Raw genomic sequence first — 144,179 nt, 5'->3', positions numbered from 1 at the left:
GAGCAGATTTCCCAGGAAAAAGAACATCCCGTCAAAGAGCCAATTAAGAACTACAAATTTGGACGTTCCTAGTCAAATTTTTTAATTACTAATGCATTTAAGAAAAGGTAAAAAAGAAAAGTTACTGTTTCAGTTCCTCAAGCATAACAGTTAAAAAATTAAAAGTAATTTTTTTATCAATTAATGCTCATTTTTCACAATTTAAACTAATATAATGTTTTCTCTCGATGTTATTTCCATTAAAATGTTCTTGTTATCGGTTATTCACAAACCATTAAAATCCCCTAAAAAAAGACAAAGCTAAAGATAAACGTCTCTTATTAGTGACTTTGTGTGCTGTTACTCATTAATATTTAACAAGTGGATAATAACTTCTTGACTTAATTGGTTTTTAAGTTCAAATAAAGAAATATATAACAATATATAATTATTTATTTTCAAAATTATTGTTATGTATAATTTTTGTGTAATCCCTCCGTTCCAATCTTATTTTTTTAATCTCTTGCGTTAACTAAATAAAAAATAAAAATATATTTTAGAGAATTTATTTGTTTTTGTAAAATGATAATTGTAATATTTAGTAATGATTAAAATTTGGATAATAATGTGTTTTTGAAAGTATTCTCTTAATGATATGCAAAAGATTGACATGGAAATAGATAAGGTGGGAAGATTCACACTTATAAGGAGTTTCTAGGAACATGGTGAAGTCTGTGTCTTCCTCTTTGCTTGTCAAAGACCTTGCTTTTTCCACCAATGGCCATTGCCCTATTCTGATTAATTTGAGACCATTTTGTTTTGTGGATTGGTCCATTGACCATAAAATTAATTAAACCAAACCATGAAAGAGACATAGATAAATCAAAACTGATCTTGTTAGTTCACACACAAAACTTTCCCAAGACAATTGACTGGTTCGAACTAATATTCTATTATATATACATTAGAATCATTACACATTATAATTAATACTTAATCATAATCTCTATAACATTCTTTCTTCTTCTTTTAATTATCATTTTGGTTACTATAACACGTTTTCTTAACGCTCAATTTGTGTTAGTTTTTTTTCTTTTAATTATAATTACTACATAGAAGTGTATAGTAAGTTATACATTAGATATATGACATTATGGATTAATATTTAATATATCATGTAATGTTCTTTATCAACGTGTTTTCTTGGGAAAGAGGGTTTAAGAAAACAATATTGAATTTGCTAGTGAGTCATTCAACGAAGAATTTGAACGTCAATGCCCATCTTTCACGTCATGGAAAACACAAGTATAATTTTCTTCTTATGAAATCAACTACCCACAATTTTTTTTTTATTTTAAAATTATTATTGTCATTAAAATTATCAATCTTCTAAAAGTATTCTAATTAAATTCACCGTCCAAATATAGTTTTCCCTCTCTGGCAATATTTTGCTAGTATTATTTAATGATTACTTTTAAGTTTTTTAAAAAGTATATATATATATATATATATATATATATATATATTAACATCTCAAACATTTCACATTTATCTAGAGTTTAATTTTAGCGGTGCTATTTTCTCTATTATTAAAGTATTATATCTAAAATTTATAAAAACAGCGTCTAAACTAAAAACAAACAAGATTATTTAAAAAAGGTAGATCTGAACTTAAAAAAAAAGTTTTGAACACACAGTTTTACCAAAAAAAATTTTAAAAAAATATTTGGACAACCATACAATTTTTTCTCGTTTTTTATATTAGTAACGTTTTTACGTATTGTTTTAAAAGATGAAAATCAGGAAAAAAAAATAGAAGCTTTTCATCAATCAGATAGAAAATAATAACAGTTCATCATTTTAGAATAAAGGAAATTAGATTGTTTGTTAATTTTGATAAATTTGAATGAATAGAAAGAGACGGAAAGTTAACTTAACTATGGAGCTAGCTGGCCTATACCACACGCAGTCCTACACGGCTATACATATTATTCGATGTGGGGACTGAGGATGTGTACTTTCCTTCTTTCCTGATTAATCATCAATATTTGATTCTGACATTCCAATTATCTTTCATCAAATTATGAGTTCCTTATACCCTCTAAATGCCCTTTACCCCTACGCTGTTCTGCAATTTCTGGCTGCTGTTTCGGACCACATCGGAAATGCCTCCTTTCTTCCCTTCATTAGGCTTCAATTCTTTCTCGCACGATGAACAAATGCTCAAGGTTGTGGCCTTCGACAGTTGAATGTACAATGGTTTTGGTCCAATCTTTTGTGCACGCAGCTCTTGCAATTCCTTCTTCAGTCTCAGATTCTCATCCGTTAGTTTCTCACAACATTTCTTCAGGAACTCGCAATCCACCTCTGTTTGCTTCAACTTGGTCCTGAAAAGTCAATAAAACAAAGTTTAATGCACAGTCAAGTCAACAAGAAAAGGTTTAAAAAAATCCCATGGTAAACTTGACAGAGAAGAGAGAAATGTTAAGGCTACAATGAGATAAAACCAAAACTCCAGAGATTGAAACTCATTTTTAAGGATCATAAAAGCCATATATGATCTATACACCATACCTTGCTCTTCTGTTCTGAAACCAAACTTCAACCTGTCTATGCTTTAAATTCAATTGATCAGCAAGTGCTTGCTTTTGTGCCTACATGTGAAACCAAAACCAACCCATAAATAATTCCCCTTTGATTAATGATCTCCTGTGAAAGATTCTAATAAAAACCAACAATACAATCTATTGTGTGATAATTCAACATGCAGTTTAATTAGCTTCCATGAAATAAAAAGAAAAAACAGAAAGAATACTGCTAACAAGATAGTTTGGTGAAAGGGAGAGAAATGAATACGGGGTTAAGAGTGTTATGCAGCTTGAAAATATCCTCAAGGGTGGCTGACTGCTCCTTGGTAAGCTTCAGTTTCTTTCTGCTGCCGTTACTGCTGTTGTTGCTGCTATCAGGGCTGCTATTTTCAGTGGGGTGCTTCAAACATAACAACCTTTTTGCCTTATCATCATGATGAAGAAGATGTTGTTGTCGTTGTTGTTTATCCACGTGAATGGTTTGCTCCCCCTTTGGACAAATCTGAAACGTTAGGTCCAAAGAAGGGAGTTTCTGCTTCTCCTTCTTTGTGACATGGCTCCCCATTCCTAGTCCAAGGCTAAGACTGGTGATGCATGCCTCATCATCTTCCATGGCAGAGAAAGAAGGGAAAGAGAAAGAGAGACAGAAGGGGTCAAATATTGGGAAAGTTATTAGGGAGTTGTGAAAGAGGTGATATCAACACTTTTATTATTGGGGTTTGGTCTTGGTATTGAATTTTGTTGTATCAGTTATTGTTTGCAACACTTTTGTTTTAGAATAAAGAAAGAAAGAAATGGTGCATGGAGAGTAATATTGGTAGTACTAAGGAGGACTTGGGCATTAAAAGCAATAATAAAATGGGGGCAATAGGAGTAAAAGCATGCGTTAGAATTCTGACTCCTTTGAGGAAACCAAAACTTTCTTAATTACATAAAATGTTTGACTTTTCCATTTTTTTAATTCCAACCCTGTTTGAGTCAGTCACCAGGTCCTATCTTTCTCAACACTTTCCTATGATACTTCTGTGTCTGGTCAGATGCTTTGCTTCCATAACCCCAACTCTCAATCTTCTTCCTTTTCCGTTCATATTATTCTAATCACGTCTTTATAAGCTTCTCCTGTGATATTTCATTCCGGGCTATCTTGAAATATTAAAAAAATTGCATTTTGAAATGTTAAAAAAACACTTTCTGTTTTGCATTTTCGGTTCCAGTAGCTTCTAAAGACTGAGTAAAAATTATAATAATTAGACATCATTGCTCTTTACACTGCTTCAACAAAACTTGTCACCAAAAGCTAAACTGAAAGTAATAAAGAATAGAAACATACAGCCTTAATAATACTATTTATGGCTGGGGCAGAATATATTAGTTTTTGATATCACAGTTTTCATTTCTAAGTAATTAAGAATAAGTTGAAATATATGTAAAGTTAAATGAATCAAGGGTTAATCCTTGATATTTATGGTTTGTACATACAAAAAGAAACAGAAATAGATATGGAAATAACACTGTAGCCTTACTCTTTAATATTTACATTAATTATATTTCTATTTTTAATCTGATTATTTAATTATATACCATAATATTTTTCTCTTATCATTCAGCAATAATAAAATATGATGAGATTATTATTTTTTTATTGTAATTATTTTAATAATTGGAAAATATATGTAAAGTCATTTTATTATGTTGAAATTATTATACATAAATTTTAAATAATACTTTGCATAACTTAAAAGATTGATTGGAATTATATAATACTAAATGTACACTTTTAGTATTTCATTTGTTTATTTATTATTTAGCTTTGCTCTCTTGAACTTTTACTAACTTTTCAACTTTGATATACTGTAAAATGTTTGTTTTTCATTAAACTAATTTATTAGTCTTGTCATTATAATATTGTTAATTTTGTTGACATGAGAAAGGGTGATTTGTATGGTATGTTTTGTATTTTTGTTTCATCTAACCAAGAATAATCAAGTTAATGTAATAACCTAACAAAAAGCAAACTAAGTATATTTAAAAACTTCAAGAAATTAAAATGAAACTTTTGAGCTTAATATAAACTAGATTTTAAACCAAACAATAAAAAAGAGAAACTAAAAGTGCATTTTAGTCTTTGGGAAAGTATTATTAACGCACTCTTATCTTTTAACACAGGTTGAATTATTAACTAATAATTAAAAATAAATCATTAAATGAATGAAACTCACAAGAGTTTATGATTTTCAGTTGAAACTCACAATAGTGTATGATTTTCAGTGAATAGATGTTAAATAATATGTTAAAAGTAAGTTACGAAATTATAATCATTGTACCTGATATTCTTATCGTTATATTTTTTCACCTTTATAATTGTCGTTTTTTAATAAAAAAATATTTTTATCTTTACTTTTAAAATTTTAATTACGATGATATATTTTATTTAAATATATATTTCATTTTATATTAAAAAGTATCTGAACTTTAAACAGAGAATAAATTAAAATTATCTTAAAAATAAAATAATTAAAATTTTATCTTAATTTTCGTAAAAAAAACCATAAAAAAATATTATATTGAAACGGATTAAATATTAAAATCTAGCTAAAATAAATAATCAAATTCTTTACTGAAAACTCGTCAATCAATATATCAAAATTCATATAAAAGTACTCTTTTTTTTTCTGCTTCAAATATGTGCATCTCAAATCTTATAAAGCCCTCTAAAAAAATCACTACTAATCATCCTAAGACTTCCCATTTAAAATCATTTTGTATTTAAAACTCATCACAAACTATTAAACTTTAATATAAAGCAATATTTTTTGTGAATTTTTGAAGTAAAAATTAAAGTAAGAAAACTAAAAAAAGTATTCATTTTTAAAAATAAAAATCTTAATCCACTGAAACAAACCCTAAAATTTAAGATGACAACAGAGTCTAAAAAATAGGAGCCAAAATTCCACAAAGTGGTCCCATTTTCAATGATAAAATTCCCAACATGTGATGGAATAGTTCTTAGTGTAATTTGATGGAAAATGGGGGGCATTTTAGTTAAATGCAATAAATTGTCATTAACTTTAAGTTATTGGAGTAGCAAACTGATTAGTTGACATAAACCCCATCCATTAATATGATTTTGGTTAAGATAAACACTGTTTCAGTATTAATGTTACTTGACTTTAGGGAGTTAATTATTTATTCCCTCTCATGTCTCACTTATTGCTTCTGAATTTGTTTCAAAAAAATCTCTGATAATTTTTCCTGATTGAAGTTACATTTTCTTAGTATCTTACCTAATATTTAAACAAACTCACAAGTGTATTTTATTTTTATAATATAATACTTTTGATAAAACAATTTCTTTGTCATGATAATTTCTGTATCTAATAATTATTTTATATATATAATATTTTATTAAAAGATAAATAATATGATTTTATTTTTGAATCGTAAGTGAGGTTGGACCACACTGTGACTAGCTTTTGCCTATTGAATTGATGAATAATGAACAAGAAACGGCTAAAGAGTGATGATAGGATTACCCGGGGCAAAGGCAAATGCTGTCATTGGAAGATGTGTACTTGATATTTGTTTCTTTCTATTTATTAACTTTAAAAGAAAAAAATAAATTATCTTTTACATGTTTAAGTTTAAGATGATAATTAAGGAAATTTCTACTAATTATCATTATGCTATTTTTAAAAGACAATTCATGAACACTCTCTTTAGTTTGTAAAGAAACATTCATGTCTCTTTGCATAGCATTAAATGTTGTAGCTGTAAAATTTGTGTGTTCCTTTTCTTAAAAATAAGAAAAACACAATGAAAGGAAACATAAAAAATGAATGAATAAACACTTTATAACAATGAATGGTGCACATTATAGTTGGAAAATTGGAAAAGAAATCATGTGAGTGTATTTCATTGTTAAATTAAGATTTGTTATTTTTATGTGTGTGTTGAGATTTTAGTTATTTCTAATAAAAAAACAATGTTAGCAATTTCAGTAATATGTTTTGGATATTAGAGGTTGAGATTTGAAAAAAGTTTATTTAAAAAAAAAACAATGTTATTTTTATCAATCTCGACTTTTCTAATTTATAATTTTTTTTAATGTTTTTTCTCTTCTTAATCTTAGTTGTTATTTTTATCCAAAATTTATTATTGTGAGATGCAAATGAATAAATTTATCTAAATAAAAATCAATTTAAGAACAATCCAACTTAATATAAATATTATGGTATATATAAGAAAAAAATCACCTAAAAGACTCTAGGTCATAACATTTTGATATTTATTTACTATAAAGTAGATAAAATTGTTTCCATATCACTAAAGAATTTTTTGAATTAAGAAACAAAATATTTTTTTGAATTAAGAAACAAGAAAGGATGAAAGTTTGAAAATTACTATATCACATTAAAACGATGATGGATATCTCCTAATTCAAAATATGATAGTAATAATAGCAACTTTACCTATACACTAACACTAGACTATGATATCTAGTGAATTGATAACATGATTCTCTATTTTATTGAACTGACAATTTTTATTTTATTTGTTGAAGTTTGTATGTGAAGATCATATATATATCAAATAATGATGCTATTAGTTGGAGTTTGTATATCAATTGGTGTTGTTTGTGTTTGTTGATTTAGTTTATAATAATTTTAATTTAGTAAGATGTATTTTTTTTTTATCTTGAGATAATGTAAGAAGAGAAGACTATTTGAATTATGTGCCATTATATATCAAAAACATTTTAATTAATAAATTCAATTTTTTTATTATATTTTATTCTCACTATATTAATAAAACATGTTTATTTTATTTCATGTCTTAAAATAATCTTATTATTAAATGAAGGTGGGCTAAATGTATAAATAAAGACCATATTTTACACATGGTATCGAATTGGCTAGAAAAATATTACATATAGTCATATTTTTTAAGTAATAGTTTTATTATATATTTACAATTATTTATTACTCACGACAATCTAAATCATGACGAGGAATTCATGGTCTAAAGTTAGACATGTTGATAATTAGCGTTATTATGTTTATTTATTTTTATTAGTATTTTATTTATTATTAGATAATTAAGGTTTTATTTAGATATTTTGAAAAGATAAATGTGTTGTTTTTATTTATGAAATATTATACATATAAATAGAAATCTGAATAGATTTAAGAGAGTTATTAACATAATTAAAGTATTAATAGAATTGGTAATTTTAATTACAAATTCGAGTAGAAATTTCATATTCATTTTATTTTGGACCACTCGTTCAATGAATTGTCCATTTTAAAAGTTTCTAAAAAAGTTTTCACATATTTAAAAATTAACCCACTTTTGGGAAATAAGGGACTAATCCTAAAAGAGAAACGATAGAGACACATTTTGGAGGTATTCATCGTTATTCTTTTCTAGTATGTATAATGTACAAGAGTAACTAACTCACATATTCATGGGATTTGATTTAATGTATCTTTAACGTTTTGTGATTTATGTTTTTCAATATTTTCTATTTTTAGTTTTAATTACATGATAATTAATTGATTGCATATTTATAGATATCTAATTATTGGACATGATGTTCAAACCTAAACTATGATAGAACAACAAATAGATTTAACTCTAAACATGGAGATAACATCAAGATTTAGTTATTGATCATTCTAAACATCCAAACTTAATGAAATTCTTTAATAAAAAGATCTAAAACATTAAGATTTTTATTAATAACTTTAAACTTGTCACTAGAACATTAAAACTTGTTAACTTGTCGTGTGAATGTTATAGTAAAAATTATAGATATATTGTTTAATGTTCTTACAGTAAATTGGAACATGAATTTCAACCTCAAATGAACTCTTTACCATGGATTTCATTTAATCAATTTAATTGTTTTTTATGAATTAGATTTATTTTATGCAAAAAAAAAAGAAAAATGAATAGTTTCATTATTTCAAAGTTGTTTGTTTAAATCAATAGAGAATCATAATTTCACTCAATCAACCTTAGTTTCTTGAAAAATGATATCTAAAATTTTCATTTTATTACTTTATAATTTGGTAATTTGTCAATATTATAATAATTATGATTTTTCCGTGTTATCTAAAGTCATTCTGGTGTTAAATATTTTTGAATTAATTAGAATGAAAGGAAACAACAAATAATATATGCATATGATATGCGATTCATTCTTCTAATTACAAGTGTTTTGTAAAAGTTTATCTTTTAAAACACATGAAGTGAAAATATTTTTTGTAATCATTTCCAAAACTTGTTATTATTAAATAAAGTTTCGCATTGAATGACATAGAAAAGAAAAAAGAAAAAGCATTAAAAAATAAATATTTGAATGGACAGTTTTATTACAATCAATAATTTTTTTGTAATGTATAAAAAACTTATATAGGTGTTTGTAAAGAAAAATGGAGGAGAGAAACTGTAGTTTTGTTTAAAAAAATTATAAAAGTTTTTATATTTTTTTAAAAAAAATATAAAAGTTTCTATTTTTTTTAAAAAAAATTTATGTTGAGTAATAACAATTTTGTTGAATATTAAGTTTGAGGTGTAGAATCACAATAATTTCATTGTATGCATTTATTTATAATTTTATTTGAGAACGTGCTTTCATTAAAAAATATATTTTCTTTTGTGCAATTTCCAAGGAAAACTTAATTCTAGCAAAAAGATTTATTATTACATATCTCTGAAATTGTTTTTTATTTTTTTATTTTAAAGAACTTTTATTTCATAGTCCGGAAAAACACTGTATATTTAAACATTATATACTCGATATTTATCTTAAATAAATATCATCCCAAAAATATAACTTAAAACTATATACAGATATCAACAAATAATAATATATAGAACAATTACTGCATTAATAAAGTTAAACTTACAGTTATTACAAAATAACCATAAAATTTTAAAACTTTACAAAAGCTTCCTATACTACTCCAAAAACTACACAAATAACCGAATGATTATATTTTCAGAACGAAACTGGTGACCGAACGGTTCACCCAAAATTATCCACACTATTATGACCGAACGGTCATGACCTATTCAGTAGGAGTCTCGCCGCCCAGCTCCTGTTCCAGTGTAAACTCTTCCCCTTCTGCTCACATTCAAAAAGGATGATCATTGCAAGAGAAAACCGAACGGTAACATGGACAAAACAGGAAATAAGGGTAAGCTACTACAATTTAATTGGACATGCATACATACAATTCATTCAATTACAAACCATACAAAGCCGAACATTATAGCATACCAAAATCAAAGCAAATAGACATATACAAATTTAACCCTATAATACATGCACAAACCGAACACCTGATTTGACCATCCGGATTGTATGAATATGTAGCTTGAGGTCGTTCATGTACTCAGGTGGTGTAGTAACTGGAAAACCATCAGCTTCCACCCGAGGTTAGTCCGTTATAACTCACCCAAGAACCTATGGGTTAGGACCTCCTGTCATTCTCACACAATGCATTACCCATCTCTACTTGAGAATTAGTAATAATCAGAATATCAGGATGAACTCCGTGAATTTCACTATCCATATTCATACTTTACTACATCAATACACATTTCACTGAGACATTCCTCCTTGGAATTCTCTTTCACATTACATGAAACAAATACCTTACTTCCATATAATTATCTCAAATAATCAGAGTCACACTTTGAAAATATTATTTAAATATAAAATAATCATTCATAGAAGGAGACCGAACGATAACAATACAACCCCTGAATATGACCAAACGAAAACTCACTAACTATTACAAAACCGAACACTAGAGCTTATACCGAACACTTATGATTTAACTGAACCCTTGGTGTAAGACCGAACGGTATTTAGCTATTCACAAATCAGGACCGAACGATATTCAACTATCCATAAAACAAGACCGAACGATATTTCACTAAGTAAGAATGAGAAATATCTGACTACTAGAACCAACTAAGATACTACCACGAAACCAAACGGTATAACCTAAGATGAATAATTACAACTTAATCCGAACACTTATGATTACTTCTACAAACTATTCCTCAAACCTAATACTTTTAAGGAAACCGAACGTTAAAACATTACGACTGAATTATACACAAAAACTTGTATCTGATTATAAACCAACGTATTTTAAGCCTAGTACAAACACTAATATAGGAACTATCACTAACAAGAGTACCCAATCAGGTAAGACTGATCATTAATACATAATCATAAACGCTTAAGATACCAATCACTCACCTAAAAACCGAGCGGTCATGCACTGGTAAGGCTAAAATGCTAACTCTATTGATAAATTATTAACTGACCATGACCGAACGGTCGAGACCGAACACACAGCTTTTCTGCATAACTCTTATAGACTCAAACAAAACCACCAAAACCCAGAAACATACATTTCCTACCGTCATATATAAATCATGAAATCAATTCATTCCATACATACACAGAATCATCACACACACAACTAAATTAAATAGCTTCCCTTACCTCTTAACAGAAGAAACGTTCACCGCACAGAAATTTGCCCAACACCAAAACTCTCAAAAGCTAAGATTCACTGTTTTGAAGAAAACAGACCGACCACAAAGCCAGAAACGTGATCAGAATCTTAGAAGAAGAAGAAAATAAACACATGCAAACAGAAACTGAGTTTGCATGTGTTCTAAACTAAACTTTCTTAGAAGTAGAAAGACCTACCAGCTCAAACCACCACTTGACCGATTGAAAAGAGAACCTTTGCCACTAGCCAACTTCAAACACAATCTGATGAATGATCAGCTGAAGGAAACGTGAGAATCAGTGGAGGAAAAGATGATAGTTTAGAGAGAAGTTAGAGAGAAGGAGGAGAAAATGAGAGTTCAGAAAGTTGGGGAAGAAAATGCATGCAGAAAGTGACACCAGATTTAAAACTTTTACTTAAATACTACCGTCAAAATCGATCGGTCCACCTGCTGCTCTCACCTGTCTTCCACTTTCTGAATTTCTAAATTCTCACCCTTCCCCTGTCTTCCACTTTCTCTACAGAATTTAAGGGTTATGAGAGATAGTTAGTAAGAACACTTAAAATTATTTATTAATTAATAAAATCCTTTTTAATTGAAAAAGAAAAACTAACTTTTATAGACTCGTTTGAAAAGCCATTAAATAACTTCTCATAAAGTCTAATGAAACTTAATGGTAAAGGTTTTGAAAGCAATTTTTTAATTGTATTCAGAGCTCCTTATACTTGATATTTTTTTCGTTATAAATATGAAGCAATTATTATTAAAAGGTCAATATAGATCAATTGTCACTAAAGAACACCATCATCTGTGTATAATTTTATTAAGAAAATTTAGATTAAGCCTGTAAATCAGTCAAAGTTAAAACGTATAGAGCTATTTTTCCTTATTATAGCTTAAAGTCATTTAAAATATATATAGAATATACTTAATAATAAAAGAATGTTGAAATGGAAATTATAATTACTATTAGAAATTCATTAAATAATAATTAATTTAGAGACTAAAAATACTTAGTCATTATTGACTTAGACATTATTTTATAAATTAAAAGTTATTAATATCTAAAATAGTTTCTATAATTAATAATAAATTAATTAATCTTCAACATTATTTCCTAACTTTTAATTACTTACTACTATTAGATTTTAAATAACAACTAATTTAGAGACAAAATAATAATTAGTCATTACATTAATTTAGACATTTTTTACAAATTATAAGTTATTAATATCTAAAATAATTTCTGTTATTAATAATAAATAACAATAGTAAATAGATAAGATTTTGATGGCTAATGTTTGATATTAATTTAGAATTTGATTCGCTAACTAATTATAATATATTATTAATAATAGAGATTATTTTATATATGAATAATCTTTAATTTACCAAATAGTGTTTAATTTAGTCAATATAATGACTAGTTATTTTTTATTTATTTTTTGTTTCTAAGTTAATTTTTATTTAATAATTTTTTTTTGTAGTGAATTGATGAAAATTTGAATTGAAATGTCATAACGTGGAAGAAAAATTTTCATTCTTAATGATAAACCTTGTACTGATTATAATAAAGAATGATTTTATCATTAAAAATTGAAAAAAAATTATTTTGCTTAAATGTCCATAAAAGAATAACATATGATTTCCTGCTAAGAAAAAAATTGTTTGTTTTAAATTGAATTAATTTTAAAAATTATGAATATTTTATTTCTAGTATTTAAAATTTTTATATTTCACTTTATTGATATTTTTTGTACGTAAAATTAAAATATTTTGTACATAATATATAAGTTATTGTTGATAAAAAAATATTCCATTTCTATGTCACGAGATTGAAAAATTGAACTAAATAAAAAATTCAATAACAAGTTGGATTAATTTAAGAAATAGCATTTATCTTCTTTCATTTCAATCAAAAGATAAATATTAGAGTACGTTTGTAACCTCATAGATTCTTTTGATTTATTGAAATAATGTTCCTCCGTAACACTTGCAGTATTTCAATGTCCTCAAATTTAGATGCTATAAATTTTAAATAATCAAGTTCAAGATGTTATTAAAGGGAGAAGATAGAAGAGTAAACTATCAACACTGAAGATCAATAAAATTCATGCATAAGAATTATTTATACTCGAAATATTAGATTTAATATCTTATAATAAAGTTTGAAACTTGTGAACACAATTAAAATTCCAACTCACAGAAACATTTGCAAAAAATCAATTTATTACAATATTTTAACCATTTCAATTTAGATTTTTACAATTTATTTTCTTTTTTTCAATATTCTATAATCTATTTTCTTTAATAATTTACTTTTAGACACTTCATTTTTTTTCTTTTACCTTTTTATAGTTGATTTGTTCAATCATTTTATATTTAACATAATTTACTTTAAGTATATTTTGTATTTCTTGTAATACTTCTTGCATTTTCTTTCTATACAATCTCTAACAAATTATTCCAAATAATAAACATATAAAACTCATGATAAAAAGTGAAGATACAATGTACCAACGTTTGCAACTACGTGAGAAACGACACCATGAGAGATGTCATTTCTTTGATGAGAGCTACGTTGGAAAAGAAAATGAAGAAACATTTACGAAATTTAGCAATACAATTAATGATAACACGTTATAGAATTGACATTTAAAAGAGGTTGAGTTTTTGGTTTTGATGTTGATGCATTTCAAGAGAATCTATGTATTTTCATTATTCTTTTCGCACTTGCATGCTCATGCATTCACAATCACAACAATACACGAGTAGAACATTTTTTCAAAACAAATTTTTCATCTGAAAATCATAATCATATTCATACATACGCGTTTTATCTTTCTAGAATTAAAGTCTAAATTATTAAATATCGAGTCAAATCAAATTAACATAAATAGTCAAGGATTTCAAAGAAAAAACACTCACAAGTTTAGGTTTGACTCTCCTACTAAAATCCTGTTTGATGATACTAATTTCTCTTGAGAAATTTCTTAACGTTTTGAAATTATTTAATTGAAAATAATTATGATTAAATATTTTGTTTTGTTGTTATTAATACACTATTCGATGACTTAGTTTGGATGTAACATTTTTAGTAAATTAGATAACTTAGAGAAAAAAATTACTACTCGTTATTTAATGGCGATTAAGTTTTACTAACTGTAACAAATTCATTTTAATTGGGAGGTTAACTAGAGCCCACTACAAAATCTCAATGAGATGATTAATTTTTCTGTTTTATGAAAATTTAAAAATACCATATAGTTTACTTCTTTTTTCACATATGAAGTTTATATACGTATAATTATAAACTTTTACCTTTCATCTAAAGTAATACTTTAAACTTTAACAATCATATGTCATATCATGGGTTTTTGGAAATTATTTTGAAAGTTAAATATATAAAATATACTAAAATTTTAAAAAAAATTATATGCAAAAAAAAAAACGGTGGGTCTCATCCAACACCAAACTCAACCCTAATAACATGAAAATATGCACCAAAGAAAAAGAAATAACAATTATAAAAACATAGAGATCGAACCAAACTTATGCTCAACAACATATAACCAAACTTATATACAAAACACAAAAATCTAGGAGTTGATACTTATTATAAAAGAAGTCGTGACTTATAAAAGAAGGAAAAATACTATATTAAGTAAAGTCCAATCTATTACCGATCACAAAGTTAGCAAAATTATCCGCACATCGATTCCTTTTACAAATGAGACACCTCAAAGTTCATATTGTTATAATCATGTATTTTGTCCATCTTTATCTAATAATGCAAGGAATAGACAAAGGACAAGATAAGAGTTGACAAATTTAGAAAAATCACATTCCAACCACAAATGTATATTACTATGAATTATAGCATTTTCAAAAGTCAAGATAAGAGCAATAAGCCCCACATAAAAAAAACGTGTACATTATACTAGTAAGAAAATTTATGAGTAAATTTCATGTCTTAAACTAATTAAAAATTAAATAAATATAATTTAAAATAATCATTTATAAAAAGATTTAATTAAGTTTTAATTTACTTATAAATTTTGGTATTTTCAGTTGAGTTTCTATTATTTTTTTATTTATTGGGTGTAAAATCCTTTTAAAATTTAAAATAGTTTTCTTTATAAGAACTAAAGCCTCAGTTGCTTTAGAAAAACTAGAATGTGTATTTTCTCTTTTCCAACTCTTTCTCATTATAGTTTTATTCTTTTGTCTCAGTTTTCTCATTTAAAATTCCATCTTCTTCGTGATTTGAGGTTGTGTTTATTGCGGAAAACTCTTTAAGTTTAAACAAAATCTTCATTTCGGATAAAGTTGAAATTTTCATTCTTCATTGATACTCAATCTGTTTTTTGACTTTGCAAGTGGTCCTTATTGGGTTGGATGTGCTCTTATAATTTATATTTTCGCTTTTCGCTGATTGATGGTCATTTTGGTTTCAATCCACTTGTTTTTATGTTGTCTCTAAGTTGAGTTTGAGGTTTCGTGAGTTGAAAGACATGTGGATGTCGTCGATATGTTTTGAGGCTAATGTTAGGGAAACTAACTTAACTAATTTCTTTTGAAATTTCGTTTTGACGTGTTAAAATGAGTAATGAGTTGTATTATGAATTGTGAAATTGCATGTTTAGTTTAGTTGAAGGGTTGATTTTCACTTAAATTAGGTTCAATGCGAAATCTGTTAAATTAGGTTGAATTATTTAAAATCTATTTTCACTTAAATTATTTGTGAATCTATGCAAAACCATGGTTATTGTGTATTAAGTTTGTGAAAAGCTTAAAATTGATTGATGAGTTCTTGAGAATGTCTTTGTGATATTTGAATTGGGTAATGTGGCCCTAGTTGATCTAAGGAACACAAAACTTATGATCATTGAAATGTTTAAACACTAAGAATTGACTTAAAGAGTGCCAAATTACTTAAAATGCGAAGTTTGAGTTTTCTGATATCGTTAGGCATTGTTGAATTGTTGCAGGGCTCCACTTAGATAGTGGCCACTGATTTTGGAGACATTGGACGCCACATCAAGAGCTCTTAAATTAGTGGGTTTCAGGGGGGTTGTAGTGTCGAGTGCTAATTTTCCAAAACCGAGCGCTACCCTGTTTTTCTAGTCTACGTCATCTTGGAAAAATGGGATTTCCACTTCGTTAACCTTCAGATCAAATTCAAATTTTGAAAACAAGTCCTAGATACATAAAATGTTACTTTGACCGTTAGGATCTTTGATTAAAGATATGTAGATAGAAAAATTAGTCTCTCATTTTTGTCATATTTTAAGTTTCTTTTTGTGAAAAAACATTTCTTCTTTATGGTTTTTGTTTGATCTTGGAATAAGAGAAGGTGTATGGTTATTAATAGAATTGTTGATAGATTCATTGATGAATATGCATGTGTATAATGATGTATGAAATTGTGATAATGATGGACTTGTTAATGGATATGGACATGTATGGAAATATATGATGATTGTAATTGATCATGAACATGATATTACTTAGTATGGATAACTACATATATAGGTAATTGTTTAGTATTTGGAATTTGATTTGGAATCATGTTTGTGGATGAAAGTATAAGTTTGGCGAAATTCCAAGATTCTTGTAGGGAAATTCTATGATGACGTTCCTTTAGTGTATGCATTGATGTAAGAAGTCAGTGCTAAAGGTTTATCATGATACTCTAATACCCATTCAAGACTCATGTAGAGTAGAATGAGTTATGTAGTGAGAGGGACATGAGGTCTGTCATTAAGAACGACTCCAAGATTCTTATGACGGTTAAAAGGATTAACATTGTGTGTAATAGGATGAAACTCATTGTCAATGACTCTATAGAGCAGTAGAGGCCACCGCAAGTGCAAAAATCACCAAGATTCCTACATCAATGTCTAGATTCAAATAATTGAGTTTGAAGAGTCTTGTACATTTAATTTCTATATGACTTTTTCTTTTATAAACTAGTTTACCCTTTCTTATGTTCATGCTTCTTGTGTTTATTGTTCTTTTTTTGTAACGATTTCCTTTACGGTTTTTAGTTCTTTAAGGTAGGTTGATGTAAAATCTGTTATATACTAGTATAGTTATCTAATGTAGTTATGTACATGTCTCTACCTGTTCATGAATTATCAATTATGTGAAGTTTTATTTAGTAGTATTGTATTTTTAAATGAGATGTTACATTGGATACTCAAACCTTTTATATTTCTCAATTGAGTCTTTGTAATTTAATTTTTTTTCGTTAATCAAATCTTGAAATGGTTATTTTGTCTCATCATTTTGTTTTCTCGTCTCCACATATTAGAAAATGTGAGATTTTGAAATTAATATAAAATAACATTATGTTTTAAATTAACTAATAAAAAATTAATTACAAATACATAAAGTACAAGCTAAAGGTATTTTTTTTTCTACATTAAGTGATATTGTACATGCTTTATAATTTTATTTTTTAGTTAATTATATAATCATATTAAATCTTGTGATGTTATTATAAATAATAATATATTAAACATATAATAGAAAATGAGCAATTTAGTCGATATCCTTAAGTATGTATTAATTTGTTAATAATTACTTATTTACAAAATATGTAAATTATATTTGAAGTATATTGTCGTATACATGTAGGAACTCAAATATTTCAAGCTTGAAATCTGAACGGAAAGCAGTTTGTGTAAATGGATGATCTATTACAATGGATAGTTTTGAGACGAATAAAAATAGCTTTGAATAGCTTTTGAGTGACTTGAAGTAACTTAACACCACACTAATTATTCCCATCATCCATAATATCATTATTTTCATCACTGTGAAACACGGTTTCATGATTAGATTGAATTCCTTTAATAGTGTTTAATATAGTGAAATTTACAATCCATACCACCTTTTTCAAAAGTTTCAAAAACATATTTTCAAAGTCATATCGATGTAACTAAAACTTTTTATTGTTACTCGAATCACACTCCCCTGTTTACTCTTTATTGGCAAAAACATTAAAAATTCAAATATCATGTTGAGTATATATCAACCATAAAAGATAAAATAGACATAGATGACAGCAGAGTTAAAGAGTTGGAAAAGATGTTGGTCGAATTAAAGAACAAAAACATGTTGAACTCCGACTAAGTGATCATCAACGAGGAATTTCAACAAAGTAGGTTAGATGTCTTGTACTCCAGTTGAAAAAGGAATCCTAAGCTAGGTTTAATTTTGATCACACAAATTGGGAAGAGCAGAAAAGGAAGAGTAAAGAAAGGAGAGAAGATGAAACATTCCAGTGATAATTGAAAAACTATCCATCACATACAAAAATGAAAACTTTAGTTGTGCCAAAATGTAATATCACTGTGCCTTTATAAGCAAAGATTTTTCGAAGTCAAAGAATTGCTGCTACGAGACAAAGTTTTCCCTAATTATCAACCTGATTCACAGATCATCATGACCCTCTGACTTAATTCCTAGAAGTTTATGCAGATGTCCACTTTCGTAAGATGCAGCGGTATCTGCAAATTCAACAATCAACAATGAGATTTTGGAGAAATATTTGAGATAATTGCTAGGAGAATTATATTTTGTGTGAACATGGAAAAGGCTATTTTTGTTCTTGCTAAGAAAAAACTAACCATCTGAGCCTCCAAGGTGCTGTCCATTAACGAAAACTTGTGGCACAGTACGCCTCCCAACAATATTAATCAAGACATCCTGAATCTTTGAACCATCCTCTGCGAGAAAGAAGTCTCACTATCTCAGTAACAGAAATGAGCCAATGAACCTTTAACATAGACACAGAATTAACATTTTATCAAAACAAGTTTAAGTGTAAACTCTTTCTTCAGCTTTCTCTCCCTTTCTCGCTACACTATGCAATTCCTGAAAGAAAGAAACTGTTTCGGACACAACTTATACTGCTTTAATTTTTAATCCCACAGAGCTTTCAGTCCAAGAACCGGGATGCTAACCCATCCCCGATTTTCAAAAATGCCAATTATAAAGTTGTCATTTGATTAATTTCATCAGAACTAGAACCATACCGATTCCAGTAAAATTATATATGCTAAAAAGACAAAATGTAAGCTGATCAATTCCTGGTTCAACAATACCTCTCTCATCAAGCTCAACAACATGTGGAACCTGTTTCAACTCTTTGAATAATGCTTTCGCTCTCTTGCAGTACCTAAACAATTCCAAATAAATCAATAAAAACAAAAGAGGTCAGCGAATACCCCAAGCTTCATTCATCAAAGGCATTTTCTTTTCTTTTTCAATGGTAGAGTTTGACCTTCATATATTTTAGTGTTTATTTACCGAGAGTTTGTTTGCATATTGAATTTGTGCATGTGGCAATATTTTCATGTCAACGAGGTGAAAAAACTCAGAAGCTATTATTTGTGGCATTTCCCGTAATGCCGATCCCATATAACAAAAATGTAAAACCGAAATTGCACTAAGTGTCTTACAAGACACCGATCAGAGAACAGACAACAATCATTAGGCAATGAGCAAATTCAAACATAAAACACCTAATGGTTTCCTATAATCTTACGCTTGTTTTTGCTTATCACCTGATCATTACCTCATTGTTGCATTTGCATCACAAAAAGGAACCTGGTATAGTAGTGTTTTCACTTTATCTTTTTATTTTCTACTTTAACAAATGTTTATGAAGAAATTCCCAATTATCATGTGTAAAGTACTCTTGAATACACAAGCAATTCAAATACAATAAGACACAATCCCATTTTTTTAACATATATCCAAACACGGAAGACAGTGAAGCTTGCACGATACCACGAACATTTGCACATATTACGTGCCCAAAACCAACATTGCAGACCACAATTCACAAATTATGTACCAGAAAGCAGCTCAATTTTCAAATCTCACGCGAATATTGTCATGGAAGTTCAGATCTCGAAATTCCTTCGTTGCTATATGTAAAAAATAATTTTTTTAAGAAATCCAAAACACTCAAAGACAATTCCAACAAAATGGGATCCAACACCACCACCCAGAAAGAAAAGATTTGGAATTCGAAACTCCGCTTCATTCCCATTATACAAAACGGAATCAAATCAACGCATCAAACAAGAACAAAGTGAGAGAGAGGGTGTGTATACGCACGGGCAATAGGTCTTGGAGAAAATGACGATCTTGTGGGAATTGATGGTTTCGTCAACGAATTTACCCACAGATGAAGCTGAAACTGAAGATTGCGGAAAGGTTGGTGTCAAAGCTATCAGAACCAACGCTGCTACAGTAAGTCTTGCATACGATGCAGCCATGGCTAGATTGGAGTGAGAAAGTGTTGGAGAAGAAGACTTCAGACTCTAACTTTTCAATGCTTTTTGTTTTTGTTTTTGTTTAATAATACGACGAAGCCTCACCATTGATTGCACGTGTTAGAAGCCACTCTGGACCGTACGATGTTAGCATCTAAAATCCAAACAACCAACTTGAAATCGGGTTTTTCACCCGGGTTGGTTTCAAAAAATAGTGTTAGAAATATTTCATGTGAAGAAAAAAAAGGAGTGAAAACATAACTTCTATTTAGTTCAGTATTTTAAAAGAAAATTTAAAAATATTAGTTTTGTATATATATGATAATTTGTTTTTGAAATACAAATTTGATTATATAGTGTAGGGTTTACATTCAAAATCAAGTTTCATGAATAAAAAGAAAATGTGTTTTATTGTTTAAAAATGTTTTTTAATTTTTAATTTATACAATGGATTAGAAATTCAAGTGGTAATAAGTTAATCTTTCATTGGACCCTCTTTTGACATGTATTTATTTATGTTGATTTTTGTTCATGGTGTAAGGAAATATTGTGGGTTTAGTGTAAAAATGTGTTAATTGTGTTATGAGAAAATTATAAGGAAAACACAATTCACCACTTATTCATTTACCTAATTAATCTTGTTTTATTTTGAATTTTTCAATGTGTCTATTGCACGGTATATGGACAACCTTTGCATGCAAAGATTCGTTCACACAATTCATCGACAATGCTTTGCACATTGATTTGACAACATTTTGCACATTGATTCTGAGGAGTTTGAGAATAGATTATGGCTTCTGCACTTTCATTAAAAAAAGGAAAAAACCTATGACGAAGGAGGAAATCGATTATGATTTATGGGAATCCATTATGTGTTGGTGAAGAAGTTAGAGAATCAATTTTGTTACGAGAGAAACGATTTCAATAGTTGAGAATCATTCTCACCTATACTGTATTGCATGGAATCGATCTATTGTCCATGAACCGATTTTGCTTTGTCCAAATCAATTATTGCAAAGTGTTTGAAGAATAAGTGTATTTTCAAAAGGAAATGATATATTAACAACAAAATTTAACAACATGGAATTTTTTTTAAAGTAGTCGAACTAGAAAACATAACATTAAAAATGAAAATTATCAATGACGCGAGTTCTTCCTTCCTTCTGTCGCTCTTCTTAACCTATCTTCTACTGCTCTTCTTGTGTTTCTTATTCTTGCTTCTTCTTGCTTTGCTTACTTCATTGAAATCCACCATTATCTTTTTTCTCCATTGTTTTGGGTGTCTGTAATTGAAAGAAGCAGAGAAAAAACCTATAAATCCTTCGAGAGCAAAAATGGCGAATCATGTCGTCCTACTTTTTTTCCACCATCATTAACTCATAATAAAAAATGACTTTCCACAACGTAGGTTACCACAATTCATAAAAAAGAACATTAAGCACTTTCATTTGGTCCCTTATTTGCAAAAATTTAAACTAGACCAAGTCTGATACATACGTGGGGAGCAACACACAACTTTTTGTACATGTTTAACAAATTTTTATCAAATGAAGCTTTTAAGAACAAACAATGAGATGTAATCCATATCTACCATGAACCACAAAGTGGTTGAATATGGTGACGGTTTTCCAAAACAAAATTGTAAAACCAAACATGAAACAAAAGTAGAGAGTTGTGAACAAATAAGTAGGTAACAACTAAGGACTTTTTGTACAAGTTTAACAAAATTTCATCGTGTGAAAGTGTTTAGAACAACTAATGGGATATAATTCACATCCCTTACGAAGTTCATCACATTGGTCATATAAGAACACAAAGTGATTGAATAGGGTAATTGCTTTGCAAAAAAATTCACAAATAACAACATAAAGTACTTTCATCGATCTTTTTTTTTTTTGCAAAAAAAGAATAAGGCTTACTGAGCTTGTCTCTACCACTAGCGTTTAGTCGTTTAGTCTTGTTGAGCTTCTCTCATGCCAAACTTACCAAGCTTGTCTCTTGTAAGCTTATCGAGTATGTCTCTTGCCAAACTGGCCGAGCTTCTCTCCTACCGAGATTACCGAGCCTATCTCTTGTCGAGCTTACTCGGGGTGTCTCTTGTTGAGCTTGTCGAGCTTCTCTCCTGTTGAGTAGAAAATAAAACGACAATACGTTAGTCGTGGAGACAAGCTCGACAAAAATAGTGTATAATTGTTTTGTTTGTTTTTCTGCTCGGCAAGAGAGAAGCTCGACAAGTCTAGAAGGAGATGACCTTGGTAAGCTTGATAGGAGAGAAGCTTGACTAGCTCGGCAAGAGACAAATTCGATAAGTTTGATAGGAAAGAAGCTTGACCAACTTGGCAGGAGACATGTTCAGTAAGCTCGGTAGAAGAAAATATCGACAAGGTTAATCGGCTTAAGTGCTAGGGTTGGAGACAAGCTTGGCAAGCCTATTAATTTTTTACAAAGAACATAACCAACGAAAGTACTTTATTTTATTTGTGATTTTTTTTGTAAAACAGTCATCATATTCAACCAATTTGTGTTCTTATATGACTATTGTGATGACCTTGGTGGTAAATATGAATTACATCCCATTTGTTCCTTTAAATACTTTCATTGGATGAAATTTGATTAAACTTGTACAAAAACTCCTTCATTGCTACCCACTTATGTTTTATGTCTAGTTTGACTTTTTGCAAAACAATCATCACATTCAATCACTTTGTGTTCTTATATGCCACTGTGATAACTTTCATGGTAGATATGAATTGCATCCCATTGGTTGTTCTTAAAAGCTTCATTGATGCAATTTTGTTAAACCTGTACAAAAAGTTGTATGTTGCTCCCTACTTATGTATCAGACCTGGTGTGCTTTAATTTTTTTTCTTCAAAAAATAGACCCAATGAAAATACTTAATGTTGATATTTGTGGATTGTGGTAACCTACATCATGAAAAAGAACCAGAGACCATTTATCGTCCAAATTTCCTTTGCAAGAATGAACTTTTAACAATGTTTAACTTATATTTTTATCAGTTAAAAGAGTAAGGATTTAAAAACATATGTAGAACAAATAATCAGAAAAAAATTCTTTTTTATTACGAGTTTAATGATGGTGAAAAAAAAAGATAAAAAGACCTGCTTTTTCATTTGTGCTCATAGAGGGCTTTTTTCAATTGTAAACACAATACAAATAATGAAAAAACATGATAATGGTAAGTTTCAATGAAGCAAAGTAAAAAGAAACAAAAATAAGAAGCATAAGAAGAAAGACTTAAGCTAAGTTAAGAAAAAGGACAGAAGAAAGGAAGAACTTATGCCATCGACAATTTTTTTTGTTGAGTGTTACGTTTTTATAGCTCAACTAAAAAAATTTAACATCCATGTCAGATGTGTAAAAATATTTAATATATCATTTTCCATTTCCAAAACACTCATTCCAATATTTTTACATTTTCTTCAAAAAAATAATGTTTTGAAAAATATTTTCAAATCCGAAAATATCTTCCAAAATATCCATTTTAAAATGCATAAAAAAATCATTATTTTGAAAGCTTTTTCTGAATCCTTAAATACCTACCTAAACATTTATTCCCGAAAATAATAATAAAAATGCAGAGACAAATTTTAACTCTTTTTATTGTAATTTTAATGAAAGGTAATTTAATCTTTATGGGGTGCAGAAAGAAAAGAAAGACCTGCAGAAAGATAAGAGGGAGGTGCAGAAAGAAACAACCCACTTAAATATGCTCTCAGTTTCTATAAAGTAGGTATTTTTAATTTTAGTCCCTATAATTTTCGTTTATTTTTCCTACTTTATAACTCGAAGTAATTATTTCTAGTCCTTCTAAAATATACATTTGGTTTTAATTATTATAAAAAAATTATCTTTACCAAAGTTGAAATCTCTAATTTTAGCCTTTAAATATTCATTTTAAAATAAATAAGTAACATATATATTACAAAATTTAAAAAAATAAATTAGTCATTACCAGCTAATCATATCACAATACTAACAAGTCATTCAACACATAAATTGATAAATCAGGGTCACATGATTGTGAGTAATTAAAAATCATTTTGAATTTTATCAAAACTAAAAATAAAGAAAAGAATTACAGGACCACAATGCCAGGACCAAAAGACCGAATAAAGATATCCCAAAAATTTAGATTTCAAAATTCTAGATAAAATATACTAATTTAATATTTTAAAATATATTAAAAACATTGTTATATATCAAAATTAGTGCACTTTAAAAACAGAACAGAACAAATCTTTAAGAACCTATCAGAAAATCTGAATTAGAAAACCGACAAACATTAATGCACTACTACCTACACGAGCAAACATATTAAATCCAAAACCTAAAGTAATAGAAATTATAAGAATTATAACTTTCTTTAAAGTGAAAAATACAATCTCATGAACCCTTCATTTTAATTTTCTTTCAATTATGAAGGCTCCCCAATAGTCCCTGATCAGAGATTCTGCTATGTGAACAGACTGAACCTGTGCACAAGAATTGAAAGTACTCCACCATGACTGAACAGAACACAACCACAATGACAGGGTTTTCCACTTGTATTCTAAATAGTTTTAGGAAAAATTATTTACCACTGCCATAACAAAAGTTCATTACCACATTCAATTGCTTTCTATAAACTTCAAAGTAACCTACTCTAATGGTCTATCAAACATTCCTATTTCACTTGCACAGCACACAAAATCAAAAGCAGAATCGCATAACTGTGATACATCCATTAAGGCAAGTATCAATTCAGGTACTTTGCTGCCATCATCACCCTTTCTATAGATCAAATAAACAACGATTGTGATGCTAAAATTCTGAGATTCTGTCCAAAGAGCAACAGCTATAATGAAACTGAACAGATTGCCTAAACTCCTTAGGTATTGCAAATCCAGAATTTATACAGAAAGACTAATCATTTCCTTAATACTACCCTTTAGCTATGAAAAACTAATATATGGCTACAACTTCAACACAATTATGTATATACAAGCAATTACAAATATTAGACCCTCGTTGTTTTAGTTAGAAAATCAGTTTTCACAGCTCCCAATAAAAAGCATATGTTCCAAGTGTAGTTCAAATGAATTCAAGCACACATCTCATGATTCAGAACCAACTCTACCAAATTCTTGATCAAAGAGGCACTTAACCATTTGTTTGCTAATTATTTCTTTTAGTAGCAAATTCCCCTGGCAAATATGTACATGAGGGAGAGATTGGTGTCACAGTGACTCAAACAAAGGAATGATCCAAGATGGAAAACTCTGAAAAGGAAAAGATTTGAATGTTTTCTTCTTATAAAGCCAAACATGCAAATACACCCCATCCCCCACAATATCTGGTTTTTCATGTGGCTCATGATGACCCTGTTTAACAATATTCACAAAGAAAATGAAAACAACAATGAAGTTTAACTCAATTGGCAACTTGAGCTTCATATAAGCATCTAGTTGCCAAGCACAATCTTGTTTGAATTGGAACAGAATCTATATATAAAAGGATATGTCCCAAATGCAGTTCCAATTGATTGAAGCACACATCTTGATCACATCTCATGATTCAGAATCGGTTCTACAAATTCTAGACCACAGAGACACTTAACCATCTGTTTGCTAGTTAGTATTTTTGGTAGCAAATTTCCCCAGGCAAATATGACGTACATGACAAAGAGATTGGTGTCACAATGAAACATAAACAAAGGAATGATTCAAGATGGAAAACTCTAAAAAGGAAAACATTTTGAATTTTTCATCTCTCAATATGAAAACAACAATGAAGTTTTACTCAATTGACAACTTGAGCTTCATATAAACACCTAATATTAATCACTGCTTTCTGCAATATAAGTAATTAAATCCAAGGTCTCAACTAGCTCCCAAGCACAACCTTGTTTGAATTGGAACAGGATCTATCAGTTAGGCAGCAATAAAAGATGTACCAATCATAGATTGGTGACTGAAGAAGCATATGCGTTACAGGTTGCCACATCCATTAACTGAATCTCTACCCTAGAATCAAAAGGCGGAAGATGCCTTGAGAACCCATTAAAAAGAATACAAAAGTAGCGGAAAAGAAAAAGAAGCAGGAGATGATATGAAATTCTCATAACTCTGTACACTTCCAGACCAGTTGATGTGGCAGTGACTATCAAGTTAGTGCACAAAACAGCAAAAAACCCTCAACTCGTGCTTCTACTACTAAATATATAATCATACATAAAATCAGTATTTCCTTATTCACCAAGGGAAGGCAAAAAGAGATTTAACAGTAGACAAATCACACTACAGAAAACAATTTCAACCATATAAAGTGGCAGTATATCATATAGAGGAACTACAAATTACAATCTGAACACTCGTCATTTGTCAGCAAAGGAAACAAAAAAACACAAGAAAGAAATATTATAGAGCATAACCAGGGAATATCTGTACATGAGGAAGCTATTTGAACCTATGAGACATATCTAGATAGCAGAGTTACACGGGGGGTATGTTAGAGAAAGAGAACCCTTTGTATCCCTTGTAAGCATAATACGCAATCCTCGTGTAGTAGGAACCCGGTATGAACAAGATTACTCCAAGTATTGCAAAGAAGACCCCTATATACCATTCAAACAAAACAAAATATCATCAAAAATTAAAAACAAAAACTATTCGCTTTCAAAATACCACATACTGCCAAAAAGTTTAAAAATTTAGCAGAAATCTTTAATTTCCCAGCTACCCAGTTGCAATTAGCGATCCCTAATCCTAAAATTGACACATATTTTCCTTTAAAATCACTCATTTTTTGTTACCGTGAGCAGTGTCGCCACCCACATGGTTGTAGGCCATGAGGGAACCGATGATGATGCCGAGGAGGCCACAGACGAGGAGGGATACGGCAAGGGCGATCTCCTTGACGGGGGGTTTGTTGTTGACGGTGTACGAGGTTTCCATCATGATATCCTCATCCGAAATCGAGAAGGCGTGATCCACGTACATTGTTACAATCTCTGTTGTTGCTTCTTTGAGGTGGACGAAGATGTTTGGATTGTGAAGAAGAGGGTTGAGACGGTGGAGGAACGATGAAAGATTCAGGTTTTGCTTGCACTTGAATTGAAGAGTTAAAAAGTTAGGTGTTCTTGAAAGGGAGATTATAGATTTGACTATGGATTATTCAGAAAGGTCGTTCATTTGATTGCGTTTTGCCTAATCTAAGCTCAAATCAAGCCAACAGTCCAAGGTTTCTTCTAGATATGATGTTTAGTTGTTTATTAATTTTAATTTTACTTTTGTTTATCTTCCCACCTACATACAATGAACCTTGTCAATAAGCTAATATATTTAATGTTTTCATTTTATTTCATAAAATAACAATATATTTTTAAAATTATTTTCAATCGTACTTATTGTAAATAAGGTTCAAATTTAAACATAAATATTTTATTTTTAAATTATTATATTAAATATGATAGTGTTGAGTGATTTTTTTCTTATATAAGTCCAGTAAATATTCTTCTTAGATGCGAGTAAAAGAGTATAATAATATTATTTATTTTAAATTTTAAACTAATATATATATATATATATATATATATATATATATATATATATATATATATATATATAAAATCCAAGGTGATAACATCAGCTCCAAAAACTATAATTGTTGCTTTCTTATCTTCAAGGCCGTAATTTTCTAAGTAATCCTCAACCTTTTCTTAGTAAAGATATTTTAATATTTGTTTCTCGGACTGTGCACATATGTAAAAAGAGTATTATTTTAAATTATCTTTTCTTCCACATGTTTAACTTATAATTTGTCGCATTTTATTTAAAAGGAGTTTATATAATAATTTATATAATTGAAATTTAGCTTAAATGCTTACTAATTTATATAATTGAAATTTGATTTAAATACTTACTTAGTCTTATATTTAGAGATTTTTTTTAGTATCTGTTTTTAAAAATGTTTTATTTTGTCTCAAATTATATAAATTATATCAATCACGTTATTTTTGTTAAATTCACATAAATGGAGTTAAATACGTGTTCACGTGGCTATGAAATTTGATTATTTTCTTCTCTCTCATCTGCTGTTTCTGCAATGCATAGTTTTTTTTCTCTCATTCCTTTGCCCCATTTTGTTTCATTGCTCAACTTTTTCTCTCTCATTCCATGAGACCACATCTCTATCACTTGGGTCGTTCTGCATAAATACAATAACTCAGAAGTTGTAATCAAGATAGATTTAGCATACATGTCAATCAGATAACTCTCCATACCCTCAAACGGTATCCTGGCGAATTAGATATGCATGTGTTTGCCTTCAAATATACGAGTCCCTCGTGTTAGAAGCCGCAGAGAGTAATGCCATCACAATGACAGAATCAATGGTAAACCTCTGCTTTTGCATCTCTCACACAAGCATCAGTGCTTCCTCATCCAAGGTCAGTAAGCATAACAATTGCAGAGCTAATAACAAAGACGTGATTGACAAAGTCAGCATAGTGTTTAAGAAGCAGGCCATAAAGCATAAGGGCGATTGTAGGATGAGTGACAATGGGGAAGACATTGACGAAAGTAACGGGGTTGGCGTGAGAGAGGCTTTGACGAGGGTGGCAAAGGCGCGAAGAGCATGGAAGTCTCTGTGGGTCTTGACGAACCAGGAAATCAAGGTGTTCCAAGTGACAATGTTTCGTTGTGCATTACAGCAAATAGTTTGAAGACATAGTCGTGTTGGGGTTGGGTTGAGAAAGGGGGCAAGCATGTGGAGTACATGTTTAAGAGGGAGTTGTAAATGACTCGGGAGTTGGATTGGGAGCGAAGGAAATGGGAACGAAGGGCCTTACCGGCCATGAGGTTTTGGGTAAGGGCGTAGGCCTTCAAGGTGGAAGAGAAGGTGTCCCATCGGAAGTCGTGTTCCGCCTCGACTTCATATCTGCGTACAGTTGCAGGGCTTCCAATGGCATCTTGTTGCAGATGAAGCCGATGATCACGGTGTTTCACACGACAGTGGAGGCACGTTGAAGGTTTTCAAGAAGATGGCGAGCCAGTTGAGGCTGCCCTTGTTGGCACAGTTGGCTTAGGCGAGTGCGGATGGTGACGCTGCCGCTTGGGTTTCGGGCCACCGCGAGATTGGTAACGGGAACTTGAACGACAAAAGAAGCCATCACCCCCATTTCCTTCTTGTTTTCGCACTCATATGGTTACCTATTCGACCATTCCCCTCTTCCTACCACCAAAATATCTTTCATCTATCCACAAACAACCTACATGCCAACAAAGCTCCCTCTCTTGATCTCACGGCCAAGCATCAGAGAGGGATTTGAGAGTCTCATTGGTGAACGAAAGAGAAAGAAAATGGTGTAGAGGGAGGTGGTGCAGGTTTCTGAGGTCTTGGGGGAAAGGAAAGAATTGTGGAAAAGGGTGGTGAGTTTTGAGTAAAGAGAGAGAAAAAAAAAAGGAAAATGTTATTTGGACAACAAAAGTTTGACACAATTTTGACAACGGCGACGTGGCAGCTGTGCATTGGCTCAGTGAATTGAAAACAAACCAGAAAAAACCCAAAATACCCCTCACCTCGGTTCACTGAGCCAATGCACAGCTGCCACGTCGCCGTTGTCAAAATTGTGTCAAACTTTTGTTGTCCAAATAACATTTTCCAAAAAAAAAGTAGGTGTACAAGAGATAGAAAAAGTTGAAGCAGAGAGAACAGAAAAAAAAGTCGGATTACATAGCCACGTCACCACGTACTTAATTCCATTTAGGCCAATTTAATGGAAAGGAAGTGATTGATACAATTTATATAACTTTGGGACAAAATAAAAATACTTTTAAAAGCGGGTACTAAACAGAAAAGAACTTCTGAACGAAAGGACCAAGTAAGCATTTAAGCATTGAAATTTTTACGCTCTCTGGATATCATAGCACACACTAGAATTAAGCGGTGGAGCAATTCACGTGATAAATATTTGTGTGGAGCAATCCAACACATGTATTTACTACAAAATTTCTCTTGTTTCTTGTTCAATAATGTTTCTTTAAGTTCCAATATGTTTTTCTCCGTCACAAATACTTTCAATTCCCTTATTTAACCTACTTAAAGATGTTAAAGGTAAAACAAACATAAACTATCTAAAACACAAGAAGATACAAAAATAACTAAATTTGAGAATAGAACAAAATTAAAAGCTATGGAAGAGTTCATTTTATTAATAGAAACAAACACACAAAATAACTAGAAATATATATGATCACACATAACAAGTAAAATAAATTTCAAAACACAGGCATACAATTCAAGTAGTCTTGAATCCATACATCAATGCATACACTACCAATCTACACAACAATAGGATATTACTCGTGGAATTCCTTTTTTTTTCATCAATCCATATATCCAATACAACTATTTGCAATATTAACACTTTAATATCCATGAACATCAACCATTTCAAAACCCAAAATCAGTTAAAATGCAACAAACAGTGTACCAGAAAGCAAAACAAAATTGGCACCTATCGACACTTAAGGGGCGCCCAACGCCGATGCGATAGGGGCTCACTACCCTTGGAGTGCCCAACGACCTAGGCTGGTGACCCCTAGAGCCACGATGCAACCATGAAATCGAGAACAAATTGAATTCCACGTGCCCACGCCTTTCAACTTGGCGTTTTGCTCCATAGGCTGGTTAAACTTAGGTTAAAACAACCCTCACTCAATTACAGACTGATTTGCAAATCAGTAAAATTGAAAAGAAGGGTAAAAATGAAGACAAGCAAAGTATAGACCTATCTATGAAAAAAATTATATTACTATTATTTTTATTTCTAATTTTTCTAAAGGAGACATACAGAACTCATTTAAAGACACTTTTATCTGTGAGAAATAGAAAATTAACAATATTTTTATTTAAAACCTATTTTTAACATTTAACACAAATCTAACGTATTTCTAAAGAAATACAAACTAAAAGGAACTAAGAATGGATTTTTAAGAGAGAGAGAGAGAAAAAGTAGAGTTTTAACAAAAGCATTTTGAAAATCACATCAACTTTGTACATTTAATTAAAAGTTCTACTTCTGGGCAAACATAATATGGTGCGAATACATTCTCTACGAATAACTGACTCTCGAACTCAGAATCCGATTTTCGTAGACCATGTCTTATTTCATGGTTTTTACGTAATTTTTCAGAATAAACTATGGTGGTGACTTCAAAACCTCTTTTTTAAACTCGTCAATTTATGATTTGTCGTCTCGTCATGATTCGGGTTGTGACAACCGCTAAAAGGATGATAAAGAAGCAAGTCGTGGCTTCACCAAACCTGGTCACCACTATGACACTATCGCAAATCACCACATGTCCTCAACACCGTTGCGAGCAAACAAGAACCTACCATGAGAATCAACACAAATAAAAAAAAGTGGAATCCTAAAAGAAAGAGGAAGGAGATGAGGAAGAAGACGAACCAAATTCCGATATTTACCAACAAATATTTCTTTCGATAATTATCGATAATTTTTTTTTCGGTAATTACTAATGAATTTTTCTTTCAATAATTACCAATAGATATAAATTTCTATTGGTAAATATTACAGACTGTATTTTTATTGACAAATTTTGTCCCGTCGAAATCCGTTGAAAAAAAGTTGTTATCGACAACTTTTTGATGTTTTTGACAAAATTTATTTGTCAAAAAATGTTTGTTTTTGTTAATGCAAGCACATATTTTAACTAAAGAAAATTAACTTCTCTCATCCTAAATGACGATCAAAAATAGTTCTAAGAATCTTACTTAGCCTTCCAACTCACAAATGATCCATCTCAACCTAGAGACAACATAAGAACAATCAAAATGAAGCAAAAGAACCATTTATTAGTAGAAAATTATAACAACAATTTTAGGAACACATGTATCCCAAGAAAGATCACATGTAAGACAAGAACAAACTAAGTATCGAAGGAGATCTAAATTTTGATTTACCCGAATGAAAAAATTGATTGAATAGACTTAAAGAGTTCTTAACTGTAAACGCAACATCAGTCTCTGGTCATGAAGAAAAAGATGAGATTTGGGTGAAACGAAATAAAAAATAAATTGAGATTGTAGAAATTTTTTTTTTGAAGAAGAATGTTATGCATTTCAAACTTTAAAGTGACTAATTTGGGTCCTCTAAGAAAAAAAAAAGTTTTGTATTTTAAAAGAAAAAAAGGTTTTACAGTTTACCCATTTTTCTGTAGATATAACGAACATTTCATTAAATAATAAAGTCTAAGACCAAGCTATTAATATCATTTTTAGTGATATCTTATCTTTTAGTTATGATATTTTTTTATTTACAAGATTCAAATATAAGATTTTATTAATTGTATTGAGTTTAGCTCAACTAATCAATGATTTGTTAAGACAAACAATGTTCACATACACAAATAACCCCTGAAGTTGATTTGTCCCAAACAGTTTAGATTGAGCTTTTCTTGCATTTTGATTGGACTCAATCCAACCCTTCATGTTGGAAATTTAATTTTATTATAATTATTATTATATAGATATACTCTCTCTCTCTCTCTCTCTCTCTCTCTCTCTCTCTCTCTATATATATATATATATATATATATATATATATATATATGCAAATTTAATTTTATTATAATTAGTTTGAAAAAACAAACTAAATTTCAGTCTAAATTTCACAACTTATGGCTTCAGCTTAATACTTTAAAGTGCTCATGGATAGAATTGGGAAGGGAGAAGTTATTGCATGAGTTGGACGCCAATTGGCATAGCCGTAATAATGCATAGTTTCTGGGCAAGTGTTTTCGACAAATACTGCAACAAGTCATTTTCAAAGTCAACCTTTTAGTCGTTGTTTGATTGTTCTCTTCCCTTTGTTAAATAGATAGCACTAGTAGTGTACAAGTTTGAAAATTAGCAAAAGGGTTGTGATTAATCAGGAAAAGGATTTTGCTTTCGCAAAGAAGAAGGACCTCGAATGATGGCTCAGGCTGTAGTGAGCTTCATAGTGCAAAGTCTTGGTGATTTGCTGATTCAAGAAGCAGTGTTCCTATATGGGGTGGAAGACCAAGTGTTGCAGCTGCAAACTGAATTGAGGATGATGCGCTCTTACTTGCAAGATGCAGACAGAAGGCAAGATGAAAACGAAAGCCTAAGGAGTTGGATTTCAGAAATCAGAGAAGCAGCTTATGATTCTGATGATGTCATTGAGTCATATGCCCTCAGAGAGGCCTCAAGAAGAAATTTGCCAGGTGTGTCGAACCTCATCAGAAGGTATGCTTCAATCATCAACCGGTTTATAGAAATCCACATGGTGGGATCTCATGTTGGTAATGTCAAAGCCAGGATTTCTAGCCTCACAAGGAGTCTTAAAACCTATGGCATAAAACCTGAGAAAGAAGAGCCCTCAAATTCTATGCACGGGAGACAGAATTTGAGGAGGTCTTATTCACATGTCATTGAAGAGGACATAATTGGTGTTGACGATGATGTCAAGAAGTTGGAGTCATATTTGGTGGATCCCAGCAAAAGAGTGGTGGCCATTTGTGGGATGGGAGGATTGGGGAAGACAACATTGGCAAAGAAGGTGTATCATAGTGTTGATGTGAGGAACAGTTTTAAGAGCCGGGCTTGGGCTTACATATCACAGCACTGCCAAGCAAGGGATGTGTGGATAGGAATTTTATTTAGGCTGATCTCTCCTTCACAGGAGCAAAGACAGGAAATTGACAATATGAGAGATGAAGAGCTTGCAAAGATGCTTTACCAAGTTCAAATGGAGAAGAGTTGCTTAGTGGTCCTTGATGATATTTGGAATGCAGAAACATGGAGCAAACTGAAGCCTGCCTTCCCTCATGGAACATCAGTATCAGCAGTTGGTAGCAAAATATTGCTAACTTCTCGAAACATTGATGTTGCCTTCCAGATGGATCCTAGTTGTTATCTTCACACACTAAAATGTTTGAATGAAGTTGACAGCTGGGAGTTGTTCCAAAAGAAGTCATTTCTAAAAATTGATGATCCAGGTGTGTAGATTTTTCTTGCCCTCTTCCTATAATGCACTCCCAATTCTCAGCATTATTCACAATGCAGTTGTTTAACACATTGATTCACTTGCTAGTCTAAATCTTTTAGGGCTTAGAACTTGAAATTCTCTGGTAGTTGATTAAAGATGCAGAGTGAAAATTTCATTTTATTAACAAGGAAAAAACAGTAATACAACCCTGTTTATGACCTCTAGAAATTTTCTCTCCATGTTGCAGAAAGGGGGAAATCATAAGCTGAAATTCATAAAACAAAAATTGACTAGTCATCATTGAGGTTTACAATATGGTTAACTTTCTGTCATATAAATTTCAGATTTCAATTTTTTTCTAATGGTTTGTGCCTTGATTACTATGTGTTCTTCACTTGCTCTAAATAAATATATTGCTTCAGTTTCTGTGTCTTGTTAAAAGTTCAACAAAGTTTTATGCTCTCTTTTTTCTCTTCGAAAGTTTAGCCTTGTCATATATACTTTACATGTTTGATACCCAACATACATGAGATGACCATTGCTATTATTTCTGTGACCTTGGATTGATTATCTACCAAAGAACAAAATATAGGATTTGCACATGGAAATGAAATCACAACCTAGTACAATTCTGGTTTTTTTTCTCCACAGACTACGGAGAGAAGGAGAAGTTGGGAAGGGAAATGGTTGGAAGATGTGGAGGTTTACCATTGGCCATCATTGTTCTTGGAGGACTGTTAGCATCAAAGCCTACATTCTTTGAATGGGACACTGTGTGCCAGAACATCAACTCATATTTGAGGAGAGCAAACGGCAAAGAACAACGCTTAGAAGAGGTGTTGGCTTTGAGCTATTACGAATTACCATACCAGTTGAAGCCATGCTTCCTACACTTGGCTCATTTCCCTGAAAATTTAGAGATACCAACAAAGAAACTAATTAGAATATGGGTGGCAGAGGGTATTATATCTTTGGCTCACAGTGAAGGAGAAGGTGAAGAAGCTCTTGAGGATGTGGCACAACGTTACCTGACTGAGCTAGTGGAGAGGTGCATGATTCAAGTAGTTGAAAAGAGTTCATCAGGAAGAATTAGAAGTTGTCAAATGCACAACCTCATGAGGGAACTTTGTGTTGAGAGGGCACATTTGGAAAACTTTCTTCAGGAGATCAATTCCCGGAATGTAGATGAATCTAGAGGGACATCAAGAGCAAGGTCAGTGGGAAAAGTTCGCAGGATTGCCTTGTTTTTGGATCAAGATGTTGATAGGTTCTTCCCTTCAGAACTGAAAAGCCACCACCATTTAAGGTCTCTTCTTTGCTTCCATGAAAAGACAGCTAGGCTCAGTGAATGGGGTTTGATGAAGTCATTTTTCAAAAAATGTAGGTTACTCAGAGTCCTGAACTTGGAAGGAATGCAGGGTCTGGGAGGGAAGTTGCCAAAAGAAATTGGCTATTTGATCCACCTAAGGTTTCTCAGTCTCAGAAATACCAAAATTGATGAGTTGCCCACATCAATAGGTAATTTAAAATGCTTGATGACCCTGGATCTTCTAACGGGGAATTCAACTGTGCAAATACCAAATGTCATAGGTAACATGCAAAAAATGAGACATTTATATCTACCAGAGTCTTGTGGTAATGGCATTGAAAGGTGGCAACTGGACAACCTGAAAAACTTGCAGACACTGATTAACTTCCCTGCAGAAAAGTGTCATGTAACAGATCTCATGAAATTAACCAATTTGAGAAAGCTAGTGATTGATGATCCTAACTTCGGAGGTATCTTTAGGTATCCTAATGTGCAATTTGGGCACCTAGAGTCATTGTTTTTTGTTAGTTATGAAGATATATCAGTTGTCCATGTTGCATTAGGATGTCCCAATCTTTACAAACTGCACATAGAAGGACCTATAAAGAATTTTCCTGAACCCCACCAACTTTCTTCCAAGCTTCTGAAGCTAAAGTTGACGGGTTCTGGACTTCTTGTAGATCCGATGCCAACATTAGAGAAGCTTCCAAATTTAAGGTTGCTTGAGCTACAACTTGATTCATTCGTAGGCAAGCAACTGCATTGTTCCAGCAAAGGCTTTGCTCAACTCAAGTCTCTGGTTATCCATGATTTGTTCAATCTTGAGGAGTGGAGGTTGGATAAAGGAGCCATGCCTTGTCTTAGAGAACTTAAGATTGAAAATTGCACCAAGCTTGAGAAGGTTCCAGATGGGCTCAGATTTCTTACCACTCTTCAGCATCTGGAGATCAGATCAATGTTTGCAGCATTCAGAACCAACCTTGAAAAAGGAGGAGAGGATCACTACAAAATCCAACATGTGTCAGCTGTGGTTTTTTGTTACTGTGACTATTAGGTTGGCATTTCTATTCTGTAACTCCGTGATGGTGTCTGGATTAATTAGTTCATTCACATAGCATTGATTATGTTAATCTTCATCTAAACATACATATATGTACGAACAAATAAAGGGTGCATAATGGTCAGAGTATCAGATTGATTTTAGACTTTTAGTGAAACAGAGGTATAATTTATTGATCAATAATAGTACGAGGTATATCTACGAAGCTCAAATTCTTCAGAACCATTTCATTCGTCCATAGCATTTTCTTTTTTCAGCCATGTTTTCTACCTGCCCTCCTAATATATAATCGAACGACAAAATACACTTCACTTCTATCTACAGGTTAGCAATTATAATTATGGAAAAATTTAGAAATTTTTATTTTATTTATTCAATTTATTTTATATAATCGAACGACAAAATACACTTTACTTATTCAGAGGTTTCGATAGATAGCAGTTATTATTATGGAGAAATTTAGAATATTTTATTTTATTTTCGATGTTAAGGTGTTATTTTATAACATATAACATAATATATATATATATATATATATATATATATATATATATGAAAGTATAACACAATTGAAAAATAGATATACTAAATATAACATGTGTGGATGTATTATGTCAAAAATATATTAGATTGATTATAGAACAACTTATATAATATATTTTTAAGTGAAAAAGAAAAAAGAAACATTTTCAAAAGTAGTTTTTGTTGCATCATTGGTGGATCTGTTGCAATGGTTCACGATGTAACGATGATGCTTTAATCTGTTCTGACAAAGACTAACGATGGCACAACATTCGTTTGTTGTGTTCTAGCTCCAAGTTCACCACTGGCAAGGTGGCATTCAAAGGACATTGTAGTGACTCATTACATATCTGGTTTGTGAGCTGTGTTTTTCTATATTGTTAGTAATGATACGTGAAGCTCTGATAACGTTTACAATGGTGAGACACATTAGTTGACAGCGTTGAGGAAGAAGCTAGCGTTTTCATGATGGTGAAAATCTGGCGAACCAATATTGGTGTTGAAAATCTAAGTAAATCTAAGTCTCACATTGGATAAAAATTAAGTAAAATACAATATAAGATGAAGCACCATATAACTATGAGTCTAAGCACCACATTCAGTCATTTTTAAATATTTACAAATTTAAGTATTAATTAAAATGGTAAAATTGAAAGAAAAAAAGGATTATACAGCTATAGATCTAACTATAGATAAAATAAATTTTATTTATGAAGATAAAAAATATTGTAAATAATATTATGTTAATAAATTTTTTTATTATGAATAATTATTTAAATTTGAAAAATTTTTTGATAAAAAAATAAATAATTCTTTTATAATGAATAATTATTTAAATTCAGAAAAGTAGGTATAAAATGATAAAACTGAAATATTTTTTTATTATGAATCATTATTTAAATTTAAAAAATAATAATTAAGAGGGTAAAATTGAAAAAATAAAAATGACATCAAAGAGGTGTATCTCTTTATATATAAGTATAGATATTGAAATAAAAAATATTATAATTAATATTGTGTAAATAATTTTTTAGAATAATTATTTAAATTTGAAAAAGTATTGATAAAAGTGTAAATAATTATTTTATATTAAATAATTATTTGAATTCAAAAAAATAATTATTAAAATGATAAAACTGAAAAATAATTTTTTGTTATGAATTATTATTTAAATTTAAAAAATAGTAATTAGTGGGTAAAATTAAAACAAATAAAAATATGTATCTTATATATATATATATATATATATATATATATATATATATATATATATATATATATATATATATATATATATATATATATATATATATATAATTATAGATATATGGTATTCAATATATTTTAGAATGATATCATATTTTTATAATTAATTTTTTTAACAAGTAATATTTGTCTATTAAAAAAAAAATATTATATAACAATAGATAATAACTCTTTTAAGTAAGTGGATTCCTCTAGACAAGTATATCGCTTTATTTTTTCATTTTATAATTATTCAATAACTTTATTCATATCATTTTAATTATGCTTCCTACACTTCTATTTATAAGACTTAATTATCTAATTTATTATACTTTTAAAATATTAATTTAATTAATAAGAATATATGTCATTTTTCCCTAAAATAATTATTACTAATATTTTTATTTTTGAGCAATTATATTTTAATACAATTATAAACAGCGTCTTATAAAAATGGCCTATCATTTTCAATTTAGGTAAAGTATATAAAAATGAATAGTTTTAATTTCTTGCCTGATGATATCCCAGAAGTGAGGATCCCAACGTGGGAAGCTTCTGACATTTGTGAGTCTGCAAATACGATGAATGCATGCATTTATACTGCAAAAGTGCAAACTGACAGAACAAATGAAATTTGATTCATTCAAAACAAATTAATTTTATTTATGTGAATTGTTTAATTATTTTTCTAGCAGATGATATAGGTATAAGTGGTACTTCTCTGAGAAAAACCCTTTTAATATTTTTTTGTCCCTCTTCGATTAATAAAGAAATTTCTTTTTCACTTGATTTTAATATAGTTATATATATGTAAACCGTTATTATGATTTCAATTCACTTCAACTCAAATAATTTATATAATGTACACATAAAAGTATTGTAAGGGGGAAAACTTGAATAGTTCATGAGTTCGTTGTTTTTTGTAATACCTTAATTTTAAAAACTTTTCCAAAGAGAATTTTGAAAACTTTACAAGGGAAGAACTGATTAAAAAATGTAATATTTAAACGAGATAACACAATCACAAGCGTCTAAAAATAACTTTATGTAAGTTTTTTTGGTTGTGTAACAACATTCTTGGTTTTCCGAACCAGTCAAACGACAAAAACAGCATATTCCTTCGTGTTTATGCCATGTTCCTTCCAAGAAACGAAGGGCAGAGTTAGGTTGAAAAACGCGTAACTCTCCACACAGTTGTTTTGGAAAATCTAAGAGTGTCGAACATCTTTCACTGCACATTTCGCAAAAATTATTATTAGATCTAAATTTTATAATTAAAATGTAATTTATCTGCATTTTTTTCTTTCAAAATGAAAACACGAAAAGCCTAGAAACTCCTCAAGCATTTGGAGTTACCATTTGTGGGGGCTGTTTCCTTCACCATAAAAGAGTTTCTTAAATGTACCAAAACCAACAACGGAACCATTGCCCAACACAGGAGCATGGACGATGCCAAAAATAGCAAAATCTATTCAAATTTAGCAAAGTGATACTGAATATAATTAATAACCCCAGATCCATTCCTCTTATCGAGCAAGAGATAGATCTGTCACAAACAATGATGTGTTTCATTAATTACTGCTAATAAATACAAGTTAGATACGTGAAAAAGAAACATTAAACTCAGATTACATCAAATGGAGTGTTCTAGGAAGAACTAGAAAATGAAAGAGGAAGAAACAATTGATATATGTACGTGAGCATGTAATTGAACTGAGACATATGTATATATATTTGGGAAGGTAGCTAGAAAAGAGGTTGGTTGGTTGAGGTTGTTGTTGGGAGGTTGGGTGTGCGTAGGACGAAGATAGAAGCCAGATCGTGGGACACTGAGAAGAAGCCTTGTGATGGTGGGTCTGAATTGTGTCTTCTTGGAGGCAATCGTGGTTTCTTTGGAGCTGGAGGGCACACCAATGGGGTCCTTAGATTTTGGGACGGTGATGTGGGTGTGTGGCACTCTTCTACGACATCCTCGTTCAGCATCTCCTTCGTTGTTCCTAGGTCGTGTTTGAAGGTCCTGGTAGTTGGAACCACGGTTCGTATGGGCGTAATTGGTCGAAATTCTTCCAAGATTTCGAGACCCATTTGCTTCTGCTATGCAAATACAAAGGAAATGTATTCACTTTGGCTACAAATAGTGGAAACTGACGAACAAGAGAAGAAAAATTTTGATACAGGGAGAGAGATAGAGAGAGAAGAAGGTCTACACGAAAGAGTGATGATGATGATGATGATGAGAGGTGGTGAAAGAGAAATAGATATATGAGAGAGAGAGAGAGAGGAGTATGGAGATGCTGTGTGGGGTTACACATGCAATCATAAAGACGAAAAATGATAACTGGAAAAGAGTGAAAATTGCAAAAGGGGACAAAAGTGACAAAACTGAAAAAAGGAAAAAGGGAAAAAGGAAAAAAAAAGTATGTTACACCAAACAACAAGGCGTGTTGCCATTCTAACTTTGTATGCTTGTCCATGTCAAGTTATTCATCAAATCAAAACACTTCAAAGTGGAGATCAAAATTATAGGTTCAAAGAAATTTTCAAAAATTTCATAATTTTTTTTTTTCAATTTTGGTTCTTTAATTTCTAAAATTCATAATTTTGGAATCTACATTTTTTATTTCATTTTTGTTTCTTTAAATTGTTTGTAATTTTATTCAGTTATCAGCTTAATTATATGTACTTTTATTTATTTTGGATGTTCAAGACTTCTTTGCGGAATTGAAAAGGTAACGAAATTTAAAATATTATAAATAATTAGAATTAAGAAATCAAAAGTTAAAAATTAAAAGGCTAAAATTGCGAGACAAAAAAATATTCATATGTTTAATCATTTTCATTGCCAATCTCTACATATTTTCTCATCTCAAGTAATATTTTAACATGTAACTATATGAAACATTTCAAACAAACTGTTATTATGTTTGTAGTCCATGAAAAACAACATTTTTTTTTTAAAACTACTAATAGTTATGTTAGAGACTAATTTTTGCCATGATGAATTTAAAGATTCACTCTCACACAACAAGTATTCTTATATAAACTTAAAAATTAAACTGTTAACTATATATTTTAAAAAAAACATAATTATCCCTTAATTAGAGTCATGATAAGTATTGTTGTGATTAGAGGAAAACAGGTGAAGCTGAATTTGCATATACAATTCTTGAGCTGGCTCTGTCGGGTCCATCATATCAGCCATAATTGGTTCAATTCTTTTTAGGCCTCATGTTTTGAAATCAAGTTTGACAGATCCAGTGCAAGACAGTGATAATTATTTTTAAAATGTGATTATTATGTTCCTAATGTGATGGTTTTTGAGGTGAAATGTTTATGATTAGTATTATATGAAAAAGTTAAAAGGGTATCCATAAGGAGCACACAACCTTGGTTTGATGACTTCATCTGACACAGAGTCACATGATTGCTTAGCTGCTGTTCATGTGGTGGCTTTGTCTTTCTTCATCACTCTAACTCTTCTTTTCTTCTCATGCTTCGCTGTTCATGTTTCAATCAACCACCTTTTTTTCTCACTTATTTCAAGTCAACTTACTATTGCTTTTCACGTTCTTCTCTCTTCACTTTTTTTTTTTCTTATTTCCTTTTCACTTCTCCATCACACCCACATATGCATGGATAGTTACTATAAAATACAGTTACTAAAGCTAATTATCATATTTAATTTATATTTTTATTGCTTGATTATAGTTTTATTATGAAAAGACATCTTATTGGATTAAAAAAAAAGATGGTACGTTGATTTAAAGCAGTTTTATTTCACTTTATATTCCATTAATAAAATATTCATTTGTACATTAAAAGATAATTTTTTGTCATGTCTTTTTTAATTGGTAAGTTCTTCACAGATTGTGTAAAAAAAATTTCATTAAAACAATTACATCTTCCCTTTAAAAATAGTATAAAAATTGTTTTTTTAGTCTATGTATTACTTTATTTTACTGGTGAAACACAGCAAAGTAATTAAGTTTTATTTTCCTTTAAAATTAGTATAATTTTTGTTTTAAAAGTATACGTTTTTAATTTATATATTATTTTTTGTATGGTGGAACACAATGTGAAACACTGAAGTAACTTTAACTTTTGAGTGTGTAAATATAATAAATAAATGGGATAATTTGTTTTGTATTGGTCCATTTAACGTTATAACGTAGTATGTGTATCTATCCGGGATCAGCTGCATCACTTAAACTATTAAATATTAAGATTTTGTGTTCAACCAGTCTTTATTATATAAGATCGGTTGATTAGTAAATTTTTAACTCTCAATTAGCAAGGTGTATGAACATAGTTTCAAGGTGTTGAAAGTGGGGTGTATGAAAGGGGTTTTTTTTTTTTTCTGATGAATATGTTGTTTGATTCAAAAGCGTCAACCCATGCAACTTGGAATAAGTTTTGTTTTCACATGAAAAGATGAATAAATAATAAATAAAACAAAGAAAAAATATAAAAAATAATTATGGATATGTGAATAAAAACATCGTCATTGTTTAAAATAACCCTGTGCAAGTCAACCAAACAGCATAGCAAATCCCAAAGATAATCATATACCAGTTTTTTAAGCACATATTTAAGGTAACAGTATAGTAGGATAATAGTGCATCGAATCAATCAGATATGATTAACTACCCAGGTTTACTACTGCAGTGTTAATTGATTCTAATTTGGTAAAATTGTAGCAGCTGATCAACCTTGGTAACAACGTTTCTAGTTGTTCCTTTCCTTTTTTTTTCTAACATATTTTTTTTCTAACATATTTTTTTTCTGTTTATCCCTTTCACTCCTGGAATATATGAACTACAATTTATGCCGACAAAAAAAAAATAAGAACTATAATTTGTTTCTTTTAATTTTTTTTTCTCTAAAACACAAATCCCATCAAACTAAGGTCATGCATAACAATAATAATACTTTCAAATAAATAAATAAATATTCATATATAAATATATGTTATTTTGTTAAAAGTTTAACATTTATTATAAAGATAAAACCAATTTATAATATATAAATAGATTAAATTTTATCTTACAAATCAATTTTATAAAATTGATTTAAACTTAAAACTTATCTTTTTAACATAATATAAAAATTATAAATGAAAACTTATTTTAATGAAATTTATTATTATTATTGTTATATATATATATATATATATATATATATATATATATATATAAGTGAATACAATTTCCATGTTATAAATTATTATTATAAAATTGAATTTAACTTAAAATTTACTTTTTAACATTTTTATAATAAACACATAAATTATACATATTTTTTAAAATATGTAAAGGTTATATTTCTTTTCTTAATTATTAACTCCTTATAAATTACTGCAAAAAATTGGTACATATATATGTGCACATACTCACCATAAAGCGTGGAGAACACTCCTAGTTGAGCTCTCTTCAATTTCTGAGTAGGCATTGGAAGCATTACATATAATCACGTAACATAATATATATATTTCAATGGAAGTAAAAGGTATCTAACTAGGTATCTTTGCATTATATTCCTTGCAGCCAAAGATTAATGTTGACTATGCAATATATATAATTCAAACTATAGGAGCTTTACTTTAGATCCAAACCAAGTAATCATATGCTGTATTAATAAACAAAAACTACTTAACTCACATGAACATGTTTCTTAAAGCGTAGTTTGTATAGTGACAGAAACTGTGATCATATTGTAATACATATATATATATATATATATATATATATATATATATATATATATATATATATATATATATATATATATATATATATATATATGTATATATATATATATATATATGTATATATATGTATATATGTATATATATATATATATATATGTATATGTGTATATATATGTATGTATATATGTATATATATGTATGTATATATGTATATATATGTATGTATATATATATATATGTATGTATATATATATATATATATATATTTGTCTTTAGATGTCAAGACATATGAAAGGCTATACTTCCTCTGGTGAAGGCATATAGTAGTACTGCTTCTTCAAGAACATATAGGTTTCTCATTGAAAGAGACATAAAGAAGAAAGTTATCGATTTATATATCGCAAAAGAAAATTGTTATGTGTTAAATTTATATATCATCACCGACCGATCGTCGTCTTCAAATATAGCAGAAGAAGATACTGAACGACTGTCACCTTCAAGTGCAGTTGGTGAAGAAACCGAGCGGATACCGTCTTCTAGGGTGGATGAAGAAATCGAACGACCGTTGCTGGGAGTTAATGAAGAAACCGAACGATCGTTGTTGTCAAAAGAATTGAGCATTGCAAAAACCGACCGGGTGTTGAAGAAGAAATGTTGCCTTCAGACCGAACGAGCAATGATAAAGATCGAACGGGCGTTGATGGGGAAACTGGACGACTGTTTTCGTTCAACCGAATGGGAGATGATGGAGAAACCGGACGGTTGTTGAACCGAACGGATGTTGTTAAAGAAACTGGACGAGCGTTGCACAGGTGTGAACGAGCGTTGCACAGGTGTGGACGAGCGTTGCACAAGTGTCAAGAACTGGAACATGTGTTGATGTCTGTAGATGCGAGCCATGCAGAAGACGATAACTGCTGGTATTTAGATACATGATGCTCCAACCATATGACAGGCAAGACGAAATGGCTGATAGACCTGGATACAAGTGTCAAAAGTAGCGTGAGATTTGCCGACAATAGTGTGATCATGGCTGAAGGGGCTGGAAAAATACTAATCACACGCAAAGATGGTCGATCGGCTTATATGAACAATGTGTTGTATGTTCCAAATATGAAGAATAATTTACTAAGTCTGGGTCAGCTACTTGAAAAAGGCTACACAGTGTCGATGCAGCAAAGACACATAGAAGTGTCTGATGAAAGACAACGTCTAGTGATCAAGGCTCCTTTTGCCAGAAACTGAACGTTCAAGGTGAATCTAAGTGTTGCTAACGTTCAGTGTTTTGCTGTTGTTAACACTAAGAATGAAGGATGGTTATGGCACTATAGAGTCGGTGATGATAGACGGAAGAAGAAAAGGAGATCTAGGAAAGATAAGCATAAACATGGTAAAAGAAGAGACAAACGTCGAAAGAAGAGACAAAGGAAACCAGATAAAAATCAAGTGGAAGTTCAGAAAGGGAATTGATCATTCATACTGATTCAGACAGTGAAAGTAAGAGTGGCAATAACAATGGTCAATCCCAGAGGTTTACAGAAGATGAAGAGCAATATGGCAATGGCACTAGAGCCAACTATAGTTTTGACAAAGTTTAGTTTTAGAGGGGTGTGTTGAGAATAAAAGTTAAACCTTAACTATTTTAACAGTATGATAACAGTCTATTCTATGTTGTACATATATACATTGTTTTGTTAATGAGAAATTACACTTGTTTCTCTCTTTCTCTACTACATTCTCTCATCATTACTGTATTCTCTCTAACACCTACTAGCACTAACACATTACACTAATCTATTACTTTTAAATGCTTGCTTTGATATTGAAATTTTAAACTATACAAATTGATAACCAGACATTGCATTTAAATGATATTTTCATTTGGAATCCAATTAAGAGGTGTTATACACATTGGATTTCAAATTACAAAATGAAATTGGATTTGGAATTAAATTTCATTTGTAAAAATTAAATTTCTATTTGAAATTATACCCTTTCACTCAAAATTAAATTTGATTTGAATCGATCGTGTTATATTCAAGTTCAATTGGATTTTTAATTTAAAATTTTGTTGATTTTAATTTAGCACAAGTGTAAATAGAATTGCATATGCAAATGTAGGTGCGATGAATGTCGGGATTACAATTTCTTTTTATTAACCTTAGAGAGTGTTGGATAGACTAATGCTAAGATTTTTACTTTTTTGATTAACTTTAAAAAGCATTGGCGAACATTATAATTAACTTTTTTTTTTCAAGATCTATAAGTGAAAGCAGTACGAGAAAAAAACATATATGAAGTCGATCAAAAGATGTTATACTAACAACAAAAACTCACATTAAATAGTTATTAACATTTATCATGCATGACATGACATGTATATGTAAAGCTAAAATTATGGATGCTAATTCATTTGCATCAATTTTTGAAGGTTGACTTTAACTAATGTTAACTAAGCCGCCACTTAATTATTACTAATTTTTAAATTAATTTTTTAGTTAAAGCAATTTGACATCATAACTGATGTTAAGAAGACATTTTAATTTTAAATAATATCATCAACTTGGCCGACGTTAATAACATTAACTTAAAAGAAATCGTACAATATATTTATGTTTAAATAATATAAATGAGAAAAATAAATAAATAATTATAATAGATCAAAGAGATGGGTGTAAATAGAGATGTATGTGTATGAAATGAATACGGTGACTTTATATTTAATTCATTTATTGTTCGTTCATTTACCATCAGCTTAATCAATATTTTGTTATTATAAATAATTAAATTTTATAAATTTTTGAGTCAGTTTTGACTCAACATTTTTATAATAAATCAACATTAAATTTATAGCATTTGCCGTAGTGTAGGTTTTTAGTCGACTCGTGTTTATATTATAAAAATATGTATTAATTATATTAGTATTATTGTTATTTTAAAATGTAACCTAACAAGGGTATAACAGATTATCAAAACTTTTATTTAACGTAAAGGTGAAAAAAAAGGTTATCATAAAACAATAACTTTTTTATTTTATTTTAGAAGTCACAGTTGAAGTCAACAACGGGAGAAACCGAAGGCGGTTCCCAAAGGATCAGTCAATTTCTGGGAAAATCTAGAAACTGCAGGCTTACATTAGTTTCTCTCATTTTATAACACTTTTAATTATTTTCCTAAACACTTAAAAAATAGTAATAAAAACAAAATATTTAAAAGAAAAACCAATAAAACCATCGTAATAAACATCACAAAATTTCAATAATATTTAATTGATTATTTTTTGTAGTTATAAATTCCACATAGAAGAGTTGTGGTGAAGCCTAAAAAAGGATCATGTTCATCTTCTTTGGGAAAAAATAAGTATCCAATGTATGAAAGCGAATATATAGAATTCTTATATGGTAGGCCTCACATATATAGGATTCTAGCAAGATAATCATTTCTCAGTTTGAAACTTTTTCATAATTAAAAATATTGAGATTAAATTCTAATAACGTTTAAGAGAAGGAATAACATAAAATATAATTTATTATTTTTTGTAATTTAATTTGAAATTAAATGATTTATTATTTATTTTTTTTGAAAAATTAAATATTATTATAGAAAAAATTTATGATGAATAATAATAACAACAATGTTGTAAAATTTTACACTTATCTTTTATTTTTCATTGTAAAAATTTTATTCCAAATTGTATTACAAAATTAATATCTTCAATTTTTTTTTCTTGAATAATATCTTATAAAAAAATCTTCAAATAATCCATTCGACATTATTTTTCCAAATGAACAAGAGTCGAATACTCGATTTACTTTCTTATGTCCAATATTAGAAATTCTTTGGAAATTTGACTATTTGAAACCCAATTTTGAAACATATTTTTGACTTTATTTTGTTTTCTTAAAGAGGAAACAATTGAAAAAATAAATATTAAAATTTCAAACAAGGGAAAATTAATTTAAAATATTAAAATTAAGTTTTAATAAAAACTAAAAAATATATTATAGCACAATTTAAGCATATCCATAAGACAATAATTAAGAAAGCATAACGACAAAGGGATAATCATGTTGATCTGTATGTGCTATAAATAATGTTAACTTAATCAAAAGTCTTTCAGTAATTGATATCTTATAAGTATAAAACAAAAAATCGCCGGGATTTTAAATCCAGTTATGACGGGCTTGATGGAATCAAGGCACTGGTTCGATGGGCCTAGCTCGTTCCGTACAGTAACCATTTATAAGAAAAATCATATTCAACAAAAGTGTTTTCAATGCTTTTTAGAAAAACTCATCTATCACTAAAATTGAAATTGTATCATAATATAAAATATTATCATAACTATAAAATATAATTTAATATAAACATATTCATTATTACAAACGTTAATTGCAGCGTAGTTTAAATAAAAAGTGTTTAGTTACTATAAAATTTAATTATGTAAAGATAATACTCATTGCATATATTAAAGATTCAGTTAAGTTTAACTCTCAAATAAATTTGAGTGTTTTTAGTTGAATCTCCGTTAAATATTGTTGTTTAAAATATTGTCGACGAGTCTCTTCAGTCATGTGCTAGATTGATTTGCTTTGAGCTCTTCGAGATTTATGTCAAGTAGATTGTCTACCACTCACTCGATTTTTGCTAGTTTATTCGTTTTTCTGGGGTGTTTTATGGAATCCTAGGACCCACTAAATTTATGTCTTGATATGGTCTGTGATATTTGTGTTGACCAAACTTTCGTTGGGAGTGGCAAGATCATCTATAACGTTCTCTTGTTTTGTGTCAGGTTGACCTGTTTCGTTCTCTCTGAGTCCAACGTTAAGAAGATCAATCTCAGTTGGAGTGGCAACAAAGTCTACAACTTTATCTTATTTTTTGTCAAGCTGACCTGCTTCGTTCTCTTCGAGTCTAATGTTAAGGAGATCGATCTCGGTTGAAGGGGCAAGAACATCCACAAGTCTCTTTGTTTTGTGTCGAGTTGACCTGCTCTGGTGTCGAGGACACCGGTCTTGGCTTCTACTGGAATCTCATTGAGCTAGCAGGTTGTGCTGCATCTGGGAGTTGCGGGGGTTTTCTTCCCAAGAGTGTGGCTGAGATCGAGGAGATGGTTTTTCATTCTTTAGGTCGGCCAACTTCTATCGAAGTTCCTAGAGTTCATGGAGGTCTTCCTGTTGTTGGTCGTGAAGGGTTTTGACCTCGACATCTCATTATTTGTGTTGTTGGTTATTCTGTTAGATTAGCATCTGCACTGATGTTGCACGGTCGCCATTGGGTTGAACTCCATCTCATGGAAAAGTTGTGCTTGACTTTAAGTGGTGACCATGGGAATGTGAGATCGGGGAAAAGTTTTATTGAGGTCCCACGATGGGAGCCAAATGATCTTACTGAGATTTTGAACATGGTTTTACGGACATGTAGCAAGATCCTAGTGGTGGCTTTAAAGCTTTTACTGGTCAAAATGAAGTTCCTTGTTACTTACAAGAGGACACTCACCTACAAAAAGACTCTCTGATATTTAAGTTAGTAAAAAAGTTTGAGATCTTTATAAATATAGTGAAATTAAGTAATTATAAAGTGAGGGTTATGTGAAGGGTACTAGTTATATTTATATGATCAACATAAATTATGAGCCTTTGTTCTCATTGAAATAATACATATCTCAAACATATAAAAACATTGTAGTTAATAATAACATAATGATACTTGATCATAAATAATATGTTATTATCGAATTATAGAAATTATTTATGATACATGGATATTATCCAAATAGATGTAGATTTGCCTATATAGACATAGATTTGGATAATTTCACAATGAAAAGATTTAATAAATTTTATTAGATTATGTTTTTTAATATATCTATTGACGGATAAAAACAAAAATAAAAATATATCTTTCAATAAAAAATATAAAATAAAATGCGAACTGAGAAAATAAAATGATATTTTGACCCACAAAATTATTTTACACTCACAAAATTAAACTCTTGTTATTCAAAGAAACAAGGTAAAAAAATTCCAACTACCTCGGTACAACAATCCACAAAGCTGGCAACTGTACAAACAAATTCACATGTGAGTATGGAAAGTACTGCTATATCTCAAAACAAAACATATGCCTAATCAAGCAAGGCCAAAATATTATACGTAAATGTGAAAACCTAAAACATAAGGTCTATATGATAGGAGAATATGAATCAAAGAACAAAGGGATAACATTGACATCGTACCTAAAATGCTCGTAGAAGGACAATATTAAAGAAATATAGAGATAGCTAGAAAAGGATGAACACGTTTAAAGCCAATCCTGATCGGCAAAGTTAGTTGAAGGCAAAGATTTTTTTTTTCTTTTTTCATAACATTCACTTAAATAACATCTAAGAAACAAGATAGTTTTGAGAAAAGAAGTGATTCATGACAAAAGGATGTTTGAATTTTCCCTAAACATAATTTTGTTTAATAACATTTCATGCTTAGTATTCCTAAAATGGATGAAATAAAATATTATTATTTAAATTAAACGAATAATTGAATTGATGATTATTTTATGGCTTGAAACGGTGAAGGAAGGTTAGGTTGCGTAAGTTAATGGGAGAGGAGAAGATGAGTCAAAGAGATTTAAAGTAACGGTGAATGGGACCCACTCGCCATAACAACCATTGACCTGTTCCTTTATAATTATTCCAACTCCACATCCACCTCTCACTGGGACCCTCCCCTTGACTTTTTTCCATCACTTTTTTCAACAAAAGGAATCTAATCTTTCAACTTAGATCTCCCAATATTATTATTACCATTATTCATACATAGATCGTATATATTCTTCCCACCAAATAATTCAACTCCCATATCAAATCAAATAAATAAATAAATAAATGCCTCGTTTGCATAAATAAAAAACGATTCACTATATTTTCATTTCATTTCGGGTCAAATTTACACAAAAGTCCTCGTCAAATTTAGACGACTCCGTCAAAGTCCACACCGCAAAAGTTGACTTCCAACCCAACTTTTCCGCGCTTCCTCGCATCCGCCGTTACCGTCACGGCCGGACGGGCACTTCCCTCGAGTTTCCGACACCACGCCGTTGGCTAACAAGCTCAAAGCCCGAAACCACCGCCGGTAGCGGCAGGCAACGGAAGCGCGTGACGGTGCTCGCCCTCGTACGTCACTATCAGCATCTTCGGGTCATCTTGCGCGCGCTCCACGTGCTTCCTCGCCGGACACCCTTTGACGGTGCTGCACTTGTAGTACCCACTGCCAAAAACACAGCAATTTTCTATAAGAATTTTCAATTCCAGATTCCAATTAATTGAACAGCATGAAAACTACGTAAATGATTGAAGCCAAGTTTCAGTTATGATTGAAGAACTATTATATGTATGTTTTTCCCTTAAATTAAAAATCGATTTTTTTACAGACATTGAGATCTGCATTTGACTTCAACCCATTTAACAAGGCGATGGAAGAAAGAATAGAATAATACCGAGGAAAAGGTGAACCCTTGATCGGTTTTTGCCCGTACTTCCTCCACGAGTACTCGTCCGGCGGGATGTCGGCGATCTTGGAACTTATCGCCGGGACTCTGATGGATTGTTTCACGCGTGATTTCCTGAATAAAAAAAGAATCAACATCAGTTTCTCTGTTTGTTTGTGATTAAAATTATTAATTTTTTTGAAGGGTGCAGGGGAAAAACCTTTTCTTGGAGCAGTGGCAGGAGGGTTTGGCGGAGAGCGCGGCGTCGCGGCACTTTTTCCGGTGGGATGAGGAGAGAGGAGGTTTGGCGGCGGAGGGAGGGAGGAAAGGACCGATCTTTCCGTCGGAGACGCTGGCGTCGTTGGTGACGGAGGATAAAAAGGAAGAGGAGGTGGTGGTGGTTGTGGAGAGAGTGAGAGTTTCGTCTTTGTTGCAGGGCTTAGAGTTGAGAATGGTGGGTTTAACGAAATCCAAAGTGAAACCTTGTTGGGTTTGAGGTTGGGCTTGAAGTTGTGGTTGTGGGTTTGGTTGCGGTGGGGCCTGGGGTTGGGGTTGGGACGGTGCACGGCGGAAGCGGGCGTGGCCGGTGCGGTTGAGAAGGTTAATGACCTGTTTGAACTTGGAGACGGTGAAGTCGGTGATTTGGGAGCAGTCGAGGTTGTTGTTGTTAGAAGAAAAAGAAGAAGAATTGCAGGGAGAGGGAGAAAGGAGGCGAATGAGATGCTCCATGCTTTTCAAACCAGCGGAAGCAGCTTCTTGTATTGCTAATTGTTCCTCCATCCTGGTTCTGGGAACAGGATCCACCATATCCACTGCCATGAAACAGGAACAAGAATTGTGAGAAGAAACAAAGGAAATAGGTTTTTGCTTTTGTTTTTGTTTTTGTTTTCGGTTTTGGTGTGGGAAGAGGAGAAGTTATAAAACAGAGAGAGGTTGGAAAGTCAAACAAGTTTCGTGGATCCAAGGGCGAACATTGGTTGCAACAGAGGAAAGTACGCCACGACAAAGCAATAGTTACTGTGAAGGTCCAAAAGAGGTGTTGGTGGTGGGTCCCACTTTCCTTCTATTAGTGGGTAACAGATAAGAGACCAGAAAATAAATAAATGTAAAAGTCACATATTACAAAATATCATTATGGTTAATTCCATCATTCCTTTTTTTCTCTGTTTTTCCTTTTCTTCAACTCTCACTGTACTTCACAACCAACCACTGTCTTAACATTAACTTCTTTTTTCCTCTCTCTTTCTCATACTTCTCTCCTTCTACAACAATATTTAATTTTCTCATTTAATTCCTAATAAATATAAACAAATATATTTAGAATGTAAACTCTAGTTCTTTCGGCAGATAAATTATTAACCCATATAGGATCTTAGTAAAGAATTATTAAACATGCAAGTCTTAATTCTACTTTTCCTTTTGTCGATAAAGTTCTTTACACTGTTCAATGCTGCTACGACGAAGGAAGTGTTTATAAAGACAAACTCTTAATTTCATCTTTTGCAAATAAGACAGTCAACACTTCTTTTTTTTCTCTCTAAATATATCTATTGTTTAGAAAAATTACATTAATAAACACTTTTAATTTTAATTTATACATTAAATAGAGTCAAATTCTGATTTAGAAATAATATTGTTTTTTGTAGATGGTGATTAATATAAAATTTTCAATATAAATAATCACTATTTACATGTTAGAATTATGTTCGCATTACAATAACCTGATTTACTTATGAAAATAAAATTTGAGATTGCTTATTTAGGTAATTCTTTTAAGAATAAATCTATTTAAGAAAAACAATTCGTATTACTTTTCTTATCATTACAGACTCAATTTTTAAAATTTCCACACTGGTTCTTCATATATTTTAAAAATTCTCTTAAATTACCCTTTAGACGTATATATTTAGGATTTATCTTTTAATCAGAAATTAAATATAATTTTATAAATATCAATGTTGGATGCTTTAAAGAGTAGGAGGGCAAAGTTTAAAAAACACTAAATATCTTTCTCATATCACCGTAGAAATGTAATTGTTTCATATAGGAAGTTCATTTCACCAGTAACGATAATTCTAAGTAATATTTTAACATGACTAGTTAACCTGGTGATTTGCTATATTTACATATTATTAAAAATAGCTTTAGATAATTATTAATTTTTTTTTTATTGAGAAGGCAAGGATGATAGGGTGCGTGCCGGCCTATCTACATGTTATGCATACGTGTATGTATGAAAAAATTTACTCTATTAACCTAAAACCCAAAGACAAAAATACTAATTTGATATATACAGATAAAAATTATGATAAATAATTAGTGTATGTAAATATTTATTTTTTAATAAGTATTTTAATATTCGTTTATAAATAGATAGATATTATATTATTTATGTTTATGTATATTTATTATATTATAAAAAATTAAAATTAAAATTTAATTTATATTTTATTAGATTAAATTTAATTAAAAATAAAATTAATTAGTATTTTATTATATTAAATTTTAATTTAGTTTATATTATATATATATATATATATATATATATATATATAGATTTTATTTAAAAATTGATAAAATATGTTTTTTTTAAATATTTGTAAATATTCACATGTACTCACTGATTTTAAAATATCTTTAATTATCTTTTAAACTGATATTCAACTAGGAATATAACACTGTTACGAATAGTAGTGGATAAACACTATATATGCCTTATCCGTCTCATTACCATCTCTAAATATATCTGTAAATATTTTAATTTTTTTTTATTTTAATAAAAAATATAAGTTCAAAATAAATTAAATACTCCATTTGACCACTTGTAACGTTGAAGAGCCTAAAGGAGAAAATAAATTCATCAAAAGTATTTTAAAAGTTTAGATATTTAATAAAAAGTTATTTCAATAGTTTTAGATGCGAGTAAAGAAAAATCAAACAACGAGATATATAAGCATTCGAATAAGATGTATAAATTTGTCAAACCAACAATACTCACATAAAAGACCTTTTCCAAGAGGCTAAAATTATGTAATGATTAAAAAAATTGTGTCAAAACTATTAGGATAGATAAACATATTATAGTGGTAAACAGGACACAGCAATAACAATATCAAATTAACCAAATGGCAAATATATGTATAATTCTTATATTATACTAAAGGTAATATTTTATTAAGAATTGAAAGCAATAGAAAATTAGTGTGGAACGATGTCATCGAAAGCTTCGTCTTTGCATCTTTTTTCCTTTTGTCCTTTTGTTCATGGTTGACTCTTACAAAGAGCAAGTTATGGAACTTTAGGTTTTGAAATGAAGCATTGATTCTAAACACGATTTTTATAAAGGCAAGCTATGTAGCATTAATTATTCACTCCATGAAACGACGTAAAATGGATCACCACTTTTGATTTCTTTTGCAAGGTCAAAGGCTCAAAACCTAATTTCGCCAACACCATGGGAAAGAGAAACCTTGTGATGCTCTTTACTATAAAATTAAAAGTATTCAAACCATTCTTTTGCTCGTTTCAATGCATGGAGAGTTTCAAAAGCTGGGAATCAAAATACTTATGCATTTATTTAATTTCAAATATCATGTTCATTCTTTCTTTTATGACTAAGAAACAAGTATGCTTTATTATTATTATTATTATTATTATTATTATTATTATTATTATTGATTGAAGATGCGAATCTTAATAATTATATTTACCTACATGAAAATTATAAAACTCAATTGATGTTCAATTAAAATACCATATGTAAACTTGCTATAATTTGTGTGCGAAATAAATCTAACGAATTAGTCAAAATAAAATCAAAATTTCTCTATCTAAAATAAAATCCATTATTTCGGAAAGATAAAATTGACCCAAATTAAAAGTTTTTTAAAGATAAAGGTGAAATGTAAGCACCAAAAATAAAATAAAAGACTAAAGCTACATTTAATCTAATTATTATTTATAATTATTTAAAACAAAACTAAACAATCATTGCTAACAAAACTCTTGAGATCGAAGGATACCAAACCACACACACGTTAGATACGATTGGAATACTACAATTCGAATTTATTCCACTTGGTAGTGCACACGCTCCATACCACATAAATTACATTTAGTTTACATAAAGTCAAGGTTTAATAGTTCATTTATGTAACTATTATGATTATTTTTTAATTTTATACCACTATTTTTTTTTAATTTGGTTTCATTTTATTTTTCAAAAAAGGACTACCCAAATAATAGTAACCAAGTTATAAAAAAGACGTGGTATGAACAAAAACAATACATTATCAATTAAAGTTGATTTGTTGAAAAAAAAACTATATTATTATTCTTAATTTGGTGGAAGATTTAATATATGGAGTTTTTTTTTAAAAAAAATAACTAAATTAAGAATATTTAAAATAGTGAAATGACTTTGAAAAAATCATTGTATAGTAAAAGAGAAAGAAAACTTGTTAAACCTATAGAAATAGTGTAAGGATTTTGTGTGGGGGAGAGAGAATTGAATTAAATTAGAGAAGAAGAAGGTTCGGTTTGACATTTATTATGATGGTTTTTTCTAACATTGACATTAGCATTGTGTTCAACGTTTTAGTGCAACTACTACGCAAGCTCACCACATCCACAGAAAAGTAATTAATAAAGCATTTGAACATGGTTATAGTGGCGATGGATGAGCGTCCGATGAGTTGACGATGATCGAACGGTGGTGATGCGGTGGCTGAGGTAGTTGACCTAATATTAGGTTTGAATAATGGGGAAGCACATGATAGGAAATTGGAGTTTGGGTCAAAGCCAGCAGAATACAGTAATTGGTTTTGTGGTTCATGCCAACTTCAAACCAATTCATATTCAATCCTCCTAGTTGGGTCTAGCTCAGCAAACACATTTTTTTCTAAACTTCTCTTCACGTTTTTCAGTTTTTCATTGTGTGAGTTCGTTGACTTGTGATATGGTGAACTTGTCAAGATCAACCATTTGGAAATTAATTGAACGGAAAAATAGAAAAGTCAATCAATTTATCTCAACTATACATACAAGTAAAGCTAGAATTTAAAAGGTTTGAGTGTGTCTCTAACAAAGGAGAGAACAAGAAACCAATTGTATTGATAAAAAGGTTTATTACAATTAACAACTAAAAGAATAGAAGAATATAGACACGAGTGATACGTTGTCATTGAAGTGATCAAATTAATACTAATTTACAACACAATTTCAGCATTGTTAAGTTACTAGTCAAGAGAGTAAATAGAGTTAAAGTAACCCTGAGTCGTTTCCCAATGAATATGACATTGTTTTTCAATACTTGACTCTTATGAAGACTCTGAAAAGGATAATGAATGTTATGTCATGCTTAAAAATAAGAATGAAAATCTATTATAATGAATTTGATATTGAAGAATGTATGAGTTTAAGTAAATAACAAATGAGAAACTTTGAAACAATTATAATGCAATAGGCTAATTTCACTACCTTTTCAAGATAGATTCACCATTGGTTATCCAATTCAATTGATTATTGTTTGAGTTTCAAATTAATTGAAATACATTCTCATTTAACTTGAAGGTGATTATACAATTAACCAAAGCAGATTCTAAATCAAATGCAAGACCTTCCAAGATTATTCACAATGAATTCAACCAAAGTACATTTTCAATCAAATCCTATTGTGTTTAATCATGTCTATTCTTAAATCTCCAAATCAAATTAAAAACTAATTAATCAAAGTAAATTCTCAATCAAACATAGAAACCTCTAAACTCATATGATTAATATGCATGTAGATTCAAACACCTTATGCAAAAATCATTGTTTTTAATATGATTGAGAAATGAAAGACATAGAAGAAGAATAACTCAAATCAATAATCAAAAGAATCAAATTCATTAATTTAACTTAACTCTAGAATTCATAATGAAATTACAGTGGAATAGTCCTAGAAGTTTAGCCCTCCATGAATGGAGTGGAATACATGGTAAAATAAAAGTGAGAGAAATGGATGATGATTGTTTCAAATGAAGGAGTATGAGAGAATGAGTGAGTTATGATTTCTGTCTCTCCTAGATTTCTTTATATTGGATTGATTGAGCTTGGACTCTAAATATTCTACAGATAAGATCTTTTATCTTATATCTTATATCTTTCAAATATTCAACAGATTTAATCAGTTTTTAAGAATATTTGATAAATTTTTCTTGTTGATATTTTCAAATTAAATGAATTATCTTTAAATATCAACTGAATTGTCTCTAAAATTTCATTTATGTCCTTCTTAATTTTCCAAAATTACAAAAAAGCCCTTAAAATTTCTTCTTCCAACTTTAGTTGTACAAATAAATATTAAAATATTTAACATAATTTATGCAACTAAAAATCACATTTTAAACATTTTTAATTTTTAAACATGATAAATTCAATTGTCACAAATTTACTTTAAATCAACCATTTTAAGTATAAAAATCTTATCAAAATTTTAAATTTTAATTATAACATAAATGTGGACATAAATATGTACACATCAATTAGAAACAAATGTATACATGAAAAAGTAATAACAAATATAACATAACTGATATAACTGATTTTGTTTATTACGTCCCTGTAAACTTATGACAACTCCAAGATTGTCGGAATAGATGGTGGATGGCAGTACCTTAAGGTGAAGCTCTTGAACAAGATGTCGTTCACGACCTATCGGTGGCAACGACAATGCTATGATACTCGACTTCCGTTGAACTAGGAGAGATGACTTTCTATTTCTTAGAGGACCAGTATTTTAGATTTGGGCCGAGAAGGACACAGAAAACGAAAGTGGGCTTGCAATCGTCGAGATTGGATCCCCAATCAGCATCAGTGAAAGCTTGTATCTTCAAACGAGCGTGAGGAGTGAAAAGAAGACCGTCTGCCATTTGCACTTTGTAAAAGATTTCGTGAATGTACCATGTAAACGATCCAATAACGGCTTAAAAAAATTAATAAACTTAACAAATATCAAATTTCATATTTCGTTAAAATATATTCTAACAACAATAATTCTAATACCATGTAAACGAATTTAAGAACAAGAAATAAATTGTATTGATAGAAAAGTTTATTGCCCTCAACAACGGAAATAGCAGAAAAATATATATACGAGAAGCAAACATAGAGAACATATGACAAAACAATAACATATACAATTGATATAACACGAATGCATGTATACTAAAATAAACATAAAATATTTTTAAATAATTTGGTTTTACGTAAAAAACTATCATATACAATATTTTGAATTATTAGTGAAACTTTAATATTTAATTCTCAATATACAGTACTCAAATTATAACCAATGGAGGTTAATTTACCACTTAGGTAGGTAACATTCACATCATTCATAAATCCAAATCTAAAACCCTTAATTTTTCAAAACTAAAGATAAAATACCATATAACATATAATTATACACACATAAAAATATTTAAATTAAACATGTCACATAAAATAGAAGAATATCACTTACTGAATCACTACAAAAAAAAGGGCATTACCGAAGGCCAAAAGCCCTCAGAAACAGCCCGAAACCGTCGGTAAAAGGTAATTACAGACGGTTTATCAACGGCCAAAGAGCCCTCGGTAAATCCCTTGTCGCTAACATTTACCGAGGGCTTCCGCCCTTCGGTAATTACCGAGGGCCAAAAGCCTTCGGTAATTACCGAGGGCCAAAAGCCTTCGGTAATTACCGAGGACCAAAAGCCTTCGGTAATTACCGAGGGCCAAAAGCCTTCGGTAATAGTCTTTAATATGCAACATATAATAGTCTTTAATATGCACCACAAACCACAAAAAGGTACAAAAAATATCAAGTACCACTACAACTGAAATTGAGCATTAAAAAAATATTGTGTCCACTAAAACAGTCACAATCTCAACATTTATACATATCCAACAACAACCTTTAATTTATATTAGCTTTTTTTTACTGCCTAATAAAACTTGTGAAGTGATTAAAACTTATTTTAGTATAACAGTAATTAATTCAAAGATACTATAGCAAAAAAGGGAAAACAATTTGTCTAAAGTTTCCATGAAAAAGGATGTAGGGATAGTGTTAGAATGAAATAAACGTACTTAATAACTAGTTCACAAGCTTATAGTAGTGATTTCAGTGTCAACTGTAAAAACATTTGTTCTAATGAAGGAAAAGTAAATATGTAATTATAAATGATATTAATTCACTTAATATATTCTTTATATTGTATAAATATAAAGCTAAACCCAAAAGTCATGAAATCATTTAGCTGAACTTTATCTACAAGGCCACTGCATCAACCAACAAAGTCATCCCTCCATAACTTTTCAACCAACCAAAACACCATTGCTTACTTAACTAACAGAACAAAACCTCTTCCTAACCACAAAAGAACTTTAAAACAATTAATAATTCTTCCCTTGGAAAGAACAACATAGTGGGAACTCACTATCTTTGCTTTAACCCTATATCCCTTACCACTTCCTCAATTCTTCAACCATATTCTCCTTAACCCCTTCTTTTATGTATCTACTCATTGTTATCTTCTGTATAAACATTTTTCTGGACTAATTACTCAAATATATATTATTAATAATATAGTAACAATTTTCTTAAATAACAACCAATTTTAGAAAGAAATAAATATATATTATTAATATAGTAACAATTTAAATACCAATTTATCTAAAATATTTTCTATTATTAAAATAAAAAATCATTATGAATAAGAAAATGTGTTCATTCATTAACAAAATTATTCAAAATTTAAAAGATAAAAGAAATGAAATAAGTTGGATGAAGTAGGATTACTGACATAATCTTTAAGACAGAAGTTCCAAATTTGAATGGCAAGTTATTGACTACAATTTAAGCTACCATTCTCAGGTATACCAGGTTATGTTAAAGTTGTTTAGGTGTCAAAGGATTTAGCATTTATCTTTTGACTATATGTTTTGCACTAGATTCTAAGAAGTCTTCAAGAAATTATTAATGAAGCTCTGTCATTTACTTTCATGCATAGGTGGTGAATTTATTATGTTTATTTCTAGATGTGGTTGTTAAAACACACTACTATGCATACATAATGTGGTCAGATAAAATTGAAGAAGGAAGAGAGAGAGAATTGATGTTCGTACAGTGGATGGTGCACCAGAGAGAGCTAGGTGTGCATTGACAGCATATTAGACAAAGAAAAGGTTTTGTTAAATGAAATTAGAAAGCTTAAATGGCTATTCATCAAGTGTGTGGGGCTCTTCAGATTGATTCCTGTGATGGGCATGACAAAGGAACCAAGTAAGAGGAAATACCAATATTGCATATTTTAGACATCATTGACAATGCTTATCTGAATGAGTCTATTGAGAGGATGGATAAAGAGTAGCAGCAGATAAAAGGTGGAAATCAAATCAAGAGAATCAGCAATACAATAAACAGATGTTTCAAAAAGTCAGGCAAAATAACTTAAAGAAGAAAAGTGTGGTGATCTTCATGGAACCAATGGTTCTTGAAAAGAAGAGTTAGAAACTGCAGTTAAAAGTTATGCCTCTGTCGTTACAAAACTTGATGTTGCAAAGCAAGAACTAAGTAAAATTCGGCAGAGGTATGATTTATCCTTAGAAGCAAGAGTTTCTGCTTTCATGCAAGCAGCAGAAGCAGAAGATTTTGAATATCTGGAAGATGCATGGAGGCCTCAAATGAAGGAATTAGATGAGATGGGAAATCAGTTTCTGTACTGTTTAAGTTCAGAGAAAGGGAAACAAAGGTTGGAACATCAAAGACATGGAAATGAATGTTAGAAATGGAATTGCGGTGACGAAATGAAACAGATTTATGGATGGAAACAAGATAAATTGGATGCAAGCAAGCCCCTACTCCATTGATCTCAAGCGTAAGCTATAGGAAGCTAAAGTAAAACCCGCAGTAGACAAAAGAATGAACCAAAGATAAAGACTGATCTTGTTCAAACATGGCCAAGGCATATAGCATATTCAGTTAGTCTCATTAGTCAATTCATGCTCAATGCAACAAAACCTCACCTTAAATCTGCAGCATACAGAGTTAGTACTAACCAACACCTATAATAGTTGGTTTCTCACATTAGTGGTGTCTAAACAAGGAAGCAGTTGAATTTAATCACAATTTCCAGTTAAGCATCCAACAATCTATTTATTCAAATATCCTCAACGACCAAGATCCAACAAATGTTGGCACCTCCAGAAACTCTAAGACCACACAAAAAGAACACAATTTCTACCACACACAATGACAGAGACAAAACAACATGAAAATGAAAAAAAGAAAGAAAGCAAGCATCATTCAAGTACAATTTCTTCTCAACAAAAAATCAATTTTGAAAAAAAACTTACCTCGAAAGAAAAATGGACGAAGATGCTAGCCTCTGCAGACCCCGACCACAAACTTAACAAGCCCACATCACCCCAACGCTGCCGTCAAGCCAACCTCGATGACCCACCACCACTACCGCAAAACGCCAACTACCACGACCCACCACCCTGCCGAAAAGACCATGCCACCAACGACCTAAGCTCCGCGAAAGAACGCCTTACGGTGTCCAAAAACGGACTGGGGCTTTGGTATCGTTGGAGGAATTTCTCAAATTTGGGCACAGAAGAGGATGAATTACTGACAATTTGGGCAGAGGAGAGGAAGCTTACGACTTTCGTATCGTTGGAGGAGCACAAGGGAAGGGTTGGAGGGAAGGGTTTTGGGCGACGAAGAGTAGGGTTGGAGGGAAGGGTTTTGGACAAAGCACAGGGGAAGGCCGGTGGGAAAATGAATTGCAGAGAGGGAACAACTTAAAATTCTTAGAAGACATTACCGAAGGGCTCCTAGGCCGTGGGTAAAAGGCCGCCGGAAAAACGAGCATTTCCTGTAGTGAATGAGGTATTTCTTGAACAATATAATTTAAAAAATAAAAAATCATTTGTTTCTCTCCATGGAACAAGATGTTGTTAATATGAAACATATTTCTTTAAGCAGCACTTCATTCATCAAGTGATATTGGAAGATTATCTCTTCATCCAAATTTTGAAAATTTTGTATCAACTTTTTATTTTTTAAGTGACAAATGAATGCTTGAATGAAATACATAAGAATAAAAACCTAAAAACACATACAATCAAGCCTAGTCAAAGTTTTCAGATACTAATATATACTGTTTCTATTTCATTTATAACCATAATATTGATCACTAAAATGTCATTTCTATTAAAATCACTATCTTATGTTATCATCTCATTTCAAAAATAGGTAAAATCTCTACTTAATTTTTCTAACAAATATTAATTCTCGAGGGAGAATAAGAGGGGAAAGTGGTGGGAAACAGTTTTCAAACATGATTAGAAAATGGCTAAAAACAAGGAACCTCCACATAGCTTTTTCCTTCTGCAAATTTTATAAAATTACAATGAATTCTTATTGTTCGAAAAACAAAACGGTTTCGATACCAACCACTATAAAAAGAAAAGAAAATGGATGTGAATGTTAAATTTGAATGTATGAATGTAATTATCAAAGAAAGCTTAATTATAGTCTGGAACCCTATAAAGTATATGAATTTAATGATAGTTGACTGAAGACGAAGACGGGGAGTCTAAAATACATTACAGAGAATAATAATTAATGGTTTTTTTCTCATTATTTATTATTAATATAATATACATATTCGTAATATTTAATAGAAATAAAGAAAATGTACATAGTAATATTTTATAGAAATTATGAAATATTTTATAATGCACTTTATATTTATATTTAAGGGACGAGTCTCAAAATAATAGGAACTTCTTAATTTGAAGAGTGAGGTATGCATAACGGTCAACAAAAAAATCTTGGTAACAGCTTAGACCGCCTTAATGCAAACTAAGAACAATAAAACTTTGATATTTGACACCAACTAAACAAAATATTTCTATTTCACAATATAATTTAATAATATAATACTATATAGTAGAATTTTAAATTAAAAAAATAAAATAAAAATAAATAAAATAAATTTTAAATTATTAAATGGATGTTTTTTTATTTATTTAATAAGTATTAAAATATCATCACCTTAAAAGAGACGCTTATCAGAATTTAACAAAAGATTAAGGTTTTCTTAAAACTTTTAGAAGAAAACACATAAAAGAGCAAAGTAAAGAGGATTTTAATTTATAATATACTTTTTCCAAGGTTGATGATCATTTGAAACTTTTTTTTCCACGTCCACCTTACAACTACGTAAAACAATAGTTTATTATAATATTTCATTTATATTTATTATTATTATTAATATTATTCACACCCACTTTTCTTTTATTCGTATTTAACAAGTGTTCTCAAAATTGGTTGTAATCTACCGATCAATCCGGCTCACCATGAGTTTGAACCGGGTTGAATTTGAAAAAAGTGTAATTTTTTTTATATGAGTTAGTTTCCAACTCTGCTTACTTAGAACCTGGATCACCGGATTGAACTCATGGTGAGTCGGATTGACTCACACCAACCCACCTAATTTAATTTAATTATTTATTATTTTATATTTCAATATTATTAGTTAGCATTTTTTATTATATTGTAGATGGTAATAAAGAAGTAAATGTTTCTAAGAGAGAAATATATTATAAATTTATTTATTCAAGATTCTAATATTATAAATGGACAAAGTGATACAAATATTATCATTGTACATGTTTTTTTATTATGCTTGGATTTTATGATATTTTTTTTTAATTGTCTTTGTAGTTTAACATTATTTTATTGTGACATTTATTTAGATTTGAATTAAAAAAATATATAATTTTTTTATTTTAATAAAAACTTATAATTACATGAGTCCGTGAGTCAACCCATTTAACCCACCAACCTGTGTGGTGGATCGGGCCGAATTCGATTTTTTTTAGCTGGCCAATAAGTGAGCCGAGTTACCCATTTTGACAACCCATAATACTATTATTTCAATAAAATTTTACATAATATAAATATAAATTTACCCTTTATTGGATATTTTTAGGGAAAAATTATTTTAGTAAAAACCTTTAATTTGTTATTAAATATGTAGTTTGAATTTCGTTAATATTTGAAGTATCACATGTCTATTAAAAAAAGAAAAATTAACTGTGATATCATTGTACTCTTTACTCTTTATCTTATAGATTTAAAATTTTTAATGATTCTTTTAATTTTAAGTACATATTAAAGGTTACATTTCCTTGTAATAAACATCCATCAACACATGTTAAGAAAACAATTTCTTTTTTCTTATTATATTAAAAAAAATGAGATAAATATTTATTATACTTAATTACTTAATTATTTTTTCTATAAACAAAGTGTATAAAAAATGGGTTGTTAAAGTACATTGTTGCTTTTTCTAAACTGGTTTAAAGAAGTAAGTTCAATATATGTCACTCTAATTTATTGTAATCATTCGTAATAAGGTAACACGAAGTGACAGTTCATTTTCAATCAAGTGAAAGTTCATTTTCAATCATGTTATATACCTCCATTTTTCGTAGAATAGAACATGAACAAGAACATTTCACAACCTGTTTGATCCATCTTTCACTGTCATTGTTTTCCCTTATTTTGCTTCAACCATGATCAAAGGTAGCGACGTGTACGATGTTGTGGCAGCGCTTGTGCCTCTCTACGTGGCTTTGTTTTTAGCATATGGCTCCGTCCGTTGGTGGAAGATCTTCAGCCCAGAACAGTGCTCTGGCATAAACCGTTTTGTGTCTGTTATTGCAGTGCCCTTCCTCTCTTTCCATTTCATATCCAACAATAACCCTTACACCATGAACTTCAGGTTCTTAGCAGCCGACTGTCTTCAAAAGGTTGTGATCTTGGCTGCACTTTTTCTGTGGAACACTTTCACAAAATGGGGTAGCATTGACTGGACCATCACACTGTTCTCAATCTCCACTCTCCCCAACACGCTCATCATGGGTGTTCCTCTTCTGAAAGCCATGTATGGAGACTTCACAGCCACCCTCATGATCCAAATTGTGGTTTTTCAGAGTGTGATTTGGTACACTCTCTTGTTGTTCATGTTTGAATACAGAGGGGCCAAGCTTCTCATCTCAGAGCAATTCCCTGACACTGCTGGAGCCATTGCCTCCCTAAGGGTTGATTCAAGTGTGAGCTCTCTCAATGGAAGAGAACCATTGCATGCTGATGCAGAAATTGGAGAAAACGGAGAACTCCACGTGGTGTTGAGAAGCATGTCACGTTCTACGTCCGTAAACATGCCTTCTTCATTCCACAAGTCATATTCAACACCTAGACCATCAAATTTTACTGGAGAAAAACCTAATCTCCAAAATGCAGCTTTTGTGGATATGCCTCAGGAAAAGTTTTGGAGGAGCAAGAGCGACGGTTGCGGGGTTTCTAGAGCTGGTTTTGTTTACTCATACCCCTCACAAAATCTAGGGTTTGTAGGGTTTGATGGTGGTTTTGTTTCTTCACACATTTATCCAAAACCAGAGTTTCCAGGGTTTAGTAGTGGTTTGTCTACTCCAAAACCAGTGATTGCAGGGTCTAAAAATTGTTTATACACGTTTGGTTGCGGCTTGAATGCATCATCAAATTCTCATGTTAATCAGAGACATGAAATTATAAACAGAGTTGGCTCCTTTTCCACCATTGGACCTTCCAAATTTCCACTCGAAACTGCTGCTTCAAAAGGTAACACTCACTGAGAAATTTTGCATGTCATTTACCTAGAAATGTGACTGATTATACGTACAATCTTACTTGTTAAAAATGATTGAACATATATGATTTATTTTATTTTACAAAAGAGTTAACTGTGTTGGAAAGTTATTCATCTTCATGCTTTCTTAGTTACATGCATATATATCATCATTGATATGTCTAGAGACTGGCTAGTTTCAACTTTTGAGTGATTAATAGTGTTCTCAGACTATTAAAATGTCTAATAGTTAATCATTTGTGAAACAAAATTAACCACGTTTACATATTAAAGAAAAATCAATCATGTCATAGAATTATTTTTAAACACTACTTTCATATGTGTGTCAATATCTTTATATTGCATTAATATATATTTGTATTTTTCATTTGTCAAATATGTTTCATGAATTAATTCTATGAAATATAAAAAATATAAATATAATATTTGATACATATAATTTTTAGCATCGTATAAATACATTGACTGTTCGATTACATTAAATAATTTATTTATTACATATAATATTTGGCCAAATTATTTAATTGATAGAAAAATTAATACATATTTATATATTTACCAATGTATTTACTTAACTTCAAGATTTCAAACTTCATACTGACAAGTAACAAGTAACTAGTTTAAACATTAATAAAAAAATGTATTTTATTGCATTATTAAATTTGATGAGTATATTATTTTTAATAAATAAAATATTGAAAATTAATTTTATTTACAATAAAAAATACTGTATTTATCAAATATAACAGTAGTCAAATAATAAATATGGAAAAATAAGCGATAAATTTATTGAACGTGTACGATTAATCAATATCATATTATTGTATATTTAAGTTTCCGATTTTAAGATATGTATATATATATATGTATGTATGTATGTATAAGTATATATGTATTTCACTTTAAATTTATGGAATGTATTGCATTAATAAACATGCCTTTAATGTACGGATTTAGTCATTAATTAGTCATAATTATTTTACTGTATATTTTTCTTATGTAGATAGATGTGCATAAAAAGCTATATATCAATACGTATATTTAATAGTATTCTTTAATTAACTACTTATCATATTTAATAAATAATAAAATAGATTAATTATAGAAAAAGTGACCATTCAACAAATATAAAATATTATATGTACTCTATTGCATCATAGAGTAGTGCCTCTCATTTAATTCAAATTTATGTTGCACCTTTATTAGTTTTTGTACATTGTAAACAACCTTCTTTGCTTTGGGTCAATACGTAGGTTTTGTCCTATCTAAATACGGCCTGTTTCTTTTCACACCCCCACAAAACTCATTCTGCACCACTATGAGTTTTGTAGGTTTTAAAAAAAATTACTTCAACAAGGATCGAAGTAAACTAATATTCATTGTCAAGGTCTGTTTGATTTTTTTTTTGTTTTAAATTTATTCTAGGATAATTTCTCGATATTAAATTTCCATTAAGATTTCAAAATTTTCTAAATATGCTTTATTAACCAAAAAGGAGTTGAGATGTTTTCAATCTTGTTTTTTTAAGTGTTTATATGAGAAAAGCTTTTGAATAACCAAGATTAATTAAATTTATGGATATATTTTAAGTATGAAGAAATAATAATTTACCAAGATGTTGAAATTGATTCGATTGCATTTTCTCTTTTAGGTACTGACTTTAACTCCATATTATTTTTCAAGGAAAAGTAACAGTGACATATATTTAAGTGAAAGTTTTAAATTTTGATTAGAAAAATGAAAAAAGTTATAAATTGTGATTTGTGGAATCCTTGCCAACTGTGATTGATAACATTAGCAATAATCATAAAGTGAGAGAATTTGTAATTAGTTAAAACTTTTCTGTAGCAGTACATGAACTTGTAAGTGATGAAGAAGCAGAACATAGCGCAAAGGGGAAACAAAAAGAGGTGAAAAGTGAAGAAGTTGAGACAAACAAAAATCAACAAATGCCACGTGCTAATGTCATGTTAAAACTTATTCTGATAATGGTTTGGAGGAATCTGATAAGAAACCCTAATACCTATGCAAGTGTTTTAGGTCTCATTTGGTCTCTCATATTTTACAGGTATTTTTTCCCATCTCTTTAATGTGTTTCTAAGTGTCTTTCTACAAAACTCTTGTTAATGTATAATTAGCATAACTATCACCATTCTTTCAATCCTTGTTTCATGTGTGTAGGTGGAGCATCAAAGTGCCATCTATTATAAAAGGTTCCATTGAAATAATTTCTAACACAGGACTAGGAATGGCCATGTTCAGTCTTGGTATACGTTCTTGCCTTCCAACGTTAACCTTTTTTTTTCTTCTTTCTCACTTTTTGCCAACAAATCTGGGTTCATCTTATTATAATTCTTGAAGTGTGCATATACACATACAATGTTGTTTTGTATAATGTGGTTTATTCTTAGGTTTGTGTTATTTTATGTTGTCTGTGTTACAGTGTTTTACTCAATTACACAGGTCTATTCATGGCATTACAACCTAAGATCATTACTTGTGGAAAAACTCTGGCTTCACTTGCATTCGCAATTAAGTTCTTGGTTGGTCCATTTATAACTCTTGCAGCCTCCAAAGTAATTGGTATCCATGGAGTTCTTTTACGAGTTACAATTGTTCAGGTGAAATCAAACCTAACTGTGTTCAAACTAATCAAATTGCATTGATAACATAGTTTTTATTGTGATACCATTGTACAATTTTGTAGGCTGCTCTTCCCCAAGGAATTGTCCCATTTGTATTTGCAAAAGAATATAATCTTCATGCAGACGTACTCAGCACAGCGTAAGTGTGTTTTTTTCATAAATTTATATATGTACACTGAAAAAAAAACTATTAATGATAAGAAATGCATTTTGTTAGAAATGGATTTAAAACATGAATGGAAGTTCTAAAAGGATTTTACACTTTTTGCAGGGTTATCTTCGGAATGGTGGTTGCGTTGCCCGTAACAATAATTTACTATGTAGTTCTTGGACTTTAGTAAAAAGTTTCACACTCATAAGATGGAGCATGTATGTAGCATTTGATCTATGGTTAGATTTCACATGGAAAGTGGTGTATATTTGAAGTAAATTCTACTAATACATATGTGTGATGGTTATGTTAAAAGGCATTATTTATGGTGCAGACATCGAAGAGTTCTTCATGGATGGAATGTGATTCCTCTCTTGTGTTTGTTGCTTTCAAGAACACCTATTATGATCCATTAGAGGTAGATGGAATTGTTGTATTGTTATGAGCATAGTTATTAATTTTAAGGTGTCACACATATATTTAGAGAATGAAATAAATTTACTTATAAAATTGCAGCCAAATATGTTTTAATATAAAGAAATATTTTTATGGTGGTTATATTGATCATTTTGTCACTTTAAGAATATTGACAGAGATGATTAATATATAAAAAAGAATACTTATTTTTCGTTGGCTATAATCAAGTTATAAAAAAAAAAAGCTTGACTTTTTACATTGGTTGAAGCAAGAATTCATATAGAAATACTTTTTGGATAATGATACTTTTGATAATATTTTTTTAACAACATTTTAACATTATATATGTGTCATTCTGTGATTGGTCCAAAATTACTGTACAATCAATAATAATAATCATAAACACTAACATGGACCAATCATAGAATGACACGTAGATGGTGTAAAAATATTGTTAAAAAAATATTGTCAAAAGTATCATTATCCATACTTTTTACATCAATTACACTCTTAAGTGAGATAAAAAAAGTGTATCTTTCTTTTACTATTTTGACACATGAACATTTTTAGGAAGATAATTTCGAACAACGATGATAACTAAAGTATACCAAACATACCAAGCTACATAAAGTATTTAAAATTAAATACGTTGAAGAAGATAAATTGTTCATTGTTATCGTATTTACAACATGTTAAACTTAAAATGATCGCAAGCGTAGTTTCACATAGGAAAATGTTATTTGGACAACAAAAGTTTGACACAATTTTGACAACGGCGACGTGGCAGCTGTGCATTGGCTCAGTGAACCGGGGTGAGGGGTATTTTGGGTTTTTTCTGGTTTGTTTTCAATTCACTGAGCCAATGCACAGCTGCCACGTCGCCGTTGTCAAAACTGTGTCAAACTTTTGTTGTCCAAATAACATTTTCCTTTCACATATAATTCCTACTACTTAAAATATGTTTTCACAGTTTTAAGTAAATAATTTTATTAATTTTATTCAATAGATATACGCTTAAAAATAAACTATAGATATTTGTATGATCACACGCGCTCAAAAATAAACTATAGATATTTCTGTGATCGTATGTCTTCTTAGTATTTTTATCTTTCTTTTAAAAAAACACAAAAAGTGTATAAAAATATATAAATTTTAAAACTAAAATATCAATACCATCAGTTTTGTTTATTAAGAATTATGTGATTTTTTATTTTCTATCATAAAGATTTTCCATTCTAGAAAGAAATACGCAGGATAGGATGAAGGTTGATTCTTGTCAAACCCAAATAAATATTTTCTTGTCAATAAAAATATAAAAATTGTTTATTAGATATTTTGGGAAAAATGAGTATTTTAAAAAATAAAGATGCTAAATTTGGAAAAACATTATAGGATAGGATGTTAATACATTAACTGATTTTAGAACTGAAAATTGGATCTGTGGCTACCAAACTCAAAATTCATTTGATAGATTTAAGACTTTTTTTTTTTATAATTTTTCACGATAAACTCCGACGACAATTATGTATTTTTAAATTAAATTATCATCTTGAGACCGATTGCGACACGCAAGTGTCATTTGGAACACGATTTTAACCTTTTAAAAAAATTAATTGATTAATCTTTTCGATAAAATATTATTTTTTATTCTTAGATGAATATACATCTGTGATAGAAAAAGCTTTTATCGGTAAAGTTAATTTACTTTTAATAAAATTATTTAAATAAAGGGCACATTTATAGTTGTTCTTAATTTATGCGAAAATTTATTCTACAAAGTATTCTAGAAACAATGTTAGTTTTTAATTGAAATTAGTAAAAATAAATTCTTTTATGCGACACCTTTTAATTAGTAAAAAATAGTTATTTTTATTTGAGTAAGATGCATTTGAGTTTTCAGCTGTGTGACCAATGCATTTGAGTTTTCAGCATACATTTAGAATCTGTCAACACATAACGTGTATGCAAGTCAAGGGGACAAAACATACAAAACGATGATTGCAAACAAGAAGCATATAAGTCAATGAACCAGAAGAAGCAAATTCACAAGACACAAGCCTATGGTTTGATTCTGCAAAACATATTATACCACTACACGTGGAATTTATAACCTTTTCGATCAAGGGTGAGTCTCAAAACATGTTAATGGCTTTCTGATAAGCCAAAGATATTCCATTTGAAGCACCGAATGACAGCTAAACTTGTGGGAAATATAGTACTACAAGAAAAAGCACCTTCCACATTCAATTTCACCCACCCAACAGGTGACTATCTCTAATGCTTATTACAGAACTTACACGCTTTTTTTTTTCTCCAATTTTTCTTAATGATACCACTTTTTTTTTATGCTAATTTATGCTTTAGGAAGACACGTATGTAAGGAGAAGACCAGCATAGAAGAAGAGTCCAGAATTTTGGACTCCTCTGCCACCCTTTTCCCAAGTTCCTTTTGGTTGGTGTTATATATAAATATACACTTTCTTTTGAAATTAAACACAAGAAGAAATCAACAACTTCTTTCCTTTCTCTCACCCTATAGTTTGTCTACCCTTATTTTGCTTCAACCATGATCAAAGGTAGCGACGTGTATGATGTAGTGGCAGCCATTGTGCCGCTCTATGTGGCTTTGATCTTAGCATACGGCTCCGTCCGTTGGTGGAAGATCTTCACCCCAGAACAGTGCCTTGGCATAAACCGTTTTGTGTCTGTTTTTTCAGTGCCCTTCCTCTGTTTTCATTTCATATCCAACAATGACCCTTACACCATGAACTTCAGGTTCTTAGCCGCGGACTCTCTTCAAAAGATTGTGATTTTGGTTGCACTTGTTCTGTGGAACTCTTTCACAAAGTGGGGTAGCCTTGACTGGACCATCACACTGTTCTCACTCTCCACTCTCCCCAACACGCTCATCGTGGGGATTCCTCTTCTCAAAGCCATGTACGGAGACTTCACTGCCACCCTCACGGTCCAAATTGTGGTTTTTCAGAGTGTGATTTGGTACACACTCTTGCGGTTCATGTTTGAATATAGAGCGGCTAAGCTACTCATTCTGGAGAATTTCCCTGATACAGCAGGTACTATATCCTCCTTTAGGGTTGATTCACATGTCGGTTCTCTGGGTGGTCGAGAGATGCTAGAAACTAATGCAGAAACCGGAGAAGATGGGAATGTTCACGTGGTGGTGAGGAGCATGTCACGTTCTGTGTCCGTTGCATCAAACCTCACTGGGATTGAGATCTATTCAGAGGAGTCATCTAGAGAACCAAAGCTGGGAAGATCAAATTTTAGTGTCACAGATTTGCACCCACATGGTCTGAAAAGAGAGAGGATGTCGAAAATTCATGAAAAGAGTTTTCCAAGGAGCAAGAGCGTTGGTCATCATTTGGTTTCTCCGTATCCGTTTCTGAAACCAACAGGGGACAAGGAGACAAACAGTAACAAGGGTTTGCACATGTTTATGTCAGCTTCACCAACTTCTGATCCTAATGTGAGACATGCTGCGAATAATAGAGTTGGGTCTTACGAGTTTGAGACCATGGAATCTTCAAACGGTGTTGATTTTGCAAGCGAAACTGGTTCATCCAAAGGTATTTTATCTCACCATAATCACATTTACACGTGCTGCATGCACTCACATATTTTGTCTTTTGTCCCTGAATCCTGGATAAATGAAATACATATAGTCTTATACTTTTCAAGTAACGTACATCATGCATGTTTATATCATCAACTTTTAATAACCCTCAAACACTTGCTTAATATATACTATAACTACTTAATCTTTTCTTTTATTAACTATGTATGGTACGTATTAGTCAAAAAGTGAAGTTCTTAAAATACTTTACACTAGATAAAATTAGACTTTAAAAATTGTAGAACATAATTACATTTCACTTTTTATTTCTTTTAAACTTAAAAAAGTAATCATAACTAAAGACATTTTCCATAGGATAATTAATTCAAGAAATATTTTAATTGTTTTCATTTTAAATCAGCCCCAACTTTAACCATATGGGCTGGATATGATGGGTTTGATCACTCTATAACTTTTCATATACACTCGTATTTTTTAAATATACTTTAAGTGCATGATTTTTTTAATTTTTAAATTTTAGAAAATAATTTATTTTTAAATAATACTTTTAAGATAGATGCATACTTTTACGTTAAGAATATATATATATATATATATATATATATATACACTATGCATTTATCAATTCATTCATATTATATTACTATATATTTAATATTTTATCAACGATTCTTTTAAAGGATATACAATTAAATGCTTATGGTATTAAAATATATATTGAATTTGTTTAATCCAGTGAAAGCTATGGTTTATAGTTTAAGAAATATATTATAAATAAAAAATGATTTTCTAAAATAAAAAATAAAATATCTACTCAAATTAGTAATTAAGTATAGAGTTTAACATATAAATTAATCGGGTATCTGTTTATATATTTCATGAATATTCTATGAGCTTTCTAAGATTTTTTGTTTTCAGATATATTTCCATTTCATAAACGAATTTTTTTAAAAAGGTATTTTGATAAATATATAAACTAATTATTAAATTTATAATAAAATAAATTAATGAAATTAAAATTCACGTTTCTAATTTAAAAATAAGCTTTAATTTTCTAAACTAGTGATCAGCAATATTAAAAAACAATTTTTTTTTGTGTGCTTCTTTTGTTTTGTTCGGAACTAATATAGATACAAATTGAAAAGAAAGATGGGAGAAATTCTATATTTAATTCCTTCTCTAACATTTAAGAGTTATAAGATATAAAGGGTTTGGAAGAGACAATGAAAAAGGTTGTGGGAAAATAATATTATAATTGTTAATAGTATATAATATTACCACATGATGTTGGTATAATGTAATGTCAAATTTGCTTAATGTTATTCGTAATATTGTAATGTAATAGAATGTATCATTAAAACAGACACATTTTGTAAATGTAGTTGTGCCTGCAGATGTTGAAAATGAAGGTGTTGTATTGAGGAATCAGATGAACGGCAACAGTGAAGGAGATTCAAACAGAAGGAAAGAAATGCCTCGTGCTAGTGTCATGATAAAGCTTATTCTCACCATGGTTTGGAGGAATCTCATAAGAAACCCTAATACCTACGCAAGTGTTTTGGGTCTTGTTTGGTCTCTCATATTTTTTAGGTATTTCGTCTGTCTCTTTCTACATTGATGTATGGAAAACCACAGCCTAAAGTTAGAAAAAAAAAAATCCTTAATTATATAGTATTATCATTCAATAATCTATAATGAAAAATTTATAACTTGTGGTTTGGCTGTGATCAGATGGAACTGGAAGATGCCATCTATAATAAAAGGTTCCATAGACATAATATCTAATGCTGGGTTGGGAATGGGCATGTTCAGTTTAGGTATGTATCACTTCAACTTAAACCCTAAACAACTTTTAGGTCAAAAGTATTAATTGTGGTGCGGTTTATATATCTCTCCGATATCATTACTTCATTAGTTTTAAGCTAACATCACACATGAATGAGTTATAACACAGGTTTCTTGTACATATATCTCAATTAGAGGATTTTTAAAAATGTAGTAGTTTTCTTTTAGAAAAAATAATGGTTAGGAAAATAATTGAAGTGTGCATAGTAAATTCAATCTCTATTTTTCTTTCTTTTTTTTTATGATACATAAATTATAAGTTGTAATTAGTGTTTAGGGTGATGATTACTTTTCTTAATTAAACAGGTCTGTTCATGGGATTACAACCGAAAATCATTACTTGTGGGAAAACCCGAGCTATGATTTCAATGTTAGTTAAGTTCTTGGTTGGTCCAATGGTGATTCTTGCAACCTCCAAAGTCATGGATATCAATGGAGTTCTTTTTAAAGTTGCAGTGGTCCAGGTGAAACAAAACTCACTTTTGAATTCTTCAATTTAATTAATAACATTTAATGATTATCTTTATATGTATATATTGAAATTCTATTATTTGTGACACCATTGTGTAATTAATTTTGTAGGCTTCTCTTCCAGCGGGTATTATTCCCTTTATATTTGCCAAAGAATATAATCTCCATGCAGACATACTAGGCACAGCGTAAGTGCGTGAATTTTTTTATTATAAAAATATAGTATTCATCGAGGGGTTAAAAGCATCTATAGAAATTCTTAATTAATTTCATAAATTTTGCAGGGTTATCTTTGGAATGGTGGTTGCTTTACCAGTAACAATAGTATACTACGTGATTCTTTGACTCAAACTTTTCTTAGAAAAACAACTATGCTTTGAAGAGAAGCATTATGCTGCGAATCGAAATACAGATTGTAGTAGTGTTAAATTTAATTTTTTGTTTACATTAGGATTGGACTAGGGTTAAATTTAAACACCTTTAGTTTATTTAATTTTATTTTAAAATTTATATAATTGTATTTTCTTTAAAAAAAAAGAGACCGTTACTCTTCTCTTTGGAAACATTTTTATCTGTGAAAACTTTCTTTCATTATTTTGCATACCTTTTCAATGTATTGTTATCATTATTCATGTATCATGAAGGAATAGTGTAACCTTGTCCATTAATAATATCATCTCGTTGATTAACGACTCGTTAAATTTTGCTTTGTTGCTCTGTTTCTTTTTATTCATAACAGATATCTTTCAATATTAAATATTTAGTAGATAAATATAATGTCGTCTTTACTTATTGTTGTTACAGTAGTGATGTTATAAGAACTTTGAATTAATGATTCTTTTAACAAAGACAATAATAAAAGAATAAAATCAAGATAACATTAATTAAAAAAATTAATTGGATGATATATGATGAAGTACCAAAGTTGTATTGTGTTGGCCACTCCATATACTTCTACATGCCTTGAGAAAAAGCTGAACTAATACTATTTTTAACATTATTAGTTGCACCTAAATTTACAAAAAATAAATTCTAATAATTATAAGTTTAAAGAATATAAAACAGAGACGAAGAATAACTCTTCTGTCTAGAAAAAAGTATTGTTATATAAAGTTTATACTGATAAGCACTCATCATATATGAACTTTTTTTCATATCTATTTCCTTATTAATGAGATTAGAAACCAATTTTAAAAAATAATTTCAATCTTTCGAAGTGAGAATGCTAAGAATATTTGTGTGTCTGGTGTTTTGCTTAGACAGGCTTATTCTTTGTAATACGACACAAACCCATTCCTTGTGTAAGACAGTGATGTTGGTCGACAGTGATGGATGTAACATCCAAAGTCGTGCGTATCCAAGGTGTGATATTTCAGGTTACAGTTGTTCAGATGAAATGAAATTGTCGATTTCTCAAATGGCATAACAATTGTATATATTCCTAGTCCTTATTGTACTTGTTTGTGACACTAAGGTATAATTTGTCAAAATCCACTTTTGTATGCGCAACAGAATGCATAAAAACCTATTTTATATGAAAAATTGATTCTTGCCTTCAAATACTTGAAGTGTAATATATAAGTTGATTCGTATCATACAAAGACGAATACCAGCAAAATAGTGAATGCCAAAAATGCCCAATACCAGTTTTTGTTCTAGGCTACAACAACATGCAGCTTGAACTCCTATAAAAGGCAAAGGAAAAAACAGTTCTAGCGAGGAATGCACCAAATCATTATGTACAGTAGGTGTTCCAAGTCTCTAAGAGCAGTTGCTGGCAAGTGGAATAGGGAGACCCATGTATCTAAGTACCTCTATTGATCATATATTATAGCTTACACATCACTATGGGCATCCAAGATGGTTAGATCAGAATCTAGAAACAATAAAAAGAACCAAAATGTTTGCTTAATGTGCCATACAACTACACTTAATGAGGAGTTAGAAATTTAGTTAGACAGATTCTGCACCATAATGTCCATCATGGGTGCTGCCATTTTCTTTGCTGAGTTTAGATTTTGGTAAAATGGAAGCCTGTCGAGGTGATGGCTTGTTTGATTGTTGCCTCAGATTAAGATAAGTGTAAATAGACATACCGGCAATAGCTGTGAATGCGCCACAGATACTGATTTTGCCAGGATTGGATCCAAAGAGATAAAAGTTTCCTAGAAGGAGGACACAGGTCTTGAATTGTCCAAGGACAACGTGGGAGATGGCGGATGTAGCCCTGCAAATTCAGGGGTTAGAGAGAAAATATATGAAAAGGCCAACCCTTTAGAAGATTAGTAGACCACAGGAACCACAGAAATTTGGATTCTTTGTTGAGCTTTTCGTGTTGTCACTCTGCTAAGCCTTCAAAATACATTCATGGACACTGATTTTGATGTTTTCAGATATACTAAAAGCATTTTTAATATATCAACATCAGTGTATTTTAAAGGCTTGGCAGAGAGACAACACTAAAAACTCAGCAGAGAGTCTGGATTCTAGACCATAGTTCATTCAGCCAAACAAAAGCAAGATGACAATAATGTTCTGAATGTTACAAAGATATATCATCCAAAACATAGCACTCAAATGCAAGTGGTGAATGAATAGATTACATTTGCTATACCAAAATTCATAGTAAAGAATAGTATTGTCACAACTTAAAAAACAAAATTGTGACAGTTCATTCTTAGTGCAAACGTCAGCCAGTAAAATAATAAAGTGCCCTATAAAATTTAACAGAAAATATTCTATGTTCTATACAAGAAATTGAAATATCTTTCTAAACAATTATTCAACAACTATAAATCTTACGTACCCGAGTGCTAAAGCACCAGACCACTGAAGTAAGAATCCAAGGATAGCTGATGCAAAAATTACCAAACTATTGCTGAAGTTCCAGTCAAAGGAAAGAACACCCGGTGGGTCTAAGCAGGGTAACATAGCAGCCAGGAAAATCAAAGTAATGGGTGTGGTTTTCCACATTAGCCTGTTTGATCAATCCACAAATTAGATAGGATAGAAAGAAATTCTCTCACAAATTGAAACTAAGAATCAAGAAGGGAGATGAAGATAAAAATTATAAAAGATGTAATTACTCACGACAAAGCAGTCCAGTTCTCTTGCTGCTGCAGTCTAGACCACAAGATTTTGTTTACAGCACTCGGAACAATCCATGCCAATGCTACACAAGCACCAAATACATGGAACTGAAGATCAGTCACAGTTGCCACAGCAACACCAATAGAGACCACCGATAATGCTAATGCCTGAAATGTTTCAAATTTTCTGGTAAGCATTTAAACCTAAAATATCACAAAAAGTTCCCAGAGGAAAACAAGGTGAAACTTTGCTCTGGAATATGGATTACACATGTCATTAGTAGCAAGAAAGTTTAGGCCAACTAAATCAACCAAAGCTCTTAGATGGGATGATGATAAGGTTTCCAAAAACAATACTCCCTTCAGCCTTTTACATAAGAAACAAATGAGCATAATTTTTACCTAGTTGTAAGAACTATCTATCCCTTTTAAGATGTATATCCATAATTTATTGTGAAATCTATTGATGAAATGCACACATTCTCCATGCAAGTGGATGCAAATATTGACTAATTAACAATACACGTCACTAATTGGTGGAAAGAAATTATCCCTTGAATTTTGCGTATTGTCACTAAATATTACAACTAAGTACTTTCTATGGGTATTTTTGGTTAAAGTTAAGGTATTAACTAAAACTAACTAATTTAACCACTTCTATTGGTTGATGATTTAGCTTCTTTTTATATAAAAGACAGGAGGGAGTATAATACAATCTAATAAATAAAAAGAATTATTATATGACATAATTTTGAACTGCTTAGATAGGATTTTGGATACACATATATAATATCATGTCTTATAAATAGGTCTCACACTTTGCCTCATGTAGAATGGTCGCATCAGGAACTTGATAAATGTTGTTTTAATTAAAAAAGTTATTGGTACAAAACTAGTCTATATTTCTTCCATTTTTATTACATAAAAGCTCGTATTTGGTATTCCTGCTAGATCCATATAGTCCTACTCATTTTTTTCCTTACGAAAAATAAATGCAAAACCAAAGTGAGTGCACATACCTTCGGGAAAGAAACTTTCTTCCTATATAATACAAATTCTGCAAAAACTATTGATGGTGTCACTGCAATCTTTGCCATCTGATAGAAACCAATGCTGAAGATATAGAAATTAAATTAACTGTATAAAAAAATACGTTAAATAAAAATATGAATAGTTTGTTACCTATTGTACTTCAAGCTGACATTAGCAAAGCCCGTGGATAGAGACATAACAAATCCAAGAGTAAATAAAGTAGACAATGGAGTTGATTTTGAGGAAGGAGAAGCCGGAAGGAGAGAAAATGCTTTTAGTAATGCCATGAAGAACCAGCTCACTACATAGTGAATTAGTGTAAGAAGTATAGGAAATTTGAATTGAACAGTTTGAAGCACCTAAAACAAAACAAAAACCTAAGAAAGTCAGCAAATAACAACCTTGAAATTTCAAAAGAGAACACAGCTTAAACCAGATAAAGGAGGAAAATGAGTAAACAAACCATTTTGTTCATGAAAATAATACCAACTGCAACCAGAAAATTGAAGGAAAGTGCAATAGCTGGACCACATATGCGTTGCTGTTGACGCTTTGCGCCTTCGGAGGAACGGAATTGATTAAAAAGAGAAGCTCTCACTTCTTCCAAAGCTCTTCCTGCAATTATAGGATGACTTAACTTTGAATTGAATGTTGAGTGTGAACACGAAGGCAGGGCCAGCATTAACCATTGATTGTCAAGAATTGTTTCAAGTAAAACCTATCTGAACTATTTGTGTATGGTTGTGTGGAACAAGATTAACTCTTCTTACTTTCCATAATCACTTGTAAGGCCACACAGATACAAGTTCATATTTTACATTTCAAATGTGAACTCAATTTCTACACCTACTACAAGTCCTTGATGGGATTACAATGAGGCACGTGGACTAGATTCTACTCTAGAATTAAATTTTGTTTAGCAAAAACAACACAGAAATATCTCCCTTATAAGCAGCAAAGTAAAGGAAAATACACAACACTAAAACTTAAAAAAGTATACACTATCCTTCATACAAGCTTATTAACATACTGAAGTGAAAACATGCTTTAAAAGGAACTAACCTGACCATACACCATAAATGAATGGTCAAGATTAATCCTCTCATGAAAGCATGCCTTAACCTGAGTAGGTTTCGCATATGGTGGCGTATCACTCTAAAGCTAAATTGTTGAGGTATGCAGCCATTGACAGAAATCTATACGCAGAGAAAGATTAAAAGAAAAAACATAAGCCTGAAACTCAAAGATCCAAAAGAAGTCCCACCTATATGCCTCTTCACCAAAAAAAGAATTGAACCTATCCAAAAAGTAACAGAATAAGAGAAAAATAAAAAATTGTCTCCATAAACTAAAATTAGTTTGTTAAAAGTTAAATCAGCTATTAGAGAAGTTAATACAAAAGAATTTTTATAGATTAGCTTATGCATAATCTAATCTTAACTTATGAATAATATTTTTCTTCTTATGGGTGTCTACGAAGAAATTTATGCAAACAAACCAAAGTCAACTTAATGCCATAGAAAGGCACAAAAGTGTAACATCCAAAGTAAAACTATCAACTTGAGAGCACAAGCAACACAAAGTATATCCTCATCAATCCACACAGAAGGCAACAATGCTGAATCTTCATTATGCACAGCGACCTTCACTGATCATTATCAAAGCACAGATAATAGTGTACCATCTAACCAAGCCTCAGTTGACAAAAATGGTTCAAAATGCTCCCCAAACACAAATGGGCAAGAATGTGAAAGCTAGAAGCAATCATAAAGTCAAGAAATTTGATGAAACAAAAAGATAAAAAGAGAACCTTTTTCGCCAGCATCGCTGTCTTTGCGCTTAAGGATCTTTCTGACGCCTTTCCTAATGAAGAAGCTAAACATTTTACAATTGCAAAGGGCAGATTGCTGAGACCAAACCCTAGAGAAGAAGTCCCAGGAAGCTGAGAATAAATAAGTAAATTAACGAATGTGTAAGTAAGTGAGAGCAAAGTGTGGAGTGAGTGAGTGTGTTCGCAAGCTAAACTGTTTCTTGCGCCGTGTTTGGTTGAATTCGAAATATGCAGAAGCGTAGACGGAGAAAAAAAGGAACAAGACAAAACAAAAACAGCAGAAAAAATAACAATGACACGTGGCATTAAGACCGATGACAGCGGAAAATGGCAGCTGTCGGAACTTACATTCATCATTGCGGGTGTTGTATATAATTACTTCAAATACCGGGTACCAGGTAAATTTTAGTATATGTCTGTCTGGTTTCACCGTCAACATTAGATTCTGAATTAAAATTAAAATTGATCATGATCTGGTGTGACAAAGTTTCAACTGGAAATATCATTATTAACATTACAGGAAAAAATTAGTTAGCTCTCAAATAGAAATCAATAGTATTTCCTGGTTAGACCCCAAATGTAATTTTAAATGGTTTTTGTACTGGACCAAAAATTTATTTTAAGATTTATTGTTCAAATTTTTCATAAAAAATATAGATATATAAATTATATTATTTTGAAATCCACTCAAAATTAACTTTGTTAGCACTCATTTAAGTAGACACTATAATTGCACATTGTTATTTGTTTGATTTAATATGTGAGCTATTTGAGGCGAAATTTATTTTTAATTTTAGTTTAATATAGTTATGTTGTTAAATATACAAAGAATGAATAATATCGTTTTCAATAGTATTATTACTCAATACTGTCTTTCAATAGTTTATCAGTTTATAAAAAATTATAGGTTTTTTCTTAAATTTTAAACTAGACTGATACCTTATGTAAAAGAAATACTAAAAAATGGCACCAAAGTCCAAATCTGGTGAAATTAATTAAATTTTATTAAATTTTGATATTTAAAGTTTTAGTGGTTATAATAATTAAATTCAGATTTAATAGAATTGACCTTCGTAGAAAATATTTATCCTTATAAAAAAATTATTAGCCTTTTCATGCGGATTTTAAAACCAATTTTTATATAAAATTAAAAAGACACGTATTATTTTGTTAGGTATTTTTCCAAACCACGTTTTTTAAACTTAAAAACAGTTAACTTGGATATAATGAGAAGATTGGTAATTTAAAAGAAAAATAAAAACAGGGAAGGACGAGATGAATAATTTTCCTTACATAAAATAAAATGAAAATTTTAGAAGTTAGTTAATTATTTACTACATCTAATAATAATAGAAACTAATAATAATATATGATTTATTGGACCACATTTATTGGCTCTATACAAAGTTGTTGCTCCTTTTTCAGTGCTGGGCCAAAATTTCTTTGTGTCGGCAGAAAGCGAAGTTCCCCGGTCTGAATATAAACAAAGCATGTATGCTTTTATCTAAAATATATTTTACGAGAGAGAAAAAATAGTGTTTCTAGAGAAAAATAATAATATCTAAAAATATTAGAATAATAAAATGTAATATAAATTATAGATTTAATATATTTATTGATATATTTTATTTTCAATATAATAAAAAAATACAATTTCAATACAGAAATTTTAAATCTACTAATTTTGTTTGAATTCAAGATAATTGAACTCGTATGTTTATTATTTACAATAAAAGAAGAAATAATATGCAATTATCAATAAATGAACTACTAAAGGTTTTATATTTACAAAGAGAAAACAAAAAATAAAAGGTTATTTTCAAGAATAGTTGCATAATAACTAACATTATTCAATAAATACTTCTGATTATTACTAAAGGTCAAATATTTGTTCAATTATCTTACTTATTACCAAAATTTAAATAAAATTAATAGAATTAAGTTTTTGTTCTAATATAATAATTTTTTTATTGTACTAAATATAAAATATATCAATACTGCTAATACTATTTATACTTATGTTAGTTATGGCTTCTATCTTACGTGGAGAAATGGTTAAAAGTATGTAGAACTTTTATCAATTATCTATGGGTTTAGAATTATACATTAAATAGGCTCAGTAACAGCAAAAAATGGTTTTATTCATGGATTTAAAGTTCAGTGATTGAGTGAATTTGACAGGATTTGAAAGTAAATTTTTTGTTGTTTATTTAAATGAATTTGGAGGTAAGTGAGAATGGATTTCGAAGTAAAATTTGGGAGAATTAGTGTAGGATTTGATTGATGTAACAGATTAAAAAAATTTACTTCCAAATTCACTCTCACTTATCTCCAAATCTACTCAAATAAACAACAAAAAAATTACCTTCAAATCCTCTCAAATTCATTCAATCACTCTCTTCCAAATTCATTCAAGTAAACAAAGTGAAAGAGAAAAAAAAGAAAAATTACTATATTATTTTCGGTAATTGTATCGTCATGTAGAATTACGAGGAAGGAGAAAGTTACCTCTTATTTTACTTTCTTTAATATTTTCCATTTTCTTATTTGGTTTGATGTGTTCTTATTTGGTTTGTTTTATTTTGTATAATTTTATGCATTGTTTATGTACTTGTTGGAGATTCTTTTCTATCCTTTGTTATCATATTACATTTCTTTATTTGGTCTAATGGTTTTTCCTTTTGTATTGAGAAATTTTCCATGTCAAAAATATTTTTATTTTATTTGTTTTCTTTATGTACTCTACTTTTATTGGTATTCCCATGTGTTTTTGTAAGTTGGGACAATTTTATTATGCTATTGCTCTATTGTTGTAACTAAATTTGTATTTGATATATTTTTTCATCATAATGACAGAGAAATTTTTGTTAAAGAATTTTTTTAATTGAATGATGGAGATAAAATAGTTTTTTTTAGTGGAGCAAATTATTATTTGAAAGGATTATATGAAAGATCTGTTATTTGTGAAGAATATGTATTTTCTTATATTTGGTTTCCAATGAGTTTTTTGAACATCAACAAACATATGGTTTTTTTTTAAATATTTTGTTGGTGATGTATAGAATCTTATTATTCATGAGGCATATTAATAATAGCGTAGGATAAATTGGAATTCTTAAATTATTCTAAACGAGATAACAAAATATTTGTACTTAATAAAAATTTTGTAATAGAGGTGCTTTCTAACCTTAACTTTATTCTTTGTGATAGTAACTTTTTGGTTACTTTTAGTGTTTAATTAATCATTCTTTAAGACAGATTAACAATTAGACGTTAAGATCTTTTGATCTAAACCAATAACTTGTGTAAATTTCTTCTTTTCCTACCATCTTTATCTTTATGATTGTTAATTATAAAGAATCAATTTTATTTATAAAATCAATTTATAAAAAGGTCAAAATTTTAAAAGGAAATTTTTTTTATTAAAGAAACCAATTTAATTCCCTCTTGATTTTTGTCCACAAGCAAACATTATGTTGCGGGATTCTAATAGTAGCAAAGTGCATGAAACCAGGGGGAGTTATTGGAGGCATAGAGTTTAGGGCTCACAACACTGGATATGTGAAAGTTAGGATTTGTTCTAAGAGTCACCAGATTTGCAACATGGGCCACTAGATTTGCAATGACAACCGATGGATCTTTAACAGAGACTATCAAATTTACGATGACAAGCCACCAAATATGTGACAATGAGCCACCAGATTTGCAACAATGCACCATTGAATTTGCAATGACGAACCACCATGAGACACTGGATTTGCAATGATACATCACCAGAGCTCAAGTGGGAACCACAATTGGAGTGATAACAAAAACAAACACGAACCACTGTTGCTTAAATGTTGAGGCACTCGAACAATTATGAGAGGGAGGTTTATGAATGCAAGAGTTTGGAACATGAATGAAAGTTTTGAATGCATGAAAATTGGAAGAGAATGAAGGAAAATTAAGGTCTATGAACACACAATGGAAATGAAGGAAGAGAGACTTTCAAAGTACAAAAACTAAGAATGAGAAAATGGGAGACCAAACATCCTGGTTTGAATAAAAAGGGAATACTACATTGGTTCTCCAGTATAACTATTGTGGTATATATTTTAAGAAATTAAAAAATATATTACATTGGTTCATCTAACAATGGATGTTATATCGTTTCCAATATTTACAAAAATGTCATCACATAAAAAATTACATTGTTTCTTCAAGATTGTTTCTTCAAGAACCAATGTTATATCCTATTATAATATCTATATTTTGCACTAGTGTGGGGAGAAAATAATTGGTGCAACTTATGATAGAACCTATGATAAAGCCTATTGTGAAACTTATAATGAGCCTATGATAGAGCTTATGATTCAGTTTTTTATGTGCAACATGTTGCTTAGTTGTAGTTTAAGCTTATGATGATTAATCATAATAATATTTGTATTGTGAATGAATATTCTCTAGTTAAGAATCTAGATGATGGTTTGCACGTGGAATTTGACTCCTTGACTGATATGCCTTATTTGGAGAATGTCATTTCCATTGTGAATAGTTTGGAGAGATTACAGTAATTAGATTAAACTCATAATAGTTCAATAACAGTTATTAGTCATATGACATACAAAAACACTTATTTTGTAAAAAAAATTAAAAATAACTTCTAAATGAACTAATATATTTGATGATAGAAAAGATTCTAATACTAAATATGATGAATCGCTTTAAACTATTAGAAAATTTTATATGGGTAAAAAAGTTAATATTAAATACTTTAAAGAAAAACTTCTAAAAACTTAAAAATATTCTTTTGTTAGATGTAAGAAGATTGACTAATAATAAATTTTTTAATATATTGACAATTTTTTTTCTGATATAAAATTCAAAGTATAAAATAATTTTAGCAAAACATATTGTAATAATTTTTTTTGGACTATGATTTATTTTTATTATATGTTTAATTTGTTATTTCGTTTTTTTTCTTTTTTTTAATAAAATATTAAGTCAAATATGAGTTTATTTAGAATTTAAAATTAAAAAATATAATTTAAACGATAATTTTGATAGTTAAACGAAATAATAAATTTTAAAATAAAATATTTTAATATTTCTTAATTTCGAGAAAACTAAATTGGTGATTTGTTTGTATATTTTATAAATAATTTAAAATAAAGAAATAAATGAAAAGGAAAATCCAAGTAAACTTCTAAAATCTTGTTTTCTGTGCTTTCAACTCTAATTTTGAAACTAACCAACCAATCACACACACCGTGTGACTCACTCACCCTTTCATTACATTTTCACACATAACAAAACCAACTCACTGCTCTTCTCTCGAGAAGCCCCGACCCGGAAAATGCGAGCCAAATCGGAGCCCGCGGCCCAGCCTCCCTCCTCCTCCGCCTCTGGTGGCGCTTCCTCCGGCGCGTCGCTGGATCCGATCTTCCACCTCCTCCGGGTGCTGCCCTTCAGTTTCCTCCGCCCCCCGCGGCTCCGCCTCAAACTCCCCTCCCTGACCCTCCCCTCCCCCAACGCCGTCTTCGCCCTCCTCCTCCTCACCTATTTCATGGTCGTCTCCGGCATCGTTTACGACATCATTGTGGAACCTCCCGGCATCGGCTCCATGCAGGATCCCTACACCGGCTCTGTGCGCCCCGTCGTCTTCATGTCCGGCCGCGTCAACGGGCAGTACATCATCGAAGGCCTCTCCTCTGGCTTCATGTTCGTGCTCGGCGGCATCGGCATCATTCTCCTTGATCTCGCGCTCGACCGCAACCGCCCGAAGTCCGTCAAGGTCTCCTACGCCTCCGCCGGCGTCTCCTCCGTCGTCCTCGCTTACGTTATGAGCATGCTCTTCATCCGCATTAAGATCCCCGCCTATCTCAGATGAACTCGTGCGCTTTAAGTCATTTGTAGTTTCACTTTTGATGAGGTTTCGTTTTCGCGGTTTCTAGGGTTGATGGAATTACATGGATATGGTAATTGGATCTGATTTGGTGTTATTTATATGGAATGTACTTTTTGGAGTAAAATTATTGTGTCACAGCTGAGTTTTCTTGTTTGTTTGACGTGCTCTCTGAATGTGATTTGTGCGTGTTGTTCGGATCGTGGTCAGTGTTAATTGTGGATTGCGGCATGTTTGTTTAGGGGCAATCGTGTTTGGTGAACTGCCTCGTTCTTATACACTTAAACACCCTATTTAGTGTTTGGATGTTTTCTTCATTATTACTATGAGGCGGTTAGATTAGGGATTGCAGACAATTCTAGGAGAAAAAAAAACTTGACATTGAAAATGGAAGTAGCGATTCCATTATGGATTGGCTGATTGTGTTGTGTGTGTGAGCTTTATCTATACTTTTCTTTTTAGTTGTTGTGGGATGATCTTGCTCTTGTTGATATGGTGTGTGTGTCCCTCTGTTTTGTGATTGAATGTCCTGCATTCTTCTTGCTTCAATTACTTAGAACAATAGTGGCTTGTGTTGTTGACCGCTACAAACCCACAATAGGCCTCTCTTGTACCAAGTAAATCTTCACTACTTTTCCTGTAACACTATGCTAGAATCCAGGTACTTCAAACATCAATTTTTGTCTTTGTTGTATTTTGAACATTAGACTTGTTTAGATGAACTTCTCAATAAACACTTTTAGGAGAAGAAAATAAGAAAAAGAAAATGAAATAAGTTTCTCTAATAACTAAAAGTAGTTTATAATATGTTAGAAATCGTCATTTAGTGAAACTAATATGAGAAATCTTTTACAGATTAATTTATGCACAAGATGATTTAACCTAAGAAAAATCTTATTTTAATTCTTTTGTTCTTTTCTTCATCTAGAATATTTATATAGAAGTTTATTCGACCATACCTTTTATAATAATCTTTCTTTCTTATATATGTCCTGGGATATTTGCAGCAGCAGAAAGTTACTTGATTATTGCTCACCCCTGCTGTTGATAATTATCATCTGGCTAATAGAAGGTGAAAATCTCCTCTTTAATACCCAGTTGATATTCCAAAGAACTTGCAATAGAATTCTAAGAGTGCAAGATTATTTTTTTTTAGTTTCACTTTCATATGATCTAAGTCAAATTCAAATCAATCAGTTATTGCAGTTCTTTCCTCATTACCAAAAGGCTTAACTCAAGTGGGACCAAGTTCTTTCTCACTAAGGCTTATTGGCCTCCACTTTTGCCTTCAATCCTAGTTCCCATACCAAGCCTTAGATCTCATTAGTAACCCTGAAATCAAAAGTTTAAAAATGACCACGCAAAAGGATTTTTGGTCTTGATTAGGTTTGCTCTTTTCTTCCCTCATTGTCTTTCTCCATCCTCTTTGTTGCATTTTGTTACACGACAGATTCCCCTTGGCTATGGAACTAATTTTCCTCTAACTTCCTCCCCACCTTGCATCCCACATGGTCCAGCATAGGGAGTGGCAAACCGGGGTACTACTGAGTTTTCTGGGTAATGTCTTCTCAATATATAGAACATGATTATTGTGATAGAAGTTGTGATTGAAACAAATATTAAATTCGTGTATATGCTGTCTTTCAGCTTTTTGGAGGAAGATTTAGGTTACAAATTAATTATGACCTGTGAAAGTCAAGCCTGTAGCGGTAAGGTTTGTAATCAATTTCATTATAACAAATAAATGTTATATTAATAGCCAATAAACCATGTCAACTTTACCGATATGAGGATTCCTCGCAATCAGTAATCCAATTGTTCTTCACCCGGAGATATATATCTCTTTCTTTGAGTGCGTTATGTTATATTGTTCCTAAGTTTGGCTTGTTGGCGTTTTGTAGTTTGTCTATAGATACCTTCTTTTTCATTTTTCTTTTTTTACATTTCTAAACCTAGTGACTGTGTGATCTGTTGTATACTCTTGCTTTTTAATGCTTGATATATGGTACTCGAATATCCTAATTAAGGGATCTTGGTGGCATTATGTTTCAGTGCTTACTAGTGTGCATACAAGTAGTTGTTTTTTTTTTGTTTTTGTTTTAATTTGTATTAAAAAATTTAATATATTTAAATAAATTATTTATTTATATTATTATATTTAAGTGTTATAATTATGTATAATTATAAATATAATATTTAGATAAAGAGTTGAATAATATGAAAAAAACTAAATAATTAATTATAGGTTTTTTTTATAACAAATTAATTAAAAAATATTATTATTTTAATATTGATTTTTATGTTAGAGTAATAGATTATAAAAATAATAGGAATAATAATAATATAATAATAAGATTAAAAAATAATATTTAGATATTAATTTGTTTATTTTAAATTGACACAATTAATTAGTGATGTGTAGTAAAACAATATTGTTATATGATTAAAATTTACAATTAAACTTTTGAGTCATATATTATATTAAAATTAAATATACATAAATCGTTATTAAAATAAAATGTAGACATATTGAATAATATGTGAAATGTAATCCTTATTCAAAAAGGTTAGAGAAAAATGAATTTGAGATTAATATTTTTAAATAAAAATATATGTAGATATTGTTATCGGACATTAAATTTATAATAATCAGATATTAATATGTATGTACTTGTTTATCTTTTTTGTTTAGAATGATAATATTGAGATTAACCAATAATATTTAGATATTATAAAATTTACATAATAATTTATTAGTGATGTTTATATTAAAGTGAAATGAGTATATATGAATGACTGTTCAAGTAAAACGTAGACATATAGCATAAATTTGATATTAAAAATTATGAATAGAAACATCGTAGATATAGACGAAGAAAAATATATTGAGAGATATTGGCATCTGAAATTAATATTAAGATTAAAAAATAACATTTTAATATGAAATTTGTATTAAATTATAAAATTACCATAATAATATATTAGGGATATGTAATTATATAATTAAAATTTAGAATTAGACCTTTTAGTTAAATATTATATTAAATAAATTTTTTATCATAAATTCATGGAATAGGAATTATTTGTTACTAATAACAACACCAATGATTTTAATTTATATTATGAAAGATAATATAATTATTAGTATGTTTAAATAAATAAGTTGTTTATATAATTATATTTAAGTGTTATAATTATAATATTTTAATAAAGAGTATGATGATATAAAAAAAATTAATCATGAGTGTTTATCATTTTAAACAAATTAATAAAAGATAAATATTATTCTAATATTGAATTTTTATATTAAAATAATAGATTATAAAAAGTACAATTAATAATACCAATATTAAAAATTGTAATGAATTATAATAATAATATTAATAATAATTAATTTTTTATGTACTAACTTTAAGTATAGTATAGTAAATAACGAGAAAAATGAATATTGTTTGGTATTTATTTGTTAGGAAATGATTTAATACCAATTTTAGTCTATATTTTGTTAGGTGTGTTTAAAGTGATATTATTTTTTTTTTCCGATGTTGTTCCATATTTTGTAAAAGCAATTCAAGTAGATTTTTTTTGCTTATGGAGTTTAAAACACTAACTTATAATTGTCACCCTAGCAAAATACGAATGAGTTGTCCAATTAGTGATTGCGTGAACAAGCTCAGCCAATGAGAAACTGCCACGTGGTAGTCCTCTTCCTTTCCAAATCAGAGATTCGCACAATTGCATAATGGTGTTTGCAGCACGAGATATGTTCTCTCCTTCTTGAACTAGGATTTTCAACCCTCATATGTGACAACGACTGGTTCTTCCATTGCATGAAGAAGCTCGCGGTGGTGTGATTAAAGGAGATTTCTATGTTGTGGTTCCTTCTCTGTTTGTAGGTCCGGAGATTAATGGAGATAATGTTCGCGTTTCTTTTGCGATGAAGAAGATAATGCTGCGAAGAAGGAGATGTTTATTGGACATGGTGGTTCGCAAGAACGCGATATGGGTTCTTCAAGTTCGTGGAGAAGACGAAGATGGAGGAGAATTGCTTGCGGCGCAAAGGTGATGAAGGAGATGAACTTGCCGTTGCGGCGCGATTTAGGTTAGTGCTTTCGAATGTTGGCCGTGGAGGTTCGAATTAGGCGATTTAGTTTTTTGGGCTTTTTTGATTTCTATGCTGGTTTTGAATCTAGGGAGAAGGAACTCACAATTAGGGTTCGAAGGGGTGAATCACGGTTTGGGATTTTTCTGCAAGCACCGTCACAATTGAACGAGCATGGTTACGGTGGAGGCGAAACACGATTTAGGGTTTGATGCATTTCTGATTTTGTGCAAGTCGTCATGAATTTTGAAGGTGCATAGTAAAAGTGGGTGGTGGTTCTACAATTCGGAACGAAGACGATATGATGTTCACGCAAGGAGGTTGATGGCGTGGTGGCTATGGAGGTTTGATTGCGCGAGAAGATGAACTTGTGGTGGCACTAATGGCGGCATGGTCGCCATATGGTGGCGCTTTGTATGAACCTTAACCCTTTCCTTTTACTCCATCACTTCAACTTTTAACATTTCCACATATTTTGTCAAGTCAATTGACCTGAACTTGCCACGCAATCACGGACAACTCATTCACTTTTCGCTAGGGTAATAATTACGCTAAGGTGACAATTACATTATTAACGTTTTTAACGTCGTAAGCAAAAAGAATTATTTGAACCGTTTTTACAAAATATAAAACAACTATAAACATCTAAAAAAAGTAGGATAATTTTGAAACACTTAACAAAACTAAAGACAAAAATTGATATTAAGCCTTAGGAAATTTATGCGTTTTGCTTTTTGTCTCCATTTTCACCATCTTCAGCGGGTGCAGATAAAGTCTCAAAAATACAGTGCAGTGGATTGTAATAAAATTCTGCTAAAACAAAACAGTACAACAGATAAAAGAAGTACCCTCGCATAAGTGCATAAAGTTTAATTAAGAGGAAAATATGAAGCGCCTGCATCAAAATCCAACACAGAAGACATTCAGAAGTTCAGGGCTTACATGGATAGTCAATCACTACAAAAATTTACAATTTTACCAGGGGTTATTTTTTTCGTTTCCGGCGGTTTTAACCCCCGGAAAATACGTTACCCGCGGTTAGAAAAACCGTTGGGAAAAGCTGTGTCGCTAAGTAATTTCCGGCGGTTTTTTTAAAACCGCCGGTATTAGCGGGGGTTTTGTGCAAACCGCCGGTATTAGCGGGGGTTCTATGAAAACCGCCGGTATTAGCGGGGGTTCTGTGAAAACTGCCGGTATTAGTCGGGATTTTCCTAAAACCGGGAATATGCAATTCAGATTTTTTTTCTATTATTTCTAATTTTGATAAAAACTCTTTAATATATCAATCAAATAATTTGAAAAATTAAAATTGAATATTATAAAATAAATAGTAAACATGTTTTAATACAACAAATTGTTCAAATAATGATTTACATTTATACCTAATTACACCTTCTAATAAACTAACATATAAACTAATAAAGTCCTCTTTAAAACCTATGATACAATAACAACCTCACATAATTACTTAAAAATTCCCATTAAAATACTCTAAAGTGTAAAATCCAGCAGAGTAGTTGAGTGAGCCCTTTTATTACGATTGACATTATCTCTTTTTCTCCTTTGATGACCCACTAGTATCCTTGTAGGTAACCTTAAAACAATATAAACAAATATTAAGCATCAAAATTTAGTACCCTAAAACATTGTACGTAATCAAGAAAACAAATGCCTAGTGAAAAATCAAACCTTGCACCGAAAGCTCCAACTTCTGGTTATTTGTTTCGGCATTCAAAGTTTCACTCGAAGGATCATTCCCTCATCCAATTATTGATGGGAAGCAACACTGGAATTAGTTTTCTTTTGAAATCGAGGACTATAATACTTAACAATCAAATATGTTTAGACAATAACCATAATATTATATTATCATCCAAAAAATCATAATATTATAATATCAAATATAAATTTCTTATAGTCAAAATAACAATTACATTAGTAAAAATTCGGACCTTGAATTTTAATTTCCAGCAAAGCCATCTTAGATATCCATCATGTCAAAACATTCATCAGGTTTCAACTGTGGAGGTGTGTGGCCGGAACCCTGAAATTATTAAAAGTAAAAAAATAATAGAACAAAGAACTAAAATATTTACAAATAAGTATATAAATCATGCCAACTATACTTTTTCATTAGCTTCCATGCTTGCTTTCTACCTTCCAACCAAATACAAAAACAACATTCTCCCTAACCCTTTACTCATCTTTACCTAAATGAAACTACAAAATTCTGAAACAGTAAGACTTTTAGCAAATTTAAGTATCAAATAGCAATACTTTTTGGTGCATAATTTTAAGTCAAGATGAAGGGAGCCTACGATAATAACGTTGTAACATACCACTTCTATTTTGCCCAGAGCATTTTCCAGCTTTCCATTTAGTCATTGATTTTCTGCTGTCAAAGCTTCAATCTGCATATATAAGACAATAAGCAAATTAATAAATATTACCATCCTTCTTGCAATCTACTTGGTTCCTCATAATTTACACCTACTTTTACTTCAATTCTCTCAATAAAAGTAAGCAATTGATTTTTGTTATTCATTCCTGCTTCTTGAAATCTCATGAGTTTTACTTAATGGTAGGATTCAGCTACAAAACAAGAAAGGAAGTGTTGACCAAGTCCTGTTGATGGATGCTGCAACGAAAACAATGATTGTGTGTGAAGCTTTTAAGGAGCCGATGCACAGAACAATTTTGTCAGTACTATTTCTCAATCGAAAGCATGGTGTGTGAATGTCAGCCAAATTAGAAAATATCAATCTACTGTCTTGAACTTTTGAAACTTATTATTTACTCATCTTCAGAATGGAAGTGGTGCATCATCATCAGGTGCAAGAGTGAAATCAGAGCAACCTGACTCTTAAAGCTCCATGTTGTGTATATTCTGCTTGTCTCCTGTCTTGAGCCCATATAATATTAGCAGCTTTTATGAGAAGGGGTAATGAATGAGCGATGAGATTGTAGAATGCCGCCACAGTCCTCTTGTACTTTGTGTATGTTAGGAATTAAATGCAGAATGTAAGTCTCTGATTTTCCTTTCCTAGTTCAGCTTGGTTTTGATCTTCATAGTTCGAATACTCATTGTTTTTCAGCAGTGTTTTTGTCAACATTAACCAACTAAATCAATAACAGAAGTTGTAAATTGATCAAAAATAACTCAATATATCTAACAGTTTAAACAACTATCAAACTAAGTTCAATCATCTATTTGCAATTTAAAACAACGTCAATTTCAGGGTTAAATACATTTCCCATACCAAATATTTTCTTGCAGTAATCTATATCATGGAAATCTTGGCTAGCTTCACCCAAACCCTATTGTTTAACTGAGAAAGTAGTGGATCATGAATATATCGTTTCTCAACTTCACCGTATATTGGTATCTGTTGATGAACCTTGCTAGAATGCTCTGATAGAAACATTTTTTTCCCAAATCACCACCAATCAGACCCATTTGATTCATCAACCACATGTTCCTCCCACTCACAAGCACCAATCCCCAACCAATCAGCTTCCCAACACCCTTGGAACTCAAAACCCCTTTCGCAACCCTAATCCTCGCAGCCCTAAAGGGAACCAATTCTCCTTGGGAAGCTAGCACATTTCTCCTTAGCCACGACGAAACAATCTGCCATCTCCGCCTTCAGTTTGATAAAAATTGCCTTCAGCAGAGTCCTCGACGCCACCGCCTCCACCTTGCCGTCTCGACTTCGCTGCCTCGACCTCGCCGCCTCGACCTTGCCACCTCAACCTCGACGCTCAACCCAAGCAGGGGAAGACACTCCACGAACACGAAGCAGGGGAAGATTGTGGTGCGGGGAAAGGGTTTGGGGGAAAATTTGATGAATGCAGCTGGAAGAGATGCTCCACGAACACGAAGCAGGGAAGATTGTGGTGCGGGGACGGGGTTTGGGGAAAATTTTAATGAAGGCAGCGGGAAAGGAGGGAGAAAATTAGGACACATTTAGGGAATTAAAAGGAAATAAGGTGCGGGAGAGGAGGTAATAATAATTTTAAGAGACTACCGGCGGTTTCATTAAATAACCGCCGAAAATATTCGGGGTTTTTAAATCCCCCGCAAAATAACCTCTTCTAAAATTAAATATTTTTGTAGTGAATGCATCTCCAAAATTTTAATTTGGTTTTCCGATTAAAAAATCAATTAATTTTCGAGAGTCAATTAAAAGTTTTATGTATTTTAAAAATTGTTAAAATATTAATCGATTTTCAAAAGTTACTCAAGTTATTAACTAGATTTTAAAAATCGATTAAATAATTTTTTTAATCTGATTTTCGAAAATCAGTTAAATCAATTTTGTCTTCGAAAGCAGATTAATCACCATAATTGGTTTTTCCATTAACTGCGAGAAGGACTTATCGCTTACATGATTAATGATCTCTTTTTCTCTTCATCAAACACTTAAGCAAGTTTTTCTCTCTTTCTCACTTTGACACTCTTTTTACACAAGACACAATAACTCTGATACTAATTTGTTAAATATACGACACACACCTCTCAGTATGCAATTATTATGTGTAATTTACTGTGTATTTCCATTAATGAAATCGGCCTTTAAATAACTACAAATTATAATAGACTTGAGTACAAAATAATATTAATCGAGCTTAATAAAAATAGAACGAAAACAAAAACTGTGACAACTGAAATTGAAAACGGCAACAAAAAACAACTAAAATAAAACTCAAACAAAATTACTAATAAACTTCCCAAATTTAAGTTTATATCAACAATTGAAACCAAAAGAAAGAAATAACAAGTAGAAGTAGAAGAATAATTTTTACTTTGGAAATTAAAAAAATTGAAATGAGATAATGAAACTCTTGCCAACAAAACAAAATTAATGAAGGTTCAATCAATAATGCGGCATAACCATTCCGGAACGAGTTCGTATATTATCTCGAGAGCAAACTTGATTTTGAAAGCTTCACAAACAGACAAACCCTCCATTTTGTACTCAATATGATACCATGAACCTATTATTTTATACACTTAAGTACAACCTAAGTCACAATTTCTCCTGTTCATAACTGTCAAACCTTTGATCCTTCGAATTCAGAACACAGAACCAAACTATTCAACAACAAAAGAGAAATGGTAACTATCATAAAAAAAAGAAGCACATGAAAATTAGTGTAAGATTATGAACACAGGAGATCTTAGTTCATGAAGTAATTAATTCCTCTCCAAATGACAGTGATTAATTACAAAAGTATCTTCAGCCGAAGGAATGGCGGGGTGACGAGAAGAAGCGAAGAGGTGAAAGCATTCCCATGAAGCCTGGCGAAGCAAGACCATTGATCTTCTGGTGCTTAAGCATGTTGTAACCTTCATGTTCTGGTCGTTTCCCACCTCTCACTTGCTTACCGAAGGTTCCACACTTCACCATCTTCATCATCCACCACCTTTTCTTCGCCGGGCGTTGATCACTCGAGTTCATCTTATGCTGCATGAACTCCATCACCACGTGCAGGCCCTGCTCCACCACCTCCACCGACGGACAAACCAGAGGGTTCCCTTCAACACTTAGCTTCTTCAGGTTCTTGAGGCACCCAATGGATTCAGGCAAGGTCTTGATGTTGTTGTAGCTGACATCAAGTTCAACCAGGGACAAGAGGAGCCCTATGGAATAAGGGAGGGTTTCCAAGTACTGGAAGTTCTGGCTCACATTCAGTGTCTCGAGGTTGATGAGGTTCTCGAGGTCCTCCGGAAGTGCCCTTAGGCAGTTCAACCGTGCATCCAGAACCTTCAATGATGTTAGGTGTGAGGTCGAGCTAGGAAGAAAAACCAGCTTGTTCGAGTTCACCGAGAGCTTCTTCAGGTTTATCAGCTCAAACCCTATTGTGTCTGGTAACTTGCTCAGCTTGTTGAAGTTCGCATTCAGTTCTTCCAATGCTCTGATGAACCACCATGAACAATGATAATATGAACTAGTTGAAGATTAATGAAAGATCGTGCAGAATCATGTATGATTTCCCTCCTTTTCAATTCTTCAATAATTAATGTTATTTTCTTTCTTGCACTCTTCTGATCAAGTGATAATTTTGATTTGCAAGGAATTACAATATTGAATTTGTGATGTAAACTAGAAAAGCTTAATAATGCATGGCATGTTGAATTAGGATGGAAAATGATTGAAGGATTAGAATAATTAAATGGAGATTGTTGTTGTGGTTAAACATAGTCCACGTTTGACTTGGAATATTATAGATTTATTATTTATTGGTTTGACAGTGCAGAAGGTCAAGGTTGATCATCAATTATAATTGGCCAAGAGTGTAGTCATATATTCAAACACAACATTTATAAATTAATTGATTCCTTGCCTCAATCAGTTTCAATCAAATTAACGTAGAGCCATATTTCAAATTTGTATTAATTTCAAGTGCACCTACTTTGATTTTGATGTACATAACAACAATCACGGAGAATCATATATAAAAAAATGAAGTGTCTGTTTTTTCAAATTGTAATCCCTGATTTGTGACGGCAACTCAGTTTTCCAAATTGTTTAACTCATTTTTCTTCAAAAGAAAAGTATATGGGTTGCTATCATCAGTTACATAATTTGCTTTACAGAAAATTCAATACTTACAAAAATCTATTATTAAGCTTTCCAATATGAACATGGTGAAGGTTTTTGCAGACTTTCGTACACAGGATTTGATGCCGCCGAAAGAAAAATAGACAACGGAAACGTTTTGTCCACAATTTTTTTTTGCCATGATAATGCAGACCAGAGGAAGAAACTATTGTATATTTATAATTCAGGTAAAAAATGTCGTTTTATAAAATATTTCTAAATAATTTCTAAGTTATTCTTTTTTATTTATTTATGTAAAATTTCATAATTTTCAATCTGAATTGACTCTTCCCTTGTCTTATATCTCCAAATTCCTAAAAAATACGTAGGAGTGTGAAACTATAATTTCTCTTTCACATAAGGTTGACAAATAAAAGTGTATTAATTCTACCATTTCCACCACAATTTGATTTACTCTTTCAATGAAAAAATTCCTTAATTTAGTATGGGACAAGTGATTTAAATGGAGCAGATACACATAATTAATGAGATACTTTAACAGATTTAGTTTTAGCTAAATAGAAAACTTCATATCCATATATATGGAGATTTCCCAGAACTAGACGATTTAATTACAACATAAATATATAGTGGAAAGAGAAGTGGTAAAAAAAAAAAAGAAGAAAAAAAACTAACCTGCAATTCTCAATGGTTTTGGGGAGGAATTCGATGAAGTTGCCAGAGACATTTAAAACCTTAAGCTTAGAGAGACAACCAATGGAATTAGGAAGAGACTTAAGCTGGTTGGACCGAACATCCAACACCTCCATGTTTAGCAGTCTCGCAGTTAAGGATTCAGGAATCTCCTGTTACAACAAAAAAAGAACACGATTTCATTTCTCCTTCTTTATTCTGTACTGAACCAGCCATTAATGTTCATTATGCCCTTCAAAACTCATTTTTATGATAAGGAAAAAGGAAAAAGGAAAAAGACAGAAGATAAGTGAGTTATATATATATATATATATATATATATATATATATATATATATATATATATATATATATATATTTGGATGCACATGCACTTATCCATGTTTTTGAACTCACTTAGTTATCTTCTTTCTTTTCAGTGCAAGTTGATTGATATAATAATATTATATCAATTATCATACAATTATTTCTGTGTGTGAACTAAAATTAATCAGAAACGAGTCTCTGAGGAAAATTATACACCTTATGAACAGACAGAACATCATATTTTGCAAACTGTTTGGATTTCAGAAGAAATATTAGTTGGAAGGTATGAAAAGGTATACCTGGAGATTGTTGTTAGATAAGTCCAACTTGGAAATGGTGGCCAAATCAAGAGAAGGTTTTGGAAGAGAGTCCAAAGACATGCCACTCAAATCCATGACCTGAAGCCTCTCTTTCTCCAAGCCTTTGTTTCTCTCCCTCTTCCTCGTCACAGGTTGATGATTATGAAGCTGTTGCAGATGGTACATGTTCATGGCTGAGTTTGAAGAGATTGGAAAGGTTGAGAGAGAAGAGGGTTATTATATATAGAGAAAGCTGAAATGAAATGGAAGATTGATGAGATTAAGAAGGAAAAGACGTACGGAATAGGATGAGACGTTGATTGAAGAGTGACGTGGAATGGAAGTACAAGAGCCGTAGGGTCAAATCTTGCTAACAAACCCACGTTCTCAACTTCATTACCATTTAATTTACCACCATCTCTTTTTTTCCATTTTAGATTCACATATTTTAATCTTCTTAATTATTCCAAATATTTATTTAATTACAATAAAAAAATCATCATATATTTATACAGATATTGATTTTAATATATCAAACATTCTATACCACTTGTTTCTCTATCATCTTATAATATAGTTCATTCATTTTTTTTCTCTAAACGTCACCCTTCTTCTGATATTCCTCAATTAGTTTGCTGAACTGTAAGTCTCTAACCTGATTTATATATTTAATCATTATTTATTACGAAGTTTAGTTCTATAAAATGAATATTTATACTGGGAAATAGATTGATGACTAAAATATTAATAAGGTTAATAGAAATAAAACTCTCCTTCAAAATAGCAATTAATTTCAAATTAAAAGAACATGGGACCACATAAAAAATTCAAGCATATCTCTTTTGCAAATTAGTTGTAAAATTAAATAAAAACTTATTGGTGTGAAATATCTTTATTAAACAACATGTTTTTTTTTTCTTTAACAACATTTAAATCTCGGACTTTCCTTGAAGGAGGTTGAATCCTTTACTACTATGTTCACAAACTTGATTTTGTTTATTTATATGTAATTTTATTTTATTTTTTTGCAGCTGATCAATATATTGATTATAATTATTTGCTAAATACCACATGAATGTTTCACGCGAGGTTCTCAATTCCAATAATTAACAAGTGTTGTCGCATATAATATATTTATAAAAAAAAATATTTTAACAATATTATTACAATCTATTTCCTTACATTGCTATAATTTAAGATTCTGAATTCACAATTTATCGAGGATAGTTTAGTCTATCACGCACATTAATTGGTGGTAGTTTTTCTAATTAGGTTGTTTTATGAAGTGACTATCTTATTTTAGAAAGTAAAGAAAATAATTTTAATAATTGATGACAAAATTATTTTTGATATTTTTGTATATATGAATAATAAATCGAAGATCCGTTGAAATATCAATGCTATTTTTTTTATTAATGACTGGTATTGTTTTATTTTTACTACCTTTTTTGGATTAGCCTAATATATTTATGAAAGATAAATATTTGTTCAAGAAGATAGAGACATGGTTGAATGAATCTTGTTGTAAGAAAGTAAAATAATATTTGAATTAATTTATTCAACCTTTAAACATCATATCAAATTTTAATTAGGTTGAGTTAGCGTGATTCGATCATTTTTTCATCAAAATAAACTTAAAAATTTATTCCGTTGAATTCAAATAAGCATGTAAAAAGTTTAAATGAAAAATAACTACACATATACAATTTATCCTAAATGCTTTATGGAATTAAATGATTTGAAATTATTCATCACAAAGCATGTAAGTTATAAAATATATAATTCTACAACTTCAATTGTTTATAAAATTAAATAAAAGTATCACTAATTACATGGATTTTTTTTATACTTGACTTGGCACACCATATAAAATTACCTTTGAACAGGGGTTGCAGTGGTCTAAAAAACAAGTAGACCTGTGTGTAATTAAGAAAGGTATCGTTTGAAAAATAACAATAAACAATGTCTGCGTACCCATAAAAATAAGAAATAATTCTTTTAAACTTATTCAATAAAAATAAATTGATTATTTGTATTTGTTATATAAACATACTTGGCAATAGCAAAAAAAAGAAAGTATACAACTATAGATGTATCATTTTATAAGGATTGACTTACAAATTGAATTTATCATTTATATTTCTTAATTAATTATACACAACTTGTTACATAAAAATTAATAAATGTCTAACTTCAAAATTGATTATTTTGCATGAATACTTACATAAAAAGAAATCACTGAAATATCTCTATTAACTTTTTTTACTATATTATTTTATTTTGATGAATTAAAATTTAATTAATACATTATAATTTTTAAATATAATATATTATACTGTTAGGTAGGTAAAATATATATCCATTACTTTTGTCCTTATTATTATTATTCAACCTTTTTCCTTTTTTTATTTTCAATTTATTTAATTTTTAAAATAATACTTATTCCTTCCGTATGGATTTACTGTTAATAAAAAAAACTAATTTTTGTAGACTAAAGGTGGGAATTCTGATTATATATAACTAAAAATATTATATATAAAGTTGAAAAAGGTTCTTGTTATCTGTCTTCGTGCCGCGAATCTTGGACTTCTTGTGATTTTTTGTTGAGTTTACACAAATAATAATGCATTAATTTCATTATATTCATTCATTCTCAGCACAACATCATAGACATTTTGATGCACACACCATAAGTCACTTAACTTTGTATAATTTTTTCAACTCTTATAATTATTTGAATTGTTTTTATGTTCCATTTATATTGTTATTAGACCAAATCAAACCTAGTTGGTAATTTCATACATCAAATTAAGATTATCATTGAATTTAGTTGCAAGGTCAGCCACTCCAAGATAAATGTGCTACAACTCATGCATAACATTCCAAAATATATATCATGTTACGAAGATAGTGATGTTTTCGTTTCGTACAAGTAACATGTGTCTTCGAAATTACATGGAATATATTAATATATATTATATGAAATGATGATATCTTACTACTTCATTTTGTCAAATTAAGTTTGATTTTAAATAATTTAAAAAAAAATAGTATTATAGTATATAAATTGTAATTTTTATCTTAATAGAAATTTATTTTGTAAAGTTCAATATAATTGGTTAAGAAATGTATTTTAAGTTTGACTCAATTTTATAAAATTTGTTTGTAAGTTAGGTTTGTATTCATTTACCTATTGTAATTTTATTTTATTTCTAAATGATACGAGATTTCCAACACAATTTTATTTATTATTCTTTAGTTGTTTCACTCAATCACAATTATCCAATTATAGTAAAAGTTACAGATGTAGAAAGAGATTGCTAAGACAAGTCAGATGACCGACCATATAGGAACAACAACTAAAAGTTAATTCATCATGAAAACAATTAATCTTAACTAGATACCATGTTAAAATAATAAACTTTAAATTTAATTCAACTTTATCTATAATATAGTGTAAATTTGTAAATGATATGAAATATCTAATAGAATTAAAATTCACTCTCTAATAATATGGTTTTAAGTTAAGTATTTAGATTGGAAATTTTAAAATAATTCAAAAAAAAAATTATTTTATCATGTTTCTTTCGTTTACTTTAAGAAGAACATGCATGTTTATATTATGTAAGGCATCGTGAGCTTAGAAAATGTTAAATTCCGGATAAATATTGGTTTCGGTATAAATATAAGAGTTATAAGATTTAATGAGTTTAATTATGATCATAAACTTAGCGGTCTCATAAGAATTCTTTTTGTCTAACTTTTATTCAAAAGTTGATTTTATCTTAACAAAATGATCAAGTTGAAGCTTTAGGGTGATACCTACATATTATTCAACGGTAGCGTGTAAAAACCCAACGTTAGAAAAAGAAGAAAATTCAACTCTTCTTAAAGAAAGTGTTAGATCTAAATTTTTGTTTGGAAATACTATTAAATGCTAAGTGATGACCTTTTTTTTTTTTTGCACCTCCTTAAAGCTCATTTAAACGACTTTTTCTGACCTAATGGTATAGAGTTAGGAAATATTAGAGTAAAATATATTTGCAAAAGGAAGAAAATTTTCTCAATGTAAATGTTTTAAAATTAATTTTAGGTATTTGAAAAAAATAAAAATTTCAACACTTTCATCTTTTAGGTAAGAAAATAGTTATTTGTATCTTTTTAAACGTGACAAGTTGTAACTAAATTAATGTTTCACTAAAAATATTGGGTTGATATTTTAGAATATCAAAGTCTCTTAACCGTTTCTAACCAACATCAAATTAGTTTACAGTTATTCTTCATCTCAAAGTTGTAAATACTACCTTCTATTTAATGTGAATTTTTTCCATCAAAATAACATGGTTAATGTGCGTGTCCAAAACACGCTATATTTATATAACGTTAATTTTTTCCTTATTTAATTATTAAATACTATGAATGGTTATGGTCTATATTGAGAAATAATGAAAAAAAATTAAAAATCATTAATATAATAAAGGTTGCATCGGTAATATTAAAAATCACTAATTAACTATTTTTTATATATGTGATCATGTTATAAATATAAATATATATATATATATATATATATATATATATATATATATAATATTTAACGTAAACATGGCAACATGCATGGGTTTTAAACGTTGATGTAAACATACTATTTTTACTTATGTACTTTAATTTTGAATTAGATATAATATAATTCGTACGATTTAAACTAATAGTTGAAAGGGGAGAAAAATAATTCAATCATGGAATATACAGAGTTGAAAAAATGGAATAAAAAAATAATAGAAGAAAAGAAACAAATATATATATATATATATATATATATATATATATATATATATATATATATATATATATATATATATAAGAACTCAAATTTAAATAGAATTGATTTGTATTGTAATGAATATTTTAAAAATTGCAAATTGACAAATTTTTAACAAGTTAATTAGTAGTGTATTTTTTATATTTTTTTTTATACAATCGTTGCATGAGATTTAAAACCATTGACTTCGCGCGAACTATGTAATCAAGTGGCTTTAATAACTCCAAAGGAGAATGATAGAATTGTTTTACGCTTAACTCTAAAAAATTATTTTTTTAATTAGTGATAGTGTTATTTTGTGTATTATAATAACCTAAATAATTTATAAAACATAAACATGACGTATAAACACACACACACACACATATATATATATATATATATATATATATATATATATATATATATGTATATATATATATATATATATATACATATATATATATATATATATATATATATATTAAAAGGATGAAATTAAAATTCTCTTTAACATGAGTTCTTTTCTTTTGATTATGAGCTTAATTTCCTTATCACGGTTTTTTTAATCAGCTTTCCATATCACGGTAAACTGTCTACAACTTCATATTAAGAGATAGCTTTATAAATAAATTTATACATCATAAATTACGTCCATTTATTTAATAAATTATATAAAAAAACAAATATTTTTTATTAAAAACATTAGAGAATCAACCAAAGTACTATCAATACTCAATAATTTTTAGAATATCATATTTAGTTCCAGTCTAAGATTAAAATATATTATATTTTTAAATGTATAGTTATTGAATCGTGTCATAATTTTGTTTGAAACTAGAGTTTTAATATAATGGATTAACTTCTTATATATCAATAAAGTCTAAGTGAGTTCATCCTTAAAAATGAGATATGATCTTCTATACATAGACTTTTCACCATTTGATTCATTGATCATTTATATGATTTAGGTCATTAGTAAGATCATGAATATTTCATACATGTATTTTAGGATGTTGGTACATTATTGAGACACAATAAACCAAATATCTAATACACCATTACAAGTATCAAAGGCAAATTTTTTCATACAAGTATAAAAAGAATTTTAGAAGTTAATTCACTATTATATATAAAGGAAATGATCTTAATTACACAATATATAATTTCCATTGAAAACCTAAAATTACAATTTATTAAAACTAATTTCCTCTACATTGGTTTTTCTTCCACTATTTAGGTTTTGCACAAGATTTTATCTCTACATAGAGTTATTGGTAAGTTCATATTTTGAAAATTGTTATAAGTACTCTTATTTGAAGATATTTTTTATTTATAAAATTATTTAAAAAAGTCATTACGAATCCTTAACTAATTAACCATTGTAAGATAAAGAGAAGTGATTCATTCTTAATGTTGCTTCAATTTTGCTAGACGTAAGGATTGTATTAAATATACAACATTGAATGCATGCCTTTATTTGAAGGAACATTTTGATAATCAATATAATATGGCAAAGTCAAATTACTTTTATCTCAACAAAAGTAAATGTTAGGAGTACATGAGGCCAATGACCTATGAAATGAGAAAATGACAAATTAGTCCTTTTGACAAAGTTATTCGAATGAAACAACTTTGACATGTTCTTAAAAAAAACCCTTTTGATATTGGTATTGTCACATCCAGATGATAATGAAGTGATAGAAAATTATGTATAAACATCGTAAAAACAATGATATGTTAAGAATATCTAAGTTTTTTAAACACATATTTTATGGTCTATATCTTAAACAAAATCATACCAATAACACGGACATGTACTTAAGATACTTTTTGTTTGTTATAAAACGTTTGCATCAGATGTCGTCAAATGATAAATTGTATCTATATATAATGATTTAATATTGAAACAAATTTATGCTTTAATATTTTGTTATAAACACTTAATCAAAATAACTTGAGATTTGTTAATATTTTATCTAATAATAACAGAGAAAAGAGAAACATAATCTGATTACTATATCATTATTATTGGTCAATTTTAAAAGAAAAAAAAACAAAAATAAATGGACATTTGAATTTGACACCACAAACAAGCTCTATTTTCTTAGATAATATATTGCTGAAGCAAAAAGACATCACTCAATTAACATTTCTTTACATACTATTACTTATTGAGCTTAATTTTATTTGAATTTAAACATGAGATCTTATCTATGGTTGGAGTTATACTGTTTTGTATAGAGATCATTGTATGAATTCAGCATTTAAATTTGATGAATTTTTATATCTTTTTTATATTTAAATTCACTGTATTCAATAGTCCTATTTTTGAGACATAAATAAATGATGGTACAAGTTTAAGAGATGTATTATAAATCTTGTGTACTAGTTTTTTTAAAATATTTTCAATTACTTATTTATATAAGATTATTTTGGTTTTGTAAACTCGTCTATTTTTATAATCTTTGTATATGAATATGTAAATGGATTCCTATAATGTTTATATATATACATATATTGTTTAAATAGCTTATACAAAGAGGGGTGGTTGCACTTGATAATTTATGTCATCATACATAAAAATTTCTTTAATTCTCTTCTTTTATCTTTTATATATAAATAGTTTAATGTTTTATTTCTATATGTATTTATTTATATTTTTTAATAATGACTATAATTTGTTTATGTATTGTGAACTATAATATTTATCATAAATTTAATATATTTTGTTATGGTTTGTATTTTTTTATTTTATTTTGTTTAAACAATTTTTTATGTGATAGTAAATGATTGATGAATTTTAGAATATCAACATAGATTTGAAAAATTATAATGATATATCTAAGATAACTTTATTTAGAATTCTCTTACATATGAAAAAATAGTTTATAGAAAAGGAATGCAAGTGTTTAAAAATAGAGCAATATACATTTTATTTTGGGTGTAGATAATATATATGAAGATAATATATCTTGGTACATGCATTAGAGTCTAAGTAAGTAGCTGGATTTGTTTAAAAAAAAATTGTTTTAGAGAATCTTCTTTCGTGGTGCAGGCAGTGATAATTTATATTATACACAAAAACAATTCCACAAATTGTAATAATTTTTTGTTTTGTGTGGTCATCCATTGTTTCTTCATCTTAATTCTTGCAAACCCTTCTCATTAATCTCAATATAAAATTTTACAACTTATCTTTTCTTTGACTTCACTTTTCTCTCTCTTTTTTTTTAATGTACTCTGACTCTGCCATAGTTTCGTAATTTTATTCAAAATAAAGCAGCCAATATTTTTTATAATTTCTTTCACCAAATGATAAAATCCCGTTTAAAAAATGTGAAATGCAAACCCCTTTTCCGTACGAACAAATTCAACAAACGACACTTTACTTTCGGTCAACGGTGGTACACGGTACGTTTGGAAACAGACATTGTCCGTTTCAGAATTTTAAAAATCAACTCCCATAAATATATATTATCTAAACCAGCTCTTTAGATGTATTTATGAGTTGTTGTTTTTATTAAATTCAAATATATTTAGTTTTGTTTGGAAAAATTTAATAAAGAAATACAATAAAATAGTACTTGTAATTTTATCTTTTTAAAAAATAAAATATTTTATTCGTACTCTTTTTTATTATATATGTTTTATTTATTTACCCAAACATTAAATATATTTGTACACATTTTATTTTTGTAAATTAAACCCGCTTTACTATATCTGCTTTAAAAAAAGTCCGTCGAAAAAAGTTGGAAACACCACTAGGTACACTGAATAGTTGTAAACGTTGACCGTTTAGTATATAATTATAATAACTTAGAAAGGTTACTAGAAAAAGTTCGAATAGTATTTTATTAACTGAAAAGATATTTTGAGTACGTTCTTACGGAAGTTGAACTAAAAAGTAATATATTAAAATAAATCTTACCTTTCATATTAATTCGTTTTATAAATGATGATTTAATTTACCCATAATTAACTTTAACTTATCATGTTAAGTCAAGGAGAGAAAAAGGTAACAAGTGAAATGTAAATATAAATTTTATTACGAAATATTAATCTTTAGTTTTTAACTTTTTTTAAAATTTCATAAAGAGGCAACCTACACTTTCCACCATGATCAGAATAATTATTTAGAAAAAAATAAGTATTGTACTTACTGGCCTAATTTTTGCCCCCACAAATGGGTTTTATCGATCAATTCCAAATAAAAAAAAATAAAAATAAAAATGTGGTAGATTTAAACATAGAGGTAACTAATGTATTTTAATGATATAATTAAGATAAAAGTCTTTCAAAAATTTAAATATTTTTAATTGAATCTTTATTAATTTTGTTTGGTGTATTGAGTAATTAAAATTTTATGTTTTAATTGAGTTTCTATTATTTATTTTTTTATTTAATTGAGTTTCTATTGAGTTTATTTGGTATATTAAGTATTTAAAAATTTAATAATTTTTTAATTAAATTCCTATCATTTAATCTTTTAGTGCTTCTTCACCATGCTGCATGTTTGCACCAGAACCACCGCACTTCATCCCACTTGCAATAGGAAAATGATACTTGAGCAACCATTTTTGACAACATTTAGACACGCGCACACGTGTCAAAATCTGAGTGGTCCAGTTGGAAAAATTAAATGAAAATGGACCACTCAGATTTTGACACGTGTGCGCGTGTCTAAATGTTGTCAAAAATGGTTGTTCAAGTGTCATTTTCCCTTGCAATAACACCACATTTGGGATTCAACTTCAGTTATCGTAAACCGCCACCATTGTCCATAGTAAAATCAATTCTGTTTGAATATTGTGTTATTTAGACAACATGGTTTTTTTTTATCTGATTTGTTCAGTTTTTTATTTATGCTTTGATTAGTTTACACGTAATTTAGTCTTTGACAATTTTGATACACTTAAGTAAGCGTTGATATTTAAATTGAATTTTGGTATTTATTATGTTAGATAATCTGTTGCTATTTATTTGTAATTACATGTTCACATACACATGATCATATAATTTTTTAAAAATATCATTGATTGCTTCAAAGCAAACAATGTAATATGTTCAGCAAACATTTATTTGATTTGAAGAGACATATAATGCATTGATTTTTATCATAACCGATATAATATATTTTTTATATCAAACTATCAATTTATCATCTCAGTGGTATCTACTTGATAAATATCATCCACTTAAAGTATTATTTTTTATAATAGATATAAAATAATAAATTATTATTAAAAACATGTTAAATAACAAGAATGGTATAATAACGGTAAGAGGACAATCACTTCATCCATGCTAGAACATTTTGTCATCTAATATATCTTTAACAATAATAAAAAAAATTGTATCATTTTATATTAATTACAATATCATTTTAGTATCAATTATAAAATTTCTTATTTATTAACATGTAAAAACAAATAAATAAGGCAATAGAAACTTAAAAGCTTAATTAAACTTATTTTAAAATTATATAGCCCATATTTTAAAATTATTTTAAAAAAATAAATGCCAATGCTATGAGGTCGATGAACCCTTGTTTTTTGAAGAGTTTCAAGACATCAGTACCCAGTTTTTCTAATTGTGATTGCTAAGATTGAATGGTTGCCTTGTATGTGTGTATTGTTTTGGTGGAAATGGAATATCTTTAATTAATGCAAGAAACTATTTTGCCGTAAGCCGGTGAAATTAATCCGTACAGTTTTCTCATTGCACTATATAATTTACTTGGAAGGGAATTAATGAATCAATGAATAAAGACACTGTTACTGAATCAACAGAAGAAACTGTAATCCAAACATAACCAAGTACAAACAACCAAATCGAAACCATTAATAGATTTACAACTTTTCAAATCTGCAAAATATTGATCAGCATTTGTTAAGTTTGTATATTTAACAAAAAGCAAGACTAACTGAGATTCGGTGTATTCTGGTTAGAACCTAAGTATAAATAATAACTCGAAATTAACAAGTTAAAATAATGTTAGATCAGTAGAAAGATAAACGTGTTCGTGTGCAGTATCCATTCCATTATATACTGACAGTCAGACAACCAAAGAAACAGCAGAATGAGATTCTTTGAAAAAGCAGACACCATCTACTGAGATTCATCGCGTTCCTTGCTTTTAGACGTTCCACATTTCGAAAAAACGTTATTGATAGGAGTAGTTGGCACTGGTATCAATTTCCCAATCACAGCAAGAGGCCAACTGAAAAGTATGAACGTAAAGAGTATTATGAGGGGTGATATCATGTTACCACTTCTGCATAATATGCCTTTCGAGCAAATGTTAGCGAAGATTTAAACAGTCAATTCAAGACATTACAAGTTTTCACTCTGAAAAGTTACATAAAAGAAGCATGCAAAGAAAAGCATGAAATTGGCTGGCTCGCTGGCTCGATAGAGCGTACGATTAACTGACCTAATGAATCCGATAATGACACAGATGATCCACTGCTTCCAATTTAGCCTTACTGTTTTTGTAAACTTGCCCAGGAATTCAATGATGACAATCTGAAAAACAGTGCAATTTTATGTCGCCCTTAGACACATTTCACAGTCATGGCTTAATACTAGCAGAGGAGTTGTCAGACTAACCTGAAGCACAAGAGTTAATCCAATTATACCCATAAAGAGGTAGTTTCTTGTGACTCCTTTAAATATGTTGTATTCATCTGGCTTTCGAGCATTAAATTCATTAAATATCTGCAGATTTGGAAGAATTTTGTCTCTGTCGTCACTCATCAAGTACAAGAGAATAAGAAAAACAACTTGACCACAAATATAAGGAGAAAAAGCAAAATGAATTGGGAACATATCCCATGCCATTCCACAATCAAAACGATTTAGTAGCAATATAAAATTGCAGGAACAATGAAGTAACAATTAAGCAACAACGGAAAAACAATATGTTAGAGGCAAGCCACCCAAAGTCTTACGTGAATGTCAATACATACGAATAAGTTCATCTCAAAAAATTAAACACCAAATAAACCGCTTCTAAGTGACTAAAAAGTTCACACAACTTTCGAAAGTCATGTATCTAACGACAGCACCAGAGCTAATACGCAATTATGATATTGCATAAGAGAATAAATCATGGTATGCCTAGCTTTAGGCCAATAAAGCAGCCTCCAAGCGCCCTCAATCATTCAAAGCTCCCAAAAGAAATTATTTGAGGAAAAAAGCTATGTCAAGAGAATTTGTAGAGTTGTTTTCTGGTGTTTTATATCACTCAAAATGTTTATTACTACCAATTACCAATTTTACATCCAAGTTATAAATATGTATCATGAATATGAATTATTTCTCCCTAAATATCTAGGAACACTTCATTAACTGTTCAATACCCTAAGTATTTTCCATCTCATTTTCTTTCCTTTAAGAATTTTTGTTAGCTACGATCGCCATCAGAGCACCCCAACATAATTTCAACCTTGGAAGTGGGCAAGTCAACAGCAGAACAAAGCCCCCATAACTAGATCCACACAATTCAAACTGATTCTGTTTGTAAATAAAAAAGACATAGAATTGATGGGAGATTATAAAAGGTAGATTTGTGAAGTTTAGTTAGGCCTAAATCCCAAGGCATGTCTATCATATATTTCAACCATTATGTGACTTCCACTCATGACTTTCCACCATTGACAACACTGCTCAAGCAATGCGTATACCATCCATGTTTCCACCTAATTACTAGAACCACCAGCCTATTATATTTGTCTAGTGAATGGAGGAAGAGGTGCAAATGGGTTCGGTCTAGAATAGGAGAGGAAAAGTTGTCCAAGGAGCAGCATGGATCTTCGCATAGCCACCATGTTGAAAATCAGAAAAGTTTGTCTGTGGATGGGAGGAAGGAAGATGAGGGAAAAAATGGATTTTAGAGATGAAAGCATCGGGCAGATATAATCAGCAGAAATCTTTTCATTATCCAGCGAACAGGTCTAATGCGAGGAAGTGAAGGACTATGATACCACTTGCTAATCACAAGAACTCACATTGTTGTCTATGACACAGGAAGAGTGAAAGCAAATTTTGGCGGCAGTGACCAGGTCAGGTGGGCTTGGTCACCATGCTTCAATGTTAGAACTTGAGGATAAGGTGAAATACATACCCCTTACTAACAGCTAGTAATAATAGTAAGGTTAGTTGATTGAATTAGTAAGGCACATTGCCAATAAGAATAGCTATCTATTTTCCCATTGCAAGGTCATGAAGACTTACTTGACAGAGAACAAATGCGTTAAATATCAAAGTGTTCTTCACTTTGATTGCATGCACATTGTTGTCTTGGTTCAAACCCAGTATGCTTCTACCTCGGAAATTGAGTACAAGTAAGACAGATACTTGGTACATTGCCTGAAAGTTTCAAAAAAATATTGATTTAGACACATAAGTAATTTGTATTATTTCCTGATGCTTTAAAATCCGCAGAAACTACAAGGGGTACTAATAAATAAGAAATATAATTCACCTGTATCAGCAAATTCCTCCACATAATATTTGTTATGAGAGGCTCTCTGAAAAAGCAAGCAAACAATTTGTCAATTCTATCTCACATACTAAGCACATAGGCATCATCCATTGTTTTGGTAATAAAACTGTAAACTATTGGCCCATAATTAATAAAGAATGATTTGAATATCAAGTAATGAGAGAACAGTACAAACGCAAAACTAATGGGCTCTGCACAGAATTTGCATGGCTTTAGTAGAGCGTGAAGTATTCAACAGATTTTCAATTCTTTTATGGATATCTCAATTTTTGTTTTGTGCAATATTCTCTTAAAATTTCTTTCTTCTGAAAGAAGAATCAAACTTATGTTTAGATAATAAAGCTGCAAATTGAATTAACCCATTTTTCACAAATGCATTCTGCAGATCCACGCATGCCTCCGCAAATTCAGCCTTCACTAACAGCTTAATGGCGATTGACAACTCTTATTTTTTGTTTCAGAGGGAGATTTTGCATAACTTAATATGACTGGATTGTACTCCAATTGATATAACATTCATTTTTTGCTTTCCTTAAGTGATATCTCGTCCTGGACTTGCATATTATCCTCTCTTTAAATACATTTCTTCTATTAAAATATCCAAAAATAGAAAAAAACTTAACAAGAATTAGCTTTCCAACTGTCTTGATACTTTCCTAATTTTCCAAGCACCGTGTAATACTATAGTAATAAAATTCCTGACACTTTTCAAACAAATGTCATGATTTGATGTACCCAATAAAAATCACAAAAAAAAATAATATATTTGACCTTCGACCAACAGGAGTTCGATCCATGAGATGATCAGTTGGTGGTTCCGTTGCCAGGGCTAGCGCTCCCAGGGTGTCCATGATAAGATTTACCCAAAGAAGCTGTAGAGCAATCAACAGATATTTAATGTCATCCTAACTTTATATGTGGGCATAACCCAGAAAGAGAAATAGAAAATCAACCTGCACTGCATTTAATGGAACAGCACCAGTAGAAACTGCAGCAACAACATTTATCACTAGGGCGGCCACATTTACTGTAAGCTGAAACTGGATAAATTTCTGAATATTTGCATAGACAGATCGTCCCCATCTGACAACCTACAATCATGGATAAACACAATGTCATTATCAGTTGTCCTTCAAATACTTAAATGAACCTCAATTGTATAAAAATAAAACTCTCGTTATACAGTTATTAACCAAAAAGTGCATTTCTACTATTAATGACAGGAAAACAGCAACTCAAGAGGTGAAGAGCTGACATTCATCACTGCTAAGCACAAATCAAAATCTCTCAAGGTAGTACTGACCTTTACAACTGAAGCAAAATTGTCATCCAAAATAATGATATCAGAGCTCTCTTTGGCAACCTCTGTACCTTGGATACCCATTGCAAGACCTATATCAGCCTATATAAAAAAATATATAGAATTACAAAGAAAGAAATAAAAGGTTCACTACTTTAGAGAAATACTCATGCAAAAAATATATAGAATTACAAAGAAAGAAATAAAAGGTAGTTCACTACTTTAGAAAAATACTCATGCACTGGAATGATAGTTCCAAACTTTAAAATTAAAATAAAACTTACATAATGTAACCACTAATAGGAATTTTTACGAGTATACAACAATATTAAATAGACATACCAGCCACATTATCAAACCAAATGAATCATTACTATCAATGTCATCATTGTATTGGATACTTACAAACAATACAAGCACATGCCTAAAAGTTACAAACATAAGCTTCAAAAAATTGTAAATACTATGCAAACCTCATGAAGGGCAGGAGCATCATTTGTTCCATCACCAGTTACAGCAACAACATGACCTTTCCTCCTCAATGCTTGTACTAGCAATAATTTGTCATTGGGAGATGACCGTCCCATTACCTGTTACACAGTATTGGTAATAAATGTTATTTGCAAAAAAATATACCACAAGAGCACAAAAGCAAGGCTGTCATAATAATTTGATTCTACCAATATCCTATCAGCAATTTCATCTCTCTCTGCATCTGACAGGCCACGAAATGTTTTTCCTTCAATGATGTTTGGTTCTGTAGCATCAGCGAATGAACCAAGTATTCCACATTCCACAGCAATTGCTTTTGCAGTTTTCACATTGTCACCAGTGACCATTTTCACCTGTGATTAGAAATCCAAACCACAAAAATAAAAAAACAATTGGAAATGCATTAGCAAAGCCTATTTCAATTACTAATTTAAATACTCAATTAGTATAATATTGGAGGAAATCAAATAAGCTAGTGTTGGTTTTTGAAATCTTAAAGGCTTCAAAATTCAAAGCCATGGCACACATATTTGGTTGGTGCAGTGAATAAATAGTATTGTAGGCACAATACCTTTGCAAGATAATAAATCTATTCTTATTTATGCAGCCTACAAAAATAGATGATTTATTCCTAAGAAAGTCTTAAAATTAGAGTTTATAATTGTTAACAGTATGATTTTAGGGATAGGTTTTGGCTGTACTTTGGGTTGCTCCAACCCAACCCAATGCCCTCACTCTCAATATAATTTTCAACGATTATATACTTGATCTAATCCATAACATGATAATATAACTATATTGATATCTGTTCTAAAATAGATATTACAAAACAATAACTAGGTTTTAGTTTCACAATATATGTTAACATTGATAACGTCAACATGATCACTTTGACTCAAACCTGTGTATCATGTATTACCAGGCCTGGGTCAAATTAGATTCAAGTTGAAACAAATGACCCCATCAAAACTTCGATAAGCTAAACTGGTCCTATGATCATCCCAGTGAGCATAACCTCCACACAAGCCTCCATTAAAAATCATTTCTTACTGTTTAGATATATAGGATGAGGATCATCAATTTCACTCATTTCTTGACATCATTTATAAAGAGAACAATTTCTATTTTGGTTCACCAAAGTCCTATTAAATTTTCATAAAATGTAGAAAATGCTTGAATACGTCACCAATACATATCACTAAAGTGTCCAAGAATATCAATATAAGGTACACGAAGAAAATTGAAGTATGGGTATTTGAAAGGTTGGATACTTCACTCACAACTTTCAATCAATTTTATGAAATACCTTAACCCCAGCCTTTTGACAAAGTAGCACTGCATCTTTTACACCAGGTCGGCAAGGATCCTGAATTTCAATACAGAAACATAATTTTAGCAGCAGAAAATATTTTAAGTCTGATGCTGTCAAAAACTAGACATGTCCAATGTTTCTCCATTAAGATACATATAAGAACTTCCATTTAGTAAATCAAAGGGCAAGGACAAAGATCTAACGAATAAAATAAGAAAATATTAAAATTCTCTGCAACCTCCGAAGTGGCAAGCTTTTTTTAATAAAACTCACTTGCTAGGCATAATTTTGAGACTTTAACATCTGGGAGAGACTGGCTCCCCAAGACTAAATAGTAAAAAAAACCTTTGACTGCTAGGAATAATTGAAATATGAAGCCTGTAAATAATATGGCCAAACAGCTTGACCTTTAAATTAAAAAGAAAAACTATGGGATATAATACCAGAATACAAACAGAAAAAAATAAAAAAGGTGACAACGACAGGAAGGTTTCCATATGCATACCTTAAGACCAACAATAGCCAGTAAAATAAGATCATCCTCCGGTAAAGACCAGTGAGCAAGTAGTTCTTCATTAGTTGGAACTTTTTCCTTTTCGTATGATCTATATGCAATGGCAACACAACGTAGACTATCAGCAGCCATGTCTTCAATAGCCTTTTTGAAAAATGACATCTGCAAGATAGAAAAACTTTACACACATGCATATACACACACATACATATTAATGAACAAGAGTCATCCACACAATTCATATATTAATTTTATTTGCTTTGTTTATGTAACATACATAAAATAAAACTACTTTAATATTCTCCAGTCATGAAGAAACTATATAATAGAATCAGTTTATGTAACATGCATAAAATAAAACAATTTTAATATTCTCTTGTCATGAAGAAACCATATAATAGAATCATTTGAGATATCCCAGTTTCTCTATTTTCTAAATATATTAGTTCCTTGTATATTCAAGTCTCGTTTCTTGAGTGGGAGGGAATTCTGGGTATTTGCTATAAATAGTTCATCCCCCCAAAAATATACGGATTAAATAATGTAATGATGTGAATAAAAATCAGAAAGCTGTGATCTATTTCGGAAAAGCAATTCTAAAGTGAATCCAACAAAAGAACAAGGGACTGTGAAAAACCAGTTGGCAGGGGGTGATAAAAACCACTATACATAGTAGTTTGAGATGTATTTGGGCTAGAAACCCCATCTCCCTACCAATAAAAAACTGAACACAGTCTAAGAAACCCCTGCCCTTAACTGATGTTAACATGTAACAAGTTTATCAAATCAAACCTTCTCTTCATCCATCCCCACCAGCTGGTCGTTTGCATCAATATAGCCAGTACAGCAGGCTAGGACTATCTCGGCAGCACCTTTCCAGTGTATATGGATGTTAGAGTCGGCCTGCATATATGCATAAAATAATGATGCCCTGGCTAAAAGATATGTCATATTTTTAAGCAATATATTAGCTACCAAGTAATGTTTCAGTTAGTCTAGAATACAAATAAAATATCAGCATAGTTGAATAAAATGCCAATAAGATTGTACCGTTTGTAATGCAACACCGCCTCTCTTTTTCTCTGAATTGAATGGAAAAACATGAATAATTGATGTCTTTGATCTAGCATCCGTAAAATTCATCCCAAGCTGAGATTTGATATAACAGTCATCATTAGTTATAACTTAGAAGCTCATATGTTAGTCCAAAATGAAAAGAAGGGGTGGGAAAAGGACAGAACGTCCAAAACACACCTGTATTCCCCAATGTAAAATTGCCTTTTCCGTTGGTGATCCAGAAACCTCAACATCATTAGCACCCTGTAGGAGAAAAAAAATCAGTGAATGGTAATAGCTCGACCCAAGTCTATGTTCATACGCATTTACAATTTTTCTTTCCTCATACCTCAGGTGCATAAACACTACCATTAGTGTTCAGCGCAACACCCTCAATGAGCAGGGAGCGAAGCATAGTATTCTCCAATTCGTGGGGAGGATCAATTTTCTTACCCCCAGCATAAGCCTCAACCACAGTCATCTGTCTCATTGAATTGAAAAATGTTAACAAATTAAGAAAATCTGATCCATAAATGCCAAACAAGACCAATAGAAATGAACTTCCTAAAATTCTTAATTTATCCAATCACATTGGTAGAAATAGAATAGTTATCATTTTGAGCTCCTACTTTATATTAAAAAGCTCAAAACATAAAAACAATTAAAACAAGAAACAATTTCAAGAAGTTTTCTCCAAGAAGTTGACGTAACAAGTATAAAAAATTGTCATTTATATCAATATTTCAAATACAGCACCACGACTAACCTCATTCATAGTCAATGTACCAGTCTTATCACTACATATGGTTGTGGCAGAGCCCATGGTCTCACAGGCAGAAAGCCTCCTTACCTACAATTCAATGTGCCATATTAAACACAGTTTCACATATATTTATGTAAAAATTCAATAAAAGTGCAAACATCAATCGGCATACCAAAGCTTTATCTGCCATCATTTTTCTCATCGAGTAGGCCAGCCTATATGACATAATTTGTGGAAAAGGGAGTAAGTACAAAAGAACGAGATTAGATAGTGAACCCAAACCCAAAGAAAAAAAATTGTATTTTAGATATGAAAGAAGCATATTAACAATGTAATGTGGGCATATAATGCTTGATAAAAGAATGTGAAAATAAATTCTTTTTTATTAAAGATCTCATGCTAGGCATCAGCATGAAAATAAAATATTAGTGGAGAAAGAAAAATGGAAAATCAAGCATCAATTGTAGATTCTGTATGGGACCCAATGTGCAATTCACTGACAGATTTTTCCTAATATATGGTAATTATAAAAATTTAAGGAATGAAAAGTAATAAAAACAAAGAAAAATGAAAAATTTATCACCCATGTAAAATGTAAAAAATGTTAAAACATGAATGATGAAAGCAAAAACAAAATGTATAAACTAAGAAGCTCAGGTCAAACTGAGCAGACTTACGTTAAAGTAACTGCTAATGGGAGCCCCTCCGGAACTGCAACCACAACGATGGTGACCTATATATTCACTGGGTTATTATCACCAAATCTAAATATGGATATACATCTCCAATTGCATCAACATGCTCTAGTAATACAGTATTTATCATTGCACGTACCGCAACAGTTACTATCTTAATTGCACCATCAACAGCATCACCAACTTTAGTCTTGCCAGCTTTAAATTGAGGCGAACCATCCTGGTTTTCAGTATGCCCAGAGAAATATCTGCCAACAAATTTCAATCTTAGACATGTTGATCATAATCTTATCAACAAACCACAAAAATATATACCAACAATATGATAATAACTAAGTTACCTAGCCAGTAGCACAACCAGGACGACAACAGCGACAGAGAGTCCAACAATACCAATGAAAGTAGCTACACCATTTAAGCGAACCTATATTGAAAACTTACATACATGAATAAAGTATGAGAAATAGAAGAACTCAATAACAAATCACAACTAAGAAAAGGACCTGCAATGGTGTTTCTTCACCAGTATCTTCAGAGATGCTAGCCATTAGAAGCCCCCACTCAGTATTGATACCAACACCCGTAACCTGTGGTAAGAAATAAACAAGGAAAAGGTTAAATTAATATATTGAATAATTGAAAGAAATTCAGTAAACATAAATCTATAATTCATTGACCCCAAATTCGACATTCAACCTAGGGAATAAAGTCTTGTTAATAATAGTATGCATACAAGCAAACAGTCAACATCCTCTTTCAAAAAAATGTAACATTCTCTATGGTCCTTTTGATAAGAACCATGGGAGAACCCCACTAGAAAAGCTAGTCCTTGTAATTGGAGAGACCAAGGGTCAGATATAGATGATTTTTATTCCAAAAAGATTTCTGTTTGATTACTTATAATTTAAAATAGGTCATGATACTTTGTAAATAGGTGTAAATTAATGAATTGAAATTCCTTTTACTAAATGACGATAAAAAAATGTTTTTTTTAGTATTTTGTGTGTTTAGGATTTTGAAATCCTCACGTAGTAAGAGTCACTGATACGAGGTTCATTATTTAAATATTCAACTTTCTTAAAGTCTTTTGCTAGACAAGTAGATGAATCAATAGGGAAAATGCAAAACACGGTTTGCAGAGGGTTTCATTTTTGTTTTATTCTATTGTTGGAATTAATTAAAGTTATCTACTTCATCCAACTAGTTCTGAGAATTATCTTATGTGGGACTCAATCGCATAGCTTGCAATTGGATCCTAACATCCGCCATGCTCCACAACCCCAGCACCCAAGTAGGCTGGATGTGCAATAGCCCACTTCACTAGTTTTAGGCAATCACTGTAATGTTGGCATCACCACCCACAAAACCCTCTCTTTACAAAAGTCCCTTTAATTAGTAATGACCTCAATATTTATTTGTCTATCCAACAAACAATATATGCAGCAAATTAATTTCTTCGAGACTCTGCTGAGGATAGAACGATTGCTAACTATTGCTTAAGTGGATACACTATTTAATTAGACAAAAAAATTAAGGATCGTTAGATGTTAAGTTGTGTGTTTATGTTAATTGGGCTTAGCCCATTTTGTATTTAGGATTTAACCCTTATCTTACATTATAAATAAACTACCCTATGTGTATGCTAAACACATAAGGGAGATTTCTCCTAATCTTCTCTACTATTTCACATGGTATCTAGAGCTTAGGTTTTGTTCCAGCCAGTTCCACAGTCTCCGATACCCATCGTTGTCGTCGTTGCCGCCGCCACCGTCGCCGCCGCCACCACCACTGTCGCCGGAGTTCCAGAATCGACCGACGACCATACCATCCGGATCGTCTCGGCCGGGCGACCACCGTGGTGCAAAGATCGTGGCGAACAAATCATCCACGCGCCTCCACGTGCCGCCGCAAAGGTCACCAGATCCGCCGCACGTGCCGGCGCGTCGCCGGCGAGATCCGCCGCTGACCAAGACCGTTGTGATCGCCTCCTCGTCCTCTTTCTGGATATGTTGTTCGGAGCACTTTGGATTTTTTAGGGTTTCTCCCTCTCCATGGCTTCCCAACTTGATGATCGGAGTCGGTCTCGCCAGCCAGGTAAAGGACGTCCAAAATGTGACCATTGTGGCAAGCTAGGCCACAAAATTGATAGATGTTATGCGCTTCATGGACGTCCTCCTCGACCTATAGCAATGGCTAATTCTGATTCACCTCCCCCATCACAGTCTGCAGACCATCCTACTTCATCAAATACCATAAATAACCCTGTACTCTTTCAGGAATTTCTCAGATGGTATGAGGACCGTCAGCACTCTAGTTCCACTACATCTGCTTCTGTTATACGCACAGGTACTCCTTTTGTTGGTCTGACTCACTCTCTCGGATCTTGGGTCCTTGACTCAGGCGCCACCGATCATATCACTGGTAACAAGTCCTTGTTTTCTTCCTTGTCATGTCCGGATAATTTACCCTCAGTAACAATGGCTGATGGGTCTAGAGTCTCATCTCATGGTATTGGTACTGTTCATATTTTTCCGTCCATATCCATTGATAATGTACTTTATGTCCCTGGGTCTCCTTTTAACTTATTGTCCGTAAGTCGTCTAACTCGTTCCCTTAATTGTGTTATTTCATTTACCAAAGATTCTGTTTGGTTGCAGGACCGGAGTACGAAACACATGATTGACACAGGATGTGAGTCTCATGGCCTATATCATCTCAGCCCTTCTCCACATGCTGGCGTAATCATGGAGTCACCATCCCTTCTTCATGCTCAGTTAGGTCATCCCAGTCTTGCCAAACTGCAGCAACTTGTTCCGAGTTTGTCGAAATTATCAAGTTTGTCGTGTGAGTCTTGTCAGTTAGGTAAACATACTCGTAGTTCCTTTCCTAGTAGTGTTTCACAACGAGCGTCATCCCCCTTTTCATTGGTTCATTCTGATATTTGGGGACCTAGTCGTGTTAAGTCAACTTTAGGGTTTCAGTATTTTGTTACCTTTATTGATGACTATTCCAGATGTACTTGGTTGTTTCTCATGAAGAATCGTTCTAAGTTGTTTTCTATTTTTCAATCTTTTTTCAATGAAATAAAAACTCAGTTTGGGGTTTCTATTCGCACTTTACGCAGTGATAATGGTCGTGAATACCTTTCTCAACCATTTAAACATTTCATGGCTTCTCATGGCATTCTTCACCAAACCTCGTGTGCCTATACCCCTCAACAAAATGGGGTGGCTGAGCGCAAGAATAGACACCTTATTGAAACAACTCGTATCCTTCTCATTCATGGTCAAGTACCCTCACGTTTTTGGGGTGATACTGTTCTCACGGCATGTTATCTTATCAACCGCATGCCATCTTCCGTCCTAGATAACAAAATCCCTCATTCTATCTTATTTCCTCAAGACCCTCTACATCCATTACCTCTTAGAGTTTTTGGGTTTACATGTTTTGTTCATGATTTTAGTCCTGGTCTTGATAAGTTATCTCCTAGGTCTCACAAATGTGTCTTCTTAGGATTTCCACGGTCACAAAAGGGCTATAAGTGTTTTTCCTCTTCCCTCAATCGTCATTTTATCTCTGCTGATGTTACTTTTGATGAATCTTCTTTTTACTTTACACATCTATCTTCTAGTTTTGTATCTCCCTATTACTGTTGATATTCCTCTTATTTGTGATCCTCCTGGTGATGCTCCACCCATTTTGTCTCCTTCTTCTTTAGACTCTCATTCACCACAGGATCGTCCTTCACCACCACCCCTTCAGGTTTATAGTTGCCACAATTGTCTCCCTCATGACTCACTTCCAGTGCCGCTCCTCCGGCTCCAGCAAATGAGTCTGATTTGCCTATTGCACTCCGTAAAGATATACGCCCTACCTGTAACCCTTCCCCCATTATACTGTTCTTAGTTACCACAAATTATCTCCATCTTTTTACACTTGTCTCTCATTCATTTCTTCTGTGTCAATTCCTAAATCTGTGGGTGATGCCTTAACTCATCCTTGCTGGCGTCAAGCTATGCTGGATGAATTAAGTGCTTTACAGAAAAGTGGAACTTGGGAGCTTGTCCAATTACCATCTGGAGAGTCTGTTGTTGGTTGTAGGTGGGTGTACGCTGTCAAGGTTGGCCCTGATGGCACAATTAATCGTCTGAAAGCTCGACTGGTTGCCAAAGGCTACACACAGATTTTTGGTTTGGATTATGGTGATACTTTTGCTCCAGTGGCAAAAATGACCTCTTTTTGGCAAAAATGACCTCTTTTTGGCAAAAATGACCTCTTTTTGCCTATTCATTGCCATGGCCGCTCTTCGACAATGGCCTCTTTACCAACTTGATTTCAAAAATGCTTTCCTACATGGTGATTTGCACAAAGAAATTTATATGGAGCAACCGCCTGGCTTTGTTGCTCAGGGGGAGTCATCTGGATTGGTATGTCGTCTTCGCAAATCCTTATATGGCCTAAAACAATCTCCTCGGGCCTGGTTTGGTAAATTCAGCTGTGTTGTTCAACAATTTGGTATGTCTCGCAGTGAAGCGGATCATTCAGTGTTCTATCGCCACTCAAGTGCTGGATGTATTTACTTAATAGTGTATGTCGATGATATTGTTCTCACAGGAAGTGACTATCTCGGCATCTCTCAGATGAAACAACACCTTTGTCATCATTTTCAAACCAAAGATCTTGGAAACTCCGGTACTTTTTTGGGTATTGAAGTAGCACAATCCAATGATGGTATTGTCATATCTCAGAGGAAGTATGCGTTAGACATCTTGGAGGAAACAGGGTTAATGAACTGTAAATCTGTTGAGACACCTATGGACCCTAACATCAAACTCCTACCAAATCAGGGGGAGCCTTTCTCAGATCCTGAACGGTACAGAAGATTAATTGGTAAATTAAACTAACTTACTGTTACGCGTCGTGACATTTCCTTCGCAGTTAGTGTGGTGAGTCAATTTCTAAACTCCCCATGTGAAGACCATTGGGATGTAGTTGTTTGCATACTGAAGTATATTAAAGGATCACCTGGAAAAGGTTTGCTATATGGCCCTAACAACGATACAAAAATCGTTTGCTATTCAGATGCTGATTGGGCTGGTTCCCCTTCTGATAGGAGGTCTACTTCTGGATATTGTGTCTCTATTGGTGGCAACCTGATATCTTGGAAAAGTAAGAAGCAAAGTGTTGTGGCAAGGTCCAGCGCAGAAGCAGAATATAAAGCTATGGCATCTGCTACTTGCGAGCTTATGTGGCTTAAACAATTACTTAGTGAATTGAAATTTGGAGATGTCACTCACATGACACTTATATGTGATAATCAAGCTGCTCTTCATATTAGCTCTAACCCTGTCTTCCATGAGAGAACCAAGCACATTGAAGTTGATTATCATTTTATTAGAGAAAAAATCATATCCAGAGATATCAAGACTGAGTTCGTTAACTCAAGTAACCAACTGGCAGACATATTCACCAAGTCCTTACGAGGACCTAGAATTGACTATCTTTGTAACAAGCTTGGAACATATGATTTATATGCTCCAGCTTGAGGGGGAGTGTTAGATGTTAAGTTGTGTGTTTATGTTAATTGGGCTTAGCCCATTCTGTATTTAGGGTTTAACCCTTATCTTACATTATAAATAAACTACCCTATGTGTATGCTAAACACATAAGGGAGATTTCTCCTAATCTTCTCTACTATTTCACAAGGATAATTCTAGAAAATTATACAAATGGATGACAAATTTCCACTAACTAAATGAGGATAGAACGATTGCTAACTATTGCTTAAGTGGATACACTATTTAATTAGACAAAAAAATTAAGGATAATTCTAGAAAATTATACAAATGGATGACAAATTTCCACTAACTAAATCCTATAATTCTTCTGTAGAGATGCAAGAGGGTATATGAAGAGCGGATAATCTGCTTTAAATCCAATTCCGAAACACTTCCACGATCAACACACAATTTATTGGTCCTAGATATAATTACAACCCACACCTCCACCAAAGTAACTATTATGTGTTGATTACTACCAACAACTATCCTTCGGAAACTCTTCATTATGTAAACTAAAATCATCTCACACTGCAATTGCAAAAATAAACAGGAAAAAGTCTAAATTACCAGCATTGTGCCACTGCCATCAGCAACTTTACATCCAGACATCAGAAAAGGATCCTTAGAATCTTTATGGACCTGCATAAAACAAAAACCAAAATATGTTGCAGAAAAGAAAAAAAAAATCTAACTTTGTAGGAGATAAAAAAGTAAATACTAACAATTTTGCTCTCCCCAGTCATACTTGATTCATCAATTGCAAGAGAGTGACCACTGATAAGAATTCCATCAGCAGGGACCTAGAAAAATTATAAAAGAGCTGAATGGCAAAGAAAATGGAACCGACAAGTATAATAAGGAAAAGAATAATAGAAAAAGATCAAGTACCTGGTCACCAATATTTAGGGGTATAACATCCCCAACAACAATATCATATATAGAGATCTCAACCCTTCTACCGCCTCTAATAACCTTCTCATGCACAAATCCAAATAAAAGGTTAAAAATATGACAACAAATTTGATAAAAAAAATTGCAATACAACAATCAAGTTTAACTGAAGAAACAAGCAAACCTCCAAGTGTATATTTCTCTTCTCTTCATTTAGGTCTCGAAACTGAAGAGACTGCTTATAATCACTTATAGCTGGAGAACGGAAGAAAAGAAAGAGGTTAACAGGTCATTTGAAGAAGAAACTAATAGAAATCATTATTATAGTTATAATTATAATAACATCTACAGTAAAAGACTGAATGGATAGAGGGTCATGAACTTGGACTACACCAAAAGCTTATTAACGAGGAACTTGCAACAGTCATAGAGCAAGTAAATTAACACCGTGCATTATATACCCTTACAAAGCCAGTGTAATACCTGTAACAACAATAACAAGAATAACTGCAAAAGCAATGCTTCCCCCATCATACCATCCTTCCTTAATACCCTGCAACAATTTTTTTTGTCAAAATGAATGGAAAAAAAATCAAAATATTCAAAAAAGTTTCTCTAAATCATAGATTATAAAGAGAAGGGCCAAACATAAAGAAAGTAGGACAAAAGACCACACAAATTAATTAATTGTTCAGGATAACATTCAAAAGAATGCATATACATATTAAAAAATTCATGAAGTCTGGAAACCATTGCTTTCTATGTTTAATTGAACATAATTAGCACCTAGTTAAAGAACAAACAATAGTCAAAACAAGACTCACAATTTTTCTTCCCCTAAATAAAATGGATTCAAATAATAGCATTCATTGTTCAGATCAACCTAAATATTTATTTAGTTATATATCTGTGCAGGAAACATAGTATATAAATAGTTCCAGCACGTCCAAAGCTACTCAGTCTATAAAAGCATTGTATGCTAAATGTAGAATAGATTAAAACAGAAAAGGCTGTTATCAAATAGCTATAGAGAAATCCAAGAATGCCAAAAAGATAAGGAGTAAGGTTTAAGGATTAATAATTTTATAAAAATGTATAAATTAGTGGGAGACAAATGGCAAAAAGGAAAGAACAATACAAAATTTGGAGAAAAGCATTTGTAATATGAGAGACTCACTTTTAGCACTTTCAATCAAGTACAAACAATAGTATCATAACTTCCCCAGCCAATCTCACCTCAGATTTTATCCCAAGTGCCAGTGAAGCTGCTGCAGCTACCATTAAAATAACCAAGGTCAGGTCCTTACAAGCATCCCACATAAACATCTGTAAAAAAAAACATAGGAAAGAAAAGGTCACAATAGTATCCCAATCACAAAGAAGAAATTTGTCTACCTTGAAATCATCAAGTTTTTAACTAGTCTGAAAAAGTTATTACCAGAAAACCTCTTCCTTTCTTCCGAGGATAATTGTTGGAACCAAATGAATTCCTACGTTTCAGTAAATCAGCATCATCACCTTGAATTCCCTTCTCTAAATTGGTTTTCAACAAAACTGATAATCCTACAACCTGATAATGATCCAAAAGCAATACTTGAAAATTTATGACACTGAACAATACTACCAAGTGGAGAAAAAATATTCTTAGCAAACATACCCCTCCATATTGTTGCAGAGCAGTAGTGTCATGCTCCCTCGAAATTGAAGCAAGTTGTTCTTGTCCAATTGGAAATTCACCAGCAATTGGGGTCGGAGGAGGTTTAATAGGTTCTGACAAAATAAAACATTACCCATCAATTCTTATAAAAAAATAAAAAAAGAATAAAAGTGGCCTACACTTTATCAATATACTTGTTTAAATAAAGATCCATGGAACAACAAAACTAACTACCGATGAGCATATTCAAGTTTAGGTTATGAATGCAGAAAGGAGAATGAACCTATCCAACAAGGATGTCATAAATACAAATATATATTTTAGAATATGAACAAGATAGTGAACACTATGTGCCACATTCATCCATCTGTCCAATCTGATCATAATGAAAGCAACTTTTGTTCAATTGGTAGAAGTTAGGGCATACGAAAATATCTTAATCTTATCATATCTTAGATTATCTTTTTCAAGTAGCTTATTCGTTGTCTCTTAGCATTAATTACGATATGTTCTCATTTTATCATTTATTTGTTTGCTTGATTAATTAGGATTTATGATTAGCATAAAAAAGGACAGGTGCTCTGGCATTTACGTACCAAGAAGATATTGTAATATATATCAATCAGTGATTCATTCTCTTTCACCTCTCTTCCCCTGTACCCAAACCTCCTAATTTCAAAATGGTATAGAAGAGGTCCCATCCTCCATGACCTTTCCCATCATTGTTCCACCACAGAACACCTTAATACTTGGAATTCTAATTTATTTCCAGGATTCTTTCTATTTTCGGTCTCCCACTCTGACTTTAAGACTCTTGTCTACTCAGCTTTTTGCACTTTTCTGGGAAATATTTTTGGCCACCATTGCCTCTGCCAAAGAAATTCCCATCAATTTATCTGTCAGGTCCAATATTAGAATCTCCATCCATCAATCCACCACTCCCAAAACTTTCAGTAGCACCAGAGTTAATAAGACAACCGTGTGCATCATTCATTATCTCACCAACCAAATTATTAATCCTAAAAATCTCAAGAACATCAGAATCAAGATAAGTCCATATGCGTCACACTTCTCAGCTGCCATTATCTCCCTTGCATGAAGCAAGAGCCATGCTATGCATGAAGGCCCTTTTTACCGTTTGTTTCTCATGCCAAGGTCAACAACCCAAGCAGTACTAACTGGATTAGTGTTGAAACTCCTAAAAAAGCACTCTAACATATATACCAATCTCCTTTAGCATGTAGTCTATGATATGAAAACCATTTGCTGTCCTACAACCACTGATTCCATCCTCCACAGTACCATTCTGCTCAGCCGCTTCTTTTAGCCTTGCTTTTTAAGGTATCATTAAATTTTGCTTCTAGATGAGACTCATTTCCTAGTTACAAGTTACATGAACTGTAGCAGCAAAAAAGGGATTCTAAAGTTCTTTCACTCTTTTCTTTCACTACTTACATCTCCTATGGCTATTTGACTCTGTTGGGAGCTTATTTGTTCTTTTACATGATGCTAGCTTTCAGGAAGAGAGGTGGAAGCTGTCTAGCCATTTAATTGTCCGGAACACGGTTTGGTCTGAGTCTAACCCAGAGTGCTTTTTCCAAATACCAATCCCAGTGAATAATCCTAAGACAGCAGGAGTCACAAAATTAGCCCATCAGTCCCCAAAGATCACCCTACTACTGTTGGTCTTTGTCCTATACAAGACTATTCATCAATCACCTAACTTTGGTATATTAAATATAGACTTGGTAGGTAGATAAACTGATTATCAAATAATACTATATAGATTGAATATTTTAAAATTTCGAGTTGTAACAATACATTGTCTATCATTCCCCAATTTTGTTTAGGAAAGAGTTAGCAATATGTATTGCAGCAATCCAAACGACTTCTTTAAATATGTATTGTTAACAATACACATAAGTTGTGCCAAAAATGGGCCACATAGAAAGGACTTCTTCCTGTTGAAAACTTCTGGAATTAAACATCCAAACAAATATATTTTGTAATAAATCAGCTCAATTCTATCCAAAAAAAAGTATTACTTCCTGTTGAAAGTTCAGCGGAATACTTAAATTTATATAAGTGGATACAAACCTCCTTAAATTTATATAAGTGGATACAAACCACCTTAAATTTATATAAGTGGATACAAACCTCCATGTCGACTGTAGATAAGGTCAAGGTCAATTTATAGTATATAAATGAATGCAAACCTCACTGGTTTTGTAAGATTGAGTTAGGCTTAAAATTTATTTCTTAACACATCCAAATTGACTCAAAGGAATACATAACAGCAAATTGAAATGATAAAGGAGAATTGCTTATTGTAAAATAAAGGGATAAGCTGAAAGGAAATTAAAGAACCAGTAAAAGATCAGACTCCCATCTGGAGAACAAATATCTCATGAAATTGGCATTTACAAAACATATAATGCATCGATGGGTTCCCCAGATGAATATTGGAATACTTTTAGCATGATTTATCAAGGTGAAAACAAATCAAGTATCATAACCATTTTGTTTATTCTAGAGATTTTCCAGACTAGTATGTGGTTTCAGATAAACACAAGGGCAGTAACATGACCACTATTTCCGTAACGTTTAGAAAAACATAACCGAGGTAAAAAAAATAACCAGGAATCATTTTTTATTAACAAACAATAAGACCTAATAGCCAAACAAACCAAATACTGAATTACACCAAAATGTTTTAACAAATGTAAACAGATAAAAATATGACTATCTTTTATGTTGCTGGATAACTGTATTAAACCAAATTAAGATAGCAAACATTGGCAAATAAAAATTTTAGTACATCTCAATTACTCACCATTTCCTGGCACCCCAGCAGCTGCTTTGAAAAGATAAGCTGCCTAATAATGCAAAACGGATAATTAGTACACCTCATATGCCTGGCTTAAGCATAAATTAAGAAAGCCAAGTTTAGGGAGCATACTCTAATGGCTTGTGCATGCGCTCGAATCTTTCTCAATATTTGCTTCTTCTCTTCTTCTTTTTTCAAGTCCAAGGTATAACGAAATCGACGAGAAGCATTAAGCACAAGTGCTGCTTGCTAAAAAAGATAACAAAAAAAGGGTTTCTTATTTGTAAATACATAAACAGACTCAAAAATAGCAAATGTAGAATAGTACAATGAAGCTAGCTATTGGTCTTGACAGTTGACAGTAAATTACAAGGCAACATTCGTACTGCCAAAAAGCTAAATGAAACTACAAATTAATAAGAGGCGTTTTGTTTACAATAAACATCGGAAACAAAAGTTATATCCGCGCATGTAACTATGCAATTTCAGAATATTCAAACCCGTGCTTCTTATTTTACCTGGACTTTTCAAATTAATACAAAAATATCAAACATTTGATATCACCTGAGAATAAACTCCTGACATTGTTGTAGACAGACAGTACAAAAAAGTTTAAACAAAACAAATACATAAGTGATGTTTAATACTAATTACACAAAAGGTAAAGGGACCCAGCCTTCTCGCTGTTCAGAGCAAAAATCCCCTTGTCTCAAATTCATCATTGCGTTATTATAACTTTCCACATTTTTTATGGGAATTAAAATGCAATAGAAGAACATTATAATACTGCCTTTCCTAGAATGAATAATAACCAGAAACCATTTATAAAAACTCATATCATACATGAAAATATTGCATCCTCAAATTCAAATTCCCATGAATAAACTCCCATTTGAATGGGAAATATTGGATTAGAATTTCAAAGGATTTTAACTTTTTTTAAAAAAAGGCTTGTGGTATTCAATTAAGACTTTTAAATGATGTAAATAACTTTTTAATATTCAATCAAAACTAATAGAATTTTCTGGGACAACAACAAAATTTCAAGGTACTAATTTAAGATTTTTGATGAATTATTTTTTGTGAAAGATTTTCATGGATTTGGCATGACTTTTTAGGGTAGTGTATACATATCATATTCATGAAACAATCTCAACCAATTCCTAATTGGGGCTTTCCCAGACCTTCCCTTTCTTTTTTCTCAATTGTCAAACTCCTTTTTCCAATTCAAATAATCCTTTCTCTCTTAGAGACGAAGGCAGCAGTACAGACAATCATGCGCAGCAATCGGTATTTAGAATGTATAAATATTGTATTCGTAAAAAAATCTCAACCAATTCCTTGAGACTTTCCTAGATCGTTCCTTTCCCTTTTATCAATTGTCAAACATTTTTTGCCATTATAGATAAAATCCTTTTCTCCCTTCAATGAAGACAGCATTGACCATGTGCAACACATTATTACTTTTTTTCACAATGAATATCTTTCAAATCCATGAGCAGTAATTTTCAATCAGAAATGAAGACTATAGTTTTGAATCTATTGTTCAAATCCAAGGGCATAAACAAGAAGAAAAGGCTAGTACAGCAGAACATGAAGCTATAATGAATTAGATATTTAAATCTTTTTAAAAAATTGTATGCTAAAGATTCATTGAGTTGTTTCAAATCTTGTAAATCAATGTAATTCTTTCAAATCTTTCAAATTCTTACTGAACAAAATACAATTCAAATCAAAATAACATAATCTCACTCGTAAAAGTACTTTTAAGAAAATGGTAACTCAAACATTCAAATCTCCACAATAATTTTTTATGTCAAAATAGTCTTTTAAATGTATATCCAATACACTACACTAAATGGATAAAACTCAACTATTACCATTGAAATATAAAAGCTTCCCTTACTTTTTCTCTCACTGGTAATCATTTTATCCATCCATACTTTGAAATTCAGTAACCCATTTGGTTTTTAGTGAGCTAATCCAACACTATTAGACATAACTGAATACCTAAGAGGGTCCACTCGAGAAAATAGCTCTTCTGAAATGAGGTAACAGTGGAAAGACACAATGTATTTAGATCAAAAGAATGTTAAACCAGCATTCACTGACACAGGATTTAGCATGCCCACTACAAGTGGCTGAAATTTATATGGCAAGAACAGCATCCTTGAATGCAATGAAAAGGATACAGAAAACATCGAACAGTGACTCCATTCAGCTCATTTCCTCTTCATCCACAACTAATTTAAAGCAATTGTAGGAACCCCGTGTCCCTCTTTCCCTTCTTCGCACCTCAGCTGTTGTGATAAAACATGGAATGAAAGCAACTCAATCCTTCACTCAAATTTTTAATTTCACTATACATCCCAACAGTCAGCAGCACAAAAATAAGAGGCTCAAAATCAGGCCTTAACTGGCCCCCTTAATAATAATTCTTGAATTTAAAGATCATGTATAATGCCTGACTACCAAGTATCTCAAGGGGGATTAAGAGCTAACAATTGTGATGCCGGTTGTGAGAGAAAGTTAAGGCTTCTGGTAGTCCTCGTGTCGTGCACCTTAAAATGCTCTTTGCATGCACGAAACATATTGCTTCTTGTGTTTCATTGCTTTGAAGAAGGAAGACACTGTATTTAAAGAGAATTGTGGGTATTACTAAATATTCCAAAATTTTGGTAATTGAAGCCAAGTTTCTCAAGGAAGTTTAAGAACTTCTAAAAGTGACGCCAGTTATGATAGAAACTTATGGACTGCTTCTGTTAGTCCTGGTGCACCTAAAATATGCTCTTCGATTGCATGAAACATATTGCTTCTTCTGCTTAATTCCTTTGCAGAAAGCGAAACTGTATTTTAAGTGATTCATGAGTATCACTGAATACCCCAAATTTTTTCTAATTGAAACCAAGTTCGTCCAGGGAAATTAAAAACTTATTATGGTGACACCAGTAAGGAGAGAAACTTATGGACTGCTTCTGTTAGTTCTGATGCACTTTAAATGTGCATGAAACATATTGCTTTCCTCCCTTTCATTGCTTTGCAGAAGAGAGACACCGTATTTAAAGAGATTCGTGAGTATGCCTGAATATCCCAAAATTTTGCTAATTGAAACTAAGATTGTCCAGAGGGATTAAGAACGTAGATTTGTCCTGCCAGTTCAGAGAGAAACTTATAGACTGCTGTTAGTCCTTATGCACTTTAAATATGCTCTTTGCATGCATAAAACATATTGCTTCTTCTATTTCAATGAAGGGTGACACGTTTAAAGGGATTCATGAATATTACTGAATATCTCAAAATTTTGCTAACCGAAGATTTAATGTTCTCTTCAAAAATCGTCAGAGCAGTTTGATAGTAGGACATTTCAATTTCCCAATCCAAGTGCTTGGAAAACAATATATTTGAGAATAGAATATATAATATTAAAAATGAAAGAAGATTATAAAGCTTGTTACAAATTTGCAGAGAAGGACTTTAGGTGACACTTAATGTATAAGTACTAACATTTAACTAATATGAGATCATATGAGTGTGTGTGAATATATTCTGCTGCATGGGTGCTAAAGTTTGCAATCTGAAAGTTTGACGTCTGCACATGGACCTCAAAACTGCTTCACCCTCAAATATCGCATCAAATCACTAATTTGCATTACTATATGACATAACTATTCGAGTTTGGGAGATGTGACTGTATCTTTTAAGCCCCTACTGAGCATCTCCTATTCCTTTCCTATTCCTTTCCCATGTGCTGTTAAGTAGAAAATGCAACAAAGAATCGTAACCTTCAAATGCCACAGTAAAACCTCCATAGGGAGGCTTGCAGAACAAGAAGAAATCACTACTCCAAGATATGCAGCACCAAAAATGTGAACAAAATTATCACCATAAATTAGGGAAATCCAAGTTTAGTTATAATAAACCTCTAGCGGATATAACACCATTAACTTTCCTCATCCTCCGGGAAAAACAAATAGTCCAATACTATTTCCTAGAATATATCTCGAAATAACATTCAGAAATAGTCTACACTCCTCTACTGCCTTAATCTACAACCACCAAATCTCCCAAAATTTCCATAAAAATCGCACTCAATCAATCAAATTCAAGCACAACTAGAACATCCACTCCATAAACCCCTAAATTCACCATAAGAGGATCAAGCAGTGAAAACATCGCTTAAACAGTTCAAAAACATAAAAACATGCAGAAGAAAAACTAAAGCACAAGCAGAAGTAAAACAAAACAATAACATCAGAAAGTATGAATATGAATAGAAAACATACCCTCCAACGCCTGAGGCGTTCAATGGAAGCATTCTTAGTTCTGGCAATATCAAACGGATCGGATAAATCTCCATCATCGAGGTCAGTGGAGCGGTGAGTGGCAGGACCAGCCTCAATATCACTCTCCCTCTCCGTCTCCGCCGCTTGCCGCATCGGTGAAGCACCGTTCAGGAAACTACTCATGGTTCCTGAAAGAACTGTCGCAGGAGAGATGGCACCGTCACTTCACTCTTTTCCCTAACCAAACAGATCAAGATTTTCCAGATGAAATAAACCAAATAAAGAATCTCTGGAATTCAATCTCTGCTCATCAATTGCACAGTCTGAACCTTGTTTGGGAAAACTCAACTAACTTTTCAGTTCAGTAAAATACTATTCTCACTACTTTTCTTTATCTCAAATTTCAAATTTCAAAGCCACTATCCTCAGTGCGTCTACTAGCAGCCTCTCTAGTTCATACCTCTCTGTCACGGGTCAATCGCACTGCGATTAATGTTCTTTCCTTTTCTCACACGGTTTTTGAAATCTGTTCGATTTTAGTTTCGAGATACTGCGAAAAAAGAAAATTCCTCTTTTACCCCCTGATCTTTAATTTTTACATGTAGTAGCTTTCTCACATTTTGACTCAAGTAAATATGGTCTAACATAGAATATAGGCTCTAAAAGCATGAATAGTGTAACTTACCAGAATATACAGTTTTTTGTTTTTGTGAATTACTGTTAGGAATTGAGAATGTTAAAAACCTACACATTTAAAGTGAATTAGATTGTAACTGTTTACAGTTTTGGAAGCCTTTGCGTAACCGCGTGCACAAGGCAACGTGGTTGATTATGCTCGCTTGAGCTGCAGGTCAAGTTTATCTGTTTTTCTTTTCTTCTTCTCCTTTCTTTTGATAATGATTATAAATTATTTAGATTATGCAGCATTTGGGTTTGCTTGGCTGACACTTGTATGTGATGACAGTTGTCCCACATGCAAGGTGATTTGAGCAACGAGGACAACCCAAAAAGCGCTGATTCAGGTTCTAATTAGTTTTCTATCAAATTTGAATATGAAATTTCACTTTTTCAAAATTCATTATAAATTAATTGCTTCTTGTTGTACACGCAACAACTTTTCATAGAGTAAACTGACCGGAAATAAAAAGCTTCAGAAATTAACAAAAGTGCAAGAACGGATAAAATATGAGGTAGCGTGGCAGTCAGCAGAGCAAATGCATGAAGAGGTAACGCAACGTGGCATGGTGCAGAGTTACGTCTGGCGGAACAACTTTAATTGACTAAGTACAATGAATCAAAAATCAAAGGAGAGAGATTCTGTGTTAGCTAGAACAACAAAAAACACCTGGTATATGATAAGAATGAACCGGTTGCTGGTAAAGCTGATAGAAGCAGAGAAAAAGAGTTTATGGTCATTTATTTTGTTGAAGAACAAAAATCTGATGTTTCATTAGAAAATATGAACAAAAATCTGATGATTCATAAGAAACTATGTAAGGTGGGAACATTCAAGGTAGTTCAAAATATCTAACCTTTTAACAATTTGAAGACACCCACTCACCCAACACTCACCCAACACTCACCTTCTTCTCGTACCAATATTTGGTATGAGTCACAATTTATGACGCAACGTGTTTCCTATGTGTCATGATGGGAAAAAACGCGTGCATGATAAATTATGGAAAGATCATAAAGGCAAAATTATTATAAGCATGTTGTTTCTTTAACTGAAAAATTTAATGCACAAAGAAGCAGATTAATGTTCATGATGCATGGATTAAAGATCAATATGGTAGATATTTGTTTTTATCATTGAAAAATATTTGACTAATTATAAAATTTAAGATAAATAATTTTTTTACTTCTGGAAATTTATTTATATTAAAGTTAGTAACTTTATATAGAATATATTTATTAAATATTAAATATTAAAATATTGAAATATTGAAAATATTTATATATTTACTTCTAAGTTTTTTTTTATAAAATATGAAACAGATAATCAAACTAATATATAGTTATAATTTAATTATTAACTTATTAACTTATTAAAATTACAGAAAATCATTAATAGTAATAGAAATAAATTTAACAAATTCAAATTTTTGTGCATTTTTCAAAAATCAATATAATTATTTTAAGTAATGAGATGACTGGCAACTAAGCATGGAAGCATGGGAAACCAACTTTGACCTAAAAGAAAACGGAAGGCTACTTTGTACAAAACATGTTTTTAAATTGGGAGTTCAAAATTTCAAATTCCTGTCAAAGTCTTTAAATGGTATTAGATACTGTAAATAAATACAACCAATGGAGTGTCAAGAAATCAAAAGCCTTAATTAGCAAATTATAGTTGCATATCATTACAAAAAAAACATGATAAATGCAAATTAATCCAGGTTGCACATATTTGAACTGATTTCTTTTATAAATAAAATTATAATTAGTGTTTGTCAAAAAAAAATCTTTTAATTTATGTCTAAGTTCATGTTAATTTATGAATAAACTTGTGTAGTCTTTTCTTCATTATTTCTAACAAAGAAACTTCATCCAAAAACATTTGGATAAACACACACACATATGTGTGTATATATATATATATATATATATATATATATATATGAATGTAATAAGATGCATGATTAGGACAAAATTCTTGCTTAAGGTTATGATGGTCTGACTCACATGAGTTATCATAATCAACCTTCCTTTGTTTTGTATGTATCTTATCAAACAATGCATTCCACATACACTTTTAGTCAGAAACAGAGTTTTAATTATCTCTAGAAATATCAAACTTGACTCAAATGCACTTATGATACTGTGAAACTCAGTATTTTCAATTAGACCATCTTCTTTGTTATTGACCGAATCTCAATCAGAAGAATTGTAACTAATTTCATCTCTTTTGCTTTTCAGGTAATTTAGGAAAATGAAATATATTTTAAAACTTCTTACCTAAATTTGCCTAATTCTAAACCACTATATCAATCATCCCAATAAAAAAAACATAAAAAGTATTTTATACTATTCTTTTTCTTTGTTCTTCTGGTAAAGTGTCCAAAGATCAAACTCTCCAAAGATCAAACTCTCCATTTCCTTTATTAATAGCTGCATTTTTACTAATAACTACAGAACAACAGAATTGAGATTCAAACAGAATAGTATCAGATATCCTCTTGGCTCAAAATCACAACTTTCAATCAAACATAATAGTGACAGATATCTTTCTGGTTCAAAATCACAGCTTTCAATCAAACATGATATTGTAAATTCCATAATCAGAAACTACATATGGGTCACAGACAAAGTTTATAATTTAATGGATCACATATAATATAATAATCAAGAGATTTATTACCTTTGCAAAAGGATGCTCCAACTCTCTTTCCTTTTAAGTGTTATGATTCTACTGATATTATATATCTGTAGCTAATACTTTGAAATAGTGTATATCTGCAACACCAAACTACTATGAGACTTATCTTTCTGTGAAGCCAACTTCTGCTCAATCATGAAACATACATACAAATTTTGCAGCGCTGATTTTTTTTTTGAACATACATGAATATATGAATATACTGGTAGGAAAACAGCCAAAAGTTGTGCAGACGAATAGAATTGAAATATAAGAAGAATAGCAGGTAATAAAGACTGGTAGTTAGCTAGATTCTTAACTTATAGACAAACTAAAGTGAAAAATAAAGTAGAAAATTCTGTCATTGTTTACTCTAAGGTAAGTACATGGAAGGAGAGGACATAGTTACTTTTATTTGGACATAGAAAAAGAATAGTTGTGACAGTAATAATATGTGTAACAAAGTATATGGAGTTGTTGTAGTCAGAACACGGTATTTTATCTTTTAATTAACCTGCATACTTTATTAACCTAACCTGCTATCAAGATATTTTATTTAAATTAATCACTCTAAGGATATATCAGGTTATTTTGAATGTGTCTTACAAGAATGACGGTAATCCTGAATAGATGACAATCACATGCATGTTTTGAGCAAAACTCAATAACAGTATAATGTTATGGACTCAACTTTTTAGTTGAATTTATTCCTTACTTTAGCATCCTAGGTTCACCCTGTGCTCAGCATCAAGCAAGGTAGAGATTGTTAAAGGGAAATACTGTTAAGATTTTCTGGCATGGAGTTGGTACTTTTCTTCTTTTGCTGGTGTGATTCTGACTGGATGGTTGCATGGCAAAGGCACTGATACCATCCATATACGAGGAATAATGGAAGAGTGTTGAATCTGGGAGACCTATCTATGACCTACTTATATACCTTTAAATTTACTCTGCTTTCATGGTGTTAAGAATTTCTAAACCGACTTCATTTCTTGGTCTTGACTTTACAATCGGTACATGTGAAAGGAGGCAATTTGTTAGGAGACTTTAATATTTCTAATAACAAAGTGTTCTAGTAATCAATTATTGGATTTTTTTAGTTTAATTTACATTAGGTCAAATAATCAAAACTATTGAAATTATAAGTAATATAAATCATTTAATATATATATATAGGGGTTTCTAACGCGGACGCCTGTTTTTCAGTTGGTACATTTTAGCAATGTGTACCGGATTTTAGTAGACAAAAATACCCTTATATATCATGGATTCTGAGTTTTAAGGTTAAGGGTATTTTAATAATTTTCATTTTCAAAACTTAAAAAAAAAAAAAAGAAACCCCCCAAACCCTTACTCACATCTCTCATTCCTCTCAATCCTTTCTCTTTCATCTCTCTCACTCCAACCTTTTCTCTGTCATCCCTACTATAGCCCCAATTGAAATTGCCTTTAAACAATTTGTCTTTCTAAAGAGTTGAGTCATTGACATATTCACCTTCTTGAGGCAAAGGTTCATTCAAGATCTCTTCAATTTCACCATCTTCACTAATTTCTCTAATTTCATCATCTGCATATGTTGAATCATCATCTCTAAAAAAACCCTCAAGGCCAATTACCAATTCTTTCGGATGTCATTATGCTTGTGAAAATTAGATAAAATTAGATAAGACAAAAATTATAAAATAAAAACTCATTATAAAATCATTTTTTGTAAGAAATTGTTTAACAACAAGTATTTCTGATTTTTTCCAGGTCAATTACCAATTCCTTTATGCTTGTGAAAATTGGATAAAATTAGATAAGACAAAAATTATAAGATCAAAATTCATTATAAAATCATTTTTTTGTAAGATTGTTTAATGACAAGTGTTTCTGATTTTTTCAATTGGAGCTACAGTAGGGTGTTTCTGATTTTTTTCAATTGGGGCTAAGTAGGGATGACAGAGAAAAGATTGGAGTGAGAAAGATGAAAGAGAAAGGGTTGAGAGGAATGAGAGAGGTGAGTAAGGGTTTGGGGGTTTCTTTTTTTTTTTTTTAGTTTTGAGAATGAAAATTATTAAAATACCCTTAACCTTATAACTTAGAATCCATGGTATATAAGGATATTTTTGTCTACTAAAACCCGGTACACATTGCTAAAATGTACCAACTGAAAAACAGGTGTACGCGCGTTAGCAAACCCCATATATATATATATATATATATATATATATATATATATATATATATATATATATATATATATATATATATATATATATATATATATATATATATATATATATATAAATGAATAAATTTTAAACCTAACTTAAGTTCACAAACGGGATTATAACATGTGATTCATTTATGGTTCTAATATTATAGGAAAAAAAAGACTTTAAATCTAACTCAACCTCTACAAAATCGGTTTGTAAGGTGAGATTTAATTTCAAATTATATATTATACTTTGGTTTTGCTTACAAATGCTATTGCTAAGTAGAAGTATTTTAAAATTAATGTTAAATATATGATTTTATATATATATATATATATGAAGTAGTTAAAACAGTAAAAATGTAAAAATAAAAAATATGTATAGTTGTAGATATAATTATAGATAAAATAAGTTTTATTTATTAAAATAAAAAATATTATAAATAATATTATGTAAATAAATATTTTATTATGAGTTTTTATTAAAATATGAAAAAGTAATTATTAAAATATGAAAAAGTAATTATTTATAAAAAGTAAATATTTTTTTTATAAAGAATGATTATTTGAATTTAAAAGAATAGTTATTAAATTGATATAATTAAAAAATATTTTTTATTATTTATAATTATTTAAATTTAAAAAGTAATGATTGAGATGTTAAAATTGAAAAAAAAAATAGAATACCAAAAATATGTATTTTTTTATATATATATATATAGTTATAGATATCATAGATAATATATTACATTTTTGTTTTAATTTAAATGTAAAGAATAATTTTCATTTTCATTTAAAGATAAAAGAAAAAAAAAACATATTTCACTCACTTATTAACCCCAATATCTATTACCACAACAATTTTATATTACTTGGTCAATGTCTGATTTAAGTTTGTTTAGTATATTTTGAAGTTAACTGTCATTTATTTATTTTTAATGGACAATAATTATATTCTTCATTTCCTTTGAATAGAATTTGTATTAATTCAAATATTTTATTATTAATCATAAATAAAAAAAAATTAAATATGTTTTTAATCATAAATTTTGATTTAAAATTAAAATTTATTTATATTTAAATCTTTAATTAATCTTAATCTCTAAAATTTAAAACTAAAAAATATAATAATTTTAAAATAATTAAATTATATTTTTTTGTATAACAAACACGTTTTCATTTCATTAAAAAATGTATTTTGTCACGTTAAAAAAGTTAAATTTAATTAATTAAAAGAATTATATTTATTTATTTTCACATTTTGGAAATAAAAATATATAGAAGCGAACGAAAAAGATATATCATTCTTATACAATGAAAACGAGTTTAAATATTTTATAGACTGCCAAATTCTTTTCGAAAACAACTTTATGTTTTCTGGCCATTTAAAAAGCTAGTGTTTGGTGAATAATCAACCCCAATTTACCAAACCAAAACTTTTCCATACAAAAGAAAAAAATAATAATAATAAAACAGTTCAGAACAACTATTTTTAAAATCCATAAAATAAAAAGAAAAATAATAAAACAGTTCAGAACAACTATTTATGCAATGATTTATATGAGAGAAATGATCACAACTTTAATTCCTCCATAATTGAATGGTTCTCACAACTTTAACTTTCTTTTTCTTTACCACTTTAACTTATCTATCAATCAATCAGAAATCGTAAAGAAATTACGATAGAAAAATTAAATTTCTATTAACCGTTGAATAAAAAAATATTATATTATTTTGTTAAACTCGTAAATAAAAATAGCCTAATTATTTCCCCATGAATATTGGTTATTATTGTGATATTTTTTTATGAAGTGACAATTGAAAGAAATTTTGGCAGACTAAAATTAGTGATTCCTTTCGAACGAAGGTAACAAATTCATTGGAAATACTAAGAGGAATGCCTTAAGATTTACGTATGCTTTTAAGGAAAAATAGTGACAGAAAAGGATTAACATTTATAGGAAGACTTCAAAGGCAAGTGAAACTTTTTTTTTTTTTCTTAAGAAAAAGGTGTGTTCACTTTTTCGTCTCATAAACAAACATAAACAAATTGACTCTTTATGAATCGACATAAAATCAAATCAACGGTTACTTTAAATGAGGGAACTGACAAAACTAACATGACCGCAGAAAATCAAAATTAAATCTGATATTCGAATTTTGAATTTCAAAATATTGTTAACCAGACTTTTCAAGGAAGGTGTCGTGTCGACCTCGTGTGTGTTGAGTTTTTCAAAAGAGTAACACAAGATTTCATATCTTTTGAGATTTGATATCAAATACACAGTTCTAACACGTTCTTCAGTGGCCACTTATTCAGTTTTATCGTTAATACACTATATTATACTAAATAAATTATTATATTATTTATAATAAAAAATTGTAAGATAATTAAGTTATCATATGTGATTATTATATATCATTTCTCTAGTTTATCTTTATTAAACATGTGATTTTCAATTGACACTATTTTTAAAGTTTATATTAGATTTTTGATAAGATGATAATAAATTATTTTTGTTAGACTTTTTATTTATTTTTGTACACTCAAATATGAATTAAGTGGTCAACAATTCAACAAAAACCATAATCTCATAGTTGATAATTCATAATTGATATATTGTAGCATTACATTTAAGGTAACATCTCTCAATCTCACACTTGATAATTCATAGTTGATATATATATATATATATATATATATATAATATGTGTGTGTGTTTTAAACTTAGATTTCAACTACAAACTCATAAATATAACTCGAATTCTTCTAATTTATTCTTCTATCTCTTTCTTCATTGGTACTGAATCAGATGACATTCCTTCATCTGCTCCCGTATAACGAATTATACGATCATCGCACGTACACAAACACAAACAAGTAAGGTGAGCTAACATGCAACAAATCATTTATAAAACATGCATAATTACTTTGATACACTCAACAAATATCATATAATAATTATGTCAGACACCCTCATACCATCATACAACAATCGTACCATGGATATTCATCCCATCATACCACATTCCTAATAGACACTCATCCCACAATACCCCATAAACACTCATTCCACAATACTTAATAGACACTCATTCAACAATACCTAATAGACACTCATTCCACAATACCCAATAGACACTCATTCCAGAATACCCAATATACACTCATTCCAAAATACCCAATAGACACTCATTCCATAATACCCAATATACACTCATTCCACAATACCCAATATACACTTATTCCACAATACCCAATAGACACTCATTCCAGAATACCCAATATACACTCATTCCACAATACCCAATAGACACTCATTCGGATGATACGTTGATGAGCGGTCACGGGAAGTTATGTACTTCTACTTCTTCTTACAAATACACTTCCAAAATACTTCATATCATCCACAAGATTAGTCCTCAACATTATGTCCAAAGCCGGCACATAGACCAGGACCTCCTGCCCCTCTCACACATAATTCATCCTTCTCCACTTGAGACTGGATGATTATTAGAGTATCAGGATAACCTCCAACAACAGGATCCTCAACATCAACATATACACAAATATCATATCATTACATAATCTCTCCACGAGACTCATATCATGCTCATATTCCTCAACTCATATTATACCATTACAAAATCTCCCCATAATACTAGTATCAGGATAGCCTCCAACAACAGGACCCTTAACATCAACATATACACTAATACCATATCATTACAGAATATCTCCACGAGACTCATACCATGCTCATATTCCTCAACTCATATTATACCATTACAAAATCTCCTCATAATACTCATATCATGTTTAGATGCATAAATTCAAATCCAATATAATAAAATACAATCATCATAGAAATCATACAAAATGAATATATCACAAAATAAATTAATAATACTAAAATATCACCATAAATGGTCACCGGAGAAGAATCAAATGTTTGACGAATCAAACTCACCATAAACGCCAGTACATATGACTAGTCACAACTTATTGGATTTGACCAGGGCTGCTCTATGATCAGGATGTACCAACTCCGGTTTTTAAGATTCCTCTATCGTACCATCACAATTATAATTCATAATTCCATATCTACCACAATAACATGAATTCATCAGAAATTTTCATTCCAACAAGATATATTGCACAATAATTTAACGGTACATAATCTGTTAAACAAGATTTAAGTTAAAAACTTGTCGAGTAGACTTCCAGGAAAGAGAGGTGCATCATAATGGACAAGTTAAGTACCAAGTTTTTCCTTAGCCAAAGTGTTCATCAACTAGTTTTAACAAATTTTTTATTTACAGATTCAAAACAACAACATATAATATTAACACAACAACATATAATATTAACACAAAAATTCAATATAGATAGATATATAACACGCACCTATGTTTTTCATTAACAGTATTTACACAGAATTTCAAGACATGAATAGTAATAAAACAATATAAAAGCTAGAAAAGTTAGCTCCCCTACCTCTATTCCAGACTTAATATTTTAATCACCACTTGACATATT

The 144,179-nt window shown here is 30.7% G+C and overlaps 12 protein-coding genes and 1 long non-coding RNA gene across 17 annotated transcripts; 4 read left to right on the top strand and 9 right to left on the bottom strand.

Annotated features, from left to right (window-relative positions):
• Positions 1–1,814: 1,814 nt before the first annotated feature.
• On the bottom strand, positions 1,815–3,367 carry LOC124828190 (homeobox-leucine zipper protein HAT22-like). Its single transcript, XM_047301428.2, has 3 exons — positions 2,836–3,367; positions 2,554–2,633; positions 1,815–2,366 (listed from the first exon to the last, which is right to left on the bottom strand). The coding sequence occupies exons 1-3, from the start codon at positions 3,178–3,180 to the stop codon at positions 2,081–2,083; spliced, it is 711 nt and encodes a 236-aa protein (XP_047157384.1). The 5' UTR covers positions 3,181–3,367; the 3' UTR covers positions 1,815–2,080.
• Positions 3,368–18,382: 15,015 nt separating this feature from the next.
• On the bottom strand, positions 18,383–20,466 carry LOC124828228 (Glutaredoxin family protein). The gene is made up of 4 exons (XM_047301480.2): positions 20,244–20,466; positions 19,223–19,296; positions 18,746–18,844; positions 18,383–18,625 (listed from the first exon to the last, which is right to left on the bottom strand). Exons 1-4 carry the CDS (start codon positions 20,402–20,404, stop codon positions 18,549–18,551), a joined length of 411 nt encoding a protein of 136 aa, XP_047157436.1. The 5' UTR covers positions 20,405–20,466; the 3' UTR covers positions 18,383–18,548.
• A 6,233-nt stretch (positions 20,467–26,699) lies between these two features.
• LOC124828222 (uncharacterized) lies at positions 26,700–27,571 on the bottom strand. Its single transcript, XM_047301476.2, has 2 exons — positions 27,214–27,571; positions 26,700–27,015 (listed from the first exon to the last, which is right to left on the bottom strand). Exons 1-2 carry the CDS (start codon positions 27,398–27,400, stop codon positions 26,894–26,896), a joined length of 309 nt encoding a protein of 102 aa, XP_047157432.1. The 5' UTR covers positions 27,401–27,571; the 3' UTR covers positions 26,700–26,893.
• A 5,613-nt stretch (positions 27,572–33,184) lies between these two features.
• On the top strand, positions 33,185–37,026 carry LOC124828213 (putative disease resistance protein At1g50180). Its single transcript, XM_047301463.2, has 2 exons — positions 33,185–34,444; positions 35,086–37,026. The coding sequence occupies exons 1-2, from the start codon at positions 33,397–33,399 to the stop codon at positions 36,795–36,797; spliced, it is 2,760 nt and encodes a 919-aa protein (XP_047157419.1). The 5' UTR covers positions 33,185–33,396; the 3' UTR covers positions 36,798–37,026.
• Positions 37,027–40,117: 3,091 nt separating this feature from the next.
• On the bottom strand, positions 40,118–40,851 carry LOC148203255 (uncharacterized). The gene has a single exon (XM_088108005.1). It carries the CDS (start codon positions 40,653–40,655, stop codon positions 40,317–40,319), a length of 339 nt encoding a protein of 112 aa, XP_087964131.1. The 5' UTR covers positions 40,656–40,851; the 3' UTR covers positions 40,118–40,316.
• Positions 40,852–51,174: 10,323 nt separating this feature from the next.
• Positions 51,175–52,741, bottom strand: LOC124828208 (putative WRKY transcription factor 17). Its single transcript, XM_047301451.2, has 3 exons — positions 51,983–52,741; positions 51,772–51,897; positions 51,175–51,542 (listed from the first exon to the last, which is right to left on the bottom strand). The coding sequence occupies exons 1-3, from the start codon at positions 52,579–52,581 to the stop codon at positions 51,386–51,388; spliced, it is 882 nt and encodes a 293-aa protein (XP_047157407.1). The 5' UTR covers positions 52,582–52,741; the 3' UTR covers positions 51,175–51,385.
• A 12,595-nt stretch (positions 52,742–65,336) lies between these two features.
• Positions 65,337–69,713, top strand: LOC124831059 (auxin efflux carrier component 2-like). Its single transcript, XM_088107574.1, has 4 exons — positions 65,337–66,466; positions 68,958–69,115; positions 69,202–69,278; positions 69,411–69,713. The coding sequence occupies exons 1-4, from the start codon at positions 65,380–65,382 to the stop codon at positions 69,475–69,477; spliced, it is 1,389 nt and encodes a 462-aa protein (XP_087963700.1). The 5' UTR covers positions 65,337–65,379; the 3' UTR covers positions 69,478–69,713.
• Positions 69,714–72,014: 2,301 nt separating this feature from the next.
• On the top strand, positions 72,015–76,312 carry LOC124831057 (auxin efflux carrier component 2-like). Of its 2 annotated transcripts, none has more exons than XM_088107573.1 (6): positions 72,015–73,294; positions 74,697–74,892; positions 75,034–75,119; positions 75,454–75,611; positions 75,730–75,806; positions 75,903–76,312. In XM_088107573.1, the coding sequence occupies exons 1-6, from the start codon at positions 72,274–72,276 to the stop codon at positions 75,961–75,963; spliced, it is 1,599 nt and encodes a 532-aa protein (XP_087963699.1). In that variant the 5' UTR covers positions 72,015–72,273; the 3' UTR covers positions 75,964–76,312. The 2 variants fall into 2 exon arrangements, with proteins under 2 accessions (XP_087963699.1, XP_047160900.2); XM_047304944.2 differs by having other exon boundaries at positions 72,019–73,294; positions 74,685–74,892.
• Positions 76,313–77,146: 834 nt separating this feature from the next.
• On the bottom strand, positions 77,147–81,821 carry LOC124831063 (nucleotide-sugar uncharacterized transporter 1-like). Its single transcript, XM_047304949.2, has 7 exons — positions 81,550–81,821; positions 80,203–80,354; positions 79,890–80,098; positions 79,727–79,820; positions 78,709–78,875; positions 78,425–78,595; positions 77,147–77,845 (listed from the first exon to the last, which is right to left on the bottom strand). The coding sequence occupies exons 1-7, from the start codon at positions 81,620–81,622 to the stop codon at positions 77,572–77,574; spliced, it is 1,140 nt and encodes a 379-aa protein (XP_047160905.1). The 5' UTR covers positions 81,623–81,821; the 3' UTR covers positions 77,147–77,571.
• A 4,984-nt stretch (positions 81,822–86,805) lies between these two features.
• On the top strand, positions 86,806–87,613 carry LOC124831062 (uncharacterized). The gene has a single exon (XM_047304948.2). The coding sequence runs from the start codon at positions 86,909–86,911 to the stop codon at positions 87,440–87,442; it is 534 nt and encodes a 177-aa protein (XP_047160904.1). The 5' UTR covers positions 86,806–86,908; the 3' UTR covers positions 87,443–87,613.
• Positions 87,614–92,850: 5,237 nt separating this feature from the next.
• Positions 92,851–95,511, bottom strand: LOC148203254 (uncharacterized). Of its 4 annotated transcripts, none has more exons than XR_015784516.1 (4): positions 94,054–95,511; positions 93,899–93,970; positions 93,249–93,603; positions 92,851–93,153 (listed from the first exon to the last, which is right to left on the bottom strand). It is a non-coding gene; the product is annotated as an uncharacterized LOC148203254 (long non-coding RNA). The 4 variants fall into 4 exon arrangements; XR_015784517.1 differs by having other exon boundaries at positions 94,416–95,511; XR_015784515.1 differs by having other exon boundaries at positions 93,899–94,679; positions 94,820–95,511.
• Positions 95,512–96,513: 1,002 nt separating this feature from the next.
• On the bottom strand, positions 96,514–99,666 carry LOC148203253 (plant intracellular Ras-group-related LRR protein 6-like). Its single transcript, XM_088106356.1, has 3 exons — positions 99,424–99,666; positions 98,801–98,970; positions 96,514–97,478 (listed from the first exon to the last, which is right to left on the bottom strand). Exons 1-3 carry the CDS (start codon positions 99,613–99,615, stop codon positions 96,800–96,802), a joined length of 1,041 nt encoding a protein of 346 aa, XP_087962482.1. The 5' UTR covers positions 99,616–99,666; the 3' UTR covers positions 96,514–96,799.
• A 10,378-nt stretch (positions 99,667–110,044) lies between these two features.
• LOC148203252 (calcium-transporting ATPase 8, plasma membrane-type-like) lies at positions 110,045–137,588 on the bottom strand. Its single transcript, XM_088105842.1, has 34 exons — positions 137,446–137,588; positions 134,085–134,321; positions 129,934–130,050; positions 129,808–129,850; positions 126,975–127,087; positions 126,756–126,887; positions 126,554–126,643; positions 125,801–125,870; positions 125,502–125,572; positions 125,315–125,398; positions 125,149–125,226; positions 124,994–125,065; positions 119,369–119,452; positions 119,207–119,289; positions 119,005–119,113; positions 118,848–118,903; positions 118,343–118,385; positions 118,174–118,257; positions 117,757–117,888; positions 117,606–117,671; positions 117,402–117,500; positions 117,144–117,254; positions 116,343–116,513; positions 115,832–115,891; positions 114,714–114,878; positions 114,507–114,623; positions 114,037–114,135; positions 113,687–113,824; positions 113,505–113,605; positions 112,713–112,758; positions 112,463–112,597; positions 110,837–110,944; positions 110,661–110,752; positions 110,045–110,447 (listed from the first exon to the last, which is right to left on the bottom strand). Exons 2-34 carry the CDS (start codon positions 134,265–134,267, stop codon positions 110,336–110,338), a joined length of 3,264 nt encoding a protein of 1,087 aa, XP_087961968.1. The 5' UTR covers positions 134,268–134,321; positions 137,446–137,588; the 3' UTR covers positions 110,045–110,335.
• Between the last annotated feature and the right edge of the window lie 6,591 nt (positions 137,589–144,179).

This window comes from Vigna umbellata, chromosome 2 (genome assembly GCF_029865625.1).
Source record: "Vigna umbellata cultivar VRB3 chromosome 2, Vumbellata_1.0, whole genome shotgun sequence".
Taxonomy (NCBI): Eukaryota; Viridiplantae; Streptophyta; class Magnoliopsida; order Fabales; family Fabaceae; genus Vigna; species Vigna umbellata.
This window is presented reverse-complemented; position numbering and strand designations above follow the sequence as displayed.

Coding starts and splice junctions, on each gene's coding strand:
- LOC124828228 (XM_047301480.2), bottom strand. CDS start 20,404: ATGGCTGCATCGTATGCAAGACTTACTGTAGCAGCGTTGGTTCTGATA. Junction 19,297..20,243: donor TTCTCCAAGACCTATTGCCC/GTGCGTATACAC, acceptor GGAATTGTTTAG/GTACTGCAAGAGAGCGAAAG. Junction 18,845..19,222: donor TGTTGAGCTTGATGAGAGAG/GTATTGTTGAAC, acceptor TCTTTCTCGCAG/AGGATGGTTCAAAGATTCAG.
- LOC148203253 (XM_088106356.1), bottom strand. CDS start 99,615: ATGAACATGTACCATCTGCAACAGCTTCATAATCATCAACCTGTGACG. Junction 98,971..99,423: donor TATCTAACAACAATCTCCAG/GTATACCTTTTC, acceptor TTGTTGTAACAG/GAGATTCCTGAATCCTTAAC. Junction 97,479..98,800: donor AAAACCATTGAGAATTGCAG/GTTAGTTTTTTT, acceptor GTGGTTCATCAG/AGCATTGGAAGAACTGAATG.
- LOC124831062 (XM_047304948.2), top strand. CDS start 86,909: ATGCGAGCCAAATCGGAGCCCGCGGCCCAGCCTCCCTCCTCCTCCGCC.
- LOC124831059 (XM_088107574.1), top strand. CDS start 65,380: ATGATCAAAGGTAGCGACGTGTACGATGTTGTGGCAGCGCTTGTGCCT. Junction 66,467..68,957: donor CGAAACTGCTGCTTCAAAAG/GTAACACTCACT, acceptor TCAATTACACAG/GTCTATTCATGGCATTACAA. Junction 69,116..69,201: donor TACGAGTTACAATTGTTCAG/GTGAAATCAAAC, acceptor ACAATTTTGTAG/GCTGCTCTTCCCCAAGGAAT.
- LOC124828190 (XM_047301428.2), bottom strand. CDS start 3,180: ATGGAAGATGATGAGGCATGCATCACCAGTCTTAGCCTTGGACTAGGA. Junction 2,634..2,835: donor TGCATAACACTCTTAACCCC/GTATTCATTTCT, acceptor TTTCACATGTAG/GCACAAAAGCAAGCACTTGC. Junction 2,367..2,553: donor TTTCAGAACAGAAGAGCAAG/GTATGGTGTATA, acceptor TTGACTTTTCAG/GACCAAGTTGAAGCAAACAG.
- LOC124828208 (XM_047301451.2), bottom strand. CDS start 52,581: ATGGCAGTGGATATGGTGGATCCTGTTCCCAGAACCAGGATGGAGGAA. Junction 51,898..51,982: donor TGCCACTGCTCCAAGAAAAG/GTTTTTCCCCTG, acceptor TTTTTTATTCAG/GAAATCACGCGTGAAACAAT. Junction 51,543..51,771: donor AAGGGTTCACCTTTTCCTCG/GTATTATTCTAT, acceptor TGTTTTTGGCAG/TGGGTACTACAAGTGCAGCA.
- LOC124828222 (XM_047301476.2), bottom strand. CDS start 27,400: ATGTACGTGGATCACGCCTTCTCGATTTCGGATGAGGATATCATGATG. Junction 27,016..27,213: donor GGGTGGCGACACTGCTCACG/GTAACAAAAAAT, acceptor AATGGTATATAG/GGGTCTTCTTTGCAATACTT.
- LOC124831063 (XM_047304949.2), bottom strand. CDS start 81,622: ATGTTTAGCTTCTTCATTAGGAAAGGCGTCAGAAAGATCCTTAAGCGC. Junction 79,821..79,889: donor GTCAGCTTGAAGTACAATAG/GTAACAAACTAT, acceptor CTATATCTTCAG/CATTGGTTTCTATCAGATGG. Junction 77,846..78,424: donor TCTGGTGCTTTAGCACTCGG/GTACGTAAGATT, acceptor CTGAATTTGCAG/GGCTACATCCGCCATCTCCC.
- LOC148203255 (XM_088108005.1), bottom strand. CDS start 40,655: ATGGGTCTCGAAATCTTGGAAGAATTTCGACCAATTACGCCCATACGA.
- LOC124831057 (XM_047304944.2), top strand. CDS start 72,274: ATGATCAAAGGTAGCGACGTGTATGATGTAGTGGCAGCCATTGTGCCG. Junction 73,295..74,684: donor CGAAACTGGTTCATCCAAAG/GTATTTTATCTC, acceptor TTGTAAATGTAG/TTGTGCCTGCAGATGTTGAA. Junction 75,612..75,729: donor TTAAAGTTGCAGTGGTCCAG/GTGAAACAAAAC, acceptor TTAATTTTGTAG/GCTTCTCTTCCAGCGGGTAT.
- LOC124828213 (XM_047301463.2), top strand. CDS start 33,397: ATGATGGCTCAGGCTGTAGTGAGCTTCATAGTGCAAAGTCTTGGTGAT. Junction 34,445..35,085: donor TCTAAAAATTGATGATCCAG/GTGTGTAGATTT, acceptor TTTTCTCCACAG/ACTACGGAGAGAAGGAGAAG.
- LOC148203252 (XM_088105842.1), bottom strand. CDS start 134,267: ATGAGTAGTTTCCTGAACGGTGCTTCACCGATGCGGCAAGCGGCGGAG. Junction 113,825..114,036: donor ATTTTGCTTCAGTTGTAAAG/GTCAGTACTACC, acceptor CCATGATTGTAG/GTTGTCAGATGGGGACGATC. Junction 110,753..110,836: donor GATTAACTCTTGTGCTTCAG/GTTAGTCTGACA, acceptor ACTGTTTTTCAG/ATTGTCATCATTGAATTCCT.